General features: G+C 50.7%; 1 protein-coding gene, 1 long non-coding RNA gene and 1 pseudogene across 2 annotated transcripts in view; 1 reads left to right on the top strand and 2 right to left on the bottom strand.

Moving 5' to 3' along the window:
* Positions 1 to 50,996, bottom strand: part of EPHA8 (EPH receptor A8) — a 56,535-nt gene extending 5,539 nt beyond the window's left edge. The window contains exons 1-13 of the mRNA XM_014881656.2: positions 50,794 to 50,996; positions 38,322 to 38,386; positions 27,231 to 27,894; positions 14,201 to 14,356; positions 8,751 to 9,086; positions 6,471 to 6,595; positions 6,197 to 6,359; positions 5,371 to 5,467; positions 4,628 to 4,695; positions 4,078 to 4,203; positions 3,127 to 3,312; positions 2,469 to 2,530; positions 1,884 to 2,093 (exon numbers count right to left, since the gene is read on the bottom strand). Coding sequence (XP_014737142.2) covers positions 1,884 to 2,093; positions 2,469 to 2,530; positions 3,127 to 3,312; positions 4,078 to 4,203; positions 4,628 to 4,695; positions 5,371 to 5,467; positions 6,197 to 6,359; positions 6,471 to 6,595; positions 8,751 to 9,086; positions 14,201 to 14,356; positions 27,231 to 27,894; positions 38,322 to 38,386; positions 50,794 to 50,878 — 2,343 coding nt within the window. The 5' untranslated portion in view covers positions 50,879 to 50,996. The remainder of the gene's footprint in view (positions 1 to 1,883; positions 2,094 to 2,468; positions 2,531 to 3,126; positions 3,313 to 4,077; positions 4,204 to 4,627; positions 4,696 to 5,370; positions 5,468 to 6,196; positions 6,360 to 6,470; positions 6,596 to 8,750; positions 9,087 to 14,200; positions 14,357 to 27,230; positions 27,895 to 38,321; positions 38,387 to 50,793) is intronic.
* A 21,550-nt stretch (positions 50,997 to 72,546) lies between these two features.
* LOC148221255 (uncharacterized) lies at positions 72,547 to 101,053 on the top strand. The gene is made up of 3 exons (XR_015808418.1): positions 72,547 to 72,857; positions 81,349 to 81,434; positions 97,266 to 101,053. It is a non-coding gene; the product is annotated as an uncharacterized LOC148221255 (long non-coding RNA).
* Positions 101,054 to 101,242: 189 nt separating this feature from the next.
* ZBTB40 (zinc finger and BTB domain containing 40) lies at positions 101,243 to 123,568 on the bottom strand (annotated as a pseudogene).
* Between the last annotated feature and the right edge of the window lie 19,441 nt (positions 123,569 to 143,009).

Raw genomic sequence — 143,009 nt, 5'->3', positions numbered from 1 at the left:
ACGTGGAGGACAGCTTCAAGGTGTTCCCAGCAGAGCAAGGGGAACACTGTGCTCTTTTATAAGGTCTTCATGCACAATTTGGTCCCCCAGTGCTCAAGAGAGAAGGAATCCACAGTGATGAGGATGAGCACACCAGCACAGAGCTCTGAGCTGAGCAGACAGGGAGAGTGATGGGATGGGCTCCCTGTCCTGCCCTGCTTTGACAGGCAAGGACTGAAAAAGAAGATGCATTCAATTGAAGGACTGTGCTGACAAAAATCAGCAATATATGGACTAAGAATGCTTTTAAGCTGGAAATGTGGTTTCCAGCCATCTGAGGAGGGAAGTTGCAGTGTAGGGGACATCAGGTGGGCTTCCCAGAGCACCTGGGGCAGGAGTGGTGAGCCATCACCATTCAGGAATACCTGTACAGGGAGAGTTGCCTCCACCCAGCTGAGTCCTGCCTGCTCTGGCACTGCCTTGATAAGGACTGAGGATGAACAATGTGTCTTTTGGGACAGTTTCTTGGGGAAAGAAATGTCCTGAGCATGTTGAAGACAACACAGGAGGAACCTGAGTTTCTGAACACAAAAGAAACCTAATTTGTAGGATACCCTGACTGAGCCCTCACCAGATCCTGACACTACATCCTCGTGGTTCAGCTCTACCCACACTATGCACTGTCCAATCTTCAGTGCACCAAGGTCCCTCAAAGCACCAGAAACCAAGCAGTAGGAACCTTCCCCAGAGTTAAATTATCTGCAATGACATGCTATTTTTTGAGATACCAGAAGGAGCAGATGAATGCACAGACACACACACACACAGTGAGCCCCTCTGGCTCAGCTTTTCCACTCTGCTGGAGCCAAGCAAAGACCATGAAGGCCACGTTCTTTGAGCTGGTGCACTCATTCCTCAGAACTGCAGCATCATGTTCAGCATCAGCTACCCCAAGGGAGCCTGAAGCTCTTTCTGCTTCTGTAGTCTTGGTCTGTCTGAGGAATGATGCTTGGACTGCTACAGCTCCAAACTGGCCTCCATCAGGAACAGCCTGTCCACCAGACGTGTTGCAGGGCAGCACACTAATTCTTTTCATGGCCAGGGAAGAGCAAAGAGAGCTCATTTTATTTAACATATTCTATGTATTTCATGGAAATGCATTTCATTTTGCTACTGATGACCTCTCATGGAGGAGGACATAAAGAAACAGAGCTTCCAGGCTGGCCAGAAAAATCTCCATGTGCCTTCACAGACAAAAGTGTCCTGCATGAAATAAAACCACAGGTTGCAAAACCAATTCCCACCTTTCCCACATCCATGAATGAAGCAGAATCACATGGAAAAAACAGTGTGTGGCCAGAGTGCTGAAAGATGGACCAGAACACCAATGGATTGATGGCTCTAGGACCAATCCAATGGCTCTAGCCACCAATCTGCCATGGATTGATGGCTCTAGGACCAATCCAATGGCTCTAGCCACCAATCTGCCATGGATTGATGGCTCTAGGACCAATCCAATGGCTCTAGACACCGATCTGCTATGGACTGCTGGCTCTAGGACAGCTGAGGAGTGGGTGAAGCTACACAGCCCAGGGAAGGACTCCAGTGGAGACACAGAAGCCACACACGCCCATGGGAGCAGTTGGCTGGGGACGTTTGATAACTCCCTGCCCTCCCATCCTGCTGCTCCTTGTCCACTGCACACAGTTCTGGGATGTCCCTGTGTGAAGGACAGCACATTAAAGCTCAGGAGCTCTTTGGGTTCCAGCTGCTGGCCCAGATACCAGCAGGAAATGCCAGCACCATTCCTGCCCTACCTATTTGGATTTGAGAGTCTCTGACTTTTCCACGTGTCAGTGTTGGGGCAACAACCATCAGCAGGGACAGGGCTGTGAGGCACCCACCGTGGTGGTGTATGCAGCATCGGGGTCGTCCTCCAGGATGCGGGAGAGGCCGAAATCCGACACCTTGCACACCAGGTTGCTGTTGACCAGGATGTTGCGGGCTGCCAGGTCCCGGTGCACGTAGCCCAGGTCAGACAGGTACCTCATACCAGCCCCAATGCCCCTCAGCATCCCCACCAGCTGGATGATGGTGAATTGCCCGTCGTGTTTCTGGAAAGGAAACAACCCAGAGTTTGCTTGTGGTGCTCAGCACCATCCTGATGGTGCTGCTGTCATTGAACCAGCTCCCCAGTGCCTCTCATCTTTGGATTAGCACCTCCTCTGACCACAGTGCCTGCTGCTTGTGCCCCTGCCCATTTCCTGCCCTCTCAGTGCCTCTGACATGTGCTCAGGGAGTTGTCCCTGCCTTTGCAGTGTCACTCCAGGGAGCCAGATGTGATGCCTGGAGCCTGTGTCTGTTGGAGAGGTGAGAGCCCAGCACTCACAGCTCTCTCTAACACAGGGATTTCAGTGGCTGTGAGGCTGAGGAGCAGGAGCCAGCCCCAGGGGACGTGCAGTGAATGAAAACACAAACGGTCTCCTTACCCTGAGGAAGGTGTCTAGCGAGCCGTTCTCCATGTATTCAGTAACAATCATTACCAATTTGCCTGCAGAAGACATGGGAGGTCAAATTAGCAGAGAAGTCACCTTCTTTCAGGAAGCCCAGTGCTAGGTTTTTACTGGGAGAGACATGAACTCAGGTCTGTGGCTCTTCTGCACCCCCTCAAACTGGTGTCACCTCAGCACTGGGCAGGACTGGCCCAAGGATGGGGATGTGGCAACAACCCAGACAGGTACCCCTCCCTCCAGGTGCTATTGATATGGCTGGGTCAGTTTTGTTACCCTGCTGAAATTTGCATGCCATTAGTGTAAGACTTTGCATCAGAATGTGCTTTTTGGAGGAAGACTTCAAATTATGATTCAATACAGGCAGCCTTTAAAATAAATGCCTTTGAGTAGGACATCTCCCAAACCAACAGTGATCTGGAGCACACTGCAGAGCATGATGTGGAACTGCCACGGGGAAGTTTGTCCTGGAAGAGAAGGCAAGGTGGCTGTCCCAGGTAAATGCACAAATCTGAAAAGCCACTGGGGCAGTGCAGGATGGATTGGCACCCAAAGCGAGCTCTGACCCCCATCTCCCACAGGGAGATGCATCCCAGCTCTGCCTCACCATACACTCCCTCCCCTGCCAGCCACATACTCCTGGTGACCACCCCCTCCAGGTGGATGACATTGGGGTGGTCGAACTGTGCCATGATGCTGGCCTCACTCAGGAAGTCCCTCCTCTGCTTCTCTGTGTAGCCTGCCTTCAGTGCTTTGATGGCCACAGGGATCTCCCTCTTCCCTGGCAGTTTCAGGCGGCCGTAGCACACCTCTCCAGACTCCCCTGCAAGGCAAGGCAAAGTGGGAGCACGGAGAACTCCTCAGCTTCTTGCACTCACCCACCAATACCATGAATCATGCAGTGTGTCAGCACACTCACAGCATGCCCCAGCCTCTCTGGTTTTCAGCCTGGATTTCAATCCCCTCCAACCCCTCCAGGATTCAATCCTCTGAAAGGATTGCTCAGCTCTTCCAGTTCAGGAAGAGTGGGAACATCAAAAACCACCTCTCTCTGGTGGCTGTCACTGAAGGCAGTGGGCCAAGGGCAGTGATTACAGTGGCACTTGCTTTATTGCTTTTAATGAACAAATTTGAGAGCCTCAGAGCAGACAGGATGACCCTCATCATTCCTCTGGGTTAAGCCCTCAGGGTGCTGCTGGTGAAGTTCCAGCTCCAGCTCTACACTGTGCTTCCCCAAAATGCAAAATTCCCTTTTGTTCTGAAAATGTACCGTTTCACTTGCAATTCCATTTGCATCTTGTCACCCCGGGTTTTTTCATGGGTGCATGTTGGGAAACCCACGGGGACAGGCTGAGCCATCTGCTGTGTCAGATGAGCCACCAGTGCCACACGTGCTGACGAGCAAGCCCCTGCAGCAGGCTGCTCCAAAGGGTTTATTTCACTCCCCCAAAGCCCATGCTACCCAAGGATAAGGAGCAGATGAAGCCCTGCTGAGCACAGCTCTGATCCAGGGGCACAGCACAGCCTCAGATCATGGATTTCCCTGAGCAGACACGATGCAGAGAGGCAGCTGGGCCCCAGGACTCACCAGACCCAATGACCTTCTCAATCTTGATGCGGGAAGCCTCTATTTCACGGGTGAACTCATGCACAGCTTGGCAGGGGTCCTCGTACGTGTGTGGGTCCACGTAGAACTTGGACTCGGGGAACTTCACTGCCGGGTTTCAAAGTGGAGAGAGGAGATCAGCACTGTGAGACAGCTCTGCTGGGAGCAGGGACAGCCAGCAGCAGGGCAGAGGATGGGCAGGGGCAGGACAGGCTGAGGAGCCACAGCACAGCACAGGGAACACTGAGTCACTCCCTGGCCCAGCAGTGTCCTCAGAGCAGTTCAGGACCTCAGATGTTCTCAGACGTTCTCCACATGATTGTCCCACTCCATCACCCCCCACCCCTGCCCCTGGCCTGCTGCTCTCTCAGTGCACACTGTTGAACCTTTCAGACCACCCACTCAAATCTCCTAAGATACATTCCCAGAAGGAGGCAAACCCCTTCCCCCTGGAAAGCACAGCAGTGGCAGGGGGTAACAGCCCATCTCTGCCCATCCATGGGGCTGGGGTCCTTCCCAGAGTGTGTCCTACCTTGCCCATTCTGATAATGCATCTTCTCCTCATCAGAGTCCTGGAAAGCCTTGCTGTACCCACAGTGCCTGCCACGGGAGGACAAGGGTGAGAACAGAAGCCCCCATCCCTCACCCCAGCAGGATTCCAAAAGCAGGGTAGAAGGCAGGGCATGCTGGGGCTGTGGGCTGCCAGAGAAAACACTTGGCCATCCACCAGCTGCACCCCTGCATCTCACTGGCCTGACACCTTGGTCTGGATCAATGAACTCTCCAGTGCTCCCCAAGTCCTGGCAGTGCTAAAAGCATGTGTGCTCCACATGCCTGGCTCAGCCATGCTCATACAGAGCACACAGTCTCCTTTGGATCTGTCTGCTGTAGAAAAGGTCCCTCCACTCTTAACCTAACCACCAGTCCATCCAGTCAGCTGTTGTACTGGTAGTAGTTCTGGTACTGGTATTGCTATTGCTACTGATATTCCATATATTATACTGATAATCTACTGATATTCCATGATATTATAGTATATACACTGATTTATTACTATTCAGCCTGCTGGCATGAGGGGAAGATCTGGAAACTGGCTCTGCCTCAGGGAAAGTGGTGACCCTTAAATGAAGTCTCTTGGCTGCTTATTAACCCTGGGGCTATGGATGCCCTGGACAAACTGAAAGGAGAAAAGTTGTGCCCAAGCTCTCCCATCCCTCCTGTCGCTGATGGAGACCTCCAGAAAACCCCACTAGCCTCCACAAAACCCTCACCTACCTCTTCTTGCAGATCAGAACCACCAGCAAGGCGACAAGGCCAGTGATGAGCGTTAGGCAGATCCACACGATGGTCATGGTGTCGTACCGGAGGGACACTGGGAAAAGCAGGGTAGGAAGGGGCTGAGCTGGATGGGGAATGCACTGCTGAGCTCAGGAATGGCCTTCACCATGGTCTTCAGAGATAAAGCCTCGGGCTGACAGTGGGGTCATGGTCTTCAAAGATGAAGCACTGTCCTACCTATTCCCAGTTTTGAGGCTCTCCCAGTGTACAGGGACCATTTACATGTGGGGAAAGCAAGGAGAGATCTGAGAAAGCCATGGTGACATGGTGACACAGCAAACCAGTTCAGAGAGAGACTGGAGCCTCAGGACCTCTCCAGGTCTTCCCTGCCTTAACTGCTACATCCTTCCTCCCTCTTCTTTCTAATGTATAAGCATGGAATCATGGAATCATCAGGGTTGGAAAAGACCTCTAAGATCACTGAGTCCAACCATTAACCCAGCCATCACTTAAACATGTCCCCGAGTGCCACATCAACAGATTCATCGAGCACTTCCAGGCATGGTGACTCTACCACTGTCCTGGGCAGCCACTTCCTTCAGTGAAGAAATATTTCCTATTACCCTAAACTGTTTTAACTTGAGTCTGTTTCCTCTTGCTCCAAACATGTCAGGAATGCATCCTCAAGCAATCCCTGCAGGCTGAAACCACAGGGATGTGCCTCCAGGCCCCTTCCCTGTGTGGCAGAGGGACAATGGCCATGGAGAAAGGCATCACCAGGCTCCATGCTCCCTGCCCCACACTTCCCACACCCCACACTCACCTGGCTTCCCCGTTTCCACCTCCACAGTCTGGCTGAACCTCCCGCAGCCGGCAGAGGTGCGAGCCCGCACCTGGAAGATGTAGCGGGTGGCAGGCTTGAGCCCAGAGATGGTGGCAGTGGTGCTCTTGGATTTCAGAGTGGAGTAGCTCTGCATTTCCTTGTCCTGAGGAAAATCAACAATAAAACCTTCTCTGCATCAGCACAGAAGTGTCCCACAGAAGCCTGTGGTGCAAGGCTGGCTGATGGAGGGGCCTCTCTGAGAAACAAGCGTTACCTTCTCGTAGTACTTGATCTCGTACTCCAGGATGATGCCATTGGGCTGGTCTGGCTCTTGCCACAGCAAGGTGACACTGTTCTGTCCTGTGCTCTCCTGATGCACCACCACCACCTGTGATGGGGCTGGGGACCAGACACAGGGGGTTAGGTGCTGCTGAGGGGGGGCAGCAGGAGACAGCAACAGGGAAGGGTGGAACCAGAGCCCCAGGCCGGACTCCTGGCTTAAACCAGGTTTCTGTTTCATTACAGCTATGTGGAGATGAGTGCTGTGAAGGGGGGTTGCAAACAGGCTTTTCCTTGTTTTGGCTGTGTCAGTCTCTTTCCCATGGAGTAAAGCAGCTCTGGGAAGATGAGGGAGGAGGGCACTGCCCCAGCACAGGCAGCAGGGGACACTGGTGATTTGCTGTGATCTGGAGCCAGAAAGGAGAAGGACCAGTGTGGCTGCAGGTCCTGGAGATCCCTCTGTCCCCTCTTGTTCTACCTGGGGTAAAGGGAGAGGGGCAGGGGAAGATGGAAGGGGAGGTGATAAGGATGCTCAGGGTCTGAGCACCAGTCTAAAAGGGCCTTGGGGGTGCTCTGCTGCCCTGGGATATTTGTCATCTTCCCAATCCTGAGCTGGGAGTCTGTGAATCAGTTCTTGTACCTGTAGCCATGCCTGAACTGTAGCTGTCACAGCTGCAGGAACCAACTCAGCAGCCTCTTCTCCTACTGGGAAAATACCCACTGGAAGTTCCCCAGAGTGTAGTGGGTGCTGGGATGGCCAGGTGCAGCCATTGGATCTGACTCATGGGAAGGTTTCAGGCTCCATTTGTGAGCTTCACTATCAGGTGAAAAATGGGATGTGTCAGCTCTGGGGAAGACAGAGCTGTTGTGGCCATGGCTGCAGTGCAGGAGTGTCACCAGAGCAACACAGAGACTCAAAGAGGCCACAGGGGCTGCAGCAGCAGCCGTGGGACACCCAGGGACTGAAAAGCAGCAGTTTCAGCTCCTTGGGGCTGACTCCTCTGAGAAGCAGAAAATACTGCTGGTACAGAGCACCCTGGGGAGATGGGTCAGGGTGGGATGGTGGGAATCACTTAAATTGCATCAGCATGTTTTACTCCAAATAGCCCAGGGAATCTGTGCTGCATCTGCCTTACCATGCTCAGCTATTGGGGCTGGGGGGACAAGGATGACCAGGAGGTCCCCCCATGCCGTGCCAGGGTCTCTCAGCCCCCCTGGAGGGAAGAGGGCTCTGCCACACGCAGCAGCTGAACTACCAAATTCCCAACTCCTCTGCTTTCACAGCACCTCCTCAGAATCCATTTTACAGCTGAGTGGTCAAAATAGGAATATTCAGCACTTCCTGAGAGCATCTCCATCTGAGGCATCAGGCTGAGGCAGCTCATCAGCACTTGAAGGGATTGTGAGCAGGACTGAGCCATTTCCATGTGCTGCAGAAGTGCTACGGGCTGGCAGCAGTGACAAAGGGACCTGTTCTCATGCCAGCCATGAGCTGTCCAGCAAAGCTTCCCAGGTTTCTCCCACTGGTACCCCTGCCATGAGAGCAGAAGGGGCTCAGCACCATGGGAAGTTCTTGTGGGCTCATTTCATACTGGGAGGACTGACAAGGAGGGTCAGTCCCTGCTCTGATCTCCCTGCCCACAGTGTGCTCCATGGAAAAGTGCCATGGAGCAGAGTCCTGTCCTACCTGGGCTAGAGCAGTGCTCAGAGGATTTTCCTGGGGAAAGATCATTTTGCAGTGAGGAATTTGCAGAGTGAGACATGCACGGGAGAGACTTTTCCCAGCAAACATTGCTGTCACTTGCCTGGGCCTGGCATTAGTGTGAGGTAAGGGCAGAGTATGAACTGCTGCCTGGCCCCTTGGGAAGGGACAAAAGGCTGGAGGATCAGCCTGAAACATTCATGCTCCACTTAGTGTTCCTGTCAATAAACAAGTGCTCTCCATGTCCCCTGTCTCCTGCAGAAAAGGAGCCTCCAACAGTGGCTGCAAGCTGAAGTGAAGGGAGCAGAGAAGGGAAAAGGACACCGTGACGCAGAAGCAGAGAAGGATAAGAGTTAACCTTGGGCAGAAATTTGTCCCCAGCCCATCCCAGCTCCCTGAACCCACCTCCAGCAGCAGAGACCACAGGGCTCTCATTTCTTGGCCGTCCCAAACCCAGTCCTTCGCTACCAGAGCAGGTTCTGGCTCTTACAGACACAGGCTGGAGCAATACCAGAGCCAACATCAGCATCACCCCAACAAGCCACGCCTGGAGGCTGCGTCTGCTCCTCCTACCTGCCTGGTTTGTGGTGATGTTGGCCACCGCGGCTCTCCGCGACTCCAGGCTGAGGTCGGACACTCCGTTGACGGCCTCCACCCAGAAGGAGTAGTTGGTGTGGGCCAGGAGGTTGGTGACGGTCAGCGCTCCCTGCACCAGGCTCATCTGCTGGGGCACGAAGCGGATGCTGCTGCCGCACGCCTCGCACGGCCCCGCCGCCCCCGCGCAGCGCCGGCACCGCACGTTGTACACGACATCGGCACGGCCACCCTTGTCCAGCGGCGGGCCCCACTCCAGCGTCACAGACGTGCCGTTCACACTGGAGATCAGGTTCACCGGGGCAGAGGGGGGCCCTGGAAGAGTGTGGACACGCTGTGAGAGGTCTAGGAGAATTACAGCCAGGGGAATCATTCCCAGGCTGGAGCGTCTCAGCTCCATTCCCAAGTGTGGTTACTGCACTGCAAAGAGAGAGAAAGGACAGCAACACACACGGAGCTCTTTGGGGAAAAAAGGCCAATTTATTGTACAGACAGCCCGGATTTAAAGTGTGTTAGTGCAGCCAGGACAGGACAGGAGCTCATTGGACAATTGGGAAAAACATCCCTGGGACAGCACCTCAGGATGTGTCCCACGGCAAAGACACCAGGGGTTAATGTTGGTGATGAATTCCACTCTGTTTGTCACCATGTTGTCACCCTGGGAGACTCCTCCCTAACTGAAGCTGCAGTCAGCTTGTCAGCCTGGGAATGGAGCTGAGAGTCAGGAGAAATCCAGGCCTGAAAAGAATTTCCAAGCTGTAATTCCCCAGCTCTCTAAATGTGCGTGTCCACACCCAAGCTGATAACGTGTTCAGCTCTGGTAGAGAGGTTTTCTCCCAGGACGATAGTTTTGTCAAAATAGAATGGAATTAATAACACAGATTAACACCTGGTGCTGACCATGGGACCTGTTCTGAAGTGCTGTCCCAGAGGTGTTTTCCCAATTATCCAATGAACTACTGCCTTGTCTTAGGTCCGTGGAACACCCTATAAATACAAATCGCATTCTCAATAAAATAACTTCTTTTCCCCAAGGAAGTCCATGTTCCTCATTGCTTTCTCTAGCTCAGCAGCAACAGAAGAGAAGCAGGGATTGTGACATGTGGCTGCCTGGGGTCAAAGCCCCCGGCTGCCACCGATGTTCCTGGATAGTAATTCCCACAAGGAACAGCCTCTCCTGGCGTCTTGGGCAGTCTCAGCCACAAGGTATCGATATGGGAGCAAGGCCTGGGTTTCAGGCCATCAGCTCTTACAGTGATTCCAGCTCTAAGTTGTGGATGCTGGTGAGAGCCAGGGAAAACAGCAGTTCGAGTTTTCCCAAGCTACTCAAAGGAAAACATAAGGAAAAGAATTAATAACAAAGTTTAGCACCTAGTGCTGTAGACAGAAGGAGTGTGTGAGGAAAGTGATGTTTTGGTAAGAGCATGTTTACAAGAAATATTGCCTTCCTTGGACCAATAAACTTATTCTGTCCTTAGTTCAGCGAACCAGACTATAAAAATGTGCCTACTCCCACAATAAATCGCTTCTTCTGCTTTCTGGATGAAGCCAGTGTTGCTGTATTTTTTCTCCCCTCCCGAGCCTTACAGCTACACTAAGTGATTTCAGCCTGGAGAGATTTCAGCTCAGCTCACGAGGCCAGTGCAGAGAGAAGAGACCAGGAGCTCTGTGTAGAGATTCCACAGAGTTCTTTATTCTTCTGCAAAGGGGAGTCCAGGGACAGCAGCACTCCACTGAACTGGGTAAAAGAGGGGTTTTCTATAGGGTTAGTGTGGCTTGGCAGGAGGACCAATGGCTTGGGGTTTTGGAAATATGACCAATGGTTTCACAAGGAGATAAAGCAGGGGGATTGAAAGCAGGGAAAGGTTTCTTAGCCTGGTCACCATGACAAAGCAATTCTTATCCAGGGGATAGCTCTCCAAGGAGGCCTCGCTGGGGTCTCTGCCCCTTCCACAGCAGCAGAGCGAGGGCTGCTGGATTATTGGGAATGGTTGAGTGTGGGTACAATGTAAAGAATTGCCTGATACGTGGAAAAGACTTTATAACTCGTGAGAAATGAGAGTTATAAAGTAGGTACGCATTTATTTAGCTCTGAGGTGCATGGGGGATAGCTCTTCTCACAGCATGCACCTCAAAACTTTAAACTGTTGCTCGATTTATTTTTTAAAAGGTTAGGATTACACAATATACCTAATACATATTCATGTCTTAGCCTTGCCTAGTCTTGCTTACCTTTGCTTCATAGCAAAATTAACTTAAAGTTCTTTTGCACTTGCACTTCCCCAATTCGGGGGTCTCTGACAAAGGCTTCCAAACTTTTTATTGCACTTGAACTTTTCAGCTTTGCCTCTAAAGCACGTGTCTTAGCCTCTTGGGCACATTCCAGGCCTTGAGATGAGTTCTCACTGGTTCAGGGTTTTGGATTTATCACTGGTAGCTTTGCACCCCTCACCCTGTTTGCAAGTTTTGGCTTTGTTTATCACAAACCAGCCTGCCTCTCTTCTCGGTTTTGCAAGCACAGTAAATGTTAGGCATTCTTTATTGTCTTGGTTAGGTAATTTTGATGAACTATTCTTTACTCCTCAATTCCTCTTCTCATGCCCAAAAGTATACATTCTATCACCATCATGAACTGTTGAAACCAGGAGGGGCAGTGTTTTTCTTGTCTCCTTCCCTGGCCTATCCCCTGTTAATGGGCCCAGCAATGCCTTGCCCATGGCTCACAGGTAACTCCCTCCAGGAGCCATTTCTGTTTCATGGGCAATCAAAGACCCACCCATGACTCATAGAATGGCATCAGCCCATTGTGAGATGCTCTGCCCAGGAGGAGGAGCCAAGCATCCCCACCTGGATATAATCTGGCCTTTGGGACACAACAGGCAGCCCTTACTCACTGGTTTCCAGAGGACAAGAGCTACCAGACTTTTCTACAAGATCACCACTTCAACAAGATCCTTTCATCTGCACTGCTCCCACCACCCTAACTAGCAGAGTGTCAGGCTGTATTCTGACTCTGGCAGTGGTTTTCTTTTGTACTATTGCATGTATTTTATTTTTTCCTATTAAATTGTATTTCTGACTTGGAGTCTCTCACTGTTTTTGCTTTCAAACCAGCACAGTGGGACCAATGGAGGTGTGCCTAGGGCAGCAGGACCTGAGTGCACAAACACTGCTGCAAGGGACATAGAACTGCCCAGAGCAGCAAATATGCTGAACATGAGACAGAAAAGACACAGGCAGGGCTCAGGGTGAAATGCCTTGGAGGTAAAACAGGATCAGGATGCCAAATGGCAGACAGCAAGAGCTGATGTCAGTTCTGGGGGAAGCAGGAAGCAATGGTGAAGCATGAAGATTTGGGGGGAGAGCCACAGTTGATGAGCTGGATATGCTCACCTAAAGGGAAAGGTGAACCCACATTTCCTTGGCAGATTAAGAAACTTGGGTGGATATTCCTTAGGAAACACAAGTCAGGTGCTACTTCTCCCTCCTTCACCCTGGCCTCAGCTAGCAATGCCACACTCGTCTGCCTTCCTGGGCCAACTGCAGAAAGGAGGAGGACACCTGGGATGTCCTTGTCCCCTTTTAATAGCACTGAGCCCTTCAAAGCAGTCTACTGCAAAGATGAGCAGAGACCATACAACAAACCCTGGTGTCACTGTCCACCCAGAGAGGAGGAGAGCACAGCAACCCTTGCACTGACCCCAGAGGTGTCTGAGCAGCCAGTGCACTGCTGGGAAAGGAAAGCTGGGGTGGGGGTCAATCACTTCTCCCAAGTGACAGGACAAGAGGAAAAATGGCCTCAAGCTGTGACACGAGAGGGTTGGATTGGGTATTAGAGAAAATTGCCTCAAAGAAAGGATGGTCAGGCATTGGAACAGGCTGCCCAGGGGAATGGTGGAGTTACCATCCCTGTGTTGGGAAGGATGAGGATTTGACAGGAAGGTCTCACAGATATGTGTGTATAACAGAAATATCTGTGAATGTAGAAGCTGAAGAAGGAATAGAAATGATAGCAAGTTTTGATATAGAAGAAAAGAATTGCTGAGCCAGTCTGACTGGGTAACTAGAAGGCAAAGAGCAAGTGAGTTGGAAGGGGCTTTTATGGCTTAGAGCAAAGGATAAATCCACCTCAAACAAAAGATGGTTTTACCAAGCAAAAAGATTTTCACAAGGAAACAAGAAAGCCAGTGTTGCAAGTAGAGAAAAGATCTCAGAATTTTCCACTGCAAGAAAACTGAAAAACAACTTCTAGCTTCAGCTGTAACACACTGACCTTTCGTGATTGGAAAAGTGTAACATGAATATGGTAATGTTGGTAGTTATGATAGGCTGTAGGTGATAGTAAAGGTATTGATTGGTTGTCAATGTTTTAAGATGCTCTGTAATGAAAAGTTTATAATTCATTGTAACCACAACTAGAGTGGCTTCAGGACACACGGCTTGCCCATAGCCAGCAGCTCTGGGCTCACCCACGACCCTCAGCTGCTGTGACCTCGTCTGTGCAATAAACAGCATTCTAAGAGCTGGCTGAAGCCTACATCTCTCCTTCAGGCTCTTACATCCCTGGAAGTGTTCAAAAAACGTGTGGATGTGGCACTTGGGGCACGGTTTAGGGGTGAACGTGGCGGTGCTGCTGATGAACACGGAGGCTTTTGCAGCCTTAGTGATTCTGTGGCTCCCTGGTCAGTGTGTTTGGGGAGCAGCAGGATGGGGTGGCACACTGAGGGGGCTCTCAGCTTCCATGCCAGACACACTCGGGGCTGTGGAGCTGCTGGAGCACCTTGGGCAGCAGGCACAGGCCCAGGGGACAGCACTGGGCTCAGCCAGGAGCAGATACCAGGTCCCAGGATGTGACACGTGTCCCAGTGCATCACAGCCGGGCACGGGGTAGCCAGGGTACTCAGGGGATACTCAGGGGGTACTCAAGAGGTACTCAGAGGGGTACTCGGGAGGTACTTGGGGATACTCAGGGGGTACTCAGGGGATACTCAGGGGTACTCAGGGGGTACTCAGGGGGTACTCAGGGGATACTCAGGGGGTACTCAAGAGGTACTCAGAGGGGTACTCAGGAGGTAGTTTAGGATACTCAGGGGTTACTCAGGGGATACTCAGTGGTTACTCAGGGGTTGCTCAGGGGTCACTCAGAGGATACTCAGGGGTTACTCAGGGGATACTCAGGGGTTACTCAGGGGTTACTCAGGGGATGCTCAGGCGTTGCTCAGCGTTACTCAGGGGATACTCAGGCGTTGCTCAGGGTTACTCAGGGGTTACTCAGGGGTCACTCAGAGGATACTCAGGGGTTCTTCAGGGGTTGCTCAGGGGTTACTCAGAGGATACTCAGGGGTTACCCGGGGGTTGCTCAGGGGTCACTCAGGGAGTACTCAGGGGTTACTCAGGGGTTACTCAGGGGTTACTCAGGGGTTACTCACGTGTGCAGGCGGCAGAGGGCGGGTCCTGCACGGCGCGGTAGAAGCTGCTGTCGCAGCGGCACACGCGAGCTGCCCGGCTCTCCGAGTGGCTGTGCAGGGGACACTTGGCACACAGCTGGTCCCCAGGCGCTGATTTGTAAAAGCCCAGCTGGCAGGCTGCAGAGAGGAGGACACAGGTCACAGGGTGAGCCTGGGTGAGCATCGTCCCACAGCTCAGAGGATCTCACCAGCACAAAGCCCAGCTGTGCTCTCATGCAGGGCACAGCAAAGCAGCACCCACATCTGGATGAGTCCCCTCCAGCTGTTCATCTGGAAACTGGGCTCTGTGCAAACTTCTGCTCCCCCAGCTGCATTGCTGCCATCCTCACACCCATTCCCCACTGCTTCACCACCAAACCCGGGTGCCTCTGCCGTCCAGGAGCTGCCTGCAAAGCTCCGGGTGTCCTTGTGTCCACAGGACAGAGAGCACTGCAAGGACCAAACCATGCAGCACTGGAAATCTATTGGCAACTATTCCAAAATACCATTTATGGGGCAAATCCACAACACAGTCCTCACTTCATAATGGTTGCCACAAACACTGCCTGTGCCCAGGTTCCCAAAAGCATCTCTGTGGGAGGTTTCACAAATTAAAACTCCACCTCTGGGACACGGTACATGTCCCTCTGCAGGACCCTGGGGTGCTGCCACACAGAGCAACAAAACACAAAACAACAGGGAAAGAGCCTCTCTTGTTGGATAGTACAGCAAAAAGGAACTGCACACCCCCTGCCCTCTCTCTAGAGGGATGTTCAGGCCAAATGAGACAGTCTTGGAAAAAAGTTTTTTTCTGACAATACAACCTGGCTGCAGTTCCTCTGCCTCCTCCTGCTGCAGGAGCTCATCCCACGGCAGGTCTGGCATTGCTGTGGTTCATCCTACCCCTTCTCCCAGCAGCCCCTCGGGTGGATCATTTGTCACACAAACAAACAGCTCGTCTCTCGTTAAAAAATCGATTTGTTCAAGAGTGACATGTGGCATGTCAGGTGTCTGTCTGGGGGTGGGAGGATCTGCCCTCTCCTGCAGACTTAGATTCTAAATAAGGGAAAGCAGGCTTTGTCTGGGTCCTTGTACTCATGAGTTCCAGTTCCAGTGTTTCAATGATTATTCCTGACTCTGACTCATCTCTTTTTTTTTTCCCCACTGAGGTAGTAATACCTTCATTTTCTCGTCTTTACCTCCAGTGGCTAGATCTGCATACAGTCTCAATCTTTGCTTTCAGGCATGTAAAAGGGGTGTTTTTGGGATCCAGCATCCTCAGTGGGCTGAGTCCCTCCATGCTGTTTGTTCTGTTTCAAGGTGCTGATTTGTTTTTTGATTAATAACACTCCTTTCCTTGCCACAGATCTCCCTGGACTGATGCTGCCAGCACATTCCACCTATCACACACTGCACAGTGACACAAGGGCCTTTTTATAACTGAGCTACTCGAGCAATGGCAGCTGCAGACAGTGCTCCAGTCACACATCCCTGGTGTGGGGAGAACTTGCTGGTCCCTCTCCAGGCTCTGTCACCAGTTTCTGTGGCACTTTTGCACCAAATGCTCTGTTAACAGCAGGGCAGTGTTATCACTGGCAGGATGGACACGTGCTGATGTGACAGAGGTGGTGTCACAGGTTAGTGTCACAGGCTGGTGTCAAATCTTGGTACAGCAAAGGCCAGGAGTTCCAGACTTTGTTCCTAAATTTCTGCTCCTCCACTTCCCCAAGGGCATCATGGCAAGGAGCAGAAATGCCCAAACCTGGGGATGCAAGGGAAGGCAGATGTGAAATTGCAGCAGCTTGGGGCTGGTTTTGTCCCCCAGCTCTTCTGGCACCTTTCACCTCTCAAGGGCATCAGGAGAGGAGAGAACACAGGGGATGCAGATTTCAGGGGAGGTTTGCTGTCCGTTTCCAGCTGCACCAAGGACAGCCCAAGACATTTGGCAGGCTCTGGTGCTGGCTGGTCCTGATGACACCAAGAGATTCAGGGACTCTCCCTTTGCCAGGTGCCCCCTGATGCAGCACCCTCCAGCCTGCAGCCCCTTGGTTTTGGGTGTAAAACTGAGATGAGCATGGATAGATCCTGTTCTCAGGTAGGGACAAATCTGGGAGGCAGCCAGCTAGTGAAAAAAAAAAAAAAAAACCAACAAAACTCCAAAATAAATCAGAAGAAAGAAAATTTCCCAGCTTTTCTGTGTGGGAAGGGATGAAGACACTGCATGAGCATGGATGGGAGCTGAACAATGGAGCAGCCCCAGTCAGTGCTGGGCAGGAACTGCTGCCTTTAACTTGGAGCTGCAAACACCATCATCTCCAGCCATGCAGCAACCAGGAGCTTGTGATTCCAGAGGCACTGGAGTGGTTCCCTGCACCATTATTTAATTAAGGGCAGAGAAATCAGTGCTACCTCAGCTATGGAGAGACAGGCAGCAGGAAGGACGGGAGCACGAAGCACAGCAGATTTGCATGGAGCAATTGTAATCACTAAGCATTTAATGCTGTAAAAATCCCATTAATTACCTGTAGCAATGAGTCACAATTATTTTAGATGCACTCAAGGGGAAAATTATACTAAATGACAAATTACAGGTGAATTTGTGCACCAGGGCAGAGCCATGGGGAGCCAGCTCCTGGCACGTGGACAGCATGAGCAGGCAGGGAGGGCTGGGGAGCACCTGGGGCTGGGACAGGCACTGATCAGGGGTCATCACCTCCGAGTGTCTCAGTGCCACTTTAGAGGGAAGCAGGATGCACAAAGCATTGCAAAGCCTTCCACAGGCACGGGAGAGGCACCAGCTCCAACCTGCATATGGTGTGAAATACTTCAGTGCAGGATGCCAGGCATGTCCTGCTCTGGGACTGAGCTCTCTCATGCCACACCAGTGACATGACCAGCACCTCCCACGTTAGTTCTGGGAAGAGCAAACAGCAGAGAAGTGACCAGCAGGAAAAAAAATTCAGTCAAATGCACTAGATCTAAACACACTGGGCTCCACAGCCATGGTTGTGGCACACACAGAAGCCTCCCAAACCTGCAGCCACACAGGGAGGTGCAGAGTTGTTGTTGTGCTGTCTTCATGGCAGTCAAACTACAGCACCTGCCAGCAGTGCCCTCCCTGGAGCCCCGGGGAAGGTGAGGGTTTCTTTTATTCCTTTTATTTTATGTGATTGACACCTTTGCTCTAAGTCTGAGCATCTCAGGTCCTGCCTCTTTGTGAGCCACCAGCAGTGCTGCTGTGTCCCCAGTGCCACCCTGTAGCAGCCAGCCCTGGCTGCCTGTCCCTGCAGTTTGATCTTGATGCCTTGGGGTTCAGCTTTTATATTTTTCAGGATCTCTGCTGCTTAGTGTGTAACTCTGAAACTTCATGCTAGGTGTTAGTGAGTTCTCTTCACAGGGTAGTTGGACAAAACAATGCACAGAGTGGTTTTGCAGTGCACATGGGACAGGAGCAGCCCTTCACCTTCACTCAGCTCAAGACTTGCACACCCACATTCTCCCTGCAGCCCTGGGCAGAGCACATCTCCAGCCCTGCATCACACAGGTGAGCCCCCAGTGATCACCCCAGGCCTGTCTGGGTCTATCCCAAGGGGCTTCCACTGATCCCCCACCCTGCACTGTCACACCCTGCCTGTTTTTCCAGCCCACCAGCCCCACCCTCATGCCCAAAGCACCCCAGAGAAGCAGGTTTGTCTCAGGAGCTGTGAACGTGGAAGGATCTGCCAACCACCAGGAGTTTGGTCCATTTGTTTCACTCCTTCTCCCTCCTCTGGGGACAGGACAACATCTGCTAATGAGCTGGCAGAGCTCAGGAGATGATGGATGGACCTGTCAAGGATATGCTGGCAGGGAACAAGCTGCTCCTCTCCCTCTCAAGTGGCTGCCTGGGAGCAGGGCTCTGCAGGTGGCCCTGCTGGGACCACCAAGGGCAGCTCCAGTGGGGCTGCAAACGCCAGCACTGCCCTCTTGTCACTCCTTCTTGGCTCTGTCCTCAGCCCAGGAGGTCTGGGCAGGGTGAGGGCATGGCTGGGGGTGACATGGGGCAGCTCTGTGACACTGGTGCCCCCCTTCATGACCCCTAACAGATCTGGGCATCTGCAAGCAGCAGAAGAGCAGTCATGTAGCTCCCTGTGGCCACGCTGGGATGAGACAGAGATGGAAATAAAGGTGTCACAGCCACTGTGACAGCCAGAGACAGGCACCAGTCCCAGAGCCCCCAGGCTGCACAAGCCAGCACAGAAAATCCCAGCCTCCTTTCAATCCAGCTTCAGCATGATGCCTCAAATCTCAGCTCCCATATGACACAGACACTGAAACACAAGCAGGTTATTCTCAGTCATGTCTTAAAATGAGGCATTTGCCTCATTGCCCAAAATCTCCTGTTTTAGCAGGGCTGTGCTCCCCTTTCCCTGCAATCCCAGGCCAGCCCAGGCTCTGAGCTGTTCAGTGGCCTGGAGGGAGTTTGGGGGCCTGGCTGGGCTGGTGCTCTCATTAATCTCCTGGTCCTGAGGCCATGCTGGGACTCACACACCCTCCTTGTCCCTGCCCTGCCTCAGCCCTGGTCACCTCTGGCCCCTGAGCACCCCATCAGCCTGTCCACATCCCATTCCCACCCTGCAGCCCCTCTGCACAGCCCACAGCTCTTCCCACCCCCAATACAACCCCTCACACCCCTACACACCCCTGAACTTGTCTGACATCACCCACACTCCACCTCACATCACTCCCCCACTTCTTGGCCCTTCTTCCCACCATTAACCCACTTCACACCCCACTGCACCCCTGAGTCTTTCAGAGGGGGAACAGGAGGAGTTTTTTACCCGTGAAGGTTTTACAAAGCCAACAGGACCCTGTTCTTGGGGCTCCCAGCAAACGGCACACACAGCAAAGGACACCCTGCATCCTTCTTGGTAACACCCACATTTCACTGCCACCAGAACAAGTTGTATTTAGGAGGACTTGCTCTTCCAAGTGGAGTAATTCCACTTGTAGTGCTGGGAAAACTGGAACCACAGTTGAACAGACTGGCTGCATCCCAAACTGGAAATCTGTGTGATGCTGCCATGGAAAAATCAGCAGGTCCTAGAGACACAGAATCACTTAGAATCACACCTCTAGCCTTAGAATTCCAGAATCCCAGAATGGTTTCATTTGGAAGGGACCTCAAAGATCATCCAGCTCCTCCCACTAGACCAGGCTGATCACATCCCCATTCAGTCTGATTTCAGTGCTGCTGGACACACACTCGACTCTCTTTTGCACTTCCCCACATCTTAAAAAAAAAAAAAAAATTAAAGCAGGAAACATCCAAGTCCCAGTTTGCTACAATTGCTGCTCTGCTGCCTGGTGCAGACATCCTTCTGTGGGAGTGGAGGTGATGCTGTGCAGACTTGTGTAGGTGAGACAGCTTGGCAAGCTCAGAGCAAAGGCTTTTTTATAAAGCTGATCCAGGGAAATGCTACAGCTTGCTGGAGTAGGATGGAAACAGGCAGCCTAGTGCCAGAATTAGAAAAAAGCTGTTTCCCAAACTCAGTCTTGTCAAAGAGTTTTAGACAGAAGTATTGAAAGCTTCTGGAAAAAACCCCACAGATTTCATCAAACCAAAACCAAAACCAAACCCAGAAAACACAGCCTGGAGGAAGGGATGGGGCTGAATGGGACACCCCTGAGGGTGACAGGGGTGGAGGTGTCCCTGTTGTGAGGCATGAAAGAGCAAAGGGCACACAGAACACCAAGAACTTCCTCCCATCCCTGGCAGGAGCTGGAATGTGGTTTGGGGGCATGTGAGCCCTCTCAGCACATCCATATGGGGCTGAGCTGTAAGATGAGGGTGCCCAGACATTCCAGGGCACAGCTGAGCTCCAGCAGCCTTTGGATCCCTCCCTCCTTCCTGGAGAAGTGGCAGCAGCAGCAGCAGCAGCTTGTTTGCAGAAGGGCAAGATGCCCTCACACAAACAGTGACATGAGTGGCATCTGCAGCTCCTGCCAAGGGCAAAACAAATTTCTGGCAGGGCCCTACTGCTCTGTGGGATCAGGAGAATTTTCTCCATGCAAGGCAATCTCACCAAGCCTCTGAATGTGCTGGTGGGGAATTTGAGCTCCTCACTCCCCACTGTGTTACACTACCCCCAGTGTAAGGACTGGTGCAAAATTCAAAGTCTTTCTTGTGTTCTGTGTCCAAACTCCCCAACAGCAGCTTCCCAGGCACCTGCACACTGGGAATCCAGAGCAACAACCTGTGTTCACCACCCAAAGGCAGCGAGTTTTGTGGAAGAGTTCAAAACAAAAATCCCCAAACAAAAAAACCAAATTCCCAAACTGGCAAATGTCTTTATCCATCACAGCCCAGCTGCTCTTCACCACTTCTCAGAGGGCCACAGAGACCTGCTAAGCACAAATAAAATGTAATTAATCCCCATCACTAGCCTGAACTCCAGCTTACTATCATTCTCACCCTTCATTTCTGTCAGCACCAAAACACAGAAAACTCGGAGGAAAAGTGGCACAAAAGACTCAGCCAAGGCCAAACCCCACGTTGTTGTGTTGGTGATGCACAGTGGTGCTCTGCAAGCACCTCCATCCTTTCTGTTCCTCAGCACAGAAATAAATAAATGGGTTTAGGTGCTGGGGTTCTGCTTTGCTTTGTTTTCCAAGGTAATGCAATTAGCCATTGGATTTTAGAGGAAGGAGTGATGCTGGAGATCCTGGGCTCACCCTGTCCTGCTCCTGCCTCCTCCAGTGGCCTCACTGGGCTGAGTTAGCCACACACACACAGCCCAGCAGCCCTGGGGTCCAGGCTAGCAGCCAGCTCTGTGACACTGAGCTGGAGGTCCTGGCATGTGACAAGTGTGAACCCAAGATTCCACTCCAAGGCTGGATAAGCCTCCAGGGAAAGAGGTTTTTCCTAATGAAAAAGGAAAGAGAGCAGGTTTAGATGGCATAGTGGAAGGAATTGTTCCCTGTGAGGGTGGGGAGGTCCCAGCACAGGGTGCCAGAGCAGCTGTGGCTGCCCCTGGATCCTGGAAGTGTCCAAGGCCAGGTTGTGTTGGGAAGGATGAATTAGGGAAACCTTATAAATTCGAGTGCCCAGCAAAAGACTTTGAGAATATGGAAAATGTAACCGAAATAGAAATGAGAGCAATTTTCGACTGTGTGGCTGAAAGCAACTGAATGCCTGCAGGCCCCTTTGTTTAGATCATGTTAGATGCTGCAAATACCAAAAATCAAACAGACATCCTCCCTAGGCATGGCAGGAAGGGTCCCAGATAAAATTTAGAGATAAGAAAAGCAGTAAAACATGGTAATATAGTGATTCCTATAGGTTGCATGCAAATGTTAGAGAATTTGTATCTTGTATTACATTGGTTAGTGGAAATTAGAATATTCAACATAGAAGAAGATTTAATGTATTGTAAACAGGAAAATCGCTCTCTTATGCTCTTACTCTCTTCATTCTTACTTTCTTAAGCTCACTTAAGCTCTCTCCTTTTACTCTCACTCTATCCCTCTCTCCACCCTGCTCTGAGCTGTGGCTGCAGTTCCCAGCAAGGCCTTATATAAACCCACACCCTACGAAATAAACTGCAAAACTTTAAGACCAGAATAGAGAGTGCCTGCGTTTGTCCCGACTGTCCCAAGGCAGCGATTCCTACAGGGCTGGACAGGGCTGGGAGCAGCCTGGGACAGTGGAAGGTGTCCCTGCCCATGGAAGGAGATGAGCTTTAGGGTCTCTTCCAGCCCAATCCTTTCTATGATTCTGTGTTCCTAGATAGTCACAGCTTATGCATCTTGGAAAACAAACTGGTTTTTCTTTCTTTCTTTCTTTTTTGGAAAAAATGCAGGGCTTTGGGATAACCAGGAGGTGACATGATCTCACCAGCCAGTATTTGCTGTATTTTACAGAGCAGCACATGAGTCACCAACTTTTTTTGATTCCCTTGTCTGGCATCACAGAAAGGACTTTGCAGAACTCCCACAGCAGCACTTTGGAGCTGTTTCTGCCCTTGGAAGCTTTGGCTTGGTGCACTCCTGGCAGAGCCCCTCTGTTGGGGACACGTGGGGCACTGGTGCCAGCAGCTCTGAGTGGCACAGCCTGGCACCCAGACGGGCAGAGGATGCTGCAAGCAGGTAAGGCTGTGGCTTGGGCCTGCCATGTGTGTGCACATGGCACAGAAATCCCTCTTGAAATCCACACCAAGAAAACTGAAACATCTTCCAAGGTGTTTGCTTGGAGCTGCAGTAACAGGGTGTTCTCACAGAATTATGGGCTCACCAAATGGTTTGGACTGGAGGGGACCTTAAAGCACATTTCACTCCACCTATGGCAGGGACACCTTCCACTAGACCAGGCTGCTCCAAGCCCCATCCAGTGCCTTCACCTGGGATGTTTTTCCCCAGGTGATTCCAGGCTTTTCCCCCAGCACAGTCCCTGGGGTGCAGCTGGATGGGGGCTCCCCTCCTCTCACACAGCTCTGCTCTCCCTTGCCCCACCAGCTGTGGGACTTTCTTCCTAAATGTCCATGGATACAAAGCTGTATTCACAAGCACATAATTACCAAGCTGGGTATTTTCTCCTCTTAATTAGCAATGCCGTGGTGCTTTAATTGCTCGATTAAAGTTGCCCACAAGGAAAGTTTAAGGTACATTAAATCTGCTGATTGGTTCATCAGCATGAATCCCACCAACTGGAAAAAATTAACTGGCTTCCAGATTGCTAACCAGACTCTCCAGATCCCTTTCCACCAGCTGTGTCCCACAGGAGGCACGAGAGAGCTCAGCAGTCCTTGGTCTATTCTCACCTCTCCTTCATTTGGGGGCTGGAGAGGAAATGGTCCCAGCAGTGGCAGTGTCCCTCTCTTCTCTTGTCCACAGGAAAAAGCACATTTTCTTGCTGGAGCAGAGTTGGGTAAAGTCTAATTCAGGGCCAGATCCTCATTCAGCCACACACATCAGACCTGTGCTACAAACACCCATCTCTTGTACAAATGGGAGCAGGAATTAGGAATTGCTCAGTTCCTGCTCCCTCATCACCATTTGCCATCTGAAGGGAACAGCCAAACTGAAAGTGCCAAGAACAGCAGAGGGAAAGCAGTGAGAGCAACCAGAACACCCAGAGGATCAGACACCTGTTCCCAGACTTCAGACAGAAATGTCTGAACAGCTCCTGAAAGCCACAGATATTCAACAACACTCTTTGGGAGTGGCATTTCTGCCAAAGCCTCATCCACCCACTTTGACAACAGGGAAGAAGGCCTGCCCTGTTTTCCACTTGTTTATTAACAAAAACCCTTCCTGGGAGATTCTGTGCTCCCAGGGGTCTCCCATGGCTGGATGCTAGATGGGTTTGTGGCAGCTCCCCCAGAGCAGCACCATGATCCACAGCCATGGCACAGCTGCTGGTGCTCCAAACCAGCTCCCTGTGTGTGTACAGCCTGGGAGCAGCTGAACAGATTCTAGCCCAATTTGAAGTTTTGCTCACTGGCAGCTGGTGAGAAATGCAGCCCAAGAAATAATTCAGACTTGACTCAAAAGGGGGACCCTGATGCAAGTACCATGGATTTACATGGTCCAAGGATCAAAGTCTATCCACCAAGGACCACCATCAAAGCCCAAGGCCTTGGTGGCTCAGGAGCCTGCAAAGGGGGACTGAGTGGGGCTGGTAGGAGGGTTGTGGTTGAAGAGCCACTGTCCCCACCTGCCTGAGCCTCTGTGTCCACCTCTCCATCCATGCACACACAGCACAGGGTGCTCATGTCCCAGCTCTCAGCCTTTGGGGGGGTGGGTTATGTGCCCTTCCCTGCCCACACAAGCACAACTCTCCCCTTTCCCACATCCCTCTAATTGCACTGACCTTATTGAAATGGGTCTCTATTTGTCCTGCACAGCAGCTGCATATCAATAAGGTGAATTATGCTGATTGTCTCCTTATCTGATAAATTGCTGGGGCAGATCCTTTTCCCTCCTGCTCTTGCTTATTCTGCTGTTTAGGCAGAGCTGTTGCTATTTGCTGTGGGTAAGAGATGTTAATGTGTCATGTGTGGACTGTTGCATTTCAAGGAGGAAAGAGCAGTCTGAGGCTGTGGGTGAGGGGGTGAGGGAAGAAAAGTCCTTCAGAACCTTGAAAACGGGGGGGAAAAACAAGTGGGCTGTGCTGTGCCAGGAGAAGTTTTATCTTTGGGGTGGCTGTGGCACAAGATGCTGTGGGACTAAATGGTGGGAATGTTAGGAGAGGGCAGAACCCAGGATGCCATCAGCAGATGTAGGAATTCCAGCTCCAATCCCATTTCTGCCCAGTAAGGTACTGTAGCACATGTGCCCAGTCCCAGCTGGAGAAGGGGATCTCTGGAGAGGGATCTGGAAGGGACATTAGGCACAGATATGGGGACAAATGCCTGCTGTGTGGGGGCTGTGGCACAGTAGGAGACAAGCCAGCTGGACCATCCTCAGATGTCCTGAGGCTGAGATCTGCCCCCCTCAATCCCTCATTACATCCTTATGGCAAACAGCAGCACAGCAAAGCAAGGTGAATGTGTGGATCCTGCTGGGATGAGTGCAGGAGTCAGAGACCCCAACCACCCCCCTCCTGCCCCAAAAAAGGGCAGCAAAGCATCCAACATGATGGATGACAGCAAAGTCCCATCCCTGGCAGTGCCCAAGGCCAGTTTGGACAGGGCTGGGAGCACCCTGGTCAAGTGGAAGGTGTCCCTGCCATGGCAGAGGGTGGAATAGGAGAAGCTTTAACATCCCTTTCAACACAAACCAGTCTGGGATTCTACAACTTTGTAACGGGGGTGAGAGGAAAAGAAGTTCCTGATGTTCCTCCACATCTTCCACCACATCCCACCTCACCCCTTACTCCCCAGGTCTGTGGCACTGCCTTACTTCTCCTCTGAAGGGCTGGGAACAGCTCTGGCTGTGTTCTGTCTCCTGAGCTGCCTTCTATCACTCTGGCAGGCCCTTAGAAAAATGAATGTTAAAGAGGAGGGGGAGAAACCTCCACTGTTCAAATATCTTTAGCTTTGACAAATAAGGCGTCCGGCTGTGAAAGGCAGAAGGAAATTAATTTGGAATCATATTTTAAACACTGCCATAGAGGCAAAGTATCTTCTCTAATTTCTCCCCCTCCACACCTCCTCTCCCCAAGCAAAAAAATGAATTTCCCTGATATTTATAGAAAGATTATTAGGGCCACAAGGAGTGATTTATACCATCTCATCCCTGTGACCGAGAATGAAAAATTGCTGGGATGACAGCCACTGGAATCCAGCTTTTGTCTGCCTGACAATTAAAACGGCTAATTTCCAACTCCAACAGATCCACTGGGCTTATGAATCATCCCCAAAAGGCACTTCTCAGCCTGAAAAATGAACTCTGCCCCAATCAGGCACAAGATCAGAGATTTGCATCTGTTTGCCTTCATGTGTAAATAAATGTTCTGCTGCCCCACCAAAGGAGATGCAGGGAAGGAGGTGCTGCCCCGTTCACTCAGTGTGGGGTCATCAAACTGTGCTAGAGCCAGAGAAATGGAACAGGGAAGGCAGGAGGGTGAGACAACACTGAGGTCAGAGGAAGTCCAGGGGTGTTTCTGTCCTGTTTCTGATACCACAAGGCTTGGAGAGTTTTACCAGAGAGCATTGCTGGCTCTGAGTCCACCTGCGGGGCCACCTGGGGACACCTGCTGGACCACACTTCCCCTGTGCCATGCCTGAGGTGGGAGCAACCCCACCAGAAACGGGCAGGAGGGCAGAGGAGGAGCTCTGCCACAGCTCAGCTGCCAGGACAGAGCCCCTATCCAAGGAATCACGTGAAAATGAAGCAGGCAGAGCCCAGCACCAATGCCCCAGCCCTGCTCAGCCTTTGGGGTGGGGATGTCCTGGGGCAGAGTGTGCAGTGCAGGACTGCTGGAGGGGAATACAAGGAAGGGCTGTTTGGTCTGTCTGAGCTGACTTGCAGGTCCTTGCAGTGGAGGGACTGGCACAGCCAGCCAGGAGTCCCATGCCTGGCCCCATATACAGCTTGCACCCACTCTTTAACATGATGGAAGACCTTTTCTGAGTCATTAGATCTGTCCCAGGACAACTTTCAAATCGACTGTCACTGACAGGAGGAGTTTCAGATAAAAGCATTTATTCTGCCCATCCTTCCCACTCTGCAGCTGGAGACCTGCATGGGTCCCAGCAGCCCTGGATCCATTCCAGGCTGGTGTTGGACGTCCTAACCTTGAGTCAAGTCTCCCTAAGACAAACGCTCCACTCGATGTCACCACAAAACTCAAACAAAGGCCCTGCACTCGTATTTGTGCTGCTCCCCCTCAACACGTCCCATGAAGAAACAGAGAGCAAACAAATCTGTGTGGAGGGCTCTCCCGGGGAGCCCGTGCTCTGTACACACACATCCCTGTGCCTGCTGCTGGTCACCCCACTTCCTTATCACAGTTTGTTCAGTTGGCAGCTCCAAGCTGCCCAGTGGCACTGGGGGCCCCAGGGAGGGCTCCCCACAGCCCCAGACGAGGAAGGGCTCTGCAGCAGCCCCGGGAGGTGAGGGATGGACACAGTGACCTTGTTCCATGAAAGCTCAGTGTTTTCCTTTTTGCTTTCCTCCCTTTTAAATCCCTTCCAGCGGTGGGTGATTTGGAGAGGCCTTGCTGGAGCACACCAGAGATCTCAGCACCAGTCAGAGCTGCTGGGGGCACTGAGCTGGGATCTCTGGGCCAGTGATCCGTGGTACAGAAAGATGGAGCCAGAGCAGCCCCTGTGCTGGTGCCAGCCAGCCCCCACCCCAAAGCCATGCCCTGTGCACCAGGACCTGTCAGAGCCACAGGAACTCCCAGGGAGTTTGTCAGCGGTACCAGCCACACATTTTGGAAGCACGAAACCAGCCAGCAAAGGCACGGCCAGCTCTGGGCCTCCACAGAGACTGGCTGTCCCAGTTTCTGTGAGCAGCCTTCAGCCCTTCCCCAAAGAGGTGAGAGCCCCTTTACAGCCACAGGCACCGCAGGCAAGCAGGGACTCACCCATGCAGGAATCGCGCTGCTCTTCGTAGCCAGCACTGCACACACACTTCCCAATGGGCACCAGCCACTCCCCCTCGGCACTGCAGTACATTTTGGGGGTGTCCCTCTCCTCCGAATGCCCCACGCACTCTCCCCGCACTTCCACCAGGGAGGAGGAGTCCGCGCCGGTCACAGCCTCGGAGAAGGAGGCCAAGTTCCTCACGGTAGCCGGGCACTTCTTGTAGTACACCCTGACAGAGACGATGGCAATGCAGGCCCCGATGTCCTGGAAGGCCAGGTAGAAACCCCTCTTGCTGAGCGGCCCCACACCCCGCACCTCCGTGTTCAGCTTCAGCCGCCGCACGCCCAGGTCCACGCTGGTGAAGCTCTCGTCCGCCGCGATCGTGTCGATCTTCAGGAACTGGCTCTCCCGCGTGCTGCTGCCCAGGTCCCGGTCTGACTCCATGTAGTAGAGGTTGAAGGTCTCCTTGCAGGTGCCCAGCACGCCTGGCATGCTGTTACAGTCCCTGAGAGTGAATTTGATCTCTGCGTAGACCCGCCGTGCCCCGTCCCGCTGCACCCAGCTGGTGCGGAGCCAGTTGTTCTGGTTGGGGGTCATGACGTTGCACACCTGGTAGGTGTGGATGGGGCTGAAAAACTCATCCATTTCATTGATGGAATCCCACTGTGGGACAGAGAAAACGGGTCACCCCAGATGTTCCCAACCCCACTAAAACAGGTCACTCCAGGTGTTCCTAATCCCACTAAAACAGGTCACTCCAGGTGTTCCCAATCCCACTAAAGCAGGTCACTCCAGGTGTTCCTAATCCCACTAAAACAGGTCACTCCAGATGTTCCCAATGCCACTAAATCAGGTCACCCCAGATGTTCCCGACCCCTGGGGGAGCAGGGAGCAGGTAGGAGTGTGTGCCAGCTCCCACCCCTCTGCTCCTGTGTCGGGATGGGAGGTCACTGCTGCCACAGGGCAAGGGGAAATGAGGAACACTCGTTAGCTGCACTAATTTGGGCAGTGACACTCGGTTGCAGCACTGTGGGAGGTGCAGCCCTGCTTGCAGACAGGAACACTTGCTGAGGTTCTGGCAGAAGCTGATGGCAGTGTGTGTTTGGGAGGGCTCCAAACCCCCAGGTCATGTCTGTGAGTTCCTTTTCTTGGTGCTCAGGCTGTCATTTCCAGCAGCAGCTGGAACCTCCTGCCTCGTGCTCACCTGGATCTCTGCTGGCTCTGTCCATGTACAAACTAAACTGGGCACTTTCCATCTGGAGAAGGAGTTTCAGGGTGGATACCAGAGGGTGAAAGGGGAGCATGTACTGAGCACAGGACTGTCAGCAAGAAATGTGGACCCATGGGGGCTCAGAGGTCCCTTCTTCCCTGCAAGGTGACGCCAGTGTGGCTCCTCAGTGTGAGCCCACAGTGCTCAACCCAGCTGAGAGGCTGGATCAGAGCTGGCTTTGGGAACCAGGACATTCATGGCTTGACAGCTCAGGGGTGAAAATTCCACATACTTGTGGCTGCAGGGAGAAGATACTGGCAAAAGTAGGTTGCAGCAGTCAGGATTGCAATGGAGGATGGTGTGGGTGAGTTTGGAGGGACAGGGACACGGATGTCACACAAGGGAGGGATGTTAAGTGGGTTTAAGTTATAAGAAGTGAGAAGTAGTGATATTTTGGATATGAGTTCCATAGGTGAGGGACAAGTAGAATTTAGCTGTTGGGGGCTACGTGACACTTCTGGGGACTCAGTCTTGCCTCACATCTCCCTCTCGATTCTCACCAAATGCCTCACCAGCACTCACAGGCTTTCGCTGCACTGGGGGCTTCCCTCCACCTCTTCAGCTCACACTTCTGCTCAAACAAGGCACTCCAATCACACCCCCATGGATGGGTCTGGGATCTCTGAATTCTTAGGAGAGAAGAGGAGGAGGACAAGGAGCAGAGGAGAACTTCAAACCATCTGGCTTTTCCCTAAACTCAGAAAGAGGTTTGAAGTCCCACCCCCATGCCCCAGCTGTAAGGGACAGCCTCAGATGCAGCACTGCAGAAACCGGGCAAGGCACTGGCACTCCTGCTCCTTTGCCTTCCAAATCATCCCCACCTTCCTCACCCCAGCCTCAGCATTCCCCTCCTGCACCTTCCTGGGGTGTCCTGGCTGTGCCTGGAAGCTGGCAGGGAGCAGCCCCCACCTTGGTACCTGTGTGTACCCAGCTGTCTGCGGGAGTTGAGGGAGCCAAGTAAATCCCCAACCGTGCTGCACAGAGCAGGAAAACAAATCTTTCAGGCAGCATTATAAGTACATTAAAATAAACCTCTAGGATCGCTCTGACAGGGCAAAAATGGTGTTTTCTTATGTGAGCAGTAACTTGTGCTTTGTCAGACACAAAACCAAGAGAGAATCCCAACAGTAATCCTGAGAGGAGGATGCTCAGCTCGAAGGAGGTGAGCCTGCAGTGATGTGGGAGCTGACAAGGATGCAGATCCCTTGGACAGCCTCACTCTGTGGCTGCCAGCAGTGCAGGGCACAGCTAGGAGAGGGCAGCACACCTCCAGGGCATAAGAGGTACAGGAAAGAGGTGTCAGTGATACCTGTAAGACAGCCCACTCCCTTCTCCCCTCTCTGATGGGAATGCCCTTCCTCGTTTCACCTCCCTGACCTGCTGCCTCTGGGGAGGTGTTGTGGTGCCTTCAGGGTGATCAGAGCAGTCACTGCAGTCATCTACATCTCCAGTTTTCTCCAGCACCTCCAGTTTTCTCCAGCATTTAGGAGAAAACTCTGCTTCTCTATCCTAAAGAACTTAAAGCAAGCTGGAAAAGGCAGCAGCTCCAGGTGCAAACTAAAATGGAAGCTCATTTTAAAAGAAATATGCTGGCAAAGGGGGGCCAAAGTCAAACCATTCCCAAGGAAGAAAAATGTTTTGATGCATTCCAAAAAATTGTCTTCTGAGTTCCAGAAATGCCCAGGTTTGTGCTGGGATCCCTGGGAACATGCCCTGCACACCAGTGCTCAGGTGGACAACATGGGAAGGGGCCAGGCTCAGGTGTGTATGCCATGGTTCTGTTCCTCTGGAGCCAGAAGCCTTGGGTGTACACCACACTTCTCCTTTGCTGGAGCCAGAAAAATATCGGGTGTATCCAACACTTCTGTTCTTCTGGAGCCAAAAACGTGTGCTTGGCTGGAGGGATGAGGGCAGCACCCCTCAGCTTCCCACGCCCAGGGATGAGCTTTTTAAAGGTGCTGTGACAGCCAGGACAATGTCCTGCTGCTGGGACAGGGGGCTGGAAGTGTGTGCAGCCCCACAGAGACACAGAGCCACACACAGAGACACACAGAGACACAGAGCAGAGCAGCTCTGCTCCCACACCCACTGTGCTCTGACTGCTGCGCTGCTTCCGAGGGGTGGAAGTCGCTGTCGAAATTAATTGAGCACAAATTAACACAACATCTGCTTCCTGTCTCTTCCCTGCTGAGTTTCCCAGGGGAAGTGAAGCAGGGCTGTGCACGGGAGGAGAGGCACAGGGTGAGGGCAGAGCTGTGGGGTGAGCAGGGATGTCCCCAGGATGCACAGGGGTGTCCCCAGGATGTCCCTCAGGATGCACAGGTGACAGAAGTGTCCCTAGGATGCACAGGGATGTCCCCAGGATGTCCCTCAGGATGCACAGGTGACAGAAGTGTCCGTAGGATGCACAGGGATGTCCCTAGGATGCACAGGGATGCCCCAGGATGCACAGGGTGACAGGGATGTCTCCCAGGATGTCCCCCAGCTCCCCACAGCATTGCCTGTGCACTCAGGACTCTCCACCAGGCTCTGCCAGGGGGAAGATCAGGTTATTGTGAGCACCAAAATGCTCTGGCTCCAGCTCATCCACTCCTCTCCTAAATTTGGCAGAGGAGATGGAGGTCACTGCTGCCCTGGCCCCACACACGTGTGGCAGTGCCAGAGCTGGGATCATCCTCCCCACTGACAGAGCAGCAGATAAATTCCAACCTCCAAGCACCAGCAGCAGTCAGGATCAGCCACAGCTCCAACCCCAGGGTGAATGTGGAGAGTTTGCATCTGCACCATCACTTTCAAACCTGGTGGTTTTTTGCAGAGCAGCTGCACTGTCAGTTCTGTCTCAGGGTCCCTGGGGATCCCAGTCTGGGACCAGCCCAAATCACCACATTTGTCCTGCAGGGAAAGTGCTCTAAGAATGGGGCAGGGAGGCTCAGATGCCACAGATTCATCTTCCCAATGTGTCACAGGGCTAAGGTCCCACAGACCCTGTGGGTCCCAGGAGTTGCAGAGCCTTTGGGATCCCAGAATCCAAGAATGGTTTGGGGTAGAAGTGACCATCTTGTTCCAACCCCTGCCATGGGCAGGGACAATTTCCACTGTCCCAGGCTGCTCCATGCCCTGTCCAACCTGGCCTTGGGCACTTCCAGGGACAGGGCAGCCACCGCTTCTCTGTGCCAGGGTCTTACCACCCTCACAGGGAAGAATTTTTTCCCAATACCCAGTCCAAATATACCCTCCTTCAGCTTAGAGCCATTATCCCTTATTCTATCACTGCTCAACCTCACAAAAAGTCCCTCTCCAACCTTCCTGGAGGCCCTTTTAGGTACCAGAAGGGGGATGGAAGGACCTGCTTCAGGAATCCCCATTACTGGAGGGGTTTTTCTGTTTCACCTTGGTTCCAGGCTCTGTGGGCAGGAGGGGATGTCTGTGACACTGGGTACCACACAAGAACACAGGCACCACACACACCCCAGGCACTGCTGGCTCTCAGTTCATGGGCTGAAGTGGTTTTATGAACCAAAGCTCAGCTCAGCCCCACCAGTGTGATAAGATCCCCCAGTGAGATGGAAATGAGGACATCATAATTAACGTGGTGAGCACAAGCACTGGGGGATGATGTGATTGCATCTGCATTCAGGAGTTTGCCTAATAGTTTAAATTAAAGTCAACACCAGTTATAAAAAAAAAATTTGCCAGATTATGAAAGGCAAGAGATGCAAACAGCAGATATCTGGGCAGCTGACTAAAGTCTTATAAGTCTCCCAGGGCCTGTGTGGCACAGCAGAGGAGAAGGAGGAGGAACAGAGGAGAGACTGTGTCCCCTGGGGCAGCAGCTCAGCCTCCCACCATCCTTACAGAGCAAAGGCAGGAGTGTCCCCAGCCCTGGGACAGCTTCCAGGAGTGATGCCAGGTCTGCCTGGCACAGCAAAGCTTTTGTGGTGGCCACTGAGACATCCTGCACTTTCCTTCCCAACATACCATGGCACCTCCTCACACCACTGTCACTGGGAGAGGAAAAAAGACAAGGCTGTTATTGCAGCTATAAATCATTAGATGGGAGGCCTTAATGGAGATAATCCCCATGAAATCAGTCACTGCTGGGGCTAAGGAGGGATTTGTCAGGCAGTTAACTACCCTGAGCTTCACTGCAGGTGATTAACTCCTGGTAGTGACCAGCATCTGGGGAATTAGCAATAACCCAGCATTTACTGAACAAGCACTAGGAGATGAGCTTTTATCTCAATTACCAGTCTAAATCTTTATTTTCCAATGTTCCTACACATTTATGTTTTTTTCTCAGAGAAAATTAATTTCACCACAGCTTGAGCTGTAACTTGCCTGGATCCAAGTACAGGCTCCAGCTTGGAAAAGAAACCAGATACAGCAAGGACATCAAACTGAGAGAGAGCCTGGGCACATGGGAGAGCCCCAAGGTACCTTGGTGCTCTGAGAAGAAGAGATGAACCTGAAGGGAGGTGGAATAGCTGGGACTGGGGATGGGGTTTTACAGAGTGGGCTTGGGGCAAAGGGAGACCCTGCTCCATGGCAGATGAGGCTCATCCCAGCCATGAACTGGTTGTTGGCTGCAGGACCAGACCCAGGCAAAAAGAGTCCCCTGGTGTGCGGGCACGACTCTGCAAACAGCTCAGTGCCAGGGCTGACATCCCCATTCCTGGTGCACAAACACTGCTGGGAGAGCGTCCTGTGGCCATGGCTGTGCCTTCAGCCGGGGCTACCAGCACCCTGCTGCCTGTCTGTGCTCTCTGAGGGTACTGCAGGGTGAGGGAGGAGCTCCCTTGGCTAACTGTGCCTCAGGATACATCCCTTTGTGAGGAGCAAAGGGGAACGGATGGAGAGCTCCAAACCCCGCTGAAGGTTTTTCCTGGATCCCACCAACAAAGCCAACACAGAACGTGCCAGGTGGGATTGCTGGGGATTGAACAGGGCCAGGAGCTGGATTTGATGACCTTTGTGGGTGCTTCCAGCTCAGCACATTCCCTGGCTCTGTGACAGATGCTGGGTGGCAATGCCCAGGCATTGGTCTGGGCTGAGCCCAGCCCCTGCAGCAAGGGGGAAACTCTGGGGCCACCCCAGAAGGTGCTGGTGGGGGTGGATGGGGGGGTCATGGCAGCCTGGGGGGCTTTCCTCCAGCACTCAAGGTGCTCCCGTTCTAATTAGCTCTTGCAAGGCATCATTCAAGCTCCTTAGACACCCTGTGTCTGAACAAAATAATTTCCTGTTTGACTTTGTAAATCAAAGTAGATGATACAATAATTATTAATAATATGTTGACTTATCTCATCAGTGTTTTAATTAGTCAGTAGAAAGGCAATTTGCAAAGGGGCCAAGCAGGTTCCCTCTGATCCAGCAGGTCAGGTGCTGAGCAAGGAGAAGGGACAGAAGGGACATTTTGCTGGGGAGAACCGGGATACAGGAGGCACAGCAAGGGAAGGGGTTGACCACACTGATAAGAGTTTAATTTTCAATGCAAAGGGAATTGTTCTGGGAAAGGAGTGAGCTGCAAAGCTCCTGGGAGCCCTTTGAAGTTCTAATTGAGAGGAGCCGCAGCCTGCAGGACAGGGATGCTCCCGGTGACCCTTCAGCTTCCTGCACGTGTCTCTGGGGTGGAGCTGAGGGGGGGATGCAATTAAACCCCTGAGCTGCAATTACAGCCAATTACCCCTCAGTTAATTGTCTGGCAAGAGAAAATGTCAAAACAGGCCAGGCAGGGCTCCCTGATGGCCTGACACTCCCCAGGGCTCACGGCACTGCTGACCCTCACCGTGCCCACTGCTCCCAGCTCCTGCTGCTCTGCTCCTGCTGGCCATGGCAAACCCAGAGTGGGAAGTGACCTCCCAGTGAGGGAAGCTCACCTTGCCCACAGGTGGGATGGAAATTCAGGACTTTGCAAGTGGTACCTGTCCAGTTCTGCCCTGGCTGTGCAGGCAGCTCTGGGATCTCCCAGCCAGAGGAAGAAACCTCTGAGGCTGCAGCCTTTCCTCTGGATGCCCAGGTGTGACAGCACCTGCCGGTGCCATAGGCAGTGAGCCAGCAGACACAAGTCCCCTCCTGAAGGCTCAGGCTGGGGCCTAAGGCTCTGTGTGCTTAGTGCCATGAAAAGACCCAGGCAGAGCTACCCAGCTCCTACTGTCACCCCTGTGGTGGCCCTGGGGGGAATGGAGATGTGGGTAAAGCAAAATGAACATGACTTCAGCCAGCAGAGCTGCCCCTTGGCAGGAGGATGCTGTCTGTGTCTGCCCATGGATGGAGCAGGCAGCAGAGATGGGGCACTGCCACCAATCTTTCATCTAGAGTATCTAAATTAAGGAAATGGCAGCAAAAATAAATGACCTCAATAAAAATCTGGCTTCACAGTGCCTCTATACAACCCCAGCCCAGGCCTTCCAAGGGGGCAGTGGGCAGGGACAGCCCCAGGAACAGCCAGAGCAAAGGGAGCTCCTTCCTTAGTGCAGGGGTCACACCAGATCTCCCACTCTGTGCCTGAGCTGCACTGGAGGGGCTGCTTGGGAGCATCTGCTCAGAGCCAAACCACTGGCACTGAGAGCAGGAATTGTACCCCAGCTCCCCTGAGACACCAGGGACACCCCAATCCATCTCCTGGGGACAGCAAACAGATCCCAGGGCAAATTCCCTGCTCAGAAAGGAGCTGGAGCTGAAGGGGGTAAAGGAATGAGATGTGCTTTCTGGATTATGTGGTACCATGGCCCATGGAGGAGGAATCGTGCTTAGAGGAGCCATTAAAACACCCAGCTAGAAGAAGACATGCAAAGCTGAGGGTGTTCAGGGTCATTTCCACACTGGTGTGTGGTCATCCTGTCAGTAACAGGGCCACAGTTTGGGCAAAAGCACAGGGGAAGTGCACAGTGGAGTTACCCCACCACTGCCTAAGGTCCTGTAGGACTCAGCAGCACGGCCAAGAGGTGGCTCTGCTGTTGGGTGTTCCACAGCTCCTAATGTTGCCTTTTTGGTTTTCTTCTACTTTTCTGGCATCCAGTATTATAATTTCTTTTTATTTTTTATTATATTTATTATTTACTCTTTTAAAAATTTCCTTACTATTTTATTTAATGTATTATATATTATGTAATGAATTATAAATATTATTTATTAATTTATTATATTTTTTTAATAAACATCACCAATGGAGAATATATGGAGAATATGGATGTACAATATGGAGAATTCAGATGTGCTAGTGTTCAAGAGCTGTTGGTGAAGGAGTGCTGGGCATCTGCTGTAGAAAGCCCTGAGACTCCCAGTCCTGTGGTGACCTGACAGTCACAGTGACAGTCCAAATGGGCTGGGATGTGGGACTTCAAATTACTCTTTAAAATGCTGTTTATTGTATCCAGAGGATTCAGCAATTCACAGGCCATGGGTGACAGGAGCCCAGCCCACAGCCTTTTCAGCCACAGCTCTGGGTTCTCTGAAGCCACTCTAGTTCTGGTTTCAATGCATTCTAGACTTTTCATTGCAGAGCATCTTCAAACATTGACAACCAATCAATACCTTTACTATCACCTACAGCCTATCATAACTACCAACATTACCATATTCATGTTACACTTTTCCAATCAAGAAAGGTCAGTGTGTTACAGTTGAAGCTAAAAGTTGTTTTTCAGTTTTCTTGCAGTGGAAAATTCTGAGATCTTTTCTCTACTTGCAACACTGGCTTTCTTGTTTCCCTGTAAAATCCTTTTGCTTGGTAAAACCATCTTTTGTTTGAGGTGGATTTATCTTTTGCTCAGAGTCATAAAAGCCCCTTCCAACTCACTTGCTCTTTGCCTTCTAGTTACCCAGTCAGACTGGCTCAGCAATTCTTTTCTTCTATATCAAAACTTGCTATCATTTCTATTCCTTCTTCAGATTCTACATTCACAGACATTTCTGTTATACACACATATCTGTGAGACCTTCCTGTCAAATCCTCATCCTTCCCAACAGCTGGGGCTCTGGATTCATCCCTGGATTTGTGAATGTCCAGCCCAGGATGCTGCAAGTCCCTGGTGTGGTGAGAATGATGCTCCTTTAGGCTCAGCCCTTTTGTGTGCTTTGGGAGTGCAAAGTCCTGCCCAGCACAGCTCAGGGGGATTCATCCTCACCCAAGTCACTCAGTGGTGCCAAGGATCCCACCTGCATTCCTGACAGGGACAAGGGCCTGGGGTCATCCAGGAGAGTCCTGGGCAGTCTGTGAGCAGCAGATGGTCTGACCACGGGGAGGAATTGCCCAGGGAGGGATTAAGGACAGAACACTGGATGTGGACAATGGAAAGCAGCCCTGACTCCCAGAAAATCCCAGAAACATTCTCCCTTGCAGGGGAGCAGAGGAAGCCCTGGTCCCTGATTCCCTGAATGCGTGTCAGGCTCCTCCAGGATGGCAGGATTTGGCAGCAGGGCTGGGATGAGATGACAGCTGATTAGTGACAGGACAGCAGTGACAGCCAAGGACAGCCAGGAGGAGGACAGCATCTGCCTCACCCAGGCAGAGGCACAGGAAGGTCCCTGGCTGCAGACTGGAGCCAGGCAAACCCTCGTAGGGATCAGTTTTTAACAGGGGCTGTTAACAGCATCACCACAGGACCTGGAGGATTTACCAGCACCAGCAATTTTGCAGCCAAGGATGTTTTTTCCTCAAAGCTGGGCTGCTCTGAGAGCTGAATTAATTGACAGGTCTGAAGGTCTGTATTTATGCAGGAGATCACATCACATTAGTTCCACGGTCCCCTCTGACCTTGTACCTCTCAATCTCTTACATTCCCAGGATACTCATCATTGCAACAACTAACTGCTAAAATTAGAGCTGAGTTAACGATTTAATATATTTACATAAATGATAAAGTCTGATAGAAATGTGATCATTGGCATTATTATGAATTCACTGTTCTGATCACTCCTGCTCAAGCAGTGCAGGGACTGAAAGTCTCAAGCAACAGATCAATGAAAATTATTAGAGGCCTGGGAAGATTTCTGTGGGAGGTGGAATTGAAAAGATTAGGACCGTTTAGTTCAGAGAGAGGATAAAAAGAATGGACATGAAAAATCAACACAGCAGCAAAAGCCAGGTAGGCACCCCAATTTGGCACGTTTTGTGCCTGCAGAAAGCCCCACTGTGCCTTGCAGTTGGTCCTGTGGGTATTTATGGGATTGTTTCTGTTCACTAAATGAATGAGCAAAATCCTTCCAGCCAGGTCACCCTGACATCCGAAACTCACTATTTCCAGAAAGCTACTGTGGCAGGAAAACCTGGAAATGCAAGTGAAGGGAGCATGTGGGAAGGATGCAGGCAGTGGAGGTGACAGGCTCATGTGGGGGTCCCACCCTGCCATCCCTCCTGGACACAGCACAGGGCTGAGTTTGCATCCCCATTCCCATAAATGTGATCCACAGGGAAGGCTCCCTCACCCCTCTTGCCCAGGTCCCACAGAAGTTCCTGGGATTACAGCTGGTTGGGAGCTCCTGGTCATTTGGGGCTGTTCCCCCCGATGCTCACCCAGTGCAGTGAGGAATGAGACATTTCCTAGCATGTCCCAGTTCCTGAGTCCCTTCCCAGTTCAGCACCTGGTGGCAGCTTGGTGCCCACCAGGGGACATGGAGGGTTAAATGGCATTTCCAAAAGAGCTGTATCCCTCTGCCAGTCTGTCAGGCTGGCATTTTCCCAGCAGACATGGTCTGTTTGTCTCATCAGCACTGCCCTGGGGCTCAGATGTCCATTCCCTGTCCCTCCCCTGACCCCTGCCTCAGTGACCCCTGGTGACCCATCCCACTGGGGTCCCCCGTGCCACAGTCACTTCATACTTACCCCGTGTGAGGGGTAAGTCATCCAGCCCCAGTCTCCCACGATTGTTGACGTGTCTAGCAAGTTCACTGGAAAACACAGGAGCAAAAGCTGTGTTAGAAAGCTTTGTCCCCATCCCCAAGGAGTGAGGATCCCTCACTCCTCTTCACGTGCCACTTCCTTGAAAATGCCCCCCACCCATCAATCTTTCACCAGGGACTGCCTGGCTGGATATGGGGCAGGTATGGAGTTGGGGGATGGCAGCAAGTGATGCTCCCCAGAGCTGGTGGCTCAGGATAGAGTTGAGTCCTGGCCCCAGCACTGAGAGCAGTGTGACCTTTGGGAGGAGAGGAGGCTGCAAACAGCAGGCTGGAGCAAAGCAAGGAAGGGCTGTGGAAACAAACTCCCAGCATCGGGTTGTCCACCAGTCCCACTGTGGGTAGACTGATGCAACTGGAGCACCATTCCTCAGCTGGACACTTCTCCTCTGGAAGCCCTTTAGGCTCAGCTCCCTCCCAGCATCACTGGTTTGAAGTCTGCACTCCAGCAGCTGCTGTAATTGCACAGTGCAGTGCCCAGCTCCAGCACAAAGGCTCCCCACGGTCCTGGCTGACACCCCACTGGACAAGTCCATCAAAGCCAACCCCTCCAAATCCCTGCCACCACCTGGAGCCCGGCTTAAAGAGGAGACAGAGGCAAACTGCAGGCAGAGGGGAGCAGATTGTGTGGGGGGAGAGGAGAGGATGCTTTCCAACGTGCTCAGAAGCTTCCTGTGGAAACCCGAGCAGGGGCAGCAGTGGAGGAAAGCAGGATGCCACAGCACTGCTGCCTTCGAACCATCTGAGCCCCAGGCCCAGATCCCACAGCACCAGGCACAGGAGAGCCCTGCCTTGCCTGAGAACCCTCAGCACCAGGGGAAGGGGCCCAAGCCCCAGCTCCATGGTGCAGATTCCAGAGGGATGGAGGCTTGTGGGAGCCTGGCAGCAAGGTGCCCTTACCCTTGGGAATGAGTGCAGTGGGCACCAGGACCCTGATGCCTCAAGACCCCCCCAGAGCACCAGGCTCCCACAGGGACCCCCAGTGCCTCCAGCTTCCCCCATTCCCTTTATCCTGAAGCCACCCAGTGAGGTCACTGCCTCAGGAGGTTTCATCCTTGCTGGCTGCCTTTCCTCACCCTTGAGGAGCACCACACTGGACCTGGAGGCACCTTGTCACAGCATCCCTGTGGCACCAGGGCTGGGCTGGTCCCTGGGCTCAGGGGAGACCGTGGTCTTGTGGCCAGGACCAGCTTGTCACATCAGGGACAGGGCAAATCAGGACAGCAGCTCCAGTCCTGGCAGAGCTCAGCGTGAGGCTGATCCCCATAGCCCCAGGAACGGGTGCCACTTTCATTTACTATTACCAGGCAGGGAAGGAGAGGGGGGGAGAGAGGAGCAGAGACGTGAGCTGGCTGTGAAACACCCGGACGTCATGCTCCTGACAGAGCAGATTAGGAGCTTTTGAGGCATTTATTAATGTTAGCAGAACAATTTGAAAGAATTTCCAGGGTTTCTTGTGTGGTTCCATTGGCCCAACAGCAGGCCAAGCCCCTCCACTCCCTGCACGGCGCTGCTCCCACTGCTAAAGAGGCCCCTTGCCCTCAGCACGCAGTAATTACCTCGGAGATCTCAAATCCATTTTTATTTGTTATTGTTAATCTGAAGATTTTCTGCCTATTTTCCCTGGGTAATTCACCCAGCAGGAGCCCAGGCTTGGGAGTTTCCCTGTTCACAGTGCAGGAGCACAGTCCCAGTGACCCTCAGCAGGCAGGTTGCAGGGAGGGGACAGCCTTCACAGACCCTCTCTCCCCCCCACCGTGGTCCCTGCACCCTCTTTCCCACGCTGGGATGCTCAGCAATGCTCTGCAGGCAGCAGGAGGAGCCTGCACGGGCTGGGGTCCAGCAGGAGCATTGCAATGTGGGCAATGATGCTGAGGGCACGTTGTGTGCTGTACCCCACATCCCTCTGCCAGCGGTGTGTGGGACCTGCAGCCAGCTTGTTACACCCTATCCCACCACCCTGACCGTGTGCTCATCACCCAGTCTCACAGACACGTCTGAAGGACTCTTCTCCTTTCAGTTGCTTTGGTTCCCAGACAACTTACATCAGTTTGCATCCCAGCCGTGGTCAGATTCCTGTTTGCAGGAAGAGGGATAAGTTTCTTTTATTCCCTCACTTCAGCCAAGTGCACAGAGCCCTGTGTTTTAAGCAGTGCACAAACACAAAGGCACTGAGTGTCTGAGAGCTCCTGTTCACTCCTGGGACAGCACACGCCCCTGTGGACCCCAGTGTCCACCCAGCAGCACTGTGACATGCTCTGATGTGGGGACACCAACACTCTCCCAAAACCCAGCTGGTTACAGCCCAGCTTACAGCCTGGCTCTGAAGGGAACCTGCCACACCTCATGTGACAGGTCCCCATGCAGGTGAGCTCCTGGCTGAGCTGCTCCTCCAGGGGTGATGCTCAGAGCTCGCCTTCGATGCTGCAGGGTGAGCAGGACCACCACAAAGGACCCCTTTCAGCTGAAACGTTTTTTTACAGAAAATATGCTGGTTTGGGAGACCTCTCTCCTACAGCTGGGCAATTCTCTTTGATGCTATGGACTGTCTGCACGTATCAGTCTCAAAGCCTGAGCTCCATTTTGTTTCCCTTAGCACCATTTTGTCGTTTCCCTATTCTGTGCCTTGGCCTTGCCTCGGCGTATTGAGCCAAAACACCAGGAGGTGTCAGGGGAAATTCTCGCCCTGGTGGAAAAGCTGTCAAGCCTGATTGCCCGTTCAGATGTAAGCACCTAGGAGGAGCAGGTCGTTTCCCAGCACAACTGGGGTCTGCACACAGAGGCTCACGGAAGGCAGACCCTCCTGCTGCACGGTGTGATGGTGCATGAGTAGTGCACACTGCAGCCTCACAGATACAGACTAGGCAGGAGTGTGCAAATCAGCATATGATGTATGTGCATATTGTATTTATATCTCTATTTTTGGATCTATAGCTGTATCCATTTCCATACCCATATCTACCGAATTCTAAACCCTGCTTGGGATGAGCGAGGGAGCTGAGACTGGGACTAGCATCCAGAGAATGTGTGTTTTTCTTGGGACCATAAATCTCTTGCCATGTATCTCTATCTGTAGATCTCTATTTTATATATATATTTATATCAATATCTATATTTAATATATAGACATTGATATAAATATCTATATAACTATATAGATACATATATAGATATATATCTCTCTGTATCATATCTATATCTGTATCTATATCTATATATTTATATCTATATATCTATATCTATATCTGTATCTGTATCTATAGCTATATATCTATATCTATATCTATATCTATATCCATATATCTATATCTCTATATCTATATTTAATCTATATCTATATCTGTATCTATATCTATAATCTATATCTATATAATCTGTAAAGAGCGAGTGCCTTCCCAACACTTGCACTGGTGGCACAGCTCCTGCAGGGATGTGTTGCATCCCTACAAACAGATGTGGGAGCACCTTGGGCTCTCCCACCCAAGCATCCCAGGCTCAGGAATGGGCTCGTGGTATCCGGGGGAGCCTGTGCATCCCCAGCCCACCCCAGGTTCATGGTGGGGTGCTGAAACAAGCCTGGGGGTGACACTGGTGGATGTGCTGAGTCCCAGCCCTTCTCTGGAAGAACAGTGGGGGACCAAAGAGGGCTCTGAGCACCCTCACTAATTGTTAACCCACTGTGGTCCTTCCTCTAATTACTCCACCATCTCCCTCTTAGGCAGGGGCTTTGTAGCACAGGCGTGGGGAGGAAGGGTCAGTGGGAGCAGCCCTGTTCCCTTGGGCTTCAGTTCCTCTCCATCACAACTTCAAAGCCTCCCAAGATTCACAGCAAGGCTCGCCCCATGCAGCAACGCCTCTTGCATGGATAATTAAACTCTTACCAGCACAGTTTGGCTGCTCCCCGCTACCCAAAGAGCAGCAGGCTCAGCCCCACAGCTCCAAGCAGGTCTGCAGAGCCCACAGCAGCCCCACAGCAGCCCCACAGCAGCCCCACAGCCCCTCTTCGTGGGGGAATGACACACGGAGGGTTATCCACAGAGGGAGGAGAGTCTGGGAGAGGGGCAGCGAGGGGAGGGGAACAAGAGCCAGCACTCATTTATCGTAATCTGGGGCAGAACTTGGAAGGGGCAGGTGGGGCCAGGGTGGGTCAGTTATTTGTGTCCCACCCTTTAATCCAAGGGCTGGATGAATAGGCTGCTGCGACCTTTCCAACTGCGGAGGCAGAGCTGAGACACAAAGTCGTGTCTTACGGCACTGGAACGTGGCAATAGGACAGGATGGGAAGCTTCACTTTCACCCTCCTGATCCCTGGGACAGTATTTATGTTTAAAGAACGAGAAATAGCCATTTATTCCCCGGGTGGGGCTCGGAGGGAGGAGCAGCATGGCTGGAGGGCAGCTCAGCTCTCCCCTTTCCTTTGCAGGGATGTTCCCCACGGATCCAGGTCAGCAGTGGGTGACTGCTCTGCCAGACCAGCATCTGATTTGTCCAGCAGCAGAGGGGATGGAGCTGCCCTCGGTACCCACTGGCTGCCCAAAGGAGGAGTTTAGAAAAGCACTGCAGGTAGAGCCAGGAAATATCAAATCTGGCAGGAATTTTGGATTTCCATACTTCTGGAAATGTCAGAATCAGGCTGGAAAACAAAGCAAAACAAAATAAAACCAAAAAAAGGCAAAAACAAATCATAGAAGAAAAATACCAACCGACCAAAAGAAGAAAAAAAAACCCCACCAACAAAAACAACCAAAAAAAAACAAGCTATAAAGAAACGTTTTCAAACGAAAGCAGTGCTGCTTTTTCGCTGTGCCCTAATTCCCATTTCAGGATTTCTTCTCAGACCTCCAGATTGTTGCTGTGAACTTTCTGTATTTAATTTTATATCATTTTGTAATGCATCAGGAGCTGCAATGCCCATAAGGACTGCCCAGAGGGTCACCCCTTTTCACTATACCCAGAGCAGGAAATACTTTGATGTAGGAAGAAAGCTTGTTTGTTCAATCAGTGCTAACAGAAAGCCTCAGTTCAGGTTTTAAAAATAAAATTATCAACCTGATCCTTCCAGCCCCTGCGTGATATCATGTAAGATAATGTGCAGTGCAAGAGCATAACCTGTGGTAGGACTGAGGTGTTGTGAAATAATGCAAAAAATGAAACAAAACAAAACAAAACACCCTGAATAAAGTATTTCTAAGGCTAAAAACCTTGAAATTATAGGGCAGTTTTTTTCTTCACAGAAAAAAAAAAAAAAAGAAAAAAAAAGAAGCACATCAAAAGCCAAACAACAAAAAGATGTTCCCTCTCAAAACTACAGGTGAGAAAATCGAGATGTAAAATGGTCATGTTTCCTGCTCACTGTGAGACTCCCAATGCTTGTGTGCAGTGAGACAGACTGGGAGAACTGGGCATGCTGGTGTGGGAGACCCAAAAAAATACTCATCAGTGGGCAGGTGTGAAAGTACTGGGGTATGTCCCAGTACAGGTGTGCACCCATTCCCAGTACAGGTGTGCACCCATTCCCAGTACAGGTGTGCACCCATCCCCAGTACGGGTGTGCACCCATTCCCAGTACGGGTGTATGTCCCAGTACAGGTGTGCACCCATTCCCAGTACAGGTGTGCACCCATTCCCAGTACGGGTGTGCACCCATTCCCAGTACGGGTGCCCAGCCCAGCACTGCAGCACTCACTGGATCCAGTGCAAGCTGAAACTGGAAATGTCAGAACCCCCCGGGCTGTGCCAGGGCTCAGGGATAGCTGTGAGGGGCTGGCCAGGGCTCAGAGTGAGGGTGAGCCCACTCTGCCATGTCCCTGCTCCCACAGAGAGTGGGAAAGGAATTATTTCAGGCTCCAGGGGGGACTGGGCTCATTGGAATTCAGGACAGAAGCCAGAGGAGGAGGTGGGAAGGCTCTGGGGATGGGGGGCAAGAAAGGTCAGGGATTCAAGAAATTCCGTGGAAACATCCAATGTGAGCAGGGGAAGAAGCAGGACTGTGGTGAGGCTGGGGAAGGTGCACTGGGGTCCCTGTGGCCCTTGGGGGAGGCACAGCTGTACCCCCAGGTCTGGATTTGGCCATCTGGGAGTCACACGAGTCTCTTCTACCACGATGTCCCCAACCCGAGGGACAGCATAAGGACACAGCCCTGTCCTTCAGCAGAGAGGAGCCCAGCCTGGCACAGCCACTCCTTGATCTCTCATCTGGCTACAGCCCTGTGAGAACACACCCTATCAACCCCCACACCACCCAAGGGCAGCTCCTGGCATCCCTGACCTCTGTCCCCAGAGCCAGAAGCTCGAGGAGCAGGTAATGGACCTGAACCTGAATGGGGACATCCCAGGGACAACCTGAACACCTCATGGTACCAGTAAAGCAGCATCATGACAGCCTTTAAAAATGACACAAACGTTTTCCAGCACAAAAGGAATGTCCTCTGCTTGCAGTCAGCAACACCTCTGTGGTACAGACTCCACCAAACGGGACCTGTGTCCTGGGGGGTTTGTCCCAGTGTCCTCACACTGGTCCTGACTCCCTCTTCTCTTTTCCCACATCTGTTGGGTATAATAAAATAGACACAAATGCATTTTCACTTTTAGTCACCAAGCTTTCCAACCTCTGCTGCATTTTTTGGACATTCATGCCAGGTAAGCTGCTAACACTGCTCCAAGTCCTTTTCCCAGCGAATTTCAATCCCCACCTGTAAGCTGCTGTCAGGGATTTGGGAGATTTCTTATCCCACACTTCCCGTGCCACCCGGAGTGACTCAGGCACACCTGGCACTGGAGATCTGTGCCCGTATCAGAGCCAAGGCAAACCCTGCAGCACCCTGAAAATGCCACTCTGCCATTCCCACCCATCCCAGCAGTGCTGGCAAAGCTTTCAGTGTTATCCTCTCTGGAATCCTCACTAGGGAAACATGGGGTTTATAAATGTGCTCGCTTATCTGGATTATCTGGAGGGGCTTTGCATGGCAGTTTCTCAGGCTGTCGGATGCTTTTTCCCTAATTTCTCTGAGGATATCTTTGCTCTCACGCCAGTTGGCCACCCTAAACTGTGCTGAGCTGTTTGTACCCTGGTGACATTTTTAAAGCAAGATAATTTCTTTTAAAGGCTTTTGCCTTTGCTCTCTTAAAAATAGCTTTCTAAAATTGAACATTTTCACAGACAAAAATACCAATACTAACCGTGTTTGAGGGGACAGGCTGAATATCTCATACCGCTGGTAATTAAATATCACAGAAGTCCTTAATAATTGCATGGAAGGTGCATAACACAGAAGGTATTTCATCCAAGGAAAGACCCAGGAACTTGTGACATGTTGATGCTGGGATGGAGCTCATCTATCCAGCTGCAGCCAGCACTGTTACCACTCACTAATGTGGTTAAATAAGCATTTTAAATACGAGAAACTAGACCTAGAGCTGAAGATATCACAGGCATAACCATGATAACCAGGGCTGGAGGTAAAGAAAAATCACAGAAGGGAACCTTGCAGAGCTCAGCCTGCTCGTGCCCACTGGCTGCAAGATGAACAGGTTGAATTTACCACTTTCACAGCCGAAAAATATGAGCTCTTTAATCCTGCAGGAAAAGCCTAACAAGAACAAATGGCTGGAAGGTGAAGCCAGGGAAATTTGTATTAAGGAAAGAGGAGCCTGATTTTTAAAGGCTGGGGCTGACGAGCCCTTGGAAGGGATTATTAAAAGCAGCACTACCAATGTCTTCAGATAAACAACAAACACTTCTGTGGACACTATCCCTGGGCCAAACACACTTCATTAGGCTTTATTGGCGTGCCTGCCTCTGATCCATTAAGGAGTTCCACCCTTCAATTGTTTAAACAACAATCCACAGTTGTTTATGACACCGAGCACCACGCATCGACACGGGCAGGATGGACAGGGGGAGTTTTGTGTCATTTTTAGGTAACACAAGTTCATTATCAAACCTCTCCCTTCGGGACTGGCCAGGCTGAAGGGGTTAATCATCTCTGTGACAGAGGAATCATTTTGAGTGTTGGCCAGGCAAACAGGCTGGGCTAGAAGAATGAACTATCAAAAACTGTCAGGGTATGAATAGAGTTATCATATGAATGGATGTGCCCCTGGAGATAAAGGCAGCACCAAAGGCTGCCAGTGAGGCCAGCAGGGACAGGCAAAACACAGAACAAAGAGCAGAGGTGTCAGGATGGCTCCATGAAACCAGCGCTCCCCCAAGTCCTGCCAGGGATGTGTGGGATGAGCTTCCACCCTTCCTGAGCATCTTTGGGAGCTGGGGTTCACTGCTGGTTTGTTTGGGGGGTTTTTTTGTCTTGTTTTATTTTGTTTGTTTGCGGTTTTTTCAGTAAAATATTTTGCTAACCATCTTTCAGCAATTGAAAAAAACCAAAAAAACCAAACAGACAAACAAACAAACAAACAAACAAAAAAAAAAAAAAAAAAAAAAGGATTTTTTTCCTCCCTGAAGCAATTCATCGGGTTTTCAGTTGTACTTAAATTTGGCTTCGTCAGATCCATTTCCACCATCACCAAAATGGGCGCTTATTTATTGTCACTGGAAACAACTCCTTGCAATTTCAGGAAACGAGAATTCAAGGAGAATGAAAAAAAAACCTGCTAAAGTAGGTGTGTTTTGTGCGCAGGTGTGTTATTTTTCTGCAAATTTTGGAGGCTGATTTTCCAGAAGTTTTATAAGCTATTAATACAAGAGGGATGGAAACGAAGATGCCACCAGAAACATAACCCCGTAAGCCTACCTAAAATTATGCAAATATTTGCTTTATATCAGCATTTGGGGAGCAATCAAAAAATTAAACCCCCCAATTTTTTATTTTTTTTCACTAATGTAGCTTAAATCAGCTCCCTGGTTTAAACCAAAGCTTCTCCATCCTCCATCACCAAAAGTCCACAAGATTAAAGGCTCTTGTTTCGTGTCCTTGCGGGGAACACACACCCCCCCAGCCTTTTTAAAACGGAAAAGGCGATTTCCTCTCCCTTCCAGTGCCTCGCTCCTCCCGCAGCCCCGACTTCGGCATCGCTGCAGAGAAGTAGGCAAGGAGCACTGAATAAACATGCAGATTAGTTTTCACCTTTTTTTTCCGTTTGAGCAGAGAGGCAATTAATGAGATTACAATGAGAGATTAGCGGGGGGACCCCGTGAACCCTTCCTGTGGTTCCCCACTGCAGCCAAGGGTTTTCCCAAGGGTTCTGGTGCTTTCCCCCATCGCTGTTGAGTGGAGGAACAAAACCCCAGAGCGTGGTACAGGGAAAAGATGAGCATCCCCTCATGGGCTCTGCATCCTGCCCTGGACATCACCCCATCACCTGCCGTTCGCCTCACTGCCCCAAAACGCTGGGGAAATGTCCCCAAATTTCCCTTCCCTGCTTCACCAAGTCCCCACATGGATCCCTCCAAGCTCACCGTGCTGTGATGGGGAGGATGCTCACCCATCTCATGGACAGAGGGCAGAGCTGGGGCCATCACCTGGGAGCGGGCAGACCCCCAGCAGCAGCGTTTGAAGTGCCATTTTTTGACAGAAAATACGATTTTGTTACCCCCCACCCGAGCTCCAAATGCGGTAATTTCTGCTCGTCTGATTTTCTTTCAATTTAACAAAGATATATCGTATATTATTATTCAGCTTCAATTTGTGCTAAAATTTAAAATAAAAATAAAAATTAAAATAACAAATTAAAATAAAAAATAAAAAATAAAAAATAAAAAATAAAAAATAAAAAATAAAATATAAAATATAAAAATATTTAATTATCAAATATATAAAATATAATATATAAAAATATATAAAAATTAAAATATATAAAATATATAAAAGATATAAAATATCCGCTTCAATATTTTTACCTATGCAACTCGGTCTGCAATAATAATAATAAGTGCAATAATAAGTGCAATATTTTAATAATAATAAGTGTAAATATTTTTAGTCTCTCTTACTTCATATTATTGAAAATAACTTTTCTACCTCCCTGCTCTAATTTAATAATTAATTTAATAATTTCAGACAATTCTTTTTTCAGTGCTCCAAATAAAAAATCTTCCACATCCTGCAAATTTTTACCCCTCTTTAAAAAAAGAAAAAGTCTGAGTTTTGGCTTTCAATGCATTTCGCAATGGCTGCTGCGCTGAAATGGGGGATTTCCCATGGAATGGCGATTCCCTTTTCCTCCTATTTCTCGGGCACGCCTGCACACAAGACTGAAAGGAATGAAAAATATAAGCTTAAAACTTCTTGGAACCAATATTTCAGGAAAGAGAAAGGCACTGGGAGCTCTTGGAAAGAAAAAAACCAGAGGTTGAAGTTGGTTTTTTTGGTTAATACATTTTTTTATAACCCAACAGCGTCCCAATGCACGCACGCAGAGTGCAGCTCGCCCTGGCCTCAAATTCGCTTTGCGGTTGTAATTTTCTACCTGGCAGTTCCCAAACCAGCGCTGGGAAATGCAGGGCACAGAGAGGCAGTGGCAGCAGAGGTGCTGGGCAGCCAGGACACACCTTCACACCGTGCCCGTGGCCACCACACGCCCCGGGAACGGGGCAGCCAAGGCTGGCACAGCCTGGCACATTCCCGGTCCCATCCCGTGCCAGGGTGCTCAGTGACTGGCACCACAGCCCAGCCCAGCCTGGGTGCTGCTCCCAGCCCATCCCAGCACCAGGGACACCGGGAACATCCCAGTGCCACCGCTCACGTTGGGGACACGGCTGGCACTGGGTGCCAGGGCACAGCAGAGCCCCAGGATCCGCGGGGCCGTGAGCATCATCGTGATGGGGCATGGAGCAGCAGCAGCTTTCTGCAGGCTCCCACACCTTTTCTTGGTGCCACTCCTGCCTGGTCTAATCCAGCCTGCTTGGTTTGCCCCAGCTCTGTGCAGCCCCCTGACCAAGGCTGTGATGGAGGAGAGCTTTCTTTTCCAATAAAAAGCGGGGAAGCCACGTCTCTCCCAGCTGGCAATAGGCTAGCTGTCAATGCAGGCACCCCAAAACCCAACCCAGCACCCAGTGATCTCCTCCACAGAGGACAGAAAAGGCCTCCCTTGTCAATGCCCAGGCTCACCAAACCCAGGCAGGGCTCTTTGGCTTTGCGGGGCTGCAGCACTGAGAGCCCGGTGCAGCATCCTGCACCACACCCTGCCCGGGGCATGGGGCAAAGGGCGGCTACTGCATCCCAGAGCAAGCACCAAACAAGGGCTGGGAGTGTCGGGGTGCCCCATTCTGCACCCTCACAGCAGCGAGACCCCAATGCATCCCCCCGCACGGGCAGCAAAGCAGATGGGAAAAGGAGCAGGAAGAGGGCCGGGAAGTCGGCATGGGGCAGAAAACAGGGTCAGGACCAGCAAATAGCTGGAAATTGGGAACAGAAGTGAGGAAGATGCTGGTGGGTGTTGGACGAAGGCAGTAAGCACAAGGACCCAGCCCAGCAGGGTGCACGAGGCGCAGCGGTGGCAGCCCTTGGGCCTCGGCGGGATGGAAGGATGGCAGAGATGCAGGGGCAGGAGGAGGGAGAGATGCCACGGCCTCCACGGGGCAGGGACAGCGGCCCCGGGGCTCGCTGCAGAGGCTGAGCTGTGCTGGCCATGGCTCTCAAGCACGGCAGAAGGGAGGAAGGATGCTGCTGCCGGTGCCAAGGACACGCTGGGGAGCGGCAGGGCTGGCGATGGAGATCAGCAGCCCTGGGAAGCAGCCGCGCTGCCGCTGCCAGCACACAGGAGACAGGCGAGGGGTGGGTGGCAGGAGCAGGAGCAGCACTGCCGACACCGAGGGGGGCCCGAGATCCCGGGGTAGGGATGCAGACAAGGGATGAGGGAGCCGGCAGCAGGGCAGAGCGGCCGGCTGGAGAGAACAGGCCTGACGTGGCTGACACCAAGATGTCCGGACAGGATCCTCAGCTGCATCCCTGCTTCCCACTTCAGAACTTTCCAGCCCTTTCTTTCACGAGAAGTTTCCCACCTGAGTGCCCTTTCCGGCTCCCCTGATCCTCTCACACCTTGCTGTGCCCACCCAGCCGCTCCATCTCAGCCCACGCCGCTCGGCCATCGCGCACGGCTCCGGGGCCGGGATCGCCAGGGCTGAGCTGGTGCCGGTGTCCCTGTCCCCTCTGCAGCCACCCCTGCATGCTGCAGCAGAGCAGGGCAGGGCAGGGAGGCAGAGCTGCCGCTACTGCTGCAGAGTCTGGTTCTCCTGACCAGCTCCGAAGTTTTGCCTCTGGTGCAAAAGCTCCAGGATTAGCAAACTCAGGCAGGCAGGAGCCTGGAGCTGCGCTCCCCTGGGAGCACGGAGAAGCAAAGCCCGGCAGGGCTAAGCCCAGGTAGACACATCCGAGCAGCCACAGCGATCCCAAGGGTGCCCCCAACACTGCCCCGACACTCCAGGGCCACCCGGCTCCTACCTTCGCTGGTGGCGGCCGACAGGCAGGCAGCCAGGCTGATGACGATGGAAAGCGAGGATGTCAGATCCCCCTGTGCCCATGCCATGGTCCGGCGGGGGCCACCAGCCGCAGGACAGGGCCACCTCGGCTGTCCCAGCACGTCTGCGAGCGAGCTACCTCAGCCCAGAGCTCCGGCAGCGGCCGGCTAAAGCAAAGGCACTTTGCGCACATTGCTGGCAGCACACGGGCGGCGAGCAGGGAGGGAGCAGCCTGCCCGTCACTGCTCGCATCCAATGGGCTGGGTGGGCTCTGCAGCGAGCCCCCCTCTCCGCACCACTCGCGCTCTGCTGGACCCAGACCCAGCTTCGGGGCTCGGGCTGCCCCACTCCCTTCTTTCCCCCAGCCTCGGGAAGCTCCGGCCGTCCCCAGTGCATCCTGTGCCCCCCATCCCGCTCCGCTGCTCTCAGCGGCTGCGGACAGAGGGAAACTTGGAGCCGTGCGCTCGGTCGGGGTCAGGTGTGAACGGGATGGGGTTAGCTGTCCCTCCCGGTGTGCACGGAGAGGAAAACCCCTTGTCACTGCTCCCCTTGCATGGCTGAAGGAGACAAATAAGACACCCCCATCCCGATGCTTCCCATGGCACATCGTTCTGGGAGAGACTCTCTGCTCAGTTGACTGACCTGTGGCAGTGGGAGCAGGGGACAGCACAGCCAGGGCTCACAGCACCCTGTCCACTGCCACGTTGTCACCTGGCAGAGGGTCAGCCCTTCCCAAAGCAGTTTGGCAGTTGTGCCAAGGCAGAAAGGCTGGGCACTGGGCAAGGGTGTCCTGTCACAGGGGCCTGGGGTTACTTGGAAAAACAAAGCATCCTTCCCACAGCCTCTGCATCCCTCCTGCTTGGAGCCACCAGAATCGCCGAGCCAGGTGAGTACCTTGCTCAGCATTAAACACTCGACAGCTGTCAACAGACCCCCTACAGCCACTACTGCTTCCCCATCTAAATGCTGAACAATCATTAATACCTGCCCGTGGTTACCACAGATGCTGACTCCCCTCTACACCACGTGCAGTGACTTATTCACTCCTCCATGCACTCGTGGCCAGTGAATTGTGGCTGCAGCTCTGCCCTGCCCCAGGAACTGCCCTGGGACAAGGCACACATGGCAGGATAGGCACCTCTCTCTGTTTGTCAGGCCATCCCTTGGAAAAAGCTCATCCCAGGCTTGCTCAGTGGGGACAGGGAGGGAGAGGGGGTGCTGCACACCCTCCATTCCACTCTGTGTGTTCCCTGGAGATGCTAAACCCCGAACAGGGACACCCCACGGTGCTACCAGCAGCTTTCTGCCTGGAGGAGTGAGAGGAGCTCCCTGCCCAACTCCCAGCACGCAGTGGCAACAATTCCTCATTCAGCAGGGCTGAGGACTGTACCTGCAGGGACATGTCTGCACCACTCATCACCAGGACCTGGGAACAGCACAGAGCCTCGGGTCCCTCCGGGATTTTCCCCCTGCCTGCCTGGGAAGCCGTAGGTCCAGAGACAGTGCTGGAGAGATCCTGTCATCAGAGGGATCACAGGATGGGCTTGCAGAGAGGCTGAGGCAGGGGCACAGCTGGGGCTCAGGAACACACCAGACGTTCCCAAGGCAGCTGGCAGAGCCTGAGCAGCGCTGTTGGATGGGGGTGCAGCCACACAGTGACCTTTGCTACTGATGGTCTCCAAAATCACAGCAAGCCACCAAGAAGCCCCAGATGATGCCACAGTAGTTGCACCCCTGCAGCTGGTGGGAAAGCAAATTTTCTGCCAGCTATCACATTGCTACTCTGACCCAGACATTTCCACTTGCTGAAAGGGCTTGTCACAGCTCAGAGCTGGATCCTGCAGCTCTCTGTCCCCCAGTGCCCAGGCGGAGCCAGGCATTCATAGGGACACTGTTCACGCTGCCACCACTGTCTGCTTGGCTCTTGTGGAACCCCCCTGCAGAGCTACCTCCAGCTCTGGTGCTCACCTGGAGAAGAGAAGGCTCTGGGGACACCTTGGAGCCCCTTCCAGGGCCTGAAGGGGCTCCAGGAGAGAGACTCGGGACAAGGGATGGAGTGACAAGATAAGGGGAAATGGCTTCACACTCATACAGGGCAGGGATGGATGGGATATTGGGAAGAAATCCTTCCCTGTGAGGGTGGGGAGGCCCTGGCACAGGTTGCCCAGAGAAGCTGTGGCTGCCCCATCCCTGAGAGTGTTCAAGGCCAGGCCAGGCTAGGGCTTGAAACAACCTGGTCTGTTGGGTATGGGGTGGAAGGAGATGGTCTTTAAGGTCCCTTCCAACACAAACAATTCTGTGACTCTATGATCTCAGTCCCAAACTCTGGAAAAAGCTCGGGGTGTGGGGCAGAAACCAGCTTTGACCTTCCAGCACTGAGTGATTCCACTCCCAGTGCTGTGCCCCTAACCCTGCAGACCTTCAACACAGCCCAGCTACCCACATGGGCTCTCCAGTCCCCTGGTGCCATCCCAGCCCCACGTGTGACAGGGCTGTGGATCCTCTGGGTCTTGCAGAGGTGCCAAGAGCTGCCAGCTATTGCATGTCCCCACAGGATTTGGTTTTGCTGTGCTCCAGGATGGCAGAGAACTGGAGCACAGTCCTCTGTACTGGCTGAGCACTGTTACACACTGTAAAGCAGCTTTGCAGGAGCCAAGACAGCCACTCCAGACATGCCCTAAAACCCCTTGCAGGGCAGGGGAGGCCTCTCAGGTACACTGTGAGCTCTGGGAGAGGGCATGGAGTGTAATGGGATGGCTGCAAGCAGCCGTGGGTGCAGCAGGAAGCGGGGTCAGGGTGAACTCTGCACCACAACACAGTGCACACACACTGGGCACAGAGGCTGTGGGGGTGGGGACAGACACTCTGGTTTCCCTGGACACTTGGTTTTGTGGTCAGGATGTGCCTTGAGTGCATAAGCAATGCATGTCCATCAAAGCTGGGCACTGTCAGGGGTGTTGGAGCTGGAACAGGGTCAAACACTTCTGGGATGCTCCTGGCTGGGAATGCAGATCCCTTCCATACTAGGATCCACAAGACATGGTCACAAGGCATCCCAGAAACCCCAAACAGACCAGGAAACAGAAGGCTGGAGGGCATCACACCAAGATCCCTGTCCCTCTCCCCAGGCTCCCATTCAGTGATCTCTGGCCTGAGCCCAGCTGCCTCCCCCTTGCTGCTGAGTGCTGCTGCCTCCACTCCTTGATCAGCCTCTTGCCACGTCCCTCAGCCATGGTCCTGCACCTGGCTGTCACTGAGATGGGGAGGATATTTATAGACACAGCAGAGAGAGTGCAGCTCAGCCAGGGAGATCAGCACAGCAAGGCAGCAGGCCTGGGTTTGCCCCCTTTTTATTTATTTTTTTTTTTGCATTCAGCAGGGAGGCCACAGCCTCCTTGCTAACTTGGTGGCCCAAACCTGAGTGGTTGCTGCCCTTTGCATCCATCTTTGCACCCAGGGATTGCCCAGTGCAGCCCTGAAAGAGCAAATCTGTGCCTGGGCTGAGGAGGGCAGCCCTGTCTCTGGTGTCCCAGCACATCCAGGCACCTCTGCTCTCCTGTAGCATCTGCAGGACCATGTGCCTTAGAGTCCAGGCTGAGGCCACAGTCACCAAGGGGATGGCAGCATCTCCAGACCCGTGTCACTCTGTGCTGGGACACCAGCAGAGCCAGGACTCCCTGCCCCAACCCCTGGGAGAAGGAGATGCTCAGGGCAGGGTCAGAGCCATGCTGCAGGGCTCTGTAACCCCTGACACCTGCTCATCCACCTGTACATCCCTGCTGTACATCCCCTTCCCTGGAGGAGGAGGCAGGATGGGACATGGATGCCCTCTCCCAAACCCAGAGTCCTTCCCTGTCCTGCTCACCAGGTGTCTGCAGGAGGAGGACAAGCAGCAGCAGTAGCAACACTGCACAAAATCCTCCCAGAAAGGCACTGATCATTATGGGGAGGGGGACAGGACTCCTGGGGGACTTTCTCCACCAAATAGCCTTAAACTGTGCTCCATCCATATCTTGATCAGGCAACAGCCCTGAATCCAAGGAGCTTTATAAAATCAGATTCCCCCTGCCTTCCCCCCTACCCTGAGCCCTCCCCCCAGGCTCTACAGCAGAGCCCCAGAGGTCACAGGACAGGAGGAGGGTGCTGGATCCATGCAGGTGGGACATCCCCCTCTACACTTCCAGGGGCTGTGGCATTCCCCAGCAAAGCTTGCATTTGGTGCCCTGGCCTGAGCTGTCAGCAGGAATTCTCAGGGAGCTCCAGTGTGGCCCATTGGATACCTGTGGCCAGCCCTTTAAACTGGAATCTGCTACATCAACATGCTGACAAGCTATCTGCATCCCTGTAACAATTCACCCGGAGCAATCCGGGTGCTAAATCACTGTAATTCCTTGTGCTGTGTCAGGGCTGGGACAGATTGCTCTGCTGCAAGGCTGAGGATCACAGCGACCACGTCTCACCTCCTCCCTGCCTCCTGGGCAGACTGACAGGCTTTTTTCAGTCTCCAGTGCCTCGGGGTTGTTCTTTTCCTGATATGCCAAGACCCTTTTTCAGCCAGGTGCCTTCCCTGCTTGCCCAGCCCTCCCTGGGGCTCACCAGTATTCCCATCATTGCCTCTCACCCGGGGGAGCAGCCATCTAGCCAGGATCTTCCATGAGATGCCATGGCTGAAAATCTCCTCCAGTCCTTCAGCACGGCCAGGTGAAGGGTGCTGCTCCCTCCTCGCTATCACGAGCAGGTGCCCAGGTTGTTCCATCAGTGCCAGCCAAGAGGGACAGCCCTGGGCATCACTGGTGATGAGGCACCACTGTGGGAACCACTGGCCAGCTGAGCAATCAGCACCCAATTAATTCAGGTCAAGGCTGGGGAGGCTGGGAGTGCCTCTCCTCCTTGTCATTATCAGAAATGCTGTGTATTAATATCTTTTATATTAAAAAAAAATCTTATCATAATTTTTCCTCATTGAAAGAGACAGTTTGGAACTGGAATTGAGACAAACACAAGCCAGTAGAATCGGCTGCAGAAGGGGAGAGTTTAAGAAAGGTCTTTTGGTAATATCCATCGTTCCCTTATCAGTGAGGATATTAAATGTATTGAAATGCTAAGCAGCTCTTTAAGGGCTGTCTCTGATTTTCATTAAACAAGCAGGGGATGAGCAGGAGGGAAGGGGATGCAGCACTGTTCTCTAAGAAATTCTGATTGCTGGATATTAACAGCATTAATGTCCTTTTATCCAAGAGTGCCAGGGTTGCACTTGCCTTCTTGCCTATTCTGTGTCTTGCTGAAGTGGAACTAAGTCTCTGCTGTCTAACATGGGCACACAGTGGCTTTGGAGCTGTTAGGGACCAGGGCTGTACAGGGATGGACAGCAAGAGCCTCCCAGGGACTGTGAGGTGGGTCCTGTATCTCCCAGTCCCACCACCCTTCCTGCTGCCCAAAAAGAGATGTTAGCTCGTGCCTTGGTGTAGGGACACATATTGAGAAAGTAAGAAAATTACAGCCTGAAAAATATTCCAGGCTGGAGCTTTTCAGCTCTGTTCCCAGCCCATGAGCTGGTCCAGCTCAAGGCTAGGGAGAATTTCTCCCAGGGTGATGATTTGGTCAAAATAAAAAGGAATTAATAACAAAGATAGAACCCCTGTTGTGGTGTGTGCCCAGGCCCTGGCAATGGGGTGTCTTCTCTCTGAACCAATCACCTTTTCTCTACTCTGGGAGTTGCAGTCATGCTATAAAACCAAGTGTGTTTCTGAATAAACTTGGCTCTTTCTTCCTGTCATGAAAGATGACCATGTAGCTGTGATCTTATTTCTGCTGCACTTAAAGGGTTAAAACCCCTTCCCACGGCTACACCTTGGCAGGGCAGTCTGGTCTGAGAGGAGATGGGGATGAGCAGTCAGAAGTTTAAACCAAGTGAAATCACCCCAACAGCCCCAGGCCCAAGGTGGGAGCATCACCTGAGGGATGGTGAGGACGTGGGGTACACCCTGGAAATGTGTCTGGCATTGAGTCCTGGGGATCCCCAGACGTCTCCAAGCATGGAGAAAAAAATCTTTCTGTGCCTGAAGGGAGGCCTGGGGAACACCTCTGCCTCTACACAGTTCTGTAATGACTCCAGAGGCCATCCCTCGGCTTCCCAAATGGGGACATTGCTATGGGAATGTTGGAGGGAGCCCCCACAGCACGCAGGGCTGGGGCCACACAGGGCCACAGCCGAGGTTTGGGGTGCTCTGCAGAGGGTCCCCAGCCTGTCTGCAATGCTGCCATGGCCAGCTGAGCACTTGCAGGAGCTCCAGCCAACACTCCAACAGCTCTGACACCCAGGCAGGGCTGTGACAGCCTCTGGAATTCTCTCCCCACAGCCCAAAGATGCTTTTCTGGCTGAAGAAGCAGAGCTGCAGCACAGTCAAGTCCAACCACTTCAGACACATCACGAAAGGAAAGCCATGAATTAGGTGCTAAAATGGCACAAGACCCTCAAGTACACCTCAGTGCTCTTAATATCTTTTCTTTGACTTCCAGTTTGTAACCTTGGCGTGCCCCTGGCTCTGCTCTGAATGGTCAGAGAGGCCAAAGGCTCTGCTGCAGGAACCACAGGCCTCCAGGAGGTGTGAAAGCACCTCAAAATAACCCCCATGGCATTTGTGAGAGACAGCATTTGTGGAGGAAGGCAGGCAGCCCCCATTCAGTGTAGATGCATTTGGAAAAGAAAGGGACACAGGGACAGCCCCAGAGCTCTCTAGAGAAGGGCTGGTACAAACAAACAGAAATTAGCTGCAGCTAATAAAACAGAGGCTGCCACAAGCCCAGGCATGTGTTTAACCCCAGTCTCTAGAGCCCAGCAGCTCCAATATTGCCGAAGGGAATGGCTTTGTTGGCTAAGCAGGTGGTTTGAAATGCTGAGACTTTGGGAAAACGCAGGGTCCCTGCAGGACAGCTGAGCCTGCAGCCAGCTCACCACCCCTCCCACACAGGACCCTGGCATCACCCTGCTCTGGGCCATCCCTCGTGTCTTTGGACCCAGCTTGTGCATCTTTCCTCCCAATTTATTCAACACTTTTCTTCACTCCCTTCTGTCCTTGCCCTTTCCTTTCTTGTGCATGGTTTGTTCTGTCCTGTCTCTGGGGCTTTATCCCTCATGGACAGATGAACAGCTTTGTGCCTGCCAGATGGCTGTGGCACCTCCATCCCCATCCCCTGCCACCCATCACTGCCTCCCCTGTTCACAGAGCTGGGCACTGCTTCCAAAGAATCCCAGAATAGTTTGGGCTGGGAGGGACCTTAAAGCTCATCTCCTTCCATCCCCTGCCATGGGCAGGGACACCTTCCCCTAGACTGAGGTGCTCAGAGGTTGCTTTGCTCCCAGCTCAAGCTCACCCTGCCTGAACCACCAGGCTTCTGCAGCAGCAAGGAGACAAGTGCTCTCCAAGGCACCCAAACCCCTGAAATCTGTGCTGTGGGATACAAATCCTCCACAGGATCAAACAGGGCACTTCCATGGTTGTTTCTTCTTATGGTTTCTCGCCCAAAATAATCAAGCCTGTCTTCAGACACTGTCCTGAGATGGAAAGGAAAGCAGGACAACCACACCAGCCACCTCCAGAGTGCTGCAGCCTTGCCTTGGAGGTACATTACAGCAAGAGTCACCATTCTTTGGCATTCCCAGTCTCTGCCATCCCGAGCTAAAGGTCTCTGTTTGGCCCCAAATCACTGGTGCTAAGGGCCAAAGACACAAGACAGGCAGAAAATACCTCCAGCCCCATCTCAAGCAATCCTTGCACAGCCAAGTGAATGCTCTGATGCTGTTGAAACTGTCAGCTTCACTTCAAGCACATTGTTTCTGCTGGAAGTGGAAATCTCAAAGAGACTTAATTACAGAGCTGGGCAGACCCAGACATAATCCCTTTGAAAGCTGACAATGAGATGCTGTCCAAAAATAATTTGGATGCTATAAAAATAACCAAACAAAGCTGCATTTAAAATGGGATGAGTAATGGGGGAACAATAGCAAAACATATGGGAACACCCACAGGCACTTCAGAGCCCAGGCAGGGTTTCCCTGTGCAGAGGGAGGTTCTGGTCAGGCAGGAGCTGCTCCCACTCAGTGCTACCCAGCTCCTACTTACCTGGGCTATGCTTTCCCAGAGCTCTGCCTGTGCTGTCTGCCACTTTAGGGAATTTGGGAAGAGGCCATCAGCATGCAAAGGTGGGGCTGGCAATGGTAAAGGATATTTTCTCCTCTGTTTTGGTTACACATCCTGGGATCCCCAGCTATAGCTTCAGTTTTAATATTTGCTCTGTCCAATGACAAAGTTCAGCTGTAGCATGGACCATGCCACCAGCTGGGCCTATTTATTACCCAGCATATGTCTCAGTGTACACAGTGTGGAGCCAGCCTCCTGTCCAGGAGCATTTCTTCATGTGGGATGTTGGATGCAGGAATATTTAGGAAGAACTGGAGCTATGCACCCAGCCCAGGTTATTGCAGAAAGTTATAAATAACCAGGTTACCTTGGGTAACCTTTCAGAATGGCAGCCTAATTTCTTCAAACATCCACCCCTCCACCTCATGTCACTGAGATTTAACTCCCCATGGGCTCTGAGGGGTCGGTGAAAAGCCCTTCATCAGTTCAAGGGTCAGAAGAAGATGATAAAACAAACTGAAATTTCATGAAGAAAGTGTATTCACTTAATACTGTCTCAGGAAATAATTAACAAATTCACTTGGAAATTTTCCAGAACATAACCTATGTTTTAACAGAAAGTGAGAAAGGGTCAGGGAGGACACATGGAGTTCACACAGGTCTGGGACTCAGGTGTAGACAAAGCCCAGCCTTTGTCCTGGAGCTGAGGCTTTGCTTCCTCATGTGTGACCACACAGTCACAGAGGAGAAGCACACATCTCTTCTGGAACCTTCCTCTCAGGCCAGCAGGAGGCTGCCTGCTGCTCCCAAAGGTCAGTGCAGGCAGTCCCAGCTGCTCAGCCAAGGCTGGCAGCATCTGCCATCTCCAGCTGCCACCCCACAGCCTCCTCATGCTAAACCTGCCCCATGCTGCTGCTCAGATCACAGCTCCAGGATTAGATCCCAGCTTTGCCCCTGGAGAGGCTTCAAGGGCTTGACCAAAGTGTGTTGTGCTGCTGCCTGCTCAGCTGAGGACGGTGGCATCAGCAGCCAAGGCAGGAGCAAGGGGTGACACTGCCAGATTCCCCATGCCATGTTTTCAAACATCCTGAGATTTTCCTAGCCTGCAGCATGGGGGAAGCTTATTTCTCCTCTGCTTTGGGAATTTGGGCTAAATCGAAGTCAAGTGGCTTCAGATGAGAATGTCATCAAACTCCAGATATTGCAAGGCCTGAGATGAATGCCCAGAATAGGCAGGACAGACACTCCCCAGTCATCTTTCTCTTGCTCTGACTGACAGCAAGCTGTCTCTAATTTTTAAATACATACATTTTTCCCATTCTATCTTTGGATCTCCATAAGGCAAAGTAAACAGAGCTCCAAGCAGAGTTGATTTAGTCACTCCAGCTTCCCCATGGCTGTTCCCCTCCCCAGTCCCCCATCCCGAGGACACTGCAGCAAAGCTCCTCACCCACTGCCAGCAGCCCTGGCACAGACCCTGTTGTGCTGTGTGAGGTCCCACGGGGCACCAGGCACTGCCAAGAGCCACCCAAGGCTTTGTTCTGCCTGCAAGTCAAGACTGTCTCCAGCTCAGGCACCTCAGCCCAAGGCAGCACCCCTAGGGCCATAGCTTCTTTCTAAGTTCTCACTGAAAATACTTCTCAGCATAGTAATTCTCCTTCCCAACTCTGTGTCCAGGGTCCTGAGGTGCCCTAATTTAGGCAATAGGGTCCCTTTGAAGGCAGCTCTGCTGTAAGTTCCACTTCTGACTGTGTCGTGCCCTGAGGGTCTCTTATCCCAATCTAGCCACTGAAAGCTTTGCAGCAGGCTCCATGCCCTGTGTTTCTGTCAGCTGGCTATGCAGGAGGACATTCCCTAACACCTTTCATTCCTTTGGTCCTCCAGCTACAGCACTCAGGTGCTGATGTTAGCAGAAATAGGTTCTTATCTGGCCAGTGGCACACTCAGGTGATGCTCACACACAGCACAGACAAGTCTCTTCACCCCTCTCAGAGGCAGCTCCTTTTGTAGAGATACTTTCTGTTTCGCTCTCAAATATCTGTATTCAAGGTAAAGCAAGTTGCCTTGACCTGGATATTTAGAGTCCATTTGCCTTCTGCAGCAGCTCTTTCCCTCCCTGCTTTGAAGAACTCATCTGAGCTAATAGCATGGGCAGTTTCATCTTTATCCTCCCTGTGCATCTGCTGGTGCTTTCAGGCTCTTGCATTTGCTGCCTGTCCCAAGTGTGGGCGCTTTGCTTTCAGCTTATCAGAGTCCATGCAGCATTCAGGAGCTGTGCTTGCTTCACCCCTGCTCTCAGATCTGCTCTCATCCCTGCCACAGGTCACTCTGCTGGTGTCACGTATTTTCAGGGGTTTATGAAGGTTCCACACTGCTCACCCTTCAAAGGTGTCGCTCTGGACAGGGTGACTTCTGCCTGGCAAATTCTAATTGCTGTGCCCAGCATTAGTTCTGCAGCCAGACCTTGCTCACTGCCTCTGCCTCCCTCTCAGTTGCCTGTTCTCCAGCCACACATCAGTCACCAGCTCTTCTGAGATTTCCCTTTCTTCCAGTCCTCTTTGATTAAAGCATGTCTTTTATATGTTTCATTTTTTCCCATGGTGTTCCCACATGCCTCGGGTTTCTGAGCCACACTCCCATAATTAGCTTCCTCAGCCTCAGTCAGCTGAACACTACCAGAGAAATCAAATGCTTCAGAACCAGCCAGTGTCAAAAATAAGGCCTTGACACCTTCGTTTTTACCACAACTTGCTACTTCCAGTAGCTGTGAGAAAGCTGCTGGAAGATTTCTTCTTCTGGCTGGAGCCAAGGAACTCCTCTCATGGACCCCAGGAGTCAGAGAAGGAGGTCAGGAGAATAAACACTGCAGGCACAAGTGACCAGCAAACTCACCTGTGCTGTGAGCCACACCTCCCTCTGCCCTAGAGGATCCCACCCCCACCTTTTGTCTCTCCAGGCTGTGCTCCAGCCTTTGCAGATGGTGATGGCTGAACCCCTTGGGGAGATGAGAGCCTTGAGCACAGAGCCTCGTGCAGCAGCTCACCCTTCTGCAGGGCTTGGAGAGACAGATTTTGTCCCAGAAAGGTCCCTGGAGGGTCAGATGTGGAAACCAAACTCGGAAGACCACTCTGGAGTTAGATTCATGCCTTAGAAAGAGTAGAATTTTTGGCTTCTCTGCTTTTCCCAAGCTCCAGAAGATACCAGCCTGTCTTGGCATTATTGTCTTGGACTGGGAAGGTGGCCTGCACCTACCAGGCTGGTTTTGTGGGGTCAAAATCCCATTAAAGATTGTCCTAGGTTACAATGTAAAGATGTGCCCAGAAATGTGTATTTTATCACCATCTGTTAAAACCAGGTGTGGCAGTGATCCTGATCTCTGTGGGGATATCCTCTGTTCATGTTCCAGCTGTTCACCCAGCTGTTGCAGTGTTCTTTATCTTCCCCACAGCCCATCCTCCCTCCAGGAGATCTCTCCTGTTCATGGCCATGCAGTCCCAGGGCAGGGCTGATCAAATTCCATCATCCCATGGGAGATGCTCCAGCCAGGGCAGGAGCCGAGCATTTCCTACCCAGATCAAAGGGGAGATTTGGAACAGCAGAGCAGCCTTTTCCCACTGGATCCCAGAGGCCAAGAGCTACCAGACTTTTCTATAGGATCATTGCTTCAACAAGATCCCTTCACCTGGACTGCTCCCACCACCCAGGTGTCAGGCTGTATTCTGACTCTGGCAGTAGTTTTCTTTTGTACTATTGCATGTATTTTATTTTTTTCTCTTTTTTCCTATTAAATTGTATTTCTGACTTGCAGTCTCTCACTGGTTTTGCTTTCAAACCAGCACAAAGTTGTTGCCTCTAGAGCTGAGGCACACGGGAGTGAACTGCACCAGGCTCTAACCAGCCAAGTAAAAATCTTATCTCCCTGCTTGACTGGGAAGCTCAGTGTTGCACAGCACAGCATCCATGACATGATCAAGGCTGAAGACTTCCAGGCCATATTCTTCCTCTACCCAGAAGAAAAGGCTGCTGCTCCAGAAGTTATTAAATAAAACGACTGAAGAGGAGAGAAGGGGACAGGGAGGACAGAACTGCCTTTGACAGAGGCCTGGGTCTGTTCTCTCCTTTGTTTGCAGGTTTATTCCCCAGGTCTTGCCTTGCCTTAAAGCCCAGGCAGCAGATGTCCTGGCCAGGCTAACTCTCAAGTTCTTCCACATGAACATTACATGGAATGCCCTTGTCCTGCCCCATAGGGTTGGATAATTATTTTATACACTCCCAAAGACACTGTGAGTACTTCCCATGCAGCACAGGAGAGGAGATGAGGACAGCTTACATCCAAGAGTGGCAGATGTCCCAAAGAATGGGCTCCAGTCTGGCACCAGGGACTCCCACAGAGGGGACAATTTCCTCAGTAGACATGTCTGAGGACACAAACCTAAACTTAACAGAGAACATTTCTCCTGTCTAAATAATTTGGTGATGTGAATAAGACTCACACATCACCAAGGAAAAGTTTCAAAAATCAATGGGTGAAGTTAAAGACCAGGAACTTTCTGCAGGCTCTGCTGGATCCCCTGACCACATCTCCTTTCCTGCAGGAGAGCTGATGTCCCAGTTACCATCCCAGGGCAGTGTGAGGGCACTGCTGCAGGTACTCCTGTGCATGGGATCAGCAACACAGAGCAAACAGTGTTACACTAGAGTCAGAATTCTGATTTGAAATCAGAATTATCAGAATTTGTTATCTTCAACCTGTCCCACTGGCACAAAGCCACTGACCTTCCCACAAAGGCATTCCCTGCTCCAACAGAGAGGGGAGTAAGGACAGGAGCTGCTGGGACTCCTTGAGGCATGTCACTGTTGGGGCACACATGGCACAAAAGGACACACCACATCTCAGAAGGCTAATACCTGTTTATTACAACAGCATGCTGTCTTTTATACCCTCTACAAAGTTTACACTTTGTTCATTGGTTACAATAGATCAACATAACCTTCATTGGTGTAAAACCATCTCCACCTCTGTTTTTCACAAAACTTTTCTAAAAATACTTTTCCCAGCTACAGGTTTTTTCTTGCTTATCTTCTTCTCCTTCTTCTCAGTCTCCATGCCAATGGCCTTGGTCAAAAATACCTTTCAGAAATAAACCTTATTCATTAACCCTCTCTGGCTCACAGGCCAGCTGTGAGATCTTTTCCAGGAAAGCAGAGCAAAGCTCAGAGCAGTGTTTGCAGAGAGCAGAGCTCCCTGGTGATGCTGGCAGGTGATGCTGGCAGGAGGAAGCAGCACACCAGGCCGCTGTGGGCTGGCTTTGCTCGGGGTCTGCCAATGTGAGCTGAGCTTGAGCTGAGCTCTCAGCAGCCCCAGACTCAGGTCAGCTGCTGGACGGGAGCTCCAAGCACCACAGTGAGACCCCATGGCTGATTCCCATGGAATTGCTGTCAGAGATTCCCAGCACAGAGCTGTCAAAGGCAGTCCCGGCCTGGGCTGATGGAGGGGCATGGGGGACAGACCCTGGGGCGAGTGCCAGCCTGCCCTTGCTGGCCCAGGGCTGGGAGCAGCCCCCAGTGCTGTCAGCAGCACATCAAGTGCAGCACGGCTGGGATGATGCTGGCACCACATCCTGATATCCCTGAACACAGTGAAAAACAAGTTCTGGTCCTGCAGAGGGATGAGGAGTCCACACCTACCCGTGGTGTGATGGCACCTGCACCCACCTGCCCTGCCCCTGTGCTTGGCCTCCTCACACACAGGTGCTGCAGTCCAGCTCAGCACTCACCTGTAATTGGGTTAACTGCACCACTTAATCAGTGGCTTGTCTTCATTTTCTTCTGTCTTCACTCAGAGTCGGGATTAAAACACAAAGGAGACAAATTTTCTCGTTTTTGGATTTGGTTGTTTATTAAATCTTATTTAAAGTACAGAGAGTTCTGCAACACCTCTAGCTACCAGCTAAAAGTGAGCAAAATGGAGCTGAATTTAGCTGGTTACAAGGTCTTTTAAAGCCAAACAGTCCAATAAAGAACTAACACCAATATTATTTATACTTTTGACCCAATAACCAAACCTCTGTGACCTGCAGTGCAGCACTGACTGTCCAACAAAAAACTACTGCATGAAATCATGAAGAAGAAGGAAGAAGACAGAAAGGAGACACCACTCAAAATCCTCCATCTTGTCCCATACCTATTACTGTATTCTAAAAACCTCAAATTCCAAACCCTTCACCATTTGATATTATACACTTCTATTCAAACTACACACCAGTGATTCCAACTCCATCACTCAAGTTTGGAAGTTTTCTCCAAGGCCTCAAGTCAAAAGCAGTGCTCTTTTGAGGGTCAGTGCCAGACAGCACAGAAAGTTCAAAACTCCCAGGCTTCAGGGTTCCAACACTCACCCACTGATGAGTTTGTCCACCCTTGGGGCAGCCCAGGAGCTGGGGAGCCTTGGTGGAGCTCCCTGAAGGTGACAGGTCTGCAGCTTGGGTTAGGGGATATCCCTTGTGCTCTTTGCTGCTCCACCCAGCAATGAAGAAGTATAACTGGGTTTAAACTGAAAGAGGGAAGGATTAGATTAGATAGTGTGAAGAAATCCTTCCCTGGGAGGCTGGTGAGGCCCTTGCACAGGTTGCCCAGAGCAGCTGTGGCTGCCCCATCCCTACAAGTGTCTAAGGCCAGGTTGGATGGGGCTTGGAGCAGCCTGGGATAGTGGAAGGTGTCCCTGCCCATGGCAGAGGATGGAACTGGAATGAGCTTTTAGGTCCCTTCCATTCCCAACCCAAACCATTCTAGAGTTCTATGATAATTACAAGTGATAATTTATTCATTACTCCTTAATCTGTTTACTCTGTCTAAGCCTGTTCCCCCTGAGCTGGAAGACAGGGCCGGGGAGCAGAATGGTGCCCCCATAATGAAAGGGTTAATGGTCAGCAAACTGCACCAGAGAGACTCACACCTGTCTGTGGAGGCAGATGGGATCTGAGGGACCTGGGGGAAGTGCTCACTGAACCCCCTTCCATCCTTTACCAGCAGTCCTGGTGCAGCTGGGAGGTCCCAGCTGTCCCAAAGTGTTCCCCAGGGCTCAGTGGGTGCAGTCCTGTCCAACATCCTCACCAATGAGTTGGATGAGGAGACTGAGTGCACCCTCAATAAATTTACAGCCAACACCACAAGCTGGGTGGGAGTGTGGATCAGCTGGAGGGCAGGAAGGCTCTGCAGAGGGATCAGGACACTCTGCATTGATGGGCCAAGGCCAACTGCACAAGGTTCAACAAAGCCAAGGGCTGGGTCCTGAACTCAGGCAGTGCTCCAGGCACGCAGAAAAGTCTGGAAAGCTGCTGGGCAGAAAAGAACCTGGGGGTGCTGAACATGAGCCAGATGTGCCCAGGTGGGCAAGAGGCTGGTGGCAAAGCAGGACCAGGCAGTGATTGTCCCCTGTGCTGGGCACTGGGGAGCCCTGCCTCCAACCCTGGGTCAGTTCTGGGCTCCCCATGACAGGAAAGACATTGAGGGGCTGGAGCATGTCCAGAGAAGGGAATGGAGCTGGGAAAGGCTCTGGGGCACCGGGAGCAGCTGAGGGAGCTCCTGGAGAAACGGAGGCTCAGGGGGGACCTTGTGGCTCTGCACAACTCCCTGACAGGAGGGGACAGCCAGGAGGGGATTGGGCTCTGCTCCCAGGGAATGAGGGACAGGATAAGATTAAATGGTTTCAGGGGAGGTTTAGATTGGATCTTAGGGAAAATTTCTTTGCTGAAAGGGTGTTCAGATATTGGAACAGGCTGCCATGGCAGCAGTGGAGTCACTATCCCTAGAATTGTTAAATAATGTGTGGATGGGGCACTTGTAAATATGGTTTAATGGTAAACATGGTGGTGCTGGGTTGATGGTTGGACTCAAGGCTCTTAAAGGTCTTTTCCAACCTAAAACGAAATGACTCTGTGATTCTAATTAGAAAACAAGGAGCCAGCTGCCTGTCCTGGGTGGTCTCTCTTTTCCATCAGCAATGCCCACAGGCAGGAATGGAGCTGCAGGAGCACTGCCCTCCCAGTCCAGGAATGAGGGGCTGGGAAGGAGCAAGGGACTGAGTCAGGGCAGCCCTCAGCAGGACTGAGCATCACAGAGGGCCATGGGAGGCACCTGATTCATTGCAGAGGGATCAGAGAATCCCACAATGGTTCGGGTTGGAAAGGACCTTAAAGCTCATCTCATTCCACCCCCTGCATGGCCAGGGACACCTTCCACTGTCCCAGGTTGCCCCAGGCCCCATCCAGCCTGGCCTTGGACACTGCCAGGAGTGTGGTTACAGCTTCTCTGGGCACCCTGTGCCAGGGCTTCACTACCCTCACAGGGAGGAATTTCCTCCTAGCACTCAATCTAAAACAGTCCTCAATTAGACTGTCCCCCCACCATGTTCTGTCACTCTCTGCCTGTGCAAAAACTCCTCCTTTTTATAAGATCAGCTTATCAAAGCTGCAGCTGCTTTGGGATTAGCAAACAGGAGAGGCTGAGACAGACCCTCCTCATCAGCAGCATGGTCAGTGGCTGGCACAAGGGAGGCCCTGAACCCCTGTGCCAGGGCAAGAAAACCACTATAGATGCAGCTGGCTGTAGCAACCAGAGCCCATCTGGAATGGAATGGAATGGAATGGAATGGAATGGAATGGAATGGAATGGAATGGAAAGGAATGGATTGGAGTAGGAATAGAATAGAATAGAATAGAATAGAATAGAATAGAATAGAATAGAATAGAATAGAATAGAATAGAATAGAATAGAATAGAATAGAATAGAATAGAATAGAATAGAATAGAATATCCTGAGGTGAGAGGATTCCACAAGGATCATGGAAGTCTCCTGGCCCTGCACAGACAACCCTATCTCCCTCTCCATGAACAAGGAGCTGTTCAAAGCAGTGATGCCTGGGTCAATGCCAAGATTCCCTCCTCCTCCTCCTCCTCCTCACCTCCTCTCTGCTCACCTTCAGGACAGCCCTGCAAGGAGAGGAAGAGGAGGGATACGTGGTTGCAGCAGAGCACCAGGAGCAGAGCTCAGGGCAGGACTGAGCCTGCAGCTCCCTGCCAGGCCACTGCAGTGGAGCCTGGCCTGCAGCAAGCTGCACACAGCTGCCTGCACTGCCAGGCCTCCTGCTGGGCACCAATCTTCATCTCTTTGAAATCCACATTAAAATACATGAGCCACACTCTCTGGCCAGGGCTCCCAGCACTGGATAATTGCCTTTTAAGTGCTTTCTAAATGCAAACTGCATGTCATTCTTACCACCATTGCCACCTCCCCTGCACTAAGTCTTTGATCTGCTACATGTCATGACAATATTGCAATTACCCTGTCAGGGAAGTGCAGGCACTCCCGATGGAAAGCACAGGGATGTGCTGGACACTGGGATCTGCCTCCCCACCGACCCTACAGACAGGAGGCTGGCAGGAGTCCTGCACACTGGCTAAGCCCCAGGCGTTGGTGGATCCAGAGGAGCCTGTGGGGGTCACCAGTGACAGATCCCCTCAGGTAAGGAGGTGACCTGCTGCAGGCTGAGCTGGAAATGCAGAGTATCCCCGACTGTGCAATGGATTCCTGATGATGTCATGAATCCCCTTGCAACAACTGCTGTGTGCAACTTCCTGGCTGTGTGCTCTCCCTCCTCTGCAAGGCATCTGCAAAGTCCAGGGCTTTCAAAACTCAGCCACATCCCTGCCTATGTATCCTTTCTCCTCAGACCCATGAACCTGCATGCTGAAACAGAAAAAATCACTCAGTTCACCCCAAAGCCAACTTACAGTCACAGAATAATAGAATCACTGGGGTTGGGGAAATCCTTTAAGATCAAGTCCAGCTGTTGACCTAGCACAGCCAGATCCACCTATCCCATATCCCTAAGCACCACATCTACACATTTTTTAACCTTTTTAGAGACTTTTTCTGATGTTTTGCTTTGTGGGAAATGAAGAAGAGAAAGAAAAAAAAAGAAAAAAGGAAGGGAACAAGAGGCCATTACCATCCTGGACTGGTCCCAGGTGTTGATTTAAAGGTGCACTTCCAGATCTGGCAGCAAAGCTGAACCCTGACCCACCCACCACATCCTGGGAGGACACAGCTCTGAAGGCAGCAGCACTCAGGCTTCTCCACAGCTCACTCCAAATTCTGTGCCAGCATCGTGCCTGGGTGCTGGGGGCTGCTGGTGCCCAGCCCTGGCACCCCCACCACAGCCAGACCACGGGGCAGGGCAGATCCTCTGCACAGAGGTGAGACAAGGCAGTGCTGCTTAGTGGAGTGTGGCTCAGAAAACTTTCAGGGATGCCAAGCAGGTGCAGAGAGGAGCCCTGAGGTCTTTTCCTTCCCCACCTGCTCCACCTGGCCCAAACAGGGTGAGGTGGGACACAGGTGGTTCCCAGCAGGGGACATTGTGGGAAGAACCTCCCGGTGGCAGCAGAGCCCTTTGGACTGTCAGGTCAGCAGACCCAGGAAAAATTCCCGAAGTGATCCTAATGCAGCTCAGTGGGAGCAACGTGCACCATGTCAGTGTCCACAGCATCACCCTCCTGCTGTCACTGGGCAGGGTTAGGGGGACAGGGCTGGCTCCTCCACCAGCTTCCAGCGTGCCCAGTGTGCCTGGCACAGCAGAGCCCAGGGAGGGGGCACAGGGAGCTGGCAGCTCCTCTCTCACAGGGACAGGACAGAGCAACTCCTCATCCATGGGAAGCCCCAGGAGGCTCATTGGAGAAAAGACAGTATTAATGCTTTCCTTCCCCATTCACTCTGGGTGGGTAACTCCCTTCTGACTGGTCCTAAATCCTACAGGGACCCTCTGAATATCAATTTCCACATCACAGGCACCTCTGAGCCTCTGTGCAATGCAGCTCTCCCACGGTCGACTCCCCCTCACCCACCAACTTCACTCTGGAGTACCCTACTCCATCTCAGGCAGTATTTCCCAATTTCCAGAGCTCCTTGCCCAGTCATACAAGCACTGAGTGGCCAGGACTCAGCTCTTTGAGCTCACCCCAACTTGCATTCACTGCCTTGGGGTGCAGCATGGCTGGGAATGTGCAGCTGGGACATGGGCACTCCAATCCCCATGGATGCACCCACTGTGTCTGCAGTACAAAGCCATTTCAGAAGATGTTTGGTGCTCAGCACTGGCTGGGAGCTGCTGCATTTCACACCTGGATGACTTGTCTGCAATGTGCCAGGGCCCTGTGGTCACCACCAAAGTCTTTGCACCTGTGAGTGGCCAGAGCCACAATCTGCTTGGTGTGACACCAGAGGGAAACACAACACGAGGAGCTGCTGGGCATCTCTGCCCCTTGGGGAGGCAGACAGAGCAGAACAGAGCAGAGCAGAGCAGAGCAGAGCAGAGCAGAGATCCTGCCTTGCTCAGTGCTGGTGGGAAGGTAGAGAGACATGGAGACACTGCAGGCAGAAATGAGCTGGAGCTCTGTCCTCAGCTTCCTGCTTGGATCCCACAGGTCACTTGAACCCTTCTGCCCCAGACTCCACAGACAGATCACTTGAACACGAAGGAAGCTCTTTCCTGCATCCATTTACAAGAAGGGCCCTTTCAGCTCCCCAGGTTCTTCTTGCTTTGTTGAGGATGGATGGTGGATGCATCTCCCCTGTCCCATTCATTATTCCATCCATCTCACCCTTTCATTCATCCCTTCTCAAACTAAATAGCTCCTTTCTCCTCTCATGTGGAAATCGCTCTCCACCCATTATCATTTTCATGATTTCACTTTCTGCTGTATCCACTGTGATGAGACATGAGGACGCAGCAGTTCTGGTGCATTTCTGTGTGCATGGAACATCTGCCTTCACACTGGCTGTCTTGCCTTAATGCATGTGGAAAAACTCATTTCCTCCCTTTTAGCAGCAATACCATCCCCTGGTGAGAGCTCATTGTTCTCTGTTCCCAGGCCCTGTCTCCGTGCAGGGGCATTGGAAACACATCTGAGGGTCTTGTTCCCAGCTTCAGATGATCTTCCTCTCAGCTGTTGCACTGCTCTCTTTAATTTCCTTCTTTCCATCCTCTCATGCTGCTATAGGAAGATGCACCATGTACCTCTCCATGATTCCTCACCAATTTGCTCCTGGATATCAGCAGCTTGGCACCATGGCCATCCCTTCAGAGGGATGCAGTGGCTTGGAGGCATTTCCAGCTGTGGGCTATGTGTGGTGTGGTCCTGTCCCAGCCACCAGAGAACTGCAAACAGCAGCTGGCCAGGCCAGGCTCACAGTGCTTGGCTCAGCCTCTCTGTTACACCCAACAGAGCAGTGCTGGCACCCAGTGCAGGCAGCACCTCTGCACCTGGGATCCAGCATCCAGCTCCCCCCAGCCTGGCCACTCCCAGAGTCAGCTGCTCAGAGAGCTGAACAAACACTCGGGCTGGTACATCCCTGATAAGGCTCTTTTTTATTCTGCAAAACAATGTCACACTTCTTATCTGACACAAATCCGCAGTGTTGCTCCAGCAGCTCTCCAAAGCAGCAATTTAACCCCAGACATTGCTGTGGACTCGGGTAATTACAGCTGGAGCTGCCTCCAGCTCTGCGAGGGCTGTGGGTGTTACAGGTGCTCTGTCTCAGCAAAGTGAGCAGGATTAGAGACATCATCCTCCCAGGAGATGGTAGCCTCAGTCCTGGAATATAAATCAGCCTCTTCTCCAGGCTGATGTGTCATTTTGCTGACCCCCAGAGCACCGTGCAGTGCTTTACACCAGTTCCCCAGTGGCTAATGGCAATGGCAGCTGGGCTCTGCAGCCTGCCCATTCATGGCCAAGTGGTTTTGGTGTGTGATTTCCAGTGTCACACCAGTCCTGACCAGCACCACCAGCAGAGCCTGGAATGGAGTGGCTCAGGGTGGCTCCTCTTGCCACTGCCCTACTCTCAGCAAAATTCAGGACTGAAAGCACAGGTGAAGCCTTTCCACCCTGCCCGTTTCCTGTAGAGCCAATGTAAGGAAAGGCCACCCCCAAGGACCAGCACAGAGGGGAAGTGCCAGCCTTGAGGACAGCCCAGGGAGATGCTGCCCTGCCCCTGCTCTGGCTGGGCTGCCTTTCTGAAGGGCAGAGCTTACAGTGGGGAGCATCCTGGCACTTCCCAGCTGGCCAGAGAGCCCAGTGCTCCTCCACAAGGTGGGAACAGCCTTTGTGCTGTTTGTCCCCGGCTGTCCCCAATGCCTGCAATCACCATGGGCAGGTTACCTGGGCTGGGCACAGTGAGGAAGGGGAACAGATTCACACCACGGTCCTTGGGGTGAGTGACATCTGCAGGGACATCCCCAGCAGCACTGCCCCACTTGGGTCCCAGTTTGAGATCCTGGGTGACTGGAGTGGGCTCTGCCCAGAGTCCCAAGGCCACCTGGGCACTGGTTCCTGTAGGGCCATGGGGACAAGGCCAGGCTGGCAGAAAGGACAGGGTGACCACGGTGCCGCAGTGACATTTGCAGCCTGATCCCAGGACGTTCTGAAATCCTGACACATCCCACGGCCACCGTCTGGTGGCAGACCTTGCTGCTGGAAAGAAAACCCGCTCATCCCCCGGGCTGCGGGAGAGAAATGGGAATTTCCCAGGGTCGAGAACAAAAGGATGCGTAAGTACCGGAGCATCAGCATTGTGCACAGGGCTGGGACAAATTTCAGGTCTGATCTCTGCATGTCTAATGGAAGAGAAGCCTCCCCGCACAGGCTGTTCCTCTGCAGCAGGGACAGGCTCAGATGCACGCCGAGGGAGGCACGCAGATGCCAGCATAATTAGCCACAAAATAGACTTTTCAGTATCACACAATGACAAAGGGAAAAAAAAAAAAAAAGCTCTGCGTGCTGATAATTCCTCAATGCGCCTCGGTGACAAGGAACTGGGACAGACCTGAGCTTCCACTGAGCCAGAGGAAAAGGTATTTTTAAAAAGCAGATTATCTGGTTAAACAGAGGGCAGGGGGCTGAGCCGGGAGATAATGGGGGTGTCTGTGACAGCTTTATTAGGAAGTGCCTAACGTCGGAGTGATTTCACAGAGGCTTTCAGAGCAGAGGCTGACTCTGAGAGCTGGATCCCCACCAGGGAGCCTTGGCAGCGCTGTCACACGAGCTGAGACCGCAACTGGCCCCAGCTCTGTCCATCAGGGGACAATGGGAGCAGCAGGGAAGTGCTGCAGGGGTCCCCACCTGCGTGTCCTCCACCTGAGGGTGGCAATGGGCGAGTGCTGTATCCATGAGCCATCAGCAGTAGCAGTAGCTCTAAGCCAAAAGAGGGGAATGCTCAGAAACACGGGGAAATGCCATTGCCTCCACCATCAGGACTGGCAGTCCTGGTCCAAACCCTCCCAGAGGCAGCAGGGACAGGATACAATCCTTCCTTGGCCTTGCAGCTGCCACTCTGGACACGCTCTCCTCCCTTTTGCAGGGTTCCCTTGTTGCTTCTGCCTCGTTCCCTGCTGTGTCATGTTCCCACATGATGCCAAGACCCCTCAAAGCTGGCACTGCACTCTGGCCCCATCCAAGAACAATCCTCAAAGGTGCTGGGCACTGCCCAGGCTCCCCAGGGAATGGGCACAGCCCCAAGGCTGCCAGAGCTCCAGGAGAGTTTGGACAATGCTCTCAGGCACAGGGTAGGATTGCTGGGGTTTTCATGCAGGGCCAGGATATGGACTCAGTGATCTTTCTGGGTCCCTTCCACCCCAGAATATTCCATGACTCTATGATTCTCATCACATCTCCAGCACCTTTTGCATCCAGGACCCGCAGAGAGTTACTGTCTCCAGCTCTCAGGGTCCCGCTGCCCACCATGGCAGACACAGACACCTCCTGGCCCTGATCCCTGCAGTGCTGGGCTCCCAGAGGATTGGGAATGCACAGGCAATCCATTGATGGGATGAGTGCATGGGGATGGGGCACATCCTTTCCTTCTCCAGACTCTTCTGTCAGGGCAGGGACCCAGTCTGGCATCACCAGTGTGCACTAGCTGGATGCTCACCACTGAGAAACCCAAGCTGTGATCATCCCATTGCCAGGGACCAGCCAACAATGCAGGGTACCAGAGAAAAATAAAAACAAGGCTTTGCTAGTGTGACTCCTGGCCCAGGTCTGTGGGAGCAGCTGTAACTGGGAACAGGGCCCTTGATCCTGTCTCTAATACCAGATTTTACATGAGCTGAACAGGTCCTGCCACTTGCCTGGGGCTCACAGTGGGATTGACAGCCACTCCCGTGCTGCCTGGGTGCCCTGGCCAGCCAGAGCTGCCCCAAGTGGCTCCTGTCATCCGGGCCAGGGCTTCCCTGTGAGAGGAGGGCAAGCTCAGAGGCTGGGACTGGCCCTGAACATGCCCGGCCATGGCTCTGTCCACAGGCATCAGAGGGAAGATGTAAATCCGGGTCCCTGGGAACAAAAGGCGGGGGAGCCTCTGCCCCCAAAGCTGCCAGCTCAGCGTGAGAGGACTCCCAGGGCTCAGGGCAGCCAGCAATGAAGCTGTCTCTGACAAGGAAAGCTAAAGATGTAAGAGGCAGCATGAAATCAGGGGTGACAACCATAACAGGCGTGTGAGGAGGAGCAGGAACTGCGCTGCATCGGCCGGGAGGCACAGCCACCTCTGCAGCCAGCGCTGATGGGTGCTGGGGGGCAGGACTGGCACAGGAGGAGGGGCAGACACGCCCTGCACTGCCCCCATGGCCTGGTGAGGCTCTGTCCTGCCTCACCTGCGCAGGGGCTGGGTGACATCGTGTCCCAGTCCTGGCCGTGATTCCAGCTGCTGGATCTTGCTCCAGTGCTGCAGCCCTGAGTGAAATGTATTTAACACAAAGGGGATGGCAGCACCCAGAGTGCTTCATCTTGACTGGGCTGCCAGTCTGAGTGCCCAGCTAGGACAGAAAACACTTGCTGACTTCCTTGTGAAAGTGTTTCTGTTCCATTAGCAGTTTAACCCACAATGCCTGAGCCAGTGCATCATCTTGTGAAACCCTGGAGCTGCAGAACACACTGCCTGTGCAGGCAGGTGTTACCTGTGCTGGGGTGTTACCTGTGCTGGGGTGTTACCTGAGCTAGGATCTTACCTGTGCTGGGGTGTTACCTGTGCTAGGGTGTTACCTGTGCTGGGGTGTTACCTGTACTGGGATCTTACCTGTGCTGGGGTGTTACCTGTGCTGGGGTGTTTCCTGTGCTGGGGTGTTTCCTGTGCTGGGGTGTTACCCGTGCTGGGGTGTTACCTGTGCTGGGGTGTTACCTGTGCTGGGATGTTACCTGTGCTGGGATCTTACCTGTACTGGGATGTTACCTGTGCTGGGGTGTTACCTGTACTGGGGTGTTACCTGTGCTGGGGTGTTACCTGTACTGGGGTGTTACCTGGGCTGGGATGTTACCTGGGCTGGGGTGTTACCTGTACTGGGGTGTTACCTGTGCTGGGTGCTGTCTGTGGTGTCCAGCTGCTCCCATCACCTCCTCCACCACCAGCTCCACATTTCCCCTTTGTATGCCCCTGCACAAGGGCACCAGAATTTAGCCACCCTCTCTTTCAACTTTCCCCCTCTCTCCTTTCCCCCACTCTGTAACAAATCAGTGAAAAGAGGGAAGAGAAGAGGCTCCAATGACAGATGGAGCTGGCACTATCATCTCTCTTAACTGTCACGGAGAAAATCACACGGCAGCCACTGAAATTCAAATTAGAGTTTTGCTGAAGCTGCTAAAACTCATCAAAAGATATCTTTGAAGTCCACTGGCAGGCTGGTCATTTCTTTTAAATTAGTCCCTGTTGAAAATGAAATTGCAGGGAGTTGGTGTATTAGCATATTGGAGTGAGAGAGGCAGCATAATGCTGCCTTTCCAGGGAGCACAGGCAGCTCGCTCCCGCACAAAGCCCACACTCAAACCGGGCTCTTACTGCATTAGTTTAAATGAGCGAGTCATTTCAAAGCTCCCATTAAGGGGGCCGGGCTGGGCTCACAGGGAAGGAGGCAAAGACAGGTCAGGGCTGGCCATGCCCTGGAGCCGAGCTCTGGCCACTGCACCACTGCCCGTGGCAATGAGGGGCTGCGAGACTGATGCCCAGGGGAGAGGAGACCCCCATGGCAATGAGGGGCTGCCAGACTGATGCCCAGGGGAGAGGGGCCCTCCCCAGTCCCAGTACAGGGACCAGCCTTTCCCAGAGCTGGTGTGGTGTTCAGGACATCACAGCCCTCTGGGGGGATGCAGAGCCAGGGTCAGTCCCACAAAAGCAGGGACAGTCCCCTCCCCAGGCCTCTTCCACATTGTGCTTTATTCCAGCACCTTCCAGACACACCAGAGTCAGCATCCTGCTGTCCCAGAGGTACCTGAGCCCCAAGGAAGGGCCCTGGAGAGCCCCAGACCATCCTTGGAAAGCTTCAGCAGCACCAGCAGGAGCCCCAGGCAGATCTCCTCTGTGAGATGTTACACAGTGATTCGTGTTATTATGGAAACACACCATGGGATCAATATAAACAAGAATACTGAACTTAAAGTAAAGCATGGACATGAGACAAAGGAAAATATGATAATTTCATTATATTTGTAAAAATCACTTTGCTGTGAATTGCTGTTACTTTTTTTTTGCCACTATAATTATGAATTTTATGCACTTTTTATGTATAAAGAAAACGTGGGCTTGTGTGAACATGAGCAGACTTGACAGCTGTTACCTGCTTGCTAGGAGTGAAACCTGACAACATGTTCGAGCCTTGACCTGGTGGGGGTTTGTAGCCACAGCTGCTGGAGTGCTAGCCCTGAAAAAGAGGATCAGTCCCAGCAGTGGCTTCTCCTCACCTGAACCCCAAGTGCCTTGCATCCCAAAGGTGACTATCAGAGGTAAATGCAGGCATTCATGGCCCTTGTGAGCCACAGAGTGTGGTGGGACTCCCCTGGGACACTGGAAACCAGTGAGCTGGATGCAGTGGGATGGTGGGCAGTAGCCCCAGGAACAGCTGCAGAATCTCCCATTAGCAGATTTTTTCAACACAGACAAAATTGATCTGTCAATCTGCTCCAGCTAGGTCCAACAAGGATTTGCCCAGAAATACTGATTTTTAGGATGAGTAGCAGCCCCCTTCTCATCTCCCAGGCCCTGCACCACACACCCTCCCCTCTCCTGGGAGGCTGAGCAAGCATTCCAGCTCTTCAGCAGGTACCAGACACCAGTGGCTCCTCCTTTTCCCAGCTCCATGGCCCAGGACATAGAATTTCCTCTGCCTGCCCTGAATGTGTGAGCAGAGGTTTCCCTGTCAGCCCCAATCCTTAGGCAGACAGCTGCTGTCGGATAGAGCTGTTCCATTCATTCCCTGGCTGATGTGATGGGATTTGGAGTGGCACTAGTCACACTCTGGTGTCTTGACACACAATGTCTTGGAGCCAAGAGCTATCGGCTGCAGATTTCACAGGGCTCTGAGAGGGGCTGGGAGCAGGTCAGAGGTGCAGAGTGTGGCCAATTCCCCCCTGAACTGCAGGAGACAGAGCAGAACTTGCCCCAGAGCATGTAACCCGTGACATTTTCCTAAGCAAATGCAAATTGCACCAAGGCAGGCAGAGGAGCTCCTGCTGTCGCCAGCACACTTGGCACAGGCTGAGCAGAGGCTTTTGCTGAGGGTTTTGTCAGAAAGGTCACACAGTCCAGGGCTGAGCCTGTCCTCCAAATTGTTAGCTCCTTACTGTGATTTTCACTGGATTTCTGACAAGGCAGCACAAGCAGGCACAGATCCAATCTAGCAAATACACCATCAGAGTGCACAGTGAGAAGATTTTTCTCCACCACCTTGGCTAGTTCACAGCATTTAACTGCATTTCCCAGCCTTGACTGGGCTGAACACCGAAGTGTTGGGTGGGTTTGGGGCTCTCTGAAGGTCGTGCAGCCTAAGCTGTGGTACAGCCCAGCACTCCAACATCCCAGGCAGGAGCAGCCAGCAGGGAAGGCAGTGCCAGGGCTCTGAGTGTGTGTTTCTGACATGCAACCCCAAGGCCCCTGCATGGGAGGAAGCTTGAAGGAGTGACTGCAGTTTGGCCAAGGTCACCAACCTCCAACTTGGAAGGAAAAGCAGCACCCAGGGATCACTGGGAACATCCACCATGGTTGCTTCTCAGAGTATCATAGCATCATGGAATCATAGAATATCCTGAGCTGGAAGGAACCCACAAGGATCATCAAAGTCAAATTCCTGGCCCTGCACAGACACCCCAACAATCCCCACCCTGTGCTTGAGAGAGGTGTCCAAACACTCCTGGAGCTCTGGCTGCCTTGGGGTTGTGTCCATTCCCTGAGGAGCCTGTTCAGTGCCTCATCACCATCACCTTTCCCTGATATCCAGCCTAAGCCTCCCAAGCTTTGTTAAGCAGGTGGCCAGTTGATCTGCAACTGGTGGGATCACATCCTGGTCACCTTCTGCAGGGCACTGCCTGTGCTGGACATGCAAACCTCCAATCCCAGTTTTCAGGGTCTCATCTCAACCCCGAGCTCTTCCCCAGAAATCCTGTCACTTGGCTACCAGGAAAAGTAGTAGGATGGTCAGAAAGACTTGACAGAAACAAAACCTCAGCACTGGGCTGTTAATTGTCCTCTCTCTAAAATAATGCCAGAAGCTGAGATGCTGTTGGCTCCAACTGCTTTGCTTTCCTCCAGCAGCTCTTCACCCCCCCACAGGCACCAGCAGTGCCAACAAGAGGGCAAGGGGAGCAGCCTCCTGCCCACCTGAGCCAGGTGCTCACCCCAGCACCAAACCCCATCAATCAATACCTGCTGAGCTCCTTTTGCTGCAGGAGTGCTTGGCTGGGAGACAGGGGCTGCAGGGCAGGGCAGGGGGAGGCAGGGCAGGGCAGGGCAGGGGGAGGCAGTCCAGGGCCTCTTTTCCTGCACCAAGCACGGCAGGATCGCTCCTTCCAGCTGCTCCCCACAACAATAGCAGCTCTTGTACCCCTATTAGTGGCTCCACATATTAGTGGCTGGCTTCTTTTTTTCCTCTGCCTTCACTCAGAGTCAGGATTGAAGCACAAGAGATGGATTTTTGTGTTCAGACTCGGTTGTTTATTAATTCTTATCTATAGAAGAGTGAGTTCCACAACATCTCTAGTTAACAAGCTAAAAGTGAGAAAATGGAGTTGGATCTTGCTCATTACAAGGTCTTTTAAGGCCTAACTATCCAATTAAAAACTAACATCTATATTATTTATACTTTTAACCCAATAACCAAATACCTTCAACCCACACTGCGGGATTTTTTATCCAACCAAAAAACTGCCACCTAAAACAAAGAAGAGGAAGGAACAAGAGGGAAGAAGAGCCAACGCCCAAGAACCTCCATCTTGTCCCATACCTGTTACTGTATTCTAAAACCCCAAATTCCAAACCCTTCCCCATGTGATATTACACATTTCTATTCAAACTACACACCAGTGATTCCAACTCCATCACTCAAGTTTGGAAGTTTTCTCCAAGGCCTCAAGTCTAAAGCAGTGCTCTCTTGAGGGTCAGTGTCAGAAAGCACAGAAAGTTCAAAACTCCCAGGCTTCAGGGTTCCAGCACACCCCTGCCCTGCTGCCTCCTGTTCTGGCAAACAGAGCCTGACCCAACAACCCAGACATGGCATTAACAGGGATCAGAGAGGATGGAGGGAATGGCAGAGCCCAGAGCCTGCAGGGCACAGCCACCATCATTAACTTCTCATTGTGTGCTCCACTCCCTCCCAGGGAGAAAGGCTTTCAGTGTCACCATTTTCTGCTCTAACAAGCCAAGAGGTGGTGATGCACAAAGTCACAAGCCCTGGTCGTGGGCATTGCAAGAGCTGACAGGTCCTGAAATATCCCTTTGCTGAACCCAGGGAGCCTGTGTGTGGTGGCAGGACCTTCTCAGGGTGTTTCCTGAGGGTTTTGAAAAGCCCCTAAGAACAGGATTGTTTCCTATGGGATCACAGGAGAAGTGAGCTGGAGGAGGGGAGTAGGGAACTCGTGTCCCAGACACAGTCATGTATCAGTCCAGGAACCAGCATGGTGGCACAACATCCAACAAGGCTCCATCTGAAGTGATCTTGACACTTCTCCTTTTAAACCTGCTTGTTTTACCTGTTGGTAAGCTCAAAAGGCAGGGAAGTGATGTAAAACCTCAGTGGGAGAGTGCATGAATAGGAAAGGGATTCATTTAATGCCATTTCCAAAGTGAACCCATCCACTTGCCCTCAGCACCCAGCAGTGTCCAAGTGATACAAGCAGAACCCCTGGTCTGTGACAGAAGGGATATCAGTCAATGTGCCATCCCCACAGCAGAGACAACAAACTGGTTTAACACCCTTTGGGAGGCACTGGGGATTCCAGGGCCATTTCTCACCTCAGGATCTTGCTTATCTCACCTCACAGACCATGGGCCCAGTCACTGCCCATGGCACTGGTCCTTGTTCTGCACAGCCACAGCCACAGCCAGAGGTTGTCATGGTTTGAAAGACAGGTGTCTGCCAAGAAAGGCAGGATCCTCTCTTGAAATGGAAAATGTAAAACCCCTCCCTCCAAATTATTATAATTTTGAAATTAAGGGGCTCTCAGGCAAAGATATGGGAATAGGAATAACAGTTCTTTACCAGGAAAATTAAAATAGAAATACAGGATTACAAAAAGAAACCAAACCCAAAACACTGCCAGAGTCAGAATCCAAGGTGCCCCCGTCAGTCAGTCAGGGTTGGTGCAGTCCCATTCCATGGTGGCTGCAATCCTGCACTGACAGATGTGGTTCTGCTGGAGCAGGGCTCCTGCACAAGGTGCAGTTTTCCTCCAAAGCTCCAGGGATGATGTGCAAGGCTCTGGTTTTCCTCTGGGATCCAGTGGGAAAAGGCTGCTCTGCTGTTCCAAATCTCCCCTTTGATCTGGGTAGGAAATGCTCGGCTCCTGCCCTGGCTGGAGCATCTCCCAATGGGATGATGGAATTTGATCAGCCCTGCCCTGGGACTGCATGGCCATGAACAGGAGAGATCTCCTGGAGGGAGGATGGGCTGTGGGGAAGATAAAGAACACTGCAACAGCTGGGTGAACAGCTGGGATAGAATACACACTGCTGGGCACATCCTGCATTGCAACCCAAGCCAGAGCTCTTTCCCAGCTCACCCTGTGCTGCTGGCTGCTCCCAGGGCAGGGTACAAAGGCTGGGTTTGCAGGATGGGTACAGGGGAGAAGTCCAGGTCATGAGCTGTTTTCAGGTCAGAGATCTGGTCTGTGCTCTGTGGGGAAGGAAGAACTAATCTGAATTTCTGCAGGATGGTGAGGATTTATCTCCTGCTCCAAGGGGACCTTCACACCAACACACACAAACTGCAGACCATCCCCTCAATGTGTTGCCCAAAGATCTGTCAGAGAGGAGGCAAACACAGTTTCAAGTGTTCATTAACAGCTTTATCATCCTTTTGGATTTGTCATCAGCCTTCATGCCTGGTGGTGAATTATCCAAGGTCCACTGAGGCAGTTGGAGAGACAGAAATGGAGTGACTGCCCCAGAGCACAGACAGGTAAGTAGGAGACCAAGATCTTTTTGATGCTAGCCAAGAATCACAGGGGTTGGAAGGAACCTTAAAGCTCATCCAGTGCCACCCCCTGCCATGGCAGGGACACCTTCCACTGTCCCAGGCTGCTCCAAGCCCTGTCCAACCTGGCCTTGGGCACTTCCAGGGATCCAGGGGCAGCCACAGCTGCTCTGGACACCCTGTGCCAGGGCCTGCCCACCCTCACAGCCAGGAATTCCTTCCTCATATCTATTCTAAATCTGCCCTCTTTCAATGTAAGGCCATTGTGAAAGAAAGGAGCCACATTGTCTGGAAGGATTAATGGTGGGAGCAGCTCGGGCTGGGCTGAGCTGAAGGAATCACTCTCTCCTCTTTCTGCTGGGGTCCAGCATTTTGTCTGCACAGGGACAGGTGGGTCTGGGTGATGGATGTCCTCACAGTGAGCTTCCAGAGCTACGTGTTCTTTGGGCTGGATCCCTGTAATGAGGTCTGGCAGCACTGCTCAGGTCTGCTCTGCTGCTCAGAATTATCTTAATGAGAGGGCAGATGAAAAAGAAAGCTACATATATCTTATTTTCCCATTCAAGAGATAAACAACACACAAATGAGAGTGAGCAGAGTTTGGAGAGGCTGGAGCAGAGTTTGGAAACACTGATGCAGAGCTGGTGCTGCACAGACAGGCTGGTGCAGAACATCCCAATTCTTCTCACTGGAACTGGGTCACTGTTCTCCTTCCAGAAACAGAAACAACATCTGTAAAGAGCCTGAGCCCAGCAAACACCACAGTCCCCACAGGCACATGAATGACTGCAGAGGAATCAGTTTTGCTTTTTGAAGCACAGACCAGCTCTGAACAGATTCTGATCTCCAACCTTATGGCTTCCAAAGCAGCCACATTAGAAATCTGGAACCTCCTGAATCCCACATTTTTTCCAAAGAGGTATTTTTGCCCAAGCTAATTTTAAATATCTTCAAGATTAGCAAAACAGTATTCTCCATGGAAAAAAACCCAAACTGTCGTGTCCCAGTCACTCTCTTACATCACTGATCTCTCTAAAGACACCATCAAATCCAGCAGACTCAAAGACTGAGGTGGAAATTTCCCCATTGGAACCATGTGCTAGTGCAGAGTTCACCAGATGTGTCACCAAGCATCTCCTCATCTCCTGAAGCCCAGGACACAACATGACCTGGGACATCTCCTTCCTGCTCCTGCACTGCTGAGGGCTCCCTCAGACCCTGGTGCTGTGCCTTTCTGGAGCAGGCTTTGCTGAGAGGAGCCATCTGCCCCAGGCCTGTCCCTGCACCTGCAGGGATGGGGACCTTGATGCAGCCAACACCTGATCAGCCTGCCAGTTCTACAGGACAATCCCTGACATGGTGACAGGGCCAGCCAGGATGTGGCTGCTCCTCAGCCACCCCTGGCAGCCACAGCTCTCTCTGCCAAGCAGGGAGAGCCACTGCTCTGCAGGATGGATGAGGGGCACTGTGACAATGGGTGGGTCTTACCCTGCCTGTGCCTGATTTATGAGTGGCTTTAATTGCTGTGGCTTAACATTCCATTAATGTCCAACCAAAATATTTCCAAGGAGGGATCTACTGAATTTTCTAAGGAGCCAAAATATCTTACAAATATGAATCTTCCTGTCCACAAACCAAAACATTAGTCACAGAGTGATAAATATATCTCTGAGAGTACCAACTTGCAAATATTTTTCCAAGTATACAAGTTTCTAATGCTTGTGGTAACAGCTAACATCATAACTTAGCAAAGGATTGGTATTAATTCAGTCCAAATGAAAAGGCAGTATACATCCCACATGGCAAGTTTTACTGATCATGCAATGTATCAGCATTTCTGTTGAGGAATTTAGACCTTTCCAAACAGCCCCAAAGCAAGAAATCACATAAAGCAAATGGCATGTGAAAAGACACTACCTTCACACACCTAGCCTTGCATCTCTCCAATAACCAATCCTGTCAAAATCCACAGCTCACTGAAAATACAGGGTTAGTTTTAACAGAGTTCTGGTGATGATGTCTGTGATCTGGGGTTTGGGTGTGCAGCATCACCTGGTAACTGAATGACAAACTCTCCTGTCCCAATCTCGGCAGGTCTCCGATAATAGAGCAGCCTAAGTCCTTGTGAACAGGTGGGCACACAGCAATAACCAGCAGATCTGCATGTTTCCATGCTCCTCTTGCCATTCTGACAGCGATGTGACACAGCATCAGCATTCTGTGATATATAAATATCGAAATATATTTAAAAAAATTATATATTTATATAATATATATAAATATAAAAATAGGATATATAAATCTGCCCCTGAGTTCTGGTTCTGAGGTCAGGCCAAGAAAGGAGCTGCATGGATGCTGTGTTCACCTGTGCAGTGCTCCTGGGGCACTCACTGCTGCACTGAGACAGAGCACGGAGAAGGTGCAGCCTCTGACCAGGGGAAAGCCTCTTCCCCAAAGGCAGAGATGGAGGCAGGATGTGGCAGAGGGTGAGGCAAAGCAGTGGGGCTAGTTCTGGAGACTGGGAGCAATAGCTGCAGATGCAGCTGCACTGCATCTCCCGGTGCAAATCCCAAACCAGCGCCAACACGTAACAGAAACACTCGTGCCTTTGCAGCCACACGAAGTGGGCAGAGACCAGCAGCAACACCATCGAGAGTTACCAGGAGCAGCCTGACAAGGAGCAGCCTTGGAAGAGGCTTCAAATAGCCTGAGAGCCCTTCTGTGGCTCTTGGGGATGATAAATTTGGCATTACTCAGCAAAGAGCCCCAGCTTTCCCCTGCTGGATGGCACAGCCATCAGTCAGGAGTCAACAGACCCCAACAGGGTCTCTGCTGTCTCTCAACACAGGTCTGCATCAGCAGGGGGGTGTTGAGAGAAAATAGATGGGACAGGTAAACTGCACCTACATGAAAAGTCTAGAATGGACTCTCCCCAGCACCTATGAGCAGCCAGAAGTAAAATGTGCTGATTCTGATTAAATTGCAGAAAATAGTTTAAATGCAACAGAGGACCTTTGCACAATCCAAAACATAAAAGACAGTTTTGGACACCATGTTTTCAGGCCACCTTCTGCTGGAGAAGCAGAGGCATCTTCCATATCCAGAGGATCCTCAGCTGCAGGGAAAGGGACCTGGGAGCCTGTGATGCTGGATCTCAGCCCCTCTGGGCTGTCTGCAGAAGCAGGGAAGAGGGAGAGCAACATGTAATTAGCAGATTAACTTTGTGCCAGAGCAGAAAAACTCCTGAAGCAGCTGTTGGGCCACAACTGGAGCAGAAACCCTGCCCTGAGCAAGGCAGACCTTGCTGCCATGCAGCAGGCATCATTTGATGCTTGTTGGTTGGGTACTGTGTCTCCCCTCCTCATTTCAAGAGACAAAAAAAGGAGATGTTTTCTTCCTCCTGAAAGATAAATGCCTCCAGATTGTAGCCACTCAACAGGTCCACTGAAATTCATCAGTTCTGACTTGAAATGAAAGCTGTAATAAATCTCCCTGTTGAATAGGAGATCAAAGGCAGATCATTAGAGCTCTTGGATTACCCAGTGAGAGTGCACTTCCATCAGCCAGTGCTGCCAGTTCCCCCGTGTCCAGAATGACCCCTTTGACAGTGCAGCTTGGACTCTACAGAAAACACAGTTTTCTTATGAGAAGGTCTGGGCTGTGCCCCTCTCCTGTGCCCACCTGTTCCCTGGTCAGCTCTGTGTGGCTCGTGGCCACGTCCTTGGCAGCCCCAAGAAGGGAGTGGGATATTGCTCCACCCCACAAGTACAGCAGAAGAATTTGGTGTTGGCCCAGCCCTCAGGGAAAGCCCTTCCCCACATCAAAATCCTCCTGCAACTTCTTTCCAGGGAAAGGAAGTGCTCCCCAAGATTTGGGAACTATCCCAGCTCAGCTGCTCTCCTTTAATTAAAGACAGACCTCAAAAGTGCAAGGTAGAGCCCTGCAACCCTTCAGTGGGACCAGGTCTCCATGTCACTGCTGTCTGTGGAGGGATGTAGGATGCTGTGCTGATTTTCCACTTTGTTCTGTGGGTTCCTAGCAGGAATCAAGAGCAATCTCTATCTCAGCATCTCAAAACATATTTGTTGGCAGCAGCCTATGATATGGCCTTGGTCTCAATAGGCTCCACAGGGAAAATGTCCCCCTTTCCCAAATCTATGTGGGTTAACCCCTTCTCCCTGCTTGGGCCATGAGATCCCAAACTCCGCCAGTCCCCTGGGCTTCCTGCTTCTCATTTCACTCTCAGTATTTATGTTCACACATCCAAGCTGGCACCTGCATGTGGGTGCAGGGGAAGGTTGTGCAGGAAGAACATAAGGTAAGGAGGCTTCAAGCTGCAGGTGGTGGCATCCTATCAGCAATACAGCTGCTGATCCACCCTTGCTGGCTCCTTGGTCCTGCTGGGGAGGATCTTCTCCCAGCCCAATGCTGATCTGCTGAGACAGTTGTGCCTAAGCCAGCTGGAGGATGCTGGAGAGAGAATTCTCGAAATAGTTTTATTTCTCTAACAGCATAAGGCAAGTAGGTCTTTTCCAATGCTCTGGCCTGTGGATTGCTATATTTTCACCAGAACAAGCTGGCAAACATCATCAGACATCCCTGGCTCAGCACAGTTGGGACACAGACTTTGTTCCAGGTGCAGAAGAGCTGGATCTGGGCTGTGGGCTGCACGTCCAGCAGTGCCTGGGGACAGTGAGGGGACCAGGCCCTGCAGAAGCCACACAGAGGGAACTTTATCTCCATGCAAAATGTGTTGCACATGACAGAGTGAATTTCATCCCTGGAGATTTTTTTTTCCCCCCCGACACCAGGTTTGCTGAGCTTAGGTCTGAAGTGAGGGACCATAATAAGTGCATTAGCTTCAGAGGAGTTATCCTGAGCACACAGTTCAGCCTGTGATCCCTCATTTTACAAAGGGCTAAACACGGAGAGGATATAGCAGTGGAAGTGAGAGAACCTCTGCCATTTTGCACGGCTGTGATGTGAAAATCAGTGCTGGGGTGAAAGTGGGGTTATGTGGGACTTATTTCACTGACTGAAATGTGTGATCCTGTAATCAAATTTCTCATGCTGTAGCTGCTCTTCTGTTCTGCAGGATGGGGCATGGGGTGTCTTACACCAGAGGGTGTCTGGGGACATGGAGTGTGTGTGTTGGGGGTGTCCTGTGACATGGGGAGTCCTGCAGCTGGGTGTCCTGTGATACACCCAACCACACAAGGTATCCTCAGCTGCAGGGCATCCCAGAAAATGGGAAATCCTGGGGACACAGGTACTGATACATTGAATAAAGACATTGAGCACGCTGAGAGGAGACACTTCAGGTGGATTTTTACTGGGTACCAGCCTGGCTGCCTGCAGGGAAATGTCTGCAGCTGGGCAGAAAGCAACAAAAAAGGTCCCAGCCCGGGGGCTCTGATAATACAGAAACAACCCTGCAATTTGTAGCTGAGCCCAGAGTTTTGGAAACCCATCTTGTGGCTTTTGAAGTGCAAACCAGCACAAAACCCTCCATTACTCAGCTCATCCTGGGAACAGCCCCAGCCCTTTATGTCACCTCCGGCACAGAAGGTTTCCCGGACCCCGAGCACAGCCCCTGCTGGACACTCGCAGATGAAACTGCTGAGCAAGATCAAACACAAACCATTCCCCAGGCTCCCCCCCGCCTGCTCCAGCTGCCCGATAATCCCTCCACTGAAAGGGAACCTGAACCCTGAGTGGTTTCGTGCACTGGGAAATGGAGCTGAGCCCCCAAACCCTCTTTGTGCTGGGATAATGGTCTCGGTGCCCTCCATTCCCACACTGTCCTGATCCCCACTGGCACTGCCCAGCCGGGAAGATGAGCTCTGGAGCTGTCAACACTCAGAGTTTCATCCCAGCATAAACCAAACTTTTTGTTTAAGGTAGTAGTTAAAGTAAAAAAAAAAAAAAAAAAAAAAAAAAGGAAGAAAAAAAAAAGGCAGCATATGTCTTTGATCTTGAATAAAGCTTTTATCACAGCGCCTTCAGTCCCGGTGAGCAAAGGGGATTATCTTTCTCTCGCACAAAAGTTCACCTCCTGGTGCAGGTCACAGGAGGAAGATTTCACTGGAGTGGGAGGCGTTTTCTCCGGGGCATTCACCTCAAGTCCGGCAGGCAGCTGCTCCCAGAGAAACCTTTTTATGAGCTAACCTACTGCCTCAGATCCTTTCACATGCAAAGGGAACAAAAATAAGAACCCTCCAAAAGAAAGAAGCAGACGCAAACTCCCTGGCAATCACTGCCAGCCTCATTTCGCAGCAGAGACCTCAGCTCAACATCCTGCCAGCTCTCCTAATTCCCAGTGACCAGCCAGGACCCAGGGAAGTCACTTGGGGCTGTACCCTGGCCCAAATCCAGCCTGCATGCAGCCAGAGTAGGGACTGGATTGAGCCTTGTGCGGGGTCTGGTCTGGATCTGGCCAAGGGTGCCCCCATGATGCTGCTCCCGTGTCTGACAGGCTGGATCCATGAGCATCATCCCTTTTCCACAATAGGTTAATGCCACAGAATTCACAGAATAACTGGGTTGGAAGAGCCCTTCAAGATCATCGAGTCCAACCCATGCCCTAACACCTCAACTAATCCATGGCACCCAGTGCCACATCCAGGCTTTTGTTAAACACATCCAGGGATGGTGACTCCAGAGGTGCTTGAGGTGTTTGGTGCCTGCAATGAGACTCATTCATTACCTGTGCTCTGGGCAGCCTCCCTGCCCTCACCTGCCCTGCCTACACACCAGGCAGGCAGTGTGGCATTTACTGAGAGTGCCTCCAAACTGCTCCCTGTTCCCAGGACCTGGCTAGAACTGGGGGCAGGAGCAGCATCACCAGCACGCTGTAACCTGCCCCTGGGGGCACACAGCTATGGCAGGGCTGCCTGAGGTGCAGCACCCACCTCCACTCTCCTACAGCTGTTGGGAGCTGTGGGGAGCAGGGTGCTGCTGGCTGCCTGGTCAAGGAAGGGTGCTGTGGTGCTAGAGGCCCAAGTTCTCCCTCTCCCAGGACATTAATGGAAGTGACAAATATGCTTTGACATCAATTATGTTGCTTTCTTGTTCAGCCAAGAAGTAATTCATTTAAGTGAAGCAATTAGGTAAACTTATCAAGTGAAGTTTGCAGTACCTTAAACAAACAGCTAATCGGGCTGGGATGGAGTGGAGATAAAAAGGGGATAGGATTAAACTCCCAAAGGGGGCCTGGGGGTCCCCAGGGGCTCAGGCTGCTGCAGGCATCAGTTCAAGGGGGAAATTCTGCAATGGGCATGTCTGGAGTGAAGCATCCCTCCTTCCATCTGTACCCCTGAAATTGTCCCTCCTGCTCTTCTCAGGACACAGGCAAGAGGAAAAGGCACAGCCCCAGGGGTCTGCTAAGAGCAGTGGTAAGAGATGAAGTTTTCAATGGAGGCCCCCACTGTGTCCAAGACACTGTACAAGCAGGTCTCAAGGCATTTGCTGATAATAACAGGGGAGGCAGAGGATGGACATGGACTGAGTGATGGATTCCTGCTGAGACACAAGTGACTGTGTTTCATTCTCAGCCTTCTCCACTAGAGGAGCAAGAAGGGCTGGGGTGTTCTGCTGGGACAGATGGCCACAGGGCACTGTCCCATGGAAAGTTGTGACAGAGGCATGGAGAGGAGTGCCATGGCCCAGAAATACTCCTGGAAGCCCCTGTGCTCCCAGGACCACATCACTTTATAGAAGACTTAAAACTCTGAAAAAGGTCCTTCAAGAATGCCAGAGTGAGCACAGCCAGGCCAGGCACCAGCCCCATGTCATGTGTGGAATGGATGATGTGTCCCCCAGCCAGTGCCACTCCCTTGGGCAGCTGTGCCACCAGCTCTGGGGCACAGTCACTGTTCAAAGACCCTTTCAGATCATTTTCTCAATGCTGCTAAATTTTGAGATCTGCAAATTTTGACTTCTAATTTCCAGATTTCAGAAGAATCCATGGCACAATCCGCTTTTAAATGTTGCTAAAGTGTTGAATCAGAACACAATATTATAAATCATTAATGCACCCCTGTGTCGCAATGAAGCTGGAATATTTTAATCACTGAATAATGAAGTCAATACTCACAAATCTCAGCTGTCATTAGAAGATTCACATGCCTCTGTGCACACTGCTGGAGAGGAAATTTTGCAAGTGGACTGGATTTGCCCAGAGGAAGCGCAGGCAGGGGCACTGCAGCAGCAGTGGGACACGAGTGGGTGGCTTTTGCAGCTCAGTTTTGTGACCAGCAGTGAGACAGCAGGCTGCTCTGAGCAGCATGATGGACGTTTTACAAGGGCATGTAGTGATAGCACAAGGGGGAATAGCTTTAAGCTGAGAGACAGAAAATTTAGATTAGCTATTAGGAATTCTTCCCTGGGAGGCTGCTGAGGCCCTGGCACAGGTTGCCAGAGCAGCTGTGGCTGCCCCATACCTGGAAGTGTCCAAGGCCAGGCTGGACAAGACTTAGAACAATGTGGGATAGTGGAAGGTGAATGTAGAGGGTGGAATGGGATGAGCTTTAAGGTCCTTCCAACACAAACTTCTTTGGGATTCTGTGATTGCCAAAAGAAAGAAACTCGAGCTAACCCATCCTGTGGCTCCTGGTAGGAATAACAGTGAGGGGAGCATTTACAGTTTTGAACACTACCACCAATAGTGCTTACCTTGGTACCAGGAGAGTTTTGTCCACTCCCAGTGAGAACAGCCCAGAGTGGAAATGTCCTGACAGCATCCTAGAGCTGGAAAAGTCCTGGAGACAACAGTGTAGAGAGAACCAGTGTGGAGAGAACCAGAAAGGGCAGAGCTGGAAGCTGGTGAGCAGAAGGCAGAAGGGCAAAGTTAGAACAGCTCTGTGAATGCTGGGACATGCCTGCAGGCAGCAGAGCCACTGTGTCCCCAGCACAGATGGAACATGTGGCTTGGAGCTGCAGCAGCCACACGGGTGGGAGGAGGGTTGGCCCTACCAGGGAAAAGGGAACAGGCATCAGGCAATACTGAGTGACACTGGATTCCTCAAAGAAAGGAAACCCCTGGAAGTGCAGACAGCAGCAGGATGGCTGTCTTGGTTTGAAAGACAGGTGTCTGCCAAGAAAGGCAGGAGCCTCTTTTCAAAATGGAGAATGCAAACCTCCTATCTCCAAATTATTATGATTTTGAAAATAAGGAGCTCTCAGGCAAAGATATGGGAATAGGAATAACAGTTCTTTACCAGGAAAATTAAAATAGAAATACAGGATTACAGAGAACAAACCCAAAACACTGACAGAGTCAGAATCCAAGCTGACCCCCGTCAGTCAGTCAGGGTTGGTGCAGTCCCATTCCATGGTGGCTGCAATCCTGCACTGACAGATGTGGTTCTGCTGGAGCAGGGCTCCTGCACAAGGTGCAGTTTTCCTCCAAAGCTGCAGGGATGATGTGGAAGGCTCTGGTTTTCCTCTGGGATGCAGTGGGAAAAGGCTGCTCTGCTGTTCCAAATCTCCCCTTTGATCTGGGTGGGAAATGCTCGGCTCCTGCCCTGGCTGGAGCATCTCCCAATGGGATGATGGAATTTGATCAGCCCTGCCCTGGGACTGCATGGCCATGAACAGGAGAGATCTCCTGGAGGGAGGATGGGCTGTGGGGAAGATAAAGAACACTGCAACAGCTGGGTTAACAGCTGGAACATGAACAGAGGATATCCCCACAGAGATCAGGATCACTGCCCCAGCTGCTTTAACAGATGGTGACAGAATACAGACTTTTGGTCACATCCTGCATTGCAACCTAAGACAAGAGCAAACAGCCACAGCCAGCACAGAGGCTGAACACAGAGGGAAGTGCTGATGTCTCTGCCTGCCCTGTAGGGATGTTCACAACAATGCTGAGCTGTGGGGTCCCACCACTTCTAGGACATTCCTCGTGGTGTCCTGCACTGTGACAACCAGCCTGAGGCCCCAACACTGCAAGGGGGCTGCCATCCAGCTGGGTGTCTGAATACTCATGGAACCTGCATGGCCAGAGGAACATCACCAGGACAAGAGGGACAGAGGGACAGAGGGACAGAGGGACAGAGGGACAGAGGGACAGAGGGACAGAGGCCCGGGACAGAGGGACCCACCATCCCTTGCTACCTCCAGAGCTAGGTCCAAACCACATTAAGACAGAGCTGGTGGGACCTGTGGGAAGTGGAACAGGTAAGAAACTGCCTCTTTGTTTCATCATAAAAGGAAGAACCGTCAGAACAGCGCTCTCACAGGGCTGTTGCAGTGGGTACAGAGCTGGGAGATGGTCACCTGAACCACAGGAAACCTCCCTGGCTCTGCACAGAGCAGACTGAAGTACTGCACACCCTGGGTAAGTGGCAGAACTCTGAGTCAGGTGTACCTCCCTCAGGAACCTGGTGAGACAAATTGTCCACCTTGAGTTATCCTGCTCCAACCTGTCTTGGCTCTAGGATTACACTGGATCCCACACTTAAAAGTATTTTGGGTTTGGTCCATTTTTTTCTCTAGCTGAAGAATGGAAGCAGCACTCTTGAGTTCAGAGTTTGCTTAGACTGGAGAGGGATATTTTCAGGGGCATGTAGTGACAGGACAAGAGGAAATGGCCTTAAGGTGAACAAGGGTAGACTTAGATGGGGTATTATGAAGAAATCCTTCCCTGTGAGGGTGGGCAGGCCCTGGCACAGGGTGCCCAGAGCAGCTGTGGCTGCCCCTGGATCCCTGGAAGTGTCCAAGGCCAGGCTGGATGGGGCTTGGAGCAGCCTGGGATAGTGGAAGGTGCTCCTGTCCATGGCAGGGGGTGGAACTGGGTGAGCTTTCAGGTCCCTTCCAGTCCAAAACATTGTAAGCCTCTATGATAGTTCTCTGTGCCAGTTAGGGAAACACAGCTAAAGACATGGATTCAATCCTCAGGGAAAAAATTGAAAAGATCTGTCAAAAATTTGCAATCACAGAATCACAGAGTAAGTGGAGGTTGGACAGAAGCTCTGAAAATCACCACAACCCCCTGCTCAAATAATTGTGGTACTTTTTTCTCTCAAGCTCACTAAGCCCTTGGAGATGGCACAGGGGTCACATCTCAGGGTGTAACAGCACAGAGGCACAGCAGGACACACAGCTGGCACATCAACATCAACACTGCCCATCAGATAGCACTACTATTTCACTCTTTTTGAGGTCCTGATGTAACAACTGGAGCTTCCTGGAACTCCCCTAGATAAGAGGGGCCTGGAGCAAGTCCTGCCAACCAATCCCCAAATTAATTCCAACCTGGACAACACCATAGGCTTTGCAGCAGTGGAAAAGGGTTTGGCCCTCCAACAGTGATAGCCAAAATATTTACTTAAAATCTGAGGGGATACAGTGCTCCCCTCAGGATCCCAGGCAAGGGGATTTCTTTCCCCTCAGGCTGCTGCAGAAGTGTTCATGTGGGTGGCAGAGGATTTTCACCTTCAGTGCATGAGCCTGGTCACCTCTGAAGAGGGGACCCTGAGTGACCTGGACCAGCACAGCAAATCCCATTTCCTCATCGATTTTCTCCAAGGATGCTCTGGAAGCAGCTGAGTGTATGTATCTGTGTGAGCAAAAGATATTAGAGACTCATGCAGTGAGATTATAACCAACACCAAAGGTTGTTCTCTCTAAACCCCTCTTTTAAGGCGTTAACGACTTTTTAAAAACCCAACTCTTTGTGCTGGAGATGTCTCTATCTTCATCACAGATGAAAGGTTTTTCGGGGGAAACCTGAGCCAAAATCTCTATGGCTGTGTTCTGCATTATCTGAGCTTGTATTTAAAAAAAAAAAAAAAAAAGTTAGGCGGGGGAAGTGCTCCCTGGTAATACTGTTTGTCATAATCCTCTTCTTCCATCATCCTGCCCAGCAACAGCTGCCTGGGTCTGCCCTGCTCCTCCTCTGAGAACAGCCCTGTGTGTGCCTGTGTGTGCACCTTCCTGCTCCCCCTTTCCCACTGGAGCCATCCCATGCCCTGATCCTGTGCATGGGTATAAGATGCCCTCCTAGACCATCCCTTGGGCATGGACGAAACTCTTGTGCCCCCATGGCCTCCCTGCTGCCTCCAGGCCAGGTGATTCCATTTCTCAGTGCCAACAGGGCCATCAGCAATCCAGGACAAGGCAGGAAGCAAAGAGGCTCAGCAGACAGTGGAACCATGTGTGCTGTGATTCCACAGGGTTGTGAGGAAACCTCATCCAGCCTGTCCAGCACACACAGCAAAGGGCATGGAAGAAGCCTCAGCAGGAGAGCTCAGTGAAGTCAGGGAGGGACCAGAGGAAAATGGAGCAACCTCTCAATGAGCAGAGACCTGCCTCAAACACAAAAGAGCAGAGGGTGGGGATAGCTCCCCTCAGAGCAGGGAGGGAGGCTGAGCCCTCCTCACTGCCCCAAATTTAATTGCTTCTGCAGGTGGAACTGCCAAAGGCTTGTCCAGGGTCCCCAGAGCACCAGCAGTGTGGTTTCCTCCAAGGCACTGCCATCAGTGCTGGGGCTCAGCAGGGCACAGGGCCAAGGCAGCAGAGGAACTCTGAGGATCAGAGATCAATGGAGATGCCAATGTCTGACCCCTCAGGGCTCAGCCAGTGTCCCCAGGGGATGAGGAGGTCCTGCAGTCCCCAGAACCTTGGGGCTCCATTCATCCCCCTGACCTGCAGCCATTGATTCCAGCTGCTTTTGGAGTCTTTTTGCTTCCCATCATGGCAGACAGAAGTTTCCATATTTAAACCAACACCAGTTAGCCCCCCCCCTCAAATTACTGGTCTGAGTAATCCCCCCAGCCCAGGGGAAGGGGTTGTTCCCAACAGGAGACCTCTCTCCCTGCAAACACCTGGCCTGAGCACAGCCCCAGGAGTGAGCTTGTGACACAGAAAAAGGAAATTGTGTTCAATCGCTCTGGCAAGATGAGCTGCTGCTCCCTGAGGGGAAAGGAGACCACAGAATCCACCACACAGGATCCCTGGTGGTGTCACAGGGTTTTGGAAGGGGGAGAGCATCGGGGCAGGCTCAGGGACAGCAGCACAGCAGTCCGTGGTGTGTGGGGCTGTCCCAGAGCTGTGTCCCCCATCCCTGCATGGACCATGACTGACACATGGAGGAGTGCAGGAACCCGAGCACCCTGTCCCTTCCCAGAGCTGCTCCAATATGCTCAAAATAATCCCTGAAGCATCTGCAATTCTTTGCCAAGTGCTGAATCATCTTCCTGCAATGTTTGCATTAGGAATGCAGGAGTGGTAGAGCCCTTTGCAGAGAGCCAGGGAGGCGGGGACGGGTTCCAGCACCGAGCAAGGAGAGCATCAGCAGGAATGTGCTCTCTGTGCTGCCTGCTCTGCTGGGTCTGCTCAGTGCCAACACTTGGCAAACGCCTGGGCACATCCCAGAGGGGCACAGGCTGAGAGTCTGGACACATGGCCGAGGGTTTGGTTCCATCACCATGAAATGAGGCACTGTGAACCCCCAAAGCAAGTCCAGCCTGTCCTCATCCTCCATTAGAGCAGTAGGGAGACCCAACCTCACTTGTGCAAAGCTCCTGGAATCCCAAATCCAATCCCCTACCATGGGTTCCCATCAGCTGCACCAGCTCCTGGCCATCTGTACCATCAATGATCTCAAACAGCTCATTGGGGGAACAGCAAAGCCTCACCTTTAAAACAGAAAAACCCTTGGAGCCACAGAGAAATGGATGAGTAAAAGGGGTGTATTTATTTAGACTTTGACAGAAACTTTGATAGAATCTTACACTGAGGGATTTGAAATCTTTCAGCATATCCTGGTTACACACAAGGACACAAGAACTCGTGTGTGTTTAATAGATCTACTGAGATGTGGCAGATAGCAAAGGATTATCTGGGTTAGTCTATTAGGGGCTGGAGGGAGCTGTGGAGGGAATTCACTGCTCACAGAGACTGGCTGTGTGGCAAGGGGAATGCAGGGTTGATAAATGGGGGCTCACACACACCATGGGGATCATCTGACCTGCTCCTGAGTACCACCAAACCCCCCATCATCTATAACCCTGCTGGAGAGAGCCCCGTGCCTACCAAACAGCTCAATAATAACAGCTTTACATGCTCAGAGACAAAAGAAACAACCTCAGGTCTGAAATGCAATGTACTAAACCAAGGTGATGTTAGTAGGGCATTAAGGATCAACTGATGGGGCACCTCCACTCTAAACAATGCTAAACTGGTCTAAACTGGACCCTCTGAGCTGGAAAAAATAAAAAGAGCACAATTTGGATAAAGGGAACAACCCCCACACCTGTAATTGCCAAGGGGTCTTTCCAGCTACCCCACCCATCTTCTACCCAGCCCTGAGCCCTCCCTGTGACTCCAGGCCAGAATGGGAACGATTTACCTGCAGCTGCCGACTTTCCAGATGTGCCTCTACATGTCTCTACAGAGAGCAGAGCATGGGCAGAGCCGTGGTGAGAGGTGCCACCTCTGCAGCATGAGCTTTGGGAAGAAGGTCTGGGTGATGGCAAACTAGGGGAAGGTGGATGGAGGGCTGGGATGAGCCAGTGAGAGGACCTAGTGCAGGTGAAGGACAGCAGAGTGAAGGGACAAGGGTGGCTGGCAAGGGCTGGAGTTTAACTCTTCCTTACCAAAGTGTTGGCCAGAAGGCCAAGGTCATCAAGTAGGTGACATATGGCCCTGGCCTCCTTGGGCAGAGAAAGCCAGATTCACATGTCAAGGAAAGACATCATCACACCCATCAGCAGGTTCAGCACAGCTGGAGGGGCACGGATTATCTCCCCAGGCAGCCTGAAACCTGAGGCAGGGCTCTGCTTACCTTATTTCAGCCAAAAGGAGGAGGGCAAACTCCATCCCCAGCATCAAGCCTCCAGTGGGTGGAAAACCTGTGACTGAGACAGTTTTGCACAGCCCTAAACTAGATCTAATCTATCCAGACAGACCCATTTGCTGGCAGCTCCTTTGTGCTGCTGGCGAGGATGTGCACACCAGACCCATCCTGGCCAGCCCTCCCCAGCAGCAGGAGGCTCTGGGGCCAGCAGGAAAGGGTCTGAGAGGCACAGAGAGGAGCTTTCCATATGCTGCAGGGTTCTAAGCATCCCTGATCCATGGCATGGAGGAATACAGGCCAACAAACTTGACCCTGAGCTCCCTGGGAGCAAGACAGGGACTGACTACTCTCATTAGAAATGGAAAGGTCATTGTCTGGACTGCCTGCAATGCTGGGCATCTCCAGGCTGTCCAAAACAAGGGAAATATGGCCAATCTAAGCATTTGTGCTCTGCACAGATGGGCCCTGACTAGTGTTGATGCTCTTCAGCACTTGCCAGAGAGCAGAGGTGGCAGTGAGCACCAGCACAGGGACAAAGGCTGCCACCAGTTCACTCCTCAGCCATGCCAAGCACCGTGAGCTCCTTCACTCTTGGACCCTATGGCACATTTCCCACCTCTGCTCGTGCTGGTAGTTGTTTCCTGCACAGCCTCCAGTTTGTCATTTACATGTCACAGGCTGCTGTGGATGAGCAGCTGTAGGCAATGACATGAGCAGCAAGGCTCAGAGCAGGGGCAGCAGGGAATCTCTTCTGAGCTGCCAAAAGCAGCTCCTAAAGCCCCCAGACATGGCTCAGGACTCTGCCCGCCCCCAGTTGTGACCAGCAGCTCTATGGATGAAGCCACACATCTGACCTGACCCTCCTGTCCCCATTGCTTCTTCCCAGGCACATGGCCTGACATTTAACAGGGCTGAGCTGCTCAACTGTGCCCATGTGCTGGGCAATTCAGATCCTACAGCTCCTTTCTGCTCCTCCAGCCTCTGTCTCAGCAAGACTTTTTGTTTCCTTGCAGGTCACAGAAACCAGAGCTGTGGCCATGTGTGTCCCCACTCCCATTGCAGATGAGAGCTCTGTACCACAACTTACAGAGCATCCACGTGTCTGCTCTTACATGGACACTTTATCAGGTTTGCTTTAACATGATTAAAAGTCTGGGTAGATTTCCTGCTTTGAGAATCATAAAGTGAGAGCTTTTGCTTCAAATAAAAAGAATTACTGTGTTAACACAGGAAATCAGGAATTGTGGTGAGTTACTGAAGGGGGCCCCGTGCAGCTGATGGTACTGGGGGCTCAGACACATAAACTGGAGAGGCAGCTGAGTGCCCATCAGCCAGGACAGAAGGTTACTGAGCCTTTCTCCTGGGGACATGCCTCAGATCTCACTGTCTGCAGCAAACCACCAACATTTGGGGAAGCCCCTGTGGCTGCTGAAGCAGATCATGTCTGTACTGTCAAAGGGCACTCAGGCTTGCTGAGCTGGATGGAGGCCACTGGAGACATCACTTCCCTTTTCCAGTGCCCAAATTCACTGGGGACATGCTGGCAGCCTGCCAGATCAACAATAAAATTTGCCAACACATCAGCATCAGCTGGGGCTGCCAGGGTTTGTCCAAATCACAAGGAGGGTTTTCAGACCACTGGTATCCATTCTCTTCCTGCTCTTCCCCACAAGAGGCTTCAAGGAACATCCAAAGTGCCTCTGTGCTCCCACCATTGCCATCCCTCACTTCTAGGCAAGCAGCAGATCTTCACACCTAATTACACACAGGTTGGATTTAAAAATAAAAACCTTAACCCCAAAACGAAGCCTAGAGCACTGAATTGGCATATACTGTGTTAAAATAACACCTGGGGGCTGTGAAATGACACTTTGCATGGAAAATGGCAAGTGATGGCTGCTCAGGGCCACTACTGTACCCCGGGCACTCTGAATCCCACAGCAGCAGGACAGATACTGGGTCAAAAATGGGAATTGTGCAGAAAACAGACATTTCCTAATGGTCACAGGCTTAGTCCTGCATCCTGAATGCAAGGAGATCGTGCTGGTTTTGCTGGGGTGGAGTTAACTCTTCACAGTGGCTGATGTGGGGCTGTGTTTTGAATTTGTGCTAAATGCAGGGTTGATAATACAGAGATGTTTTTGTTATTGCTGAATGAGGCTTGCACAGGGCCAAGGCCTTTTCTGCTTTTCCTAAGGCCATGCTGGGGAAGAGGCTGGGAGGAGGCACAGCCAGGACAGGTGACTCAAGGTGACCAAAGGGATATTCCAGACCACATGGCATCATGGTCAGTGTATAAAGCTGGAGGAAAGGGGGGACATTTAGAGTGATGGTGTTTGTCTTCCCAAGTTGCTGTTCCATGGGATGGGGCCCTGCTCTCCTGGAGGTGTTGAATACCTGCCTGCCCATGGAAAGCAGTGAATTAATTCTGTTTTTCTTTGCACGTGTGTGGGGCTTTTGGTTTCCCTATTGAACTGTCTTTATCTCAACCCATGAGTTCTCCAGCTTTTACCCTTCAATTCTCTCTCTGATACCACTGGTGGGGGAGTGAGTGGCTGTGAGGGGTTTGGCTGCTGGCTGGGGTTAAACCAGGACAGAGATGTATAAATCATAGAATCATAGGAGGGTTTGGGTTGGAAAGGACCTTAAAGCTCATCCAGTCCCACCCCTGCCATGGGCAGGGACACCTCCCACTATCCCAGGGTGCTCCAAGTCCCATCCAGCCTGGCCTTGGACATTTCCAAGGATGGGGCAGCCACAGCTTCTCTGGGTAACCTGTGCCAGGGCCTCCCCACCCTCACAGGGAAGAATTCCATCCTAATATCCATTCTAAATCTACCTTCTGTCAGCTTGAAGACATTCCCCTTTGTCCTGTCACTCCACCATTACTTGATCTGACATCCTTCATGGGATGCCACTTCCCAGCTTGTTAGAGGCACTCTGCCATTTCCCCAAAAGCATCTGAAAGCTGCAACAGGAGGACACAGTGAAGGGCAGGATGGTCTCATGGTCCAGCCTGACTTGACAACAGCTTCTCTGCTTCCTTAGAGGATGGCACCAAGGTCAAGAGGGGCACAGGACCCCCCCAAAACCCAACAGGTCACTCAGCACCCAGGACAAGACTTGTAAAAATCATGTTTTCAAAAATGAAGGATTTTTCCTTCCAGAGAATTGCTTCACATGAAACTCTGCAGCTACATCTCTCCTTCTCCGTATTTTATTTTTACAGAGAAAAAAAAAAAAATAAATTGCAGCATAACAAGAAATCACCAGCAATCAGTATTTGCAATGTGGTACACACCAGACCAGGACGTGTCCTGGGAAATTCATCTCCCTCTCAGGTAAAACATAGGTGTTGCTAACACTGCAATTTGCTCTGCTGTGCATATCACATCCATCAAGAAGGAACTGGAATGGGGGGATGTGAGTTATTATCTCCTCATAATGATATGGGAGATGCTCAATGGGCTCTGTAAAGCTGCAGAGTTCTTGCTGGGTGTGTGCTGCTGGCAGGACTCCACACAGGACCTTGCTGGGCAGAAAGGCAGGAGAGCCAGTCCCAAACAGGACAGGTGAGCCTGAACCGCCCCTGATGTAACACCTGCACTGTTCTCTTTCAGCTGTGACAACACTCCAGCAACCAGGACCAAAGGGATCACAGCCAACAGGCCCCATGCTCATGTTCTGCCCTGTCTGAGCTACCTCTGCCCTGGGACAGGGCTAGAAATAAAGCAATTTCTCCTCAAACCCTGCTGAACCTTTTTCTTCCCTCGACAGTTTTTCAGGAACAAAGAGAGATCAGCTTCACTGTAGTGCTCCCTGCAGAAACTGGCTCCCATGTAAAGGCCAGGACACCTGTAAAGCACTGTCTGGACAATCCATTTCCCATACCAGAGCACTGCCACAGCTTCTGCAGGACTTCCACAGCTCCCACAAAGCCAGAAAATGGGGAAAAGCTTCCAACTTCACCAGCCTGTGGGACAAAATCCGCTGCTTTCCTCCCAACACATCTGTTCTGAAACTACCAAGACAGAGTTGCTCGTTCTGTCATTATCCCCATTGCTCATCCTGTCCAGGCAGGCAGGAATGGACTCCAGCAGTTCCTCCTCTGGGCCCTCTCCCCCTGGCCAAGGGGCATCCCAGGTTTTTCACCTCATTAACAGGTGCATTTCACTCTCTCCACAGGTGGCCAAAGCCCAGTTTTAGGCACTTTAAGCAGTGATATTCAGGGTTTGGAGGTGTGATAATTGATAAAAGATTCGTGTTAATCACAAAAGCACTGGGGTTTGTATAAATCAGAATACTAAGCTCTGAAGTGAAGCATGGACACTAGATAAAGGAAATTATATGATTAAATAATTCTGTTTAAAATCACCTTGTTATGTTATATTATGTTGTATTATGTTACATTATAATATGTTATGTTTTCCAAATGAGTTGTATCAGCTACCAGCTTGCAAAATCAGACTTCCCAAAAAGCCCTTCCTGCCTTTGTCTGATCAATGCTGCCTATCCCAAAAACCAGACTCCCAGAACTTCTCTGGTGGTTGTCTACAAGGGCCGGATGGCTGTGACTGATTATCACCCAAAGGCTTTGTGAATTTGTGTAAGGATGTTTATTCCACCACCACTGTTTATGACAACAAAAAACCTAAAATTATAGATTACAACGAGAACCCACAGTGTGAGAAGAGGCTGCAAACCGAGGTTGGGTGGAGCGTGGAGTGGGCGGTGACCCCTCACGTTCCCCAGCGCTGCTTGCTCTGTCTGTATCAAATAAAACAATCTAAAATTTGCTGAATATCGAGACTTTTGTCTCTCATTTATAACAGAGGTGACCTGTCCAGCCTGGCAGTGGCTGAAGGTTTCTCCACAGCTGGCAGCGCAGGAGCCGGGGAAGGCCCGGGCAGCTCAGAGGAGCGTTCCACAAAGGTGCCGAGGCACCTGGGCACCAGCACTAATCCTCAAGGCCTTGAGCACCATCTCCTGGTCATTCATGGATTTCGTGGCAGCTTAACCTCATTGCTTCTTCCGTGTCACCATCCTTCAAAGCTTGAGGGGACAAACCGTACGTGGGAGCCCTTCAGGAGTGGAACACTTCAGCTGAGGGTCACCCACCCACCCACTGCCACACACACAGAACGCCACGAGCTCTGCCAGCCTCTCTCCTGAGAGCTCTGCTGCTCTCTTCTTCCTTCCAAGTTTTAACAGGAACAAACTCTCACACTTGCACAGCCACGCTGGCACGCTCCTGTGCCACCGTGTCTGCCTGGTGGCACTGAGCAGCCGGCACAAGATGGTTCTGGAAGGCTCCAGTCTGTTCCCCTCCCGTGCTGCCGTGGCTCTGGGCAGCAGGGTACAGCAGGCAGTGCTCACAGTGTGCTCCCAGGCTCCAGGATCACTGCTCTGTGTGTGAATATCCCAGTGCCAGAGTTCAACCTTCTGGCACGAGGAAAAGGAAGATAAATGCTGCCAGTCCCCTCAGAGCCACAGGAACCCCGCATCTATCTAATTGCACTTCATAATGGATTCAGCAAGCCATTAATTATCAGATTATATTTTAGGAAGCTGCAGATAAAAAAGCTTTAGGAAATTTAGTCTTAAAGGAACTGGTGTGGACAATGAAGCTGTTGCATCACACCAGTACCAGAGAAGCAAACTTTACAGTAGGTACTGAGTGCATTTTACAGGGCAGTGCCCTGTGTGCCAGGGGAAGGTTCATGTGCAGGTGAACACTCCAACACCTTCATTAGTGCCACACCACAAGGGACACTGGCACACAGGCACATCCCCTTCCCTTTTTTCAGCATGTCCCAGAGGAATTAGAGGGTGGTGGCAGATCTCAGGGCTGTTTGCTTGCAGACAGGATGGATATGCCCAGACCTGCCTGGGACCCTCCTTCCTAACAGACCCACAGCAAAAACGTGGATGGGATCAGACCAGTGTGGCACAAGGTGCCATCCAAACAGTGCTGAAGTCATTTAGCACAACTAAGGAAGTCTCCACTGGAGAAGAGAGGCCCAAAAGTCAGCTCTTCAGTTCTGTGCTGGAAGAGTTCTCCACCTGCACAACAATATATACAGGCGAGAGCAGAAGGAACAAAGCAGCCTCTACACCTTGCAGAAGATACCCCTGAGCATCTCACTGATACAGCCATAAAAACCTCCAACCTAAATTCTCAGGACAGCTTTTTTTGGTTTCCTGTATCCATAAGCCCAGCTTTGTTCTGTTACCTGTCCTCTGCTCTCTGGTCACAGCAGTGGAGGATCACACCTGATTCCCATCTTTTCCTCTGCTGCTTTATTTCTCATGTGTTCTACGAGCAGCTGACTGCAGGGAGACCTCAGGCAGTGAATGTCCATGAACCTCTCCTGTCCATGGCCATGCTGTGCTTGCTGCATGCCTGGGATTGCTTTCCCAAAGAAGCCCCAAATCTCCCAGGTGGAGCTGCACACTGAGGTCCTGAACAAGCCTAGTGGATACCAGGTGCCAGGCACAGGCACCCTCCCCTGTCCCTCACTTGGTTTCCTCACAAATCAGAGTGACTGTCATCAAACAAGTTCTCCTGTCACTGTCACCAGCTCAGAGCCAGTTTGGCTCACTTGAGATCTGGGCAATGTCACAAGTTTGGCATCATCAGAAAAGATTATGTGCTCTGCTGCTCCTTGCTCCAACGTCTGAGTCACCTGTGTGGGAGGAAGATGACCCAAGGATCAGACATGTACAGCACCATTTTCCCCTGGATCCCTTTGCTGCTCACATCTTTTCCAGCTCCAGCTCAGGTAATAACATTTAGCTTCACACCACAGGACTGAAATTACAACAGGCATGAGACTAATAGGAAACACCAAAACACACACACCAGTGATGCAAAAGAAGACAGGAGAGTAATTTAAATATTTCTCTCCACAAATTGCTATAATTTAGCTCCACAAGCAGTTGTAGACAGTAAACACTCTGTGATTATCCACTGGAGGAATGCCACCCCAGGGAATCTTGCACACTGGGCTCCCTCATCCAAGGAACTCTTACTGACTGATGGATGAGATATTGAAGAGGAAGAGGCTTCAAACCTAGCACTGGGCCTCCAACAAAACAGCTGCAGTGTCACGGGGTGTCATCGAGATGTTAACAACCCCTGAGCAACCTCCACACACACTGCCAATCCTCCTCCTCAGCTCCTGTAAGTCATGCCAAAAGCTACAAGGTCCATAAAGTCACCAGCAATATGTGGGTCTGGTAAGCACTGATGTCAGAGCTGAGCAGACTGGCCTCAAAATTAAGATATGGAAGTTCAGTGCTAAGATCTGTAGGATGCTGGTACCTGGCAATCCTCCCCTGGACACTTCATCCAGAACAGATGTTTTTGCCAAGTAAATTACATTTTCCAGGGCTTTTGTTTTTGAAGATGCTTCTTGCTTGATTTTGTCTCAACCTTGGCGTGAAGCCCTGCAAAGCCACTCCATGGCAGCAGCCTGCTCTCTTTGATATTGCTGCCAGAGAGGGGCAGCTGCCAGAGCAGTGACACTGGGTCCCCAGGCCCCTCTGCTACACACACCGAGGTGGCCAAGAGTTCAGGTGGGCTGGGCATTCACAGACATGTGAATTGTTGGCTCATCTGCTCCAGAGTCAGCAGGGCATCAGCCCTGGCACATCCCATGTGCACACAAAGGCAAAGGGAGTGGGACAAGTGCAGCATCAGAAGGTGACACAATCAATGGCAGATCAAAGCCATGAGCAGGTGGAAATGCCAGATGTGTTACCAAATGACACAGAGAGAGACACTTATACTCACTGACTCTGAGGAATCAAGCAGGAAAAGAACCACTTTATTTACATTTCATGACCATTTATTGGACAGTGAGGATAATACTTTCTGACCCTATAGGTCCTCTCAACAGTCCATTAGTTCTCTCTTCCTCCGAAGAGGAATGCAAAACATTTATTGTTTACAAGAACAGAGTGTGAGAAACTGCAAGAAATTATCTGTCAATAATCAGAAGGCTGAACACAAGGGCAACACAGCTGGATTGATGGCAGCTCTTGGTGGAGCTAGAACAGAGGACATAGATCTGAACTGGGAATGAATGTTGGATTTGCAGTGTAGGACTCTCTCAGCAGGCCACTGAGGCAAGGAATGGGAGTGGAGCATGTGCTGTCATCCTCCAAACCCTACAACTACAGCAGTCATCGAGTGTTGAATACAGGTAAAACCTTATAAAACAAGGGCCTTGTTGTCCTTGTAAAATCATGGCTCAGGCCTGCTACTTCAGCTAAGCAGAAAAGGATATGGGATATATACAATTCAGCTGAACTGTAGGTAGAAAAACAAGTTATATAACCATTATGTGCTCACTTCGTGGTTTATGGTAGCTGGTTGAATTATATTGCTTTAATGGAATGTAACTGATAATGGGCTGCTTTAAAAGGCCTTTATTTGCAATAAAGCAGCTCTCCTTTGCACCTGCCTGGGGACTCTGCATTGCTTGCTTTGTACAATTGAGATCCTTGGTTTCTTCTACTTGTGCAGTGCCCCCAGCCACCCCCACTGCCACCTTCCATCCCAGCAGCATTTCCTCACTGCTCAAGACCACAGGCAGCCCAAGGAGCACAGGGTTCAGAGAGTCACCTGTCCCCAGCACACGGGGGACAGGCTTTGCTGTCCCTGCCACACACGAAACCATGGCAAGGCTCAAAGTCATGACACTTGTGTTCATTCATAAAGAGGGATGACCCACATTTGCAGATAAAGTAATCAAACCTTCTATCCCTAGAAAAGCCCAACACATTAATAGCAACCTGCTCTTTAATGCCCCAGCAATCTGATGGCATTTCCACACTGCTTGTCAGCTAAGCAGCTCTGGCACCACGAGAAAATAGGAATGGATTGAGTCCTGGATTTTTTACTTGGATAAAAAACACATTGTGCATATCTCAGAGGACTCTGCAGTCCAAAGAATCTGGATATGCTGGGAAACAGATGAAAATGTATGTAAGCAAGCAGAATAAGCAAGTGACATTTACATCCTTTCCAGGAGAACACACACCTGCAATTACCTTCCTGACTCTCTGGTATCCTTGTGATTAAAGCACCAAATTCAGTTAAGCATTTTTCCTTCAAATGATGGATGCAAAGTTACAATTGGGCTCAGCTGGAAAGCCTCCCACAGCTCAGGGCAGGACTCACACGTGGTTATTGCTCTGCATTTGTTCTGCTGTTCACAAATTTCTATCTGCAAGTGTATTGTGCACAGCTTTGCCAAACTAGTACAGCATGTAACATTGTCCTACTGCTGCCAGACCCTCACAGGGGTATTTATCTGTAAAGTGCATATAGAGCAAGGCCAAATTAAAGCATTCTAAGAAAATTAACTCAGAAAATAGTCTGGGACTACAAACTGCACTGTCGTGGTCATTTCTGCCAAAGAGGAGCGTGCTCTGTCATGACATTTCCTCCCCATACCTAATCTGAATCTGCCTTCTGTCAGCTTAAGGCCATGTGCCCTGATCTTGTCACTGCATGTCCTTGCAAAAACTCCCTCTCCAGCCTTCCTGTAGGCCCTCATTTATATAAAATACCCAATAAAATATCCTGCACACTCTCACTTCAGCAAAGGGGCACTTCCAACTTTGGCTAGCATCCCCAACTTAATCAATGTCCCTTGATCTCAGTGCCCATTGAGACCTGTCTACCCTTTGACCCTCGAACCATGCCTGCTCTGAGAACATCCCATCATACTTCTTTCACTGCTTGCCTGAGCCCTGCCTCCCCCAAAGCCAAGCCTTCAGGTCCTCTCTCTGCTGGATGGCTCCCAAGATCAGCTTGCCATGCTGCAGGATGATCTCAGTGGTTGTGCTCTCACTGGTGGCCACTGAAGGTGAAAATGGAAAGCAAAGGTACTAAAAACACAAACCCAAGGAGAACCTGAAGCTGAGCTGTTAACAGGAGTGACTTCATGGCACAGAAAACAGCAAACTACTGCATTCAAGCTTTGGTTGTACTAACTGCAGCACTAACATCCAGCTTTGGTCCTTGCAGGCCTCCCCTTCTCACTGCTTGTCCAGCTTTGGGCAGGAAGATCAGGTTTTCCAAGGTATGTTGCTGAAAGAGGCAGTGACAACTTCAAAAGGCAAGGCATGGCTCTCCCAAAACTCAGGATTTGCTCTCTCCCTTGTTACAGAGATTCCAATTTCTGCAGAGAACAAGCATTCCTGCCTCATCTGAGGACAGGCACATGAAAATTGGCTGGATCCACCAGAGAGCAAAGGCACTGGTATTTCCAGGCAGAGCAGAGAGGGGATGGGGGAGCTCAGATGGAGGCACCTGGCTGCAGGTGAACCCCAGCTCTGGGCCCACAGGGGCAGCACACACAGCCAGGCTCTGCTGCACACACCACCAAACTGACCACTCCTCACAGCTGTGTGAGAGTTTGACAACATTTAGAGGTCTGTCAGTGTTTGATCCACTCCACCGAGGAGCTCTGAAATGCCCTGGCTCATGTCCCTCTCATGCCCATGTATGACTATCACACAAACCAACATTTTACACTCAGCTGGTCCAAGGTAATCACAAACTCAGTGGGCTGAGCTGCCCTTGATGAAAATGTTAAAGGCACACAAACCAGACTTGTGATTGCAGAGCAGCTGTAGCACTTTCTTCTCCCTCTTACACCAAAAAAATATAACTTTAACCTCATTCCTTTCTCCTAATTCTAAACTGAATCTGCTAAGTTTGCCTTGATGAATCAGAGAAATGATGACTCCAGAGTAAAACCTCAAACCTTTAAAGACACCCCAACATCAGGACATGATAGTGCTTATTCAGGATAATGAAGAGACTTGGGCAAAATCTACTGTGTCCCAAAAGTAATTTAAGATTGTACTTGTCACTTGATTACTTGATAAATAAAACTGGAAATTGGCAAATACATTAATCTGAAAAGGATGTTTTCACCATTTCAGTTACAAAGTTGAAGAAGATGCACAGTTATATTTCAGTGGGAGAAACCAAACCCAAAACCTGTGGTTCATCCCAGACATCCATGCACGATTTTTGTGCTTGTGTCTTTTACTCATTCTGATTCAGTACGAACCATAACAATCCATCATTCACACAGAGCTACCTGGGAGAAAAGCAGCAAGCACAGCTGGGGAAAAAAAGGTAAAGTCTCTGGGACCCAGAAAATGCACAGTGCCATGTAAGAAGAGAAAACTCTCTAGGATGGGAAGGAAGCAATGGCAGGCTGGGGGAATATTCAGTGGAAGATTCTGAGCTACTCTGAACAGCTCCCTGAACAAAGATTTCTTGGAGACATGAATCTGATCCCCAGCAAAGCCAAGGGAAATTCACAGATGCAATATTTTCCTTCTTCTCCCATTGGAATGTTTCTAATTTTATGACACAAAATTGAGTTGTTACAAATGCACTCAGCTGCTGTGCCACCATGTCAAGGTGATCTCGAGAATCAGCACATGCCCTGTGCCACAGAGCAGGACCTCCCATGGGACACCAAAGGTACCACCAGTTAATCCATCAGTTGCCAGCAGACTCACATCATCCCCTGTGGGAAATAGAAAAAGTATAGAACTCCCAGAAAGCAAATCTCAAGATGGAGAAATGCAAGAATGCTAAAGATGCAAGGACAAGAAACAATAGGGCTATAAGCTGTGTAGAGATAGGCCCCATCCTATTGTTTGTGTGTATATATATATATATATATATATATATATATATATATATATATATATATATATATATATGTAAATATAAGATTAAAAAAATCCCAAAACCAACAATCCCCCCCTCCCCTCTTCATTTTCATCATAAGAAATATTTATGCCCTGCTTGTTCAAGCTGCAATTTGAGGAAATTCAGTGCTGTGTTATTAAGGAATGCCCCTCCTTGGAATGGGTATTACCACGAGATAATTAAGCATGCTGGGAATCTGGTGTTTTGAGAAAGCAATCGTGCTTAACAAATGACAAAGCCAAGTGCCTGTCAGGAACGTTTGCTACAGAGGAAATTATCAGCATTATGAGCACAGTTTTGCTTTCTATTAAATCCTCATTTACATTTAACTGCACGTTAATTTAGTTTTAAATTTTATGTGACTTCAGAGTCTCTTGATCTGAATTGTTCAGGGTGTGCCTAAACCCACCTAAACTTGGAAGGTTGTCCCACCAGGCAAAAGATGGGGGCTCCTGAGTCCCTGAGCCATGGCAGGCAGGCAGCAAACAATAAAATCCCACCAAAACAAGCAGGAGGAGTGGCCTGGCCATCCAACAGAATGATGTGTAATGGGGACACTGAGTGTAGGATTCCCATCAGCACACTCTGCTCCACACAGGAGACCACGAGTCAATGGCCAACACAAGCAGAAATGCTACCTAGACCAAGGAAAGAAGCACAGCCCAAAAAAACTTTCACCATCTCCCTCAATCACAAGGAATTCCAAGTAAGACACTGTATTTAACATCAAGACATCTCCAGCTTAGGGGAATTTTTATATATTTTTTTTCAAAGGCAGTTCCTACCATACAGTAAAGTCACCAATGGAAGTTCAGTTTATTCATATCTTTATCAGCAGAGATCTTTGCTGTTTCCACCAAGTTGTCTGGCAGAAGCTGCAGTCCAGGGCAGGTTGCTTTCACAGCCCCCAGAAACTTCCACTTTCAGGGTGTTCTCTTCATCCACCTTCCTGAGCAGATTGTGCATAGCTTCCCTCTGAGAGCTGCCTTCACAGCAATCCAGAACTACCTGTAACAAAGAAACAGCCACAAAACTGTCAGTGACAGCTTCCTACAAACTCTTGGATCTGAACAGAGATCAGAAAAACAGGAACAGTATGCACTGGATCCCTACCCACTGCCTACACAATTTAACAGGAAAGGGTTGGAGGGTGGCACTTGCAGGAACACCCAGACATGACATGTCACCGTGAAAACAAAACCTGGTGGGTTCTTCCACCAAGTCCAGCCCTTGGAAGTGGCTGACAAGCAAAAACTACTTTTTAAAAGAAAACAAAAGTAGACTTAAAGGGAGTGTTCAAAACAATATTTCATGTAATATTTCAGCGAATACTTTTAAAACTGACAGTCTCATTTCTCTTGGCGCTGCAATTTTTCTGCTTGCCATCAAAAAATTGATGGCCAGAAGAAAATATTCTTATTATTTAAATAAGCTATTAACTGAATGATTATTTCTGTGACAAGGCCACGTGAAACATCTCTTTTGTGAGATGCAACCACAGCAGTTTGGAAAAGCTCTGGGATGCCAGTAAAATACCTCCAAGGCTCCTACAAGAGAGGCAAATACAGGCTGACCTCCTTTCCACCACCATCATCCTCCTGAGCAGAACCTCCACAGGGCACCAGGCCACTTCCCTGATGACAACAAACACTGCACAGTCCTCTCAATACAATTATTAAGATCTGTCCTAAAACTAGTTACATTTTTGCTCCCTTTCCCCTGGTTGGTAAGTTCTTCCACAGCTTCATTTCCCTGCTGATTCTTCTAATTTTCAGCTGAAATTTATTCATGGCCAGTGTACGTCTGTTTGTTCATGTGCCAACATTATCTTTTAGCTTAAAAAGCCTTTTAAACTCTCTGAGGTGTTTACTCTACACTTCCTCTCTGATTTCATTATAAGAGCATGATCATATTCCCTCTCAGTCTTCATTTCCCTTGTCTAAAGAAGGCAGCTCCTCTTATAAAACAGCTTCTACACTCCCCTGGACTTCCCACTGCAGATGTGTCAATATGAATTCACCTCTTTTGAACCAGACTGGAACAGAAATTTTGGATGAGGTCCTAACTCTTAGTTCTCATTACTGCACCCAATGCACACCCCTCACTTCATACCACCACATCAGTCAATTCTCACTACTCAGTTCTCCAGCCATGGAACTCATATAGAATCACAGAATCATTTAGGCTGGAAAAGCCCTCTAGGACCATCAGAATCACCCATCAACCAGCACCAGCACCCAGGTCCTCAGGTACCACATCCACACATCTTTTAAATCTCTCCAGGGATGCTGACTACACCACTGCCTTGCCAGTGTTTGATAACCTTCACAGTGAAGAAATTTTTCCTAATATCCAATGTAAACCTCTCCTGGCACAGCTTGAGGCTATTTCATCTTACCCTGTTATTTGTTACATGAGAGAAGAAACCAACTCCCACCTGGCTTGGACCTCCTTTCAGGGAGTTACAGGGAGTGACAAGGTCCCTCCTGAGCCTCTTTTTCTCCAGGCTGAGCTGCCCCAGCTCCCTCAGCCACTCCTTGTGCTCCTTCTCTGAACACTTGAGTTCTTTTGTCATGAGAGGCCCAAAACTGAACACAGTTCATTCTTGTTTCTCTTGCAGATCCTCCTGTGTGGACAAAAGATTTTGATTGTGCTCATCATCAAGCTTTGCTAAACATGCCTTAGTATTTTTGTGTCCATAATATCAGTGTTAAGTAAGTACCAAGAATCCCACTGGTGACCTTGCTCCAAGTTGTGAGTCTTGCCTTCAGCACAACCTGCAGTTGTCTCCCAAAAAAAATGCATCCTTTTTGGTATCACTGTTTCTCTTAGTTTAACAACATGCTCACATGAAATTCAAATGCTTTGCTCTAGACCTAGATCGAGGCAGGAAAAAAAACCATTTTTATCTCATCAAATAAAGAACCCAGGTCAAACAGAAGCGATTTAGTGAACACCTGAGGGCAGGACTGGACACAGCACTCCATGTGTCCCTCACCAGGGACAAGTGGAGGGGCAGGATGGCCTCCCTTGACCTGCTGGTCACAGCCTTCCCAATGCCCTCCAGGATCTCACTGGCCCTCCTGGCTGCAAGGACACACTGCCAGCTCATGGACAGCTTGTCACCTACCAAGATTCCCAGGGCCTCTTCAGCAGAGCTGCTCTCCAGTAATTCAGCCCCCAAGCTCTTCTGGTACTGGGGATTATCCCTCCCCAGGGGCAGGACCCTCCACTTGCCCTTACTGAACCTCATTTGTTTTCTCTTCACCCAGTTCTCCAGCCTATCAAAGTCCTGCTGAATGGCAGCTCAGCCTTCAGGTTTATCAGTCACTCCCTCCAGTTCTGTATCATCACCAAACCTGCTCAGGGCCCTTCTATCCCTTCATCCAGGGTATTGATAAATAAGTTGAATAAGTATTGAGCCCTGGGGAATGCCACTGACTACAGGCCCCCAGCTGGATTCTATTCCACTGTACACAACCCTCTGCCATTCAGCCAGTTCTTGATCCATCTCATTGTCCATTTATCTGGCCCACATTTCCTGAGCATACCTACGAGCACGCTGTGGGAGACAGAATTGATGAAATTGAGGCAGACACCATCCACTGCTCTGCCCTCATCAACCCACCCTGCCATGCCATCACAGAAGGCTTTCACATTGGTCCTAATTGATTGTTGAGAGATGTCATTTGAGTTGTGATTTTCCTTCAGATGCAGGAAATTTCTGTTTCTGTGTTTCTCCTGGATCAGGCTCCAGGCTAAGCCATGAATTTCCAGATCATCTCTTCTCCTTATTCTTTTTCTTGGTCAGACAGTATCTGCTGTGATGCCCAGCAGCCTGGTATGCCACAAGTCTCTCCATAGCTCTACGGTTTGTTTGCCTGTCAGACATTTCAGCCGTTCCCTGAATGTCCTAAAGCTCTTCCTCAAGTTATTCACTCACTCAGGTCTGTAACCTCTCACATAAGATCTTCTCTCTCATTCAGGATGCAAACTTCAGACAGTTCCCCTACCTTTAGCATAAAAGAAACTAATCCAACAGCTCCTCCTGCACTCTAATGAGCACCTGAACGCCTTAATTAGTTTCTCTCATTTCTAAAGATCTGTCCTTTTATAGCCCAAACTGTTAGTGAACCTGCTGATGTGTTCTCCCCTTCAATTCACACCGACCTGCTTCTAGATCCATTAGTCTGAAGTCCTCCTCGGAGAAAACACAAAAAGAGGCACAAGAGCAGCATCCTTTGGAGAGCTCCTGCTGTAACCCACCACTGCTCCCAGGCAGAAATGTCCCTGGCAGTGGGAGATGCAGTGGTGACATTTTAAGACTTATTTTGACACCACCAGGTGAGGCAATTAGAAAACATCCCCCAATTCCACTTGCAGTGGATTTTTCCATCCCCAGTGTACCCAGTTAAGATTCCTGCAGTGGCCAATAACCTGTTTGTACCATCCCTGATACCTGTCTGAGCTCTGAAGCAGCTTGGTTTGAGCATCAAGGTCTGCAGGCACTGGAGTCAAAGGGGAGAGAAACAAAGCTCAGAATACCCAGGTGCCTTCTAGAAGAGAGCCTGAACAGAAGGAAAGGGCTGATGTTTCTACTGCCTACTCTGATTTTCTGTGTCACTCTGAGCTCTGCAAAAACCTAAGCAGTGTGGGGTATCATGCAGGAGAAGTTGCCCACTCTTCCTCTGTATCCACTTTATTTCTCTTAAGTGATGACCTGTATCCAAATCCTCCACTCCTTCCCAATTACAGAAACACCAAAAAAGCCACAGAAGTTAAGCAGTGAAAGGAGAGAAAGGCTAGATTCAAAAGTTACCCAGAAAAACCAGAGATTTACAAAGACATTTCATGAAACATCATGTCCTGGTTTTCCAGCAAAGAAAATCAAACTTGCTCCATTGCATAGCTTGGACCAGGCACAGAAAGAACCTAGCTGCCAAGAAAAAAGGCTGTTCCATGAGAAACTTGTGCTTGTCTTGCTGAATAACTGTGTAGCTGAGGCAGTGACAGTGAGAAGAAAAAAGAAAGCCTCATCCTTATGAACCTTTGGAGAACTAGATCACATCCCTGCCAGCTCAGAGCTCCAGTGCAACACTGGATGAACCAGGTAAGATGAAACCTTCAGAGGTGGCTCCTAATTCCATGTTTGTTTTCCCAGTCCTACACCTGAGACACCAGAGATCCCACCTGCACACATGTCATGGGTCCATCATTTTAATCAGTTTAACTTCTAGAATAATTAAACACTTTCCTACTTGTCTTGGGGGGAGGGAGTGGAATTAAACAAATAAACCTCCCCAAGGTCAGTCTACACTTGGTAATTTCTCTCTTGTTTTCCTGTGCCACAGCAGGACAGCTCTGCCCACAGCCTCACTGGAGTGCTCCCCAAATGGATCTGTCATTTGAGGGAAACTGTGGGCTGAAACAAGAGCACAAAGGGATCCCATAGAGAGGAGTAGGATTTCATATTCGGAGCAGGGTTTGGAGGCTCTGTAACAAACAGAGCACACAGTGACTGGTGAGGATGAAAAGAAATTCTGTTCCTCCACCAAACAAGGCAGGAGCTCTGCAGTACATAATGATGCAGTTACAGGCTGTATCTGTGCCCAAAGAGCAGAATTATGATGGCAGAATGGTTTTGGTTTATTATTGAGGGGTTGTGTTTGTTTTTTTCAATGTGAAGGGAGATAAAAAATTGCTGAGTTTTAACCACCTAATTCTATGAAGACAAAGAGAAGAGAGCAGGGAAGAGGTGAAGCCTTTAAAAGAAAGGCTGCACTGCAATATGAACAGGCATATATGAAAATCCTCATCTCCCCACTGCTGATGGAGCTTCAGCTTCAAGCCCCCCACACGGGTCTCTGCTGACACCCACAATGTCCCCAGCAGATGCCAAGTCCTTTGCTGTGCTCATACTTTGCTCTCTCCTCTCACATCTCCATTCCAGGCTCAGCTGTGCTTTCAGAGGCAAACATTCATCAGTCACCAGTCACACCTCAGTCACACCAGTCATACCCCAGCCCATGAGGACAGGATAGATGTCTCTGCCAGCAATAATTTTTAGGTGCCCTATTCCAATCTGTGTCTGTTCTCAGGGATTCTCCATGCTGGATGTGGTGAGGGACCATGAGACCTTAATTGAGGGGCTTATGAGCTGGGCAGAAGTTCTCAGCCCACCTGTTGTGGTCCTGGTCAGGCTTATTGAGGCAGAAAACAGAGATCATTCATGCCACTGAGCACAACTTTCCATTCACTATAATCCTGTGTCAGGGGAGCTTAATGATGTGACAAACTAGGACAGGAGGTCAAGCTGTGTCCTGATCACAGCATGTGAGGGCACCCTGTAAGTTCCAGCTGCACAGGGTACAGCCAGCTCCCCTCAACGACAAAGGAAAGCAGGTTATAAACTGCATTCTGTCCTTTATTACTTCTGCAAATCAGCATACAGAGTGCAGTTGATTACAGAAAAGAAAAGACACAGTCCTCCCCACCAACTGCTGCCTGCAACACATAAAAAATAAACCCAAATTATTTAGTGGATGTGCTAGTCTTGCAGGCAACTGTGTGGTAAGAGTTGCAGAAACGACATAAAGCTGGGAGACAGCTGAAAGGGAAGCTGATGACCAGGAACTGAGAAGCAAGTAACAGAGAGGTATTAGTGGTTCTGCTCAAGCTCCCCTATAGAGCCTTGTCCTTGTTCCCAAAAAGGCTTTTTCAGGGTATGAGGAGTACCAGGCTCCTCCTCTGGCCCAGGCTCCCCTTGCAGGGATAGTCTGACACTGACCCTGTTCTCCAGTTGCCTTCACTGCTCAGTTTTCACTATTCCCACAGTTCAGCACAGAAGGACCTGAGACCACACACATGTGCACGTGGGCCTTGCCCATCACCTGGTAAACCATGTGTAGGATGCTACCTTGAAGACACACACACACCCCCCCCCCCACCCTGGCCACTCATTTTGCCTATTTCAGATTTTCCTCACTTCTCTGAGGCAGAGAGGAATCCCTCTTCTCCTGCCCCCAAAGCTCTGGGATGGGGCTCAGCTGTGGCACGTTCTGCATCAGCTCCTCCCTGCAGCACAGCAAGGCCAGCGTCTCTTCCTCGGCTGTGCTCTCTGGGGGGAAAAAGATTCAGAAACACAAGAGAAGAAGTAAGTCAGTCTGAAGAAACTGACAGGTTCCTGAAGTGAGGGAGACTCTCTGAAAGATCTAAGTGAATAGCAAAGCTCATCCCAAGCACAAGCAGCAGAGGAAAATCACTTTACTATTCTCTTTAAACTCTGTGAAAGGAAAATGTCTCATTTATCTAACAGAGCACAAAGCCATAAAGCAAGCTGGAGGTTAACACCAGGTTGGAGAGGCCACTGTTTTGTGTCAAACTCAAGTAAAAAAGAAGTTTTCAATCCCAAGCCTCAGCTGTGCTCATGCTGACTGCCAGCCATTGATCCAGCCCTCCAGGCAGCAGTGGGGAGAGCCCTGCACAGCTACACCTCCTGCTACAGGCAGAAATGCTCCAGGATCTCGGCCAGCACGTGATAAACCTCCCACATCTGGATACGGGGTTTCTCTGAAAGGTTTCCCACTCACTTTGTCAGAGGTTGCACCCAATTTCCTACCTGGTGTGTGCCCTGTTCCCTCCCCAGCAAAGCTGCTCTCAGCTCTGGATTTGTGACTTGAAACAGCTTCAGAAAAGACACAAGGGTCTGAGTGTCCAGGGATGAGTGTCCCAAGTGTCACTATCCTGGGTGTGAGCATCCTTCACTTGGCCCAGCAGCTTCTTGAATGTTGACTGTTCCTCTGCCTTGGCCAGACAGGCAGCCAGAGCCTACAGAACAGAAATGCAGGAAGGTTTAGAGAACAGAGTCAACTGCCCTATACAGACACACACAACAAGCAGATCCTGGAGTTTAGCTCAGTGGACAAAAAATTAAACAGAACAAAAAAAAATAACCACACAGACACACACACACCACTGAACCCAAGCTCTGGCCTGTGGCCACCCATCCTGGAAAGAAGGGCAACAAGCCCTGCTGCCAGCCCTTATCCATACAGCAAATCCCACAAACTGGAGCTGGTTCCAGCACCAAACATTTCTGCATGTCCAAATAGCCAAAGACCACTAAGTGTAAAAGACCTGAAAAAAAGTGAATCTAACACTGCTACTTTGGAAGGCAAAGCTAAGGCAAGAGATACTGAACCTCACTGCACAACAAGGAGGGATCACTTGCACAGAAAGCAGAGAGCATTTTAAGTGGAACTTTCAGGAACTTCCATTCTCAATTGCAATGGAATTCTGTCTCCTAGAGAAAACTCTGGGGAGGAGGCACGCAAACTCTGAGTGCTGTGGGCTCTCAGCACACCTGGCAATCAAACCCAGAGGTCCAAAATCTACTTCAGTGACCTGAAACAGCAACCAGAGGCAGATGTGCCCGTACAGTTATGGAAATAAAAGGCAAAGGAATAAGCTGGAACTCTTACTCCCATTTCCCCAGAGTCTTTTAATGCTGTAAACACTGCCCCTGAAGACATATGCTCCCAGCTCTCCAGGAGAGATGCCAGCCTTTCAGAGCAGGCAGCCTTTACTGGAGACTCCAAGGATTCGATAAAGGTACCTTTGAAGTGGGAAGTTCAGCTGGGCTCCAGGGAGAACGGCCATTTTCTGCTGTCATTGTCATTTTTATTCCAATGATAAAAAGCCAGTGTGCGACTGCTTGGGGCTGCACCAGGGGCTGGTGGACTGCCTTTTCCTGGCAGGTATAAATGCTCACACATTATAGGGGAGTGTGGCAGTGCCATGTCCAATTGCAGAGGGGAAAGTGCATCAGTCCCAGCTCTTTCCACTCACAGCAGTTTGCTTGCTGAACAGAGTGTGTGGACATGAAGGGCTCTGGTGTAAAGAAAACACAGATGTGCTGAAGAACAAATGTAAAGGTAATTTTTAATGCAAACATTAATTTGTACTGAGACTTGATAACCAGATCATGTTTGTTCTCAGGGTTTACATGCCTGGCCCCTTCCAGATCAAAATGAGCATATAAAACACAAAGTACCTCCACTCTCACCACCCTAAAGGTGCTCAGATCCTGCCAAAACTATGTTTGCACGAATATGGATGAAAATTTTCATTAAAATCAGCACAGCATTCCTACCCAGAGCCCCAGGTAACATCCCTTCACCAGTGCATGGATTTGGTTAATAGAAATGAGTTTTCAGTAACTGAAATATTCTGCTATTTATAGGCTCTTTATAGAAGACGTTTCCTTGGACATGTTGCTCAGTGGGAACAACAGCCTTTTTTTTAGCATTGTTGTGAAAGAGCACACAGTACATTTCAGACTTACTTCGAAGCACTGACAATTCCCAAAGATCCTGATAAATACTGACAAACAGCAGGAATCCCAGCTTCCACTTAGTCATAATGTGCCCCCACATCACAGCCTGATCCACCAGACTTTCAGAAACTGTGTGGGACACTGCAAAGCCCTTCATGGCCAAGTTGGCACAAAGTAGCACATCTCCAGCTTCCACATGGGAGGAAGAGACTGCCTCTCTGCACCAGGAAACTGCATCACCAAGACCTGGCTTAAAGCATGGTCAGAGCTGTGCCACCAAACAGATTCCATGGCACCCCAGAGGTTTGGTCCCAGTTGAGGATATCAGTTCTGGTGGCCAAAACACTCCCACCTCAGCAGAATGGAACACGTCACACACCATGGAACAGCTTTCCCAGTTCATCTCAAACATCCCCATGTCCACAGCACCCCATGGCAAGCTCTGAACAGGAACCTCTGCTGGTTAAGGATCCAGGAGGTAAAAGTGTCCTGTCTCCATAGCATCTCCACATCCCATGTTTCTCCAGAGAACACCTCAACTCTATGTACAAATAATGCACATCCCCCTGAGCAATGTGCAGTGACCCATAACTGACACTATAGAGGATCTGAGGAGAGAGGGAGGGCACGCAGCACGGTCATTAACCCAGCTGGTCATTAACTCTTCTCTGCAGGTGGGTGAGCACAGTTATGGCTTTTCCTGCCTTATCCATGCTCCTGCTCCCACCATGAGAGCACATCCCAGCAAAAAGCCACTTTATTGACTATTTCTGAGTGATCTCCTTCAAGCATCAGCTTTAGAGTGAATGCAGGCATCCAGAGGGTGGTGGGTAGGGATCTGCAAGAGATAGATCGGGAAGCACCTGCTCAGGGTGGCAGAAAAAGCTGAGTCCCTTCAGAGCTCAGGGACACTCAGGTACACTGCAGGAGGCTGAGCACTGTGGGGAAACTTCCACAGCCACAATCATCAGTCCTCTGTAAATGCACACTGCTTTGGGTTTTGATGTACAGAAGTTGAAGAAAACATAAAAAAAGCTTTTGGAAACCTGCATGGTTAGGGGCTGTTTCACTGCTGGCTCTTTTGTGGCTCTGTGGTTATCCAACCTTTGGAAGCTGAGCAGTGCTGCTCCATAGGCTGCTGCTGCTCACAGGATCAGGGATAACCCTGGATAAGCCCAGGACTGGCTCCACACACCTGACCCTCACAGAAGCTCCTTGGCTGAAACCCCACCATTAAGCCAATCAACCATCAATCAACTATTGTACTGTGCATACAATAATCAGAGAAAAATTATGTTCGTGTTTTTCCTTCAGAAACCTAAAGGGATTTTTTTTCAAGCCCACATTGTACATGACTCATGAGGGAGACCCCAGAAGGCTCTGTGGAAAACACTGCCCCCCTGCTTGATCCACACAACAAGAACAAAAGCTCAGCCCAAACTTCTACAAAAATACACCAGAACAGAGGGAAAAAAGTTCTCTAGCTCTGTCACAAAAAAATCCTGCCAAACCCTCACAGGCTCTCTCTCCTAATCAGGATGCAGAAGATAACAGGAAACTTCTTTCTTCTGCCTCATCCAGAAATCCCTGCAGCTGCAAATGAAGGGCGACAATGACTGGACAGGCCCACAGGCAATGGAAATGATCCACAAACACAGTGACATTCATTCTACGTGGGAGAATCAATGCTCCCCCACTTCATCTGAACCTGGTAGTAGAGGGAACAAATGAGCTGTGCAATAATTTGAATTGAGTTTCTCTAAGAGAGCACAGGAAGATAAGACTTGACATTGGCAAAGCTCTTCTACGCTTCCCTAAATTACTGCAATTTCAGTCTTGTTCTCGTTTCCAAGCAGGTTTCATCCAAGCCAAAACCAAATTAGATAGGAATAGTTTATGTGAAATATACAGAGAAACTATAAAACAGAAACAACTCCGAAAATCACATCTCCCTAAACTGAAAAGCAATTCATCTGCATTTTTCAGTATGGGGAACAGAACAGAACATCAAACTCAGAAGCAAGAGTTCTCACAAAACCCAGCCCTGCACCACAAACCTTGTTGGGGAAAAGCCCCACAATCAAATGAGGCTCCACTGGAGGTAGGAGTAAATCGGTAGGAACAGTAGAGGGGAGCAGACTGGAGTGCTGCACAGAACAAGATACCCTGCAGGGATGAGTTCACCAGCAAAGGAAAAGAAATAGAGAGGCATCCACGGCCAAATTCCACTGAAACCACAGGAGCCTGAGCACCAGGACAGCCTTGGTGCCAACTGGTAGGCTGGCAAAATTCCCCTAAACTCCTATGCTGCCCAGGCTGACCGAAACAACCGGTGCTTTCCTAGAGAGATCAGCTGCTTCCAAAAGGCTCGAGAGAGAATATCCCGAGGAATGGGACATCCCCTCTGCAGCAGGGCAAGCACACCCAGCAAGAATGCTTTCTACAAAGAAACAGCGTCTCACCGGCTTCCAGACACACTTCTACCTGCCCCGAGGCACTCGAGACTTCAAATGACTAGCAAAAGAATACAAAGAAAGGGAGGGGGGGGGAAAATGAGAGAGAAAAAATCTATTGACATCTACCACTGGCACAACCTTAGCCTGAGTTACACATCCCAGTTCGGCTCTTTGGAGCTGAACTTGCACTTCAAGCATGACTTTAAAAATACACTGCTGTGTTTCCCCCCACCCCCAAAGGAAACACCAGGATCTTGTGGGGAAAAGCTGCTCTGTGTGCTGGAAACAGACTCAGTGCTGAGGTCCACGGGTCCTGCTGGTCCCAGAGGGGAGCTCAGACAGGGGCAGATCTGGCTGAGCCCTTGCTTATAACAGGCTGCAGCCTGTTCTCCCACTGCCCTGGGGCTGACACTTTTCATGCTTGTCACAGTTGAAAAGTGATTTTTCAGGAAGGCTTAAAGAAAATCCATTTCTCATTTATTCAGCATTTATTTATAGCTGCAGAAAAATTGTCCAGCTACCGCTTTGCAGTCAGACACTCAAACTGGCTCTGAGCTCCACAACCTCTCCCTTGGCTCCTGCTGTAACAGCTCACTTGGGAGCACAAAAAGCCAGGAATGGATCTGTGAACCTTCCCTACTGGGTCTGAAGTGCTGAAGGAACACAAAACAGCAGCAAAGCAATAGCAAACGGGGCTGTTGAGCAGTGCAGAAGCTGCAGCTCACCTGCCTGGGCATTCTGCTGGCACAGCTCTGCCCTGCCACCAGCAGTCAGGGGAGGCAGGAGTAGGGACAGGACCTGCTGGCACGAGAACATGGAGCTGCCAAATCCCTTCTGGCATCCACACTGCACAGCACCCACCCCAGCTCGGCTCCATTTGTAAAAGTGCACAACAGGTAAAACCCTAAACCTGACATATTTATCTGATCATGGTGAAAAACAAACATACAAAAATCTAATCCTTCTCTGAGCAGGGCACTCAGAGGTGCTTGTCTGCCCAGCCAGGCTTTTGCTTGCTACTGCAAATATGAATTAGGACCCACATGTCTCTCTTAAAGCCCCCAATATGTTATATTTCACATCAGGAGAACCAGTTGCTAAGGGAACACGAGCTTCCCCCCATGACCATTTAAAGGCTCAGCAGGAAACAATCCTGCATTCCCCAACTCAAGGGACTTCTCCTCTCTGATGCCACAGGTTTGGGGGTTTTTCTATAAAAATGTAGTCTTGGGCTTTTTTAAGCAGAATTCCAAAATGTACCATGTCCTGTGATCACACTGCTACTGGAGGGACTTGGATCCAAAGAGCTTCCAGCCAGCAACTACATGGGAAGCTAGAGAGCATGGCAGCCCCCTGCCTAGGGGACAGCACAGCTCAGCTTCCAAAGCCTGAATAACCAGGGAGCCTCTGAAGAGCCAGCAGTGAAACAGTAATACCTTTTCCCCTTCAGAAAGGCATGCAGGGCAGTTCATGTGGCTTGGTATGAAAAATGCTCCACCAGAAATTGCTGGGTTGAGGACAGCAAGCACAGTCCCATCCTTGCTCTGCACTAGCCACAGCTTTAGTGCAGACCCTGGCACTGCACAGCAGTGTGCAGCCAGCTCAACTGCCCACGAAGACTCACCACAATCATTCACAAGCTCTGTGTCGTCCTGCTCCAGTGTCACACCAGTGCAGTGAACATTCTGTTTCTGTGCTGCTCTCGAGCTGGGACAATGGGTGGCATCTGGCTACCACAGCTCAGAGCCCAGAGAACCATTCAGCATACACCCAGCAGCACCCAGAAAACAGGAAAACAGGACTCGAGCATCGTTTACCAACTCCAACTGCTCTTAAAGGAGCACCTTGGCAGGAGAAGCACCATGGGGCAGCACCCAGCTCCCCCTGCCACTCCTGTCCCACTCCTCCCTCAGCAGCTCTGCCCTACAGAGAGCAGCAGATGCTTCACAGCAAGGCAGTGCCCAAGGGCTCGGGAAATCTATTCTGGGATCTCATATGTCAGTCGTTTACAAGTCCAAACAATTCCTGAAGCAAATGCAATAAACAGGAGGAGAGAAATCTGTGCTGGAGCTCTCCTACAGCACGAGGATGTCTTCAGGGCAGGACAGACTTCTTTACCTGCATGCCTGAGCAACTTGCACTTACAGATGCTTCTCTCTAGGGTGTTGCACATGTTGCCCATCAAACAACCAGGCACCACTTTCTCATGAAACAATTTTCTAAACAAGGCACAAACTATTACAGCCCTTAGCAGGGTGAAGAAAAAACTTGCATGATTTATGGAAGTAAACACACCTACCTCCTTTTGACAGACATCAATTTCTCTGCACTCTTCAAGTCTTTTCAGCACAGCCTGGGCATCAGAAAGAGCCTTAGAGAAAACACTTTCATATTAAACAAAGAAATCCAGTTTACAGCTTTTGCTCTCTGCTGCTGTGTGAGAGAAACAAGATGAGTTATTTGCTAATTGAATGGATTCACAGGAAGCATGATGTGATTGAAAGGCATCAGTTTGTAACTAGCACATTGGCTATAATAGGAAAACTGTGACTTATAAATCTCTTCTGAAGACATCACACAGCCTGGAGGGAAAACCAACAGTTTATTTAACACCAGTTATAAATGGAACATTTATTTTAAACCCAGTACAGCCTCTGTTTTCCTTCCATGCTGAACAGGAGTTTAAAGGATAAAGTAGTATTAGCAAGCAACTCTGTTCACTTGCTGTTACACAGATTGTCTAATCAGCCCCATGTCCTGCAGTAACACGGATCCCACTGCATGGCAATCACATGCCTGGGCAGTAAAAGTTTTGCTCACTACAGCTCTGGCAAAGCAATGAGCAATGAAGCAACTACAAAAGCCAGAAAAAAATCACTGCAGAACAGGGGGATATGTTGCTGTTGCTCCCAATCCAGGGCAAACTAAAAAGATTAAACACAGAGTAAAAATACCACAAAACAGGCAGATGTGAGCCAACATGTTGCAAATAAGAGTCAATGCTGTGCCCAGACCCGTGAGGTCTCACCCAAATCCCTCAATCACCCTTTCCCCTCTGGAGGCTCAGCAAGCTCCTCTTCTATCCAGTCACTCCACTCAGCATGGGCAGGCTGGTCAGGGCCAGAACTGAATCCTCCTGGAAGGACCTGGAGTCACTCAACATCATGTCCTGGTAAACCCAGGTATGAGTCACAGGCCAGGAGGAGAAACACCTGCTTCCATTTCTCCTTCTACAGGGCCAGGTAAAGGAGAAACTCTCTGAGTGAGGATGATAAATGTTTTTTCTTCATCAAGTCTTCCAGACTGGGGCAGGTAATTAGCTTCAGCTTGGTTTCCAGATGAATCTGCTTCCTGGCTGGAGACTCTTCTCACTACCTGGTCCTGAGCAGAACAACTTATGAGATCCCTGAGGAGGTTTTTGCAAGTAATAGCCACATCAAACATCTGCAGACAATCTGCCACGGAGATAACTGGTGAAATTGTGTTTCCCCACTGGGAGTTTGCCACTGTACCTCATCTCAAGTAAGAGTGCAAACTCCTCAGGTGTTAGCACAGAAGCATTGATGGGAGATGGTATCTGTGCTGTCCAACAGGGATTTAAACAGCAGGCTGGCATAAGCCAAAACCACCTTGTGTGCTCTCAAATGCACATTCCCAATGAAGATGGTGCAGTCACAGAAGTGCTGCTCCTTGCAGAAAGTGCACAACTGGGGCAGCAGCTGCCAGCCATAACTGGGAAGCTCCATGGCACCTACTGGCCTCCTCTCACCTTGGTGTCCACACTGCTTTCACAAAGCCCAGATAATGAAAAGGAAATGGATCCTGGTAGCATTTCTCTCTACAAGACAGAAAGAAAGAGTAAGAAAATGACTTTTCAGTTTACACATTTTAGTAGTTTACTATGTTCCAGTTCTTTGGTTACAGCAAGATTCTCATTCTGAACTCACACTCCTCAAATTCAGCACCTTACTCTGAGACCTGAAGAGTCTAGAGAGTATTCAAACCTAAATGAGTAGATACGGATTGAGTACTGAAAGTACAGGAGCTATAAAAAGGGAGTAGAGCCTCCCTGCTGTGCCATACATCTCACAGAGGTGTGAGTGCCCATCAGACCAGGCACTGCAGTGCCAGCCAGGGGCTAAAGATGATGCTGAATTCAGCAGCTGGTTTCTGAAAGGGCAGGTGGGGAAGCAGGGCATGAAGACCTGTTCAGACCATCTACCAAACACAGAGGAGAATCTGAGGTGTTAGTTTGGGCCTAAAAAGCATTAAGTGATTTGGGACCAGTTAATTTTCCCCCCCAAATCACTGGTAAGATGAGCAAGGCCATGTGAACATTAGAGACAGGGGTCTGCTTGCAGCCCAGGGCCTTCAGCACCCTCTTCTCACCTCATCGACTTATTAGCCTTTTCCTCTAAAATGTAATTTTTTGGCAGAAGTCCATAACTCTAATCCCATCTAGCAGAACCTCCCTTTAACTTCCCCCCTCCCCATCCCATTACAGGAGGGAGAACAGATAGGACATCTGCTAACAGAATTCTTATCGGTGGAACACCTGGAGTTTTTATCTAAGATAGATAAGATAAAGATGTTATTGCTTGTCCACACCCTCGGATGCCTAACACTGGCGTGGGCCACAAAGAAGTACGAGCATTAGAGAAAGAGCACCTGGATAGACATGAATGACACGACCTTCAATGCTTAACACCTTGCACTCAGCTTCCTGCTCTCCTGTAGAGAAGAGGAGCTTTAACCAATGCACATACACCAGTTTAAGCCAATGGACATACACCAATCTCAAAGCTCTGCCTTGCATGAAATCAGGCTCAGAGCAACTCTCAGCTTGTACCAAATCACATCATAAGCAGATGCTGGATGCAGCCTGAGCTGGCATCTCACTTCTTCAAGGCACCAACCCCTCTGGAGCTCAGCTTTTGTGGGAAGCAGGACTTCCTGTCCCCAGCTGTCCTGTGTGACATTGCCTGTAATAGCTGTGGGAAGGCAGAAGAATAGAAGAGACATCACTTCATCCCAGAGCTACAGAAGACTGAACAACAGGTAGGTGGATCCCAGAAATGCAGAAGAGCTCTCCTGTGCAGCCAAGATCTCCCGCAGGCTTTTAAGATGAAGTGCTATGAAACTTGTTTTTCAAGCATCAGGAGAAGATCACAGATGGTTTTGACACCACCTCAAAGCAGAGGTGTTACGCTCCTCAGTGCTTCTGAAGCAAAAGCACAGGGTTGGTGGGTCCTTCTCTGGAAGGCAGAAAAGCCTGAGTGGGCTCACAGCCCACCCTCCTGTTCCCCAGAGCCAGAGCTTCTCCTGGCACATCACTACCAAAGGCTGGCTGATCTGCAGCTCATCTTTCTGAGTATCAGATCCACCCCCTCCCACATGCACAGGGCCAGCCACCTGCACTTGCAGTCGATCCAACAGGCAGGCTCCGCTCTCCTCCCACGCTATCTGAAATCACAAGGAAGCAAGCTGCCATCAGCAGAGCTGCTGCTGGTCATGGCAGTAGAGACAGACCCGATTCTTGTGCCAGACTCCATGTAATAGCACTTTTAGTCCACCCACTCCTTCCCTGCAGCTGAAGGACTTCCAGTATCTGAGTTGAAATTGGGTCTGCTGGTTAAATAATGATAGCTATTCCTACAAAAGGATAAGCAGGAAATATCCATGTCCTGGAAGAGACGTCTGCTCACTTTGCCATGAATAGCTCCTGCATGAAACCTTATTTCTTGCACCACAGCAAGCTGGAGGAAGCAGCAGCACCGTCTGCTCCCTCTATTCCTGGCAGGAATACAGAAGACGTATTTGCTCATGAGAGCTCAAAACAGTGAAGCTCTAAGCAGCCTACCAGCATGTCCCCTTCTTCATTACAGCAACTCAGAGCACTGGAAAATGTGTCCTGAGTAATTAGCACAGACATATTTGTTTAAATACATTTTATTTATTTAATTACAAACCATCCAGTTCTGCCAAAGAGAACAGGCATTTATAACAAGGGGTGTTGGCCACCTCAAGGCAATTGCACCCTACCCAGAGGACACTTCAGGCTTTTATTCAAAGCCTAGAGCCAGAAGGGACCACCATTAACAATGTGATTGCTCATCCATCACTGCCTCCCAGATTTCCAGGCTCAGTAACTTGGGTCTGGCTAAAGGCTCTCTTCCAGTAAGGAGCCCAGTCATGATAACTGATTTTTAGGTGGAGGGCCCTCCACTGCCAAACTGTTAAATTATGTCTCATTTCTCACCTGAGTTTGTGTGACTATGTCTCCCAGCCATTCTCTAGATGACTTTTGGGAGATTTGGCTGAGGGACTGGGCAGGACTGGGAATCTCTCTGAGAGCAGTAACTGATACTTCAGCAGCAATGAGTGCTGACAGAGCCTGTGCTGTCTGCCTCTGCCAACACCACTGGGAGGAAAATGCCAATTGTCCCTTCTTCAGCTTAAAGCTGCTTCTCTGACTCCTCTCAGGAGTCAGGCCCACTAGGGACTTCAAACTTAAAGTAAAATATGGCTTAAGCAGACTGTTCCTGAGACATCTGACACCTGAGCCACATGAGAACTGCCCTCTTCCAAAATACCACTCACTGGAGTCAGAAAGGGGACAAAGGACACAGGGCATTTGCCCAACCAAGCTGCACAACAAACAGGCCTTGCAAAATTAATCCTTTGAGGGGATATCTTAAGCCCCATCCTGTCAGCTTTTGGGAAACACCAAGGTGGCTTAGGAATTTTCCTTTCACTGATTTTCCATGAAACTGTGAGGTCAATCCATTTAAGCCAAATTTTCAACAGTCCCTGCAATTTCTAAGGCTCTACTTGACATGTTCATAAAAATGTCCCCTGTTGCCCTTAAGCAGCAGCTGTCATCTGTGACTGCTCTAGGACACCCATTTCGACAAAGATGACCCTTTTTCTTCTGAATCTATGAAGTATAGGAGGTCCAGAAGATGTCTGCAGAAAACATCACCCTCCACTGCCCAGTTTCAGCTCTTTATGCCTTTTTTCCAGTTATTTCTGTCCTCCCACACATCCACAGTTTGAGACTATCATATTGCTTTCTTTAAGCTACATTAGAACAGGAAAGAGATCTCTTGATAGCAACATCCTTTCTTGGGAGAAGTTGAAGGAAGAATGGAGGAGGAAAGCGAATACCCAATTCTATCCACAGAAGTGAAAAGTGTGCCCAAATTAAATCACTTCTCTTCATTATTCACATAATTACTTCCATCTAGATGCAACAGACTCAAAAGCCATGCACATCACCAGGTTCATCAAAAGATAATTGAAATTTAGGACCGAGCACTTTAGCAATCAGACTCTACAGAGACAGGTGCTCCAAAGGATCAAGAATGAGACCATCCCTCCCTCGCAGTTCCTGCTGCCACAGTGCCCACTGTGGAACATCCATCACAAGGCAAAGAAAGAATTGTAATGCCTCTAAAGTTTAAGCAAAAGGATTCTGTATATCCCTTGCTATATAATAAAGGATTTTACAAGGTATGGTCAACACAGCTACTGCCATTAATAACTTAACAAAAGCTCTTCCTGTATCCATCTCAGTGGCTAGCTTGAGGATGTATTCCATGCCTGAAATTCTCATCAGAGATGCACATGGGGCAGGCTTTTTGTAGCTTTAAAACAAAACAAAATAAAACAAAACAAAACCAAACCCCCAACAACTATTGCCACATTGCCAAAAGATGAAGCCCTCCAAAAGATGAGCATAGTGGTTGTGTGTGAAACAGACCCACAGCCTGCTGCTCTGCTGCAGAGACAGGGAACTTGCAGTGCCCACATGGATAATGAAGCTGTATCAAATCACTCTTCACACCCGGGGCAAAACTAGAAGAAAGGAAGTCCTATGCAAGCTCTAAAAAGCTAAAACTAAGAAGGCGGGGGGAAGTAGACAGAAAGAGATAAGCAAAATGGAAAAATCCAACTTTTCTGTCCTCAGTTAATGCCACTTCTGTTGGAGCTGATCAGAGGGGCTCACAGGAGCACCCCACAACCCACTCAGCTCTTTGCTTGGGGAGCTAAAATCCGAAGTGGTCATTGCAGGAGGCGTGGCTGCCAGCCCAGAAAGGCTCCCTGCCCAGTGAGAGGAGCTCACCCCATCCCAGCCCATTTGCACTCAATCAAAAGCTCATTTCACAATCCTCAGTGAACGAAGTAGGCCAGAAAGCTGGAATATATTTCTTGTGATGCTCAGGCCTGCAGTCCCTTGGGCATGACAGTGGCCTCTGAGTGAGGGGCAATGTTCTGTTTTTAGCTCTGGGTAATTAAGAGCACTGACAGCCTTAAATCACAATCTGAATATTTTCTGCGCCTGTTTACCAGTTTCCTGTTTTCTTGTTACCAAGATGATGATCTTACACTGAGGGTTATTGGAAAGCCAGAAAATCAAGGACTGCAATTCAATTTTCTTACCTCTCCCACAAAAAGTAATTCAGCCTTTGAAGTGCTGAAAGATGCTGAGGGGTCATTATTTGTCTCTGGGGTGCTCCAAAGGGGCAGAGCAGGCAGCTTGCCTAGAGGATAATGTGAAATCCAGCACAAGGAACCAGGGCACACCAATTTGTTTTTCAATCTATTTTGTTGCAGTTCAGAGCATCAGTGCAGACTGGTAACAGAGGAAAATAAGCAACACTTTGACTGAATTCAGCACTCCACAGGCTCTAAAGGCAGCAGAATATACCACTCAAACCCCACACATTTTGGCTGTCTGTCTTCACTGATGCTCTGAATAGAAATACAACAGATCGAAAAACAAACAGCTCTGCTACAACTCTTTAAGGCAAGTTTTCTTCAAACCAAGAGCTGCCCCGAAAAGCAAGAAAAATCATGCAGTGGAAAACCTGCACAAACCCAAAGAAACAGCCAAAGTTTGCTCCAGTCACTGCTCAGCCACGGATCACTGTGCCCAAGAACACTGAAAGTGCTAATTATATTTTGCAGGTTCCCTTAACATCCTCAAAAAACAAAAGCTGGGCATCTGAACTGCTTTTTGTCAGGTAGGTTTGCATCACAGAGGACAGTTTGTTGCAACGTCTTATTAAAAAAACCAAAACTACGCTACTTTGACCAGTTTTTGTGACCCATTTTGTATCAGCAAAAGCACAGGAGCCATTTGTTCCCTCAGCCAAGGGCAGACATGGCTGTAAACACCCCTAAGGTATGGAGATGCCTTGATACAAAGGTCTTTAAAATTACACTTCTCAGGCTTGGTTACCCCAAAATGGGTCTTATTCCCTCAGACTTCTTAGTAAATACACAGAATTACTGGGAGCTGAGTCTGTCAAGACACCTAGACTTCCACCACTGTCACCTCTTGCATCAGGCTGTCAGAGAGGCACCTCCTCAGCCCCAAAACTCCATTAAGATAAAAGGACTTTCAACAACTCTTCAAACATGAGTGCAGCTGCTCCAAAACAGCAGAGGAAGATGCAGCATTGTGAAAGCCAAGTAGGGCTCACCCCAGAAAGCCAACATGCTTCCTCCATCTCCTGGAAGAATTTTATAACTGCTTTGCTGCTTTTTGAGGGACAACAGAGACATTTTTGGCACCTTCTTTAAGTGATATGTCCAGGCAGTTAAAATATAATGGAAAGAGAAGGAACAAGAGTGGAAGAGTAAGGTATGGAGGCTGGGAAAGTACCTCCGTTCTGGTCCATGCTCGAACAGGCTGCTCCTGCATCACCCTGTCTTTGAACCAGGGTGTCAACACAAATTCCTGCTCAAACACAAGACACTTGGCATATCTTAACCAAAACCCTGCAGAACCCTGCTGCCTTATGTCATGCCCGGCCCATAAACCAGGTGTGTCAGCCTTCCTGACCTGCACAGGAGAGCAAACTGCCCCGGAGCCTCACCTCACTGCAGCTTCTCCCTCTGCAAGGACAAGCTGGGCTTCCCTGACCACAGCCCACCCATGCATCACATGAGTGACACAACCCACCCGAGATCACAAAGGAAGCCAAATGAGACTGCTCATTTTTTTGGTGTAGTGGAAAAAAACAGTTTATTTGTCTCTTAATGGGTCAGTCTTCATGGATCATCTCAAAGAACAGATGGGATTAGTGGTCCAGGGAAAGGAGAGGAATCTGCTGTGACCAAAGCACAAGATAAACCCCTTCCATGCCTACCTTTAAAAAACTACTTGGAGGGTCACACCTGTCCAAGCAGGGGCACAGCCCTAATGCATAGCTAATATAACACCTTTGCAGGGTCAATGGAACCCAGCAGACTGGCTTTGGCTCATTGGTAGAGACAAAATTTCTGAGAAAATATCTTTTATGTGTAGATTACAAAAGGAAAGTCTCCTGCCACAGGGCAGTGAGGGCAGAGCGAATATGGGGAGTGCTTTAAATGAGAGGGACTGCATTTTTTGGGCACTCGAGGAGCACCTACAAGGCTGACTTCCATTTAACACGGGTGGGGTGTGGGGGTCCCCGCTCCCGGCCAGGTTGAAGGCAGAGGCACCCTTAGGCCCCCTCAACCTCCTCATCTGCCTGAGAGGATTTGGAGAGGCTGGTCTGTCCTTGTGGGTGGGGGAGCACGCATCCATCCCGACCCCGGCTCCCTGCACGGGCCTGGGGGCGAGCCGGGGTAGCGAGGGGTGGCTGGAGCCGGGACAGCCGGGCGGGGTCGCGGGGGAGCCGAGTCGCCCCCATCCCCGGGTGCCCGACCTCGCCACGGTTTTATCTTTATTGTGCGCTGCGGACACGACGGCGGCGGCAACAATAAAGCTTCAACAACAATAAAGCTTCAACAACAATAAAGCTTCAACAACAATAAAGCTTCAACAACGGCCGCCGCTGTCCCGCCCGCTGCCCCCCTCACGGCGGCGCCGCCATCTTGGGGCCGCCGCAGGCCCTCTCCCTCCCTCCCCCTTGCTGTCTTCCAGGCGAATTTTATGTCCCCTGGCTGAATTTTCTCACCTTTTGCAAACGTAATTGATGTAGTCAGAAAAGTTCTACAATAGAAGTTGCCTAATGAAGAAAAGAACTCTGTATTTCAAGCATTGTGAAAGGTCACATAACCGAAATAAATTTTCATTCGGTAGGTGGAGAATATATGTTAGCTTCGTGTGAATAAAAGATACACCTTTTTACCCCTTGGTGTACTTGATTTGTGGAAACTTCCACCTTACGCCATGTGCAGACTAAACGATGTCTCTATTCTGAACTAGACGTTGTGTGTGGGTTTTGGGAGCTCCTAAACCGGGTAACATGGTGCCCTGTCCCCGGGCATCCCTGAGGGACCTGCCGGCCATGGTGGCCACTGTCACACCCCCATCTCTTGCCCTCATGATTCCACCGCCATGGACTCTGGAAGTGCTGCCCAGGGAGGTGGTGGAGTCACTGTTTGTGGTGGTATTTAAGGAAACACCAGACATTGTGCTTAGTGCCATGGTCTTAAGTTGACAAGCTGGTGTTGGCTCATAGGTTGGATTCGGTCTCAGAGGCGTTTTTAAACCTAATTAGTTCTGTGATTCAGTAATAAAACATCACCTTGCTGTGTTAGAGCCGGGGCTCATTCCCTGAGGGAGGTGGTAACAGTGGCTGGGCACAGGCTGTGGGTGAGCAGCCAGCCATGAGGGGCATGTGGGGCTGAGGCAGCAGGAGACATGTCCACCTCAGCATCAGTCCTTGCCCTTGTCCTCCAAGACCATGCCCTTGGCCTGGCCCAAGGGAATGCTCGGGCGGTTCTGGACCTTCCACCCCACACTGTGGGTGTACTTTGGGATGCTGGCTGTCAGACATGGGGCAGGTGGACACAGCCCTGATCTGCTGCTCCATTACCTGCTTGCTGGGTTTCCAGACATTGGCTCCTCTGCATACTGCAGGCATGGCTCCCTGCACCCTCCTAGCAGCATCTCACCATGGTGTGCTGGGGAGGACACCTGGGGCACCAGGGTCACCTGGGGCACCAGGGTCACCTGGAGTACCAGGGTCACCTGAGGCACCAGGTCTAGAGTTGGGATGCTGAAGGGGTTGTGTGTGTGTGTGTGTGTGTGTGTGTGTGTGTGTGTGACAGGCAGGGACCCTGGGGTGTGTGGCTGCTTCTAGGATATGCAAATAGCTAAGAAGCCCCCTGATGTTGAATGCCACCATGCTTACCCATGCTTTGTGCATGGCAGCCATGTGTCAGTCTGCATGCAACAAGAGTGCAGGGTGGGACCAGGCTGTTCTCACAGCCCATGTGCCGGCATCCTACTCTTGGGGCAGGGGTGACAAGATCCTGGTCTGTATTTCTGTCATAGCAGGGGTGCTCCTTGTTCCTTCCCAAGACCCCAGTCTATATTTCTGCCATAAGCAGGGGTGCTCCTTGTTCCCCCCCGAGTCCCTGATCTGTATGTCTGCCATAGCAAAGGTACTCCTTGTTCCTCCTGAAGCCCTCGTTGTGTTTCTGTTCCCTGTCCCTCTGTCCTGACCCAGCCCGTGGCTCACAAAGGGCCTCCAGTGGCATTTTTTTCAGCAGCTCTGAGAGCTTCCAGATGGCCCCAGTGAGTGGGACAGGCCCTGCTACCAGCAGCCAGTGCAGGGAAGGCCACCGAGTGTCCCCACTGGGCTCACTAAGGCACAGCTGTGTGGGGACCGTGCCCTGGCCAGCTCAGAGACCCCTGTCCCGTGTGCTAAAGTCAGGCATTCTCTGCTCTCTGTATGGTTGCACACCTGAAAGCTGCTGATCCCTCTGAGCTCGGCTCTAACAGAGCTCTGGGAAAAAGTTTTGTCTGACTCATGTCATTGGAGAAGCAGAAAGATTTTGGCTGAAATGTATATGAAAAATAAAAAAATAAAATAAAATTAAAAAAAACAAACAAAAAAAAACCACAAAAAAAAAACCACAAAAAAAACCCAAAAAAACCCCAAAAAACAAAAACAAACAAACAAAAAAAAACCAAACAAAAAACAAAAAACCAAAACAAAAACAAAAACAAAAACAAAAAAACCAAAAAACAAAAAACAAACAAACAAAAAAAAAAAGGCTATCTCACCAGGCAGTACATGGAGTAGCAGGGTAGTTTCCATTCACATTCCCAGGCCTGGAAGGGTTATCTCCTCCATCTATTGATAGATTGCAGAGGAGAGCTAATGAACTGACTCATTTGCATAAACAAGTGCTAATTGCGGATGAGTGTGCAGAGGTATGGAGAGTGATATCCTGGGCTGTGTGTGACCTGGTGACCAGCAGCAGGCAGGCAGTAGGGCCTGGACTGTGGGGCCTGGTGACTGCCAAGTCCTGTCCCCGGGGGAGAAGATGAAATTCTGGGGCTGGCATGTGGTCAAGTAGATCAGCTTGCAGGCAAATGGGTATTAATTAGAAACCCACAATTTCATGATGAGACCTGTTCTGCTCTGGGGCCTCTGTGCTCTGCCAGGGAAATGCCTGTTGGCCAGGCCTGTTGGCCAAGAGTGGCATGGCAGCTATTCTGCCATTACAGTAGTAATGGCATCACAGCAGCAGGTTTCAAGGTCACATTTGGTGAATGCTACAAAAGCAGGGCAGGCTGTTTTCTTGTGGAGGTGTGGAGAGAGGTTCCTGGGGACCTGCTCAGACTATGGTCCTTTGCCAGTCTCCTGCACTGAGTTGTCTTTGCTACAGCTGTCAGTCACCACTCCACCAGTTTTCTCCTGAGTGCTCCTATTTTATGTGTTGAAGGGATCCCTGTGAGAGATCTGGACCCAGATCTGGTTATTTTTATCCCCAGGCTGGTAATCAAAGCAAGGTGATACTGAGGAGTCACCAGTGGCCCTTGCTCTCTGGCTGCTGACAGCAGCTGACCTGGAGATGACACCCCAGCTGTGACAATGACCTGCTCCAGGCTGCTGGGGGAGAGGCTGGCATTTTCTAAGGAGTATTGATGAGATGAAGGGCAGTGGCTGCTACACTAGAAGCAACATCTCCATCCCTGTCAGATCTACACTTGCTGCAGGGCCATCTCATGCTGTCTGAGGCATGTTGAGCCACAGCAGAGCAGGAGCTGTGTGTTGCAGTAGGTGCTTTCCCTGCAGAAGCAAAACTTTTCCTGCAAGGCCATCCTCGATGGCAGAGAAGAGTACTGATGTCTCTGATATCTTGAGAATTGTTCCTTGTACAAGCAACTTGCAGCTCTGGCACTAAAACAAGTGAGGTTTTGGCCACAGTTTGTGAGCCTGCCTGTTTATTTGGCATTGTGATACTACTACCTGCAAGCACCTGGAACAGGCACCTGTGGGAATAGCTTTTGGCCAGAATTAGGGAGAAGAAGAAGCTGAATGTCCCTGTCCAGATCAAGGCAGTACAGCAAAAGGTCATAAGGGGGTGGCTCTGCTGAATTTCAGCTCTGGAATTGAAATTGGTGTTTGCTGGGTGGTGTCTGTGATTCAGGGGGACCTAATGGGATGACAGCAGCCTGCTGGAAGAGCACCTGTGGTCTCCTACCTTGGAGGAGATGAATGGTGCTGTGTGAAGGTGACAGGACAGTGACATGATGAGCAGTGATGGAAGAGAACAACACACATGCCTTCAGAGAAGCCACAGAGACTTTTCTCCAAAGGCTAGGGTAAGGTGGTCAGAGGCACCATGACACTGGCTACAGGGACAAAAACAGACTTGGTAGTTCCTGTCCCCATCACCCTGTTTCTGTCCCCTGTGCTGCTTAACTCGAAGGGATTTGTAACCATGTCATGTCAATGAAACCAATGCCATGATCCAGGAGTAGTCTCCCCAAATAAGAGAAAGGGTGAGGAAACGGGACCTAAAGAGGTTCCCAGTGTAGCTTTGTCAATTCCCAGCACAGTACCACTCAGTTGTCCCTTGAAAACATCTTAATTCTTGTACAGCAAGTCCTGCTGAGTGGAGCTGTACCATTGAGTGCTTCCTTTCCCCAAAGTGTAGGAGTGCAGGATAAAGCCCTACCAGGTGACTCTCCAAGGAACCTGCAGGGAAAGACCTGAGTGAGGTCAGCAGGGTTTGAGTTCAGCATCCTGCCAGGGATCACCCGAGTGTCCCACAAAGGAGTCCAGGTGACCATGTACCATGTCTCCAGCTACTGTTCTCACTGGGAGCAAGCAGAAGTCCCACAGATCCAAACAGGCCTTGTCTCCTGTCCCTTGAAAGAGCCCCTCTTGCTGAGACACCCAGCTCACTGAGAACGGCCATGTGTAGCTCTGCCAAAACAGCCTCCACACAGCTTGGAAAGCTCACTGCAGGGAGCCAGATAGGGTGAAACCCAACCTCCCCTCTGGAGCTGGGACACTGAGATGCAGTCCTCTCGTCTGCAGAGGTCATGTCTTCTGAAGGAATGGATCCAGGAGGTCTGGCTGGGTGGGATCACTCCAGTGGCCAAATCCAAACTATACTGTTTCCACAAGCTTGTGACGTGTGCATCTTTTCCAGGCAGCACAGACTTGAAATCTGTTTTTAATGCTCTTGGAGCATCTCTCGATGACAGATAGGTTATCGGCACAGATCTACCCATTTGGGGAAAAGAAGTAGGAAAAGACACAGACATTTTACCTTAGCTCAGGCAGGGACAGCAGTGAGTCACTCTTAAGGCCGTGCAGCCACATCTCTCCGCTCCACATTCATCACTTTCCTGTGCCTCGCAGCCTGGGCGGCAGCAAGCTCCATCCCTGGCTTGCGGCTTCTCCTTTGAGCACTTGAGGGCACTGTTGGAGTTTGGAAAGAGGCAGATTCCAGGGGTGAAAGATTTCTTTGGTGCTGTACCATGCAGAGGTACATCAGTTTTGTGGCTTCTGTTCTCAGGGGTTTGTAGTTTTGGCCTGAATGCTCCGTCTTGGGCAAAACCTTTCACAGAAAATATCAGGTCGTGTGGAATTCTTTTATCTTCATTTTTTCTGTAAACATTTCTCCCATCTTTTTAACCGCAAGGCTTCTCTCATGAGGGTCAGATCTCAGGGAAAAGGCTGGGCTGCACAATGAGTTCTTGAGGGGAAGCAGAGAGTTTAATCACATGGAATTACACTTCACCTGCACAGATGGTTTAATTTTCCAAAGCACTGTTGATGCAAGGACGTGCAGCCTGTCCATGTGTGAACACAAATCTCCTCACTCCTGGTGCTGGTCTCCAAGAAAGGCAGCAGCACAGTCAGTGCTGCACTGGCTCCGAAGGGCTGCACACAGCTCTCTGCTGGGAACCTGTGCCAGAATAATTATTTACATGTGCTGGCATAAAGTAATTGCTAATGGAGTGGAACACCATGCACGACCCCTCCGAGCTGTCCCAAAGGACACACTGGGAGTTACCAAGCAAAGCACACTCTCCATGTACCAAACAGATTTCCTCCCACCGTGGTCCTCCTCCCTCCTGCCACTGGAGCAGCAAGTTCATGGCTGAGGAGTTTCTGCCCCCCTTTGCCCCATCCTCTTGCCTTTGCCAGCACATTCCAGGCTTGCACTCAGAGACTGTAAGTTGCCATGTTACTCCATCTAAATTGCCCTCAAAATGGAGTTGGATGGTGTCTTGGGGAAGGGAAGTCCCTGCTCCCATGAAGAAGAAGCAGAGATTGTAAATGGGTTTGAAATATTTCACTTCTGTGTTCTCCAGGTAAAGTGAAGTTTCCCTGAAGAGATGGACTGCTGGCACCTAGACTGACTTTGTAATACCCTCTTGTAGTTCCTGGTCTATCAGCTTCCTTGGCTTTTGACTTGATTACTTTTTATTACCGTGATTCCCAGGAGAGACCATCTCCATGGCATTTGCCATTCCTGCTTCTTTCTGTGGGATATGTGGGGAAAGAAGTCTTTTGTCCAGCTTCTCACAGGATACTGAACTGTGTTCACTCTGTTGCTGAGTGTAGTGGTCCAGTCTGAGCAGAACATGTTGAGATCAGGCTTTCCAAAGGCCATATTCTGCTTCTCCATCAGATTCTGACTTCTGTGGCCTCTATAAAGTCCAGTTCCCAGGCTCTGTGGTTGCTGTTGCAGCTATCACATATCTGTGATCCGTTACTAAATGCGATCAGGTTTCTTCCAGTCTTTCCACAGACAGGTTGGAGTTTCAGAAGGCTGCAGAGATTTGTTTCAGGATGGGGCACAGCACTTGTCTTCAGCTAAGCATCAATATCCAGCCTTGGCACCACTCCAGGCATGCCTTCATCCTCCACTCAGCATGCCTAGGCATCTGTCCATGATGTCAGCTCTCCAGTCCCCTGCTATTACTGCCTGGCCTCTTTTAAGCAAAATCCCACCTTAAATGTGGCACAGAGTTCACCTCTTAGGTGCTACTGGCAGGTAGGAGCTATTGCTACCTGTCACATTGGTTTCTTTGTGATCTCACCAACCTTGTACAAATTATTGTCCTGCCTCAGTACCTGTGTCTGTTGGGATCTTTGAAGTGTCCCTTGGGCCTCTCCTTCCAGCCACACCAGTACTATCACAAGCTAACAGACTGAAGATCCATCTGCACGTGGTTAAAGGGATGCCCAGCTCAACTTGAACTCTTTCTGCTTTCCAAGGCTCCTCAGAAGGGGCTTCCCAGTGAGCAGGGATGGCTCAGCATCTGTGTTTCAGTGAGCTGGGCAGTTCTCCCCTGCCAGAGGCTGCAGTCAACAGCTCCTGTTCTGTGTGAGCATAACCTCCCTCCTCTCTGTCACTGCTGTTAGCAGAGCGGCAAACTCCTGCCTTGGCAGGATCCCTGCTCCAAGATCTGCAAGCTGCAGACTGCCCTGGGCACTGAGCACATGCACTTCTTCCACTGCTTTATTCCCTTCGCAGGCCCTTGCTGCTGCAGAGTTCCTTGCTTCAGAACCAAGTATCTATTTCTCGTCCCGTGCCTTGGCTTTAGGTAAAAAACGGTATCTCCATACTCTCATTTTTTCTGGTGACAGCCCCCATCAACACCTCTCTCAGCTGTTCTAGTGCTTCAAACACCATTCCTGGGCTGAAGAGTCTGTTCTTCCAGAAATCGTATCCCCATTTAGATAATAAAGTGTTTTCATTTTCCTGCCTTTGCTCTGGGTGGCCAGCTCTTCTCACAGCCTGTGTTTCCTTCCATGCATATGCCTGAGTTTGTCTGTGATCCAGCATCCCTGGTGGTCTGGATCCCTATGTGTTGTCCATTTGCTCTGTTTCTAGGTGCTGATTTGTTTTCCTATTAATCTCCCTCCCTCCCTTGCTCAGCTCTCCCTAGACTGACTGCTGCCAACATGTTTCATGTATCCTGTGCTGCGTAATAACCCAAGGGAAGGGGACTTCATGCCTGGACCCTGGGGCTCTGTAAGAGCTATTTCCAGAGGTGGCAGGTGCTGGCAGGGCTCCAGCCATGCGTTCCCTTGCTGATTTAGTTGCTCTCCCTCCAAACTACCCCCCATGGCACATGTCCTTCTGCACGTCCCAACCTAGTTGTTGCATGGACCATGTTCCTCCTGGAGCAGAGCACTGCCGATCCCTTTTTGGCCCTCAGCACAGGGAGGCAGCTGCACACCAGTGCCTGCTGCTGGCTGGGAGTGGGGAGCATGCTCAGCTTGCCTGTGACTGTCCTTTGCTTTTTCTGCTGGAGGAGCAGAGGATGGAATCACCTGCAGTCACCTGATGGTTCCATGGCAGTGATCAGAAGCTCCTCTCTGGGCAGCAGTGTTGAGCTGCAGAACAGAGAAGGGCTTGATCATGGAATTACAGAATGGGTTGGGTTGGAAGGGACCTTAAAGCTCCTTCTGTTCCACCCCACTTCCATGGGCAGGAACTACCACATTGCTCCAAGCTCTGTCTAAGCTTGCCTTGAACACTTCCAGGGATGAGGCAGCCACAGCTTCTCTGGGTCCCCTGTGCCAGGACCTCCCCACCCTCATAGGGAAGAATCTCTTCCTATCATCCAACCTAAATCCATCTTCCTTCAGTTTAAAGGTATTCCCTCTTGTCCTGTCAAGGGGGATGGTCTCCATCACTCAGGCACACAGGTAAATCTGTGCCCTGTGCACCTGCCTGGGGAGCATCAAGCCTCCAGGCCTCCATCACAGAGGAGTAGTGCCTCAGACACTTCACAAGGGTCCTTTCTTATGGACTGGGACCTGTCCTGTTATAGGATGAATGGAGACCACGTGGGAGAGGTCCCAATGGGTGGCACCTAGCAAAGTGAGATCCATCCTTAACAGGTGCAGGCAGAGCAACATGCACCCCATATAACATCCCTTGGCTATCCCAGTCCAAATGCCAGGCCAGACATTTTGGGAAGTGGTGTTGCAGAGCAAGCTTTATTTAAAAATCAGTTTACAGGGTTGCTGATGAACATCTCTCCATCCTCAACCACAGTGTGCTGTCCCTGCTGTCTGCTGACTCCTTTGTTTGGGCTAAAGGTTGAGTCCTGGGGAAAACTTGAGAGCTGGGAAGGGGTAAATATAACCCTCATCTGCTTTCTACAGCAGTCACAGTCAGCTGGATGGGAACAGTGCTGGAGATGGCAAGGCATGAGAGAGAGGAGAGAAATCAGTAAAATCATCTTTGTCCCCCAAGAAAACATGCTCCTGGTAAGGGGAAAGATGACCTGAAACCTGGATGTGGGAGGATGGAGTCAGTCTCCTGTGTCCACAGTTACCACCCACTCCTTCTGCTATCACAGAGGAGCCCCCAGCTCTTCCTGCTGTGGGAAATCAGCCAGCCTCACTGGGCAACTTTATCCTGACTGCATTGGCACTGAATGAATTGAATTCCCTCAAAAGTTCATCATGTTTTCATATGGGAAATTCAGGCTCTCTGTGAGCTACTGCTGCCCAGCAGCCTCCCTGAACAGTCCAGACCTCCTCCTCAGGCTGCCCAGTGCATCCTGCTCCCCTAGGAACAGCCAAAATTATGGACACTGTCCCTGCCCACAGGCCCAGCCAGGGCTGCAGCAACTCTGCCTAACCTGGGTCCCAGATAAATCACCAGGGCATGGAAGTCACAGCATTTAAAATATTGATCCTGTCTTTGGGGAAGTTCACCATTTTGGAGAGGGAGGTTTTTCTAAATAGCATTAAACAGAGTTGCTGGAATTATTCTTGGCTCTGTCAACAGCACAGATCTGTGTGGCTGCCCTGTGTGTGGGGCTGAGTGCTCTGGCCTGGGCCCACTCCCTGCTCCTGCTTGTCTCCCTTGGGGCTTCAGGCCTCATGGTTATTTATTTTGGGATCTCTCCCAGCAGGGCAGACATGGAAAAGGTTTGTCTGTCACAGAGCTCTTTGCAAGGGAAGTGTTTTAGGCCTCTGGCTGTTTTAGATCTGTCCCCATGCATTGGGGACAGGTTGTGCATGACCACCCACCCCTTCACAGCTGGCACAGGGCAGCACTAACCCTGTGCTGGCTGTATGATGTGCTGTCTTCTAATATATGGGACCCAGCAACAGTCATGCTCTGGGGAAAAGCTCCATTGGCAACTCCTCTGTCCCTCACAGGCACCTGCACCACCTGGAAAAATGGAGGGGATATTCAGAAATAGGGTGGTGAAATGTTTCCAGCAAGCTTGCAAGGCTCCAGGTGAGTTATGTGGATTAAATATTTCTTATCAAGCCTGTGGGTCAACCTCTGGAGGTCTTTTACTCTAGGACGAAGAATGGCACATGCTCTGTGTTCTGGCAGGCTGGAACACTGCTCTTGGATGGGAAAGGTCACTAGGTGAAAAGCAGAGACCTTGATTTACCCTGATCTTCTGGGATGGGAACCTCCAGAAAGAGAAAGTGGTTCAGTCATGGTGAAATGGTTTCAAATTCAACTCGATTTCAAAATTTCACATTCATGTAATCTCTCAGCAAGCAGTGCTGGACATCTCTTTAGCAACAATTCCTTAAATATGTGGGTAAGAGTGCCCTGTCTGGGGGCACAGTAGAGATCAGACAGATAACCATCATGGGTCAGCAGCAGAAACCAAACCTGTGCTCATTTATCTGGGCAGCTTGGAAGGGTGCTGTGACCCAGAGGTCATCCTCTCTACAGATGTTCAGAGAGGTTTTGCTCTTTGTCCTGACCTGGCAGCTGAGGATATTTCTTCCTGAGACTGGCCTATAAGAGAGGACAGGCATAGGGACAACAGACCAGATGGATGGAGAGCATTTGTTCATCCTCTCAGGAGAGCCTCCAGCCTAGCCAGGCCCCAGGGGCAGCACAGAGCTCCTCAATGTTACTGCAGCCTGGTGAGGATTTTGAGCAGTGAAGTGTCAGGCAGTATGGGCAGGCAGGTGCCAGGACAGCACAGGGAGCTCAGAGGACTGCAGGCATCCCAGAGATCCCACTGCTGAACTCACTCCAGCTCAGTATGAGGCAGCCTGTCCTCCCTCCTCAGCACAGTGAGTTTGCTGCTCCAACAATGCTGGAACACAGCTAGGCTGAAGAGGCCCCGTTCCTGAAGAGACCAGCAGGGACAAATGAAAGGCCAATCCTGCACTCTCTTGACTTGGAGTGGATCCTCTGCTTTCATCCCAAGGGAAGAACTGTTTCTCACAACAAGCACAGGGACCTGTTGGAAGGACACCTTCCTGGGTAACTGCACCTCTTGAGGGGAGAGAGATCTCTGGTGAGATGGGCTTTGGAGAACAAGGTGCACTGGAAATCCTAAGGCAAGGTGAGACACATTTACTAGACAGCCAGAGCAAGTTCTGGGCTGGCACACACCTATCCTGATCACTCCTTTCTTCCTGAGATCTGCCCCTTTCACCTCCTGGGCAAGGCTCTGCATCCCTTTCTGGGGAGGAAGGCAAATTTCTCTGTGTGTCCCCACAGGCCCCATTCCAGAGGGGCAGCACCAGGCAGGTGCCCACTGGTGATGTGTGTGGCCAGCCTAGAGCAGAGCACACCTCAGACTGGAGCCCTGGGCTGAGGCTGTGCAGCTGCAAGTGGGAGCAGTCAGACAGAACCTGTTCCAGGCAGCTTCCTGCTGGAAGCTCTCACTGGAGGCTGAAGTGGGGCTCCTGAGCTCCCCTGCCCTGCCCAGGGAGCAGGTAGCCAATAGAGGAAATATCTGTGTGCAGAGCTCTGTTCTACACATCAGCAGCCAAAGCATGAACCCATTTGTAATTTGTCAGACACTTTTGTGATCCTTGCTGCTGCTGCTCCTCACCTGTGCAGGGCTGAGCTTCCTTGCCCCAGGGAGAGGATCTTTGTGTGGGGGGGCCTTTTGAGTTGGCAGAACAGACTAACTCGCAGCAATGGAAATTCAGCCTTGGAGTGAGTCAGATTCATGAGTCAGCAGGTCCCAGAGTACAGGCTGCACCCAGCCTTGTGCAGGGAGAGGTCAGTCCTGCTCGTGCAGGCAGGGTCTGCATGGGAGCAGCCAGGGCAGGCCTGGGTCTGTCCACAGGGGACACAGAAGTGTCTGAGCAGGGGAACAGGCAGGTGGGTGCCTCCTCACCTGCCATGCTCTGCTCCGTGGGATCTGGCAAAGGGTGTCTGCAGGAGTTATGACCCTGGTGAGCAAGACACCTTCTGCCCTGGGAGGGGAGAGCCCCAGGTCCATGCTTACCTGCCATGGCTGAGTGTGGAGGACAGAGCACTTGATGGGAAGAGTCCCTTCACTGCAGTCCCTGTGGTCCCTGCACTCTGCAGTTCCTCCCTGCTGCTTGCTCCTCTGGTTTTTTGCAAAGAGCAGCAGTTGAACTGTCCCCTCCTGTCTCATGGTGTCCTGCAGGCACTGTGCTGGGTGCAGTGGACAGGGGCATGATGGCCATCTGTGTCCAGCCACCAGAATCCTCACTGGAGAGCTGCTGCCACTGTGGACACCAGGCTCAGGAGCCAAGTGCAAGCTCTAGCTGGTTTTGCTGGGGAGGAACCATACTAGCATGAGATCAGGAGGGGTTGTGGGATGAACGTAAAGCCAGGGAGATGCTTTGCTTGATGCCATTCTCAAGATGACCTTGCCCCATCATCTGTGCTTTTGCAGAAGCTGAAGCAGATGTAACATGGCAGGAAATTGGTTTTTATTCATTTTCTTGGCACTGAGCATTTCAGGAGAACAGAAACTTTACAAATAAATGTCCACCTTCTGTGTCCCAAAGCCCTTCTTATGGACCATCACAACCAGAGTTACAGTGTGCTGGTGAACCAGAGCTCTGTTCTTTAACCCTGACCCTGGAAAAACATCTTCCTTTGACACAGCTTAACCTTTGTAGTAAGCCTTGAGAATCCTAACCACAGCAGTGCTTCTGCAGAGCAAAGCCTTGGGATCTTCAGACAATTCTGGAAGCAGGGTGAGACACATCAATGATTCTCCTGCAAATGCTCCAAGACCACATGC

Source organism: Sturnus vulgaris, chromosome 25, assembly GCF_052056855.1.
Source record: "Sturnus vulgaris isolate bStuVul1 chromosome 25, bStuVul1.hap1, whole genome shotgun sequence".
NCBI classification, from domain to species: domain Eukaryota; kingdom Metazoa; phylum Chordata; class Aves; order Passeriformes; family Sturnidae; genus Sturnus; species Sturnus vulgaris.
The sequence above is the reverse complement of the archived record's forward strand: the minus strand, read 5'-3'. Positions and strand labels throughout refer to the sequence as shown.